At 38.4% G+C, this 137,787-nt stretch overlaps 1 protein-coding gene across 2 annotated transcripts; it reads right to left on the minus strand.

Annotated features, from left to right (window-relative positions):
* Positions 1 to 29,260: 29,260 nt before the first annotated feature.
* Positions 29,261 to 119,991, minus strand: LOC112977832 (GDP-mannose 4,6 dehydratase-like). 2 transcript variants are annotated; one of them, XM_026090624.1, is made up of 5 exons: positions 119,783 to 119,991; positions 50,127 to 50,171; positions 45,337 to 45,424; positions 41,256 to 41,365; positions 29,261 to 29,584 (listed from the first exon to the last, which is right to left on the minus strand). In XM_026090624.1, exons 1-5 carry the CDS (start codon positions 119,888 to 119,890, stop codon positions 29,579 to 29,581), a joined length of 357 nt encoding a protein of 118 aa, XP_025946409.1. In that variant the 5' UTR covers positions 119,891 to 119,991; the 3' UTR covers positions 29,261 to 29,578. The 2 variants fall into 2 exon arrangements, with proteins under 2 accessions (XP_025946409.1, XP_025946410.1); XM_026090625.1 differs by lacking the exon at positions 50,127 to 50,171.
* Between the last annotated feature and the right edge of the window lie 17,796 nt (positions 119,992 to 137,787).

Genomic DNA, 137,787 nt, shown 5'->3' on the forward strand with positions numbered 1-137,787 from the left:
TCATACTAATGGAAACCATGATTTTTATTGGAAAGTATAAATTTGCTTCATGTGAGTTCCTTGGAAAAACAAAACAAATTTTTGTAAGCTTCCTCAGGAAACCTAAACATCCTTTAAAAGCCCAGACTTTTAAATGTGTGAGCCCCTGCAACAGGTTTGAAAGGCAGAATAGGCATTTTCAGCACTCCTCTTTCTACTCCTCTGGCATGGAGATCAGGAAAAGAGGACAGTATCTTTGAAGTCATAGAACTTGGGATATTTATGGTAATATTGATATTTATGAGTTATAATCAGTAGATTAAAAATGCAGCAATCATATAATAAAACATTTACAAGGCACATGCCAAAAGCAGATCAAGACAAACAAGGAGATCAAAGATAGGAGAGGTCATGAATTGATGGGGAATCGTCCCCTTGGCAGGAGGCCAGTTACATTTTTTACATAACAAACAAAACAACCCCAACGTATCAAAGAAATACCCAATTTTGAAGTCAAACAGCAGAGTGACTACTATGCAAAGGCAAAATAAAGTTCTTTAAAAAATTTTGTTTCAACACAAACATGGCATTTAGAAGTAATCCTTTGAAAGGAGAGGTCCTAGTAAGCTGAAGCATCTACACTCTACCCTCAATGCACTTTCAAGAAAAGAACAAGCAATACAAAGGGAAGAACATTACAGTGCTATTGTGTATATTTTTTGCTTGTGAATTTAAATGCAAGATGGGTTCATTTCAGCTAAAGCTAGGTTTGTTTCACCCACATCTCTATCATTTACTTATAAATAACAGCATGGCTTTTTGAACACTGAAAGTATAATTAACTAGATAACCCCTAACACAAGTTAGTCAGAGGGAAAAATAGGTAAAGTTAATAACAAATTTCTAGTATTAAATATTCATAGTATAGTAATGCACTGAAAAAAAAAGTCTGAAGAAAACATTTTCAACACATTGGTACTGATACAGACAAGAAGGACTTTTGGAGCTTCTTCTGTTAAATGCTTAAGGAAAAAAAAGTCAGTATAGAATCTGCAGCACTGATAGATAGTGCAATTTCAGAGGCAAAATCACTTAAAATTTGGTCAATCTGGAGTAATGCTGAAGTAGCTGAAATCAGAAACTGATCCTATGTGCAAGGAGAATGACACACAGGTTTACTAAAACAACAAATTATACTCCCCCAAGCTAGTCATAATGTTTAATTTGCCACCAAACTCAAATGATATTATAGAATGATAGTAAGGCCACAGCTAGTGAACAAAGACTCACTTTTCATTCTGGCCATAAAATTTATGCAATGATTTAATACTGCAATTATTAAACATGTATTTTATTTTTATTTCTACTTAATCCTTTAATGTTTATTCTATTATTAAATAATTTTTCATTCTGAATTTTCAGAATTGGATGCCAAAGGCTCTTAAAAACTTTTAATTAATTTGTTTAATAAGGACTGGAAAATCGTTTTTAGTATTATGGCTTATAAGCAGTACCACAAAATAGTACTGGTCTGAATTAAATTAATAACTAACTGAGTTAAAATATTAAACAAATTTCAGGCAAAATATATGTTGTTTCAGGAACATACATACACATGATTGGTTAGAAGTGTGTACATATTTATTTCCACACCAACCATTGTTTGTTACACAGCTCACAAGCATGACATAATTTAACCACATAGAACAAATACCTTTGTCCTAAGAAGATCAGCTGAAAGTCTTTATTATTATTATATATAACCTCTATAATACATATAATATCTATATTACAGAAATGTAATCCTAAGTGTCACACCATATAAGATGGAGAAAAAGCAGATTAATGAAACATGCTATTTTCTGTTATCCTCCACACATCACGGGCAACTTCAAAATCCAGTAATTACCTGTCAGCTGACAACTCCTTCTTCCCCTTCCCAACCAGCCTCCTCAAAGATCAAGACTCTCTCTAACCACAATCTACACAAGCCTACACCCTACAGACACATACAGGCTAACAGCAAATACACATTGCACTTGGTACCAGAGAAGGAAATCAATTTATAGCCAGTAGTTGCAAAATAAAAATTTACACTAGTCAGAATCCTGGAAGAAGGATATCAAAATGACTAACAGTGAAATTCAGTTCATGTACAGTGCCAAAAAGGATGAAGAGAAAGCAATAAACCTCCGTTCTGGCATGTTGGCAAACAGAGATTTCACAGCACTTAAAGTGTAATAACCTCTAATCTAGTACATAATGTGGCCTTTATGTGTGCCTCTTTCACAAGGAACTTTTGTAGGTATTAAGCATAAGAAGTTCATTTCTTAGTTTCTCCGCGTATAACAATTACCTTATTGTCACTCAGTCCACTGTGCATTGTACGTCTGATTTCATGTAACAATCTTGCTCCACGCTATCATGTCTGGGTATAATGGCTTTGGTATTTGCACTGCTCAAAATTCTACCTCAAGGATGACAGATTCCCCCCTTCCTCCTTCCTCTCTCCTCTTTCACCCCTCCGCCATGGCAGAACATTTTAATCCAGGCACCTTCACAGGAGAGTGATGACATCCTGACCTTTAGTTACATTCACTGCCTGTGATGCAGGGCTAGGCTGGTTGTTTAAGGTGTTGAAAGGTATTGCTGGCTCACTTCAATACAGATGTTTCAGAACTGATCTGTGAACATTTACAAGGCCAGACATGGTGAACAGCAAGTGATATTACATTAAAATGTGTTTTCAGTTGTCATTTCTGAAATGTTTTCCTCAAATTCTACCAGGAAGAATTGGAAGGGTATGTGTTTATGCTCAGAATCAATAGGTCACTACATGATTTTAACTTTTTCTGATTGGTTTGACTTCTCTTCAAACTTTGCTTCTCCATTGGTTTAACCTCCACAGTTAAACAGTTTAAAGACAAGGAAAATCAGCCAAGGAAAAATACATAGATACAACAAAGAAAAAAAAATATATAGAAAGAATATTTTTTAAGAAGTACACAGAGAAGTAAAGAGAAACGTCTAATATTCCAGGATTTTAGTATTAAACAGAAAATTGCTTTTAATGCTACTATTATTGAGGACTTTTTTTTTTTTTTTTTTTTACCCAATAGCAAAAGAAAATAGAATTTTCAAGCAAATAATAATCTTGCCAAAACACATGTCGGAAAACCTAAGAACTTTTTATGAGTAAGTTTATGGTTCCGATTCACAGCTGGTCTCAATCCTGCTATAGAAGCAGAGGTTTACGCCTGAATTACAAGTGTAATACAAAAGGAAAATTCTTATCTAATTTTCAAATTATGAGTAGATCACTACTATATATACAGATTCTTAATAAATAGGAATATTTCGTAGGACCAACTGGAAGATCAAATAAATTCCCAGTGATCTCCTTCAAAAAACTTAATCAAAAACAGTGAAAAGAATGAATCAAACACTCAAAGTGATTCCCATATTTATTTTGTCCTAAAGCTCTATGGACTGTAAATCACGGAACATCATAAGATGTTTCCTGTCTTTATTAGTACTTGGTCTGTCCCAGAGGGAAAAAAACCTATTTGGGATTAAAAAAAAAGAAAAAAATATACAATTAACTTGGAATACTGATTTCTTATATAAAATACATTTAAAGCAGATATTTCAGGCTCTGGCAAGCATATCTCCCTTTTCCACCTTTGTCTGAACAAAACAGTTTCCTTTACCCCGCAGCTTACTGTACTTTATCTATACTACAAAATAGTAATTTGTTTTTTATAAACAAGGAAAAAAAATGTGGGCAATTAAATGAGAAAGCTGTCTTTTCAGGCAAGTGAAAGAAAAAAAAACAGGCTGATGTAGGAGTTTGAGTTTTGAATCCTTAGTTATTCCTAAATAGTATTAATATTCCTTCAGCAAGAAAACCTGTCCTTAGTTAAGATTTCCAAAGTTACATCCTATTTAGGAAATTGATCTACCTACTAGATTAGTGAAGACACATCAACAGCTTCAAAGTACGTATCACCCAGCGCCAAACATAGTCACACCATGCTGCATACTAAGAAACGGTTCATACTCTCCCTCATCAAAAATGGGGGATGGATGCATGTCTCCAGGGGTAGGGTGAAACTCTCCAGAGAAGTGGTATTTCGCCTGTGGGTACAGCACTTCTTCAGCTTTCTCTGCTTGGACGTTCCAAATCCCCTTTAGCTCCCCAGCAGGTGCTTTTCTCCTCTCACTGGTTATACACAGAGCTTGGGCACCCAGTGATCATCCTCTGACTTGCACCAAGGTCAGATGATTAAAACAAAATGACTACTCCCCACTCCACAAAAAATTCTCAAGTAATCACCGCAATGCAACTCCAAGAAAAAACACTTAGGCCAGGTTTTCTAAAAATGTAAGCACCTGAAAGATTTAAGGTCTAACCTAAAGGTAATCGTGCCCCTACTAGAGTGGTTCTATGTAAGTAACTGAGTGGGAATCTTTTTACTCACATCTATATGAGCAGGAAAATTTCATTTCAAAGGTCCAAAGAGATTTCATATTTGATTTTTTCAAAAATATGCATTATTCAGTGTTTACTGCTTGCAGTTATCACTACTTAAGTACATTTCAGGCTACTTAAATCAGATAGGCCATAATACAGATTCTGTTCCAATTCCAAAAACTCTGCTGTCCAAGATTTGGCATTGTAATTATTTTTTTAAAGATATATAGCAGCTCTTTTCAATGTTGTTAATGTCTATATGGCTGAATGGCTGTCCCTCTAATCCAAGGCCACAAATTTTTGAAATGTCAGACTTCCAAAATCAGTAACTTTGACACTGTGCTTTGGTCTGGAAGCCATATGTTTTGTAGCTGTCTCATGAAAATATCTGTCTCACTCTCACCTTCACATAGGTATTTTCAGAAAGAATAGATACTGTACTAGAACTTCTTTACATAATCTTCTGCTGAGAAAAGAAACAGGTTAAATTTTAAAAAGACTGCATGAAAACTAATATTTAATAAATATCTTGGAAAATTCCTTGGAAAAATTCACCAATTTAAAAATAATAGGAAACTTGCCACTGGGCATAATAGACTAAGAAATTTCTTTTTTTTTGCTTGCCTACTAGATAGTGGTATTTGCAGAATAATACACTGTTTCACAAAACACTTTTATACTCATTTTAAGATGATAAAAAAAGTTCTAATATTTTAATTACCTGACATTTTCTTCTTTTCCACATAGTGTGAAATATTAAATTAAAATATACAAAAAATATTTCTCCCCAACAGGTATCTCCACCCATTCAGTTATTATGATGGTGTTTCCAAGTCAACTTTCCTGCCTAATACATCCTGTTAAAAATTAAATATATACATATAACCCACTGAAATAATTTGTAAAATAAACATTAGAAGACATGTCCTAATTATTTTTAAGGAAAGATTTCTGATCTGGTTTTCACATGTTACTCTAGATTTAAAAGTAAGTTTATCTTATTCTGTATTCACAGCATAGTACATTTTTGTGTGATTGCCAATATGAAGCCTAAATTTCTATTTCTTATGCTTGTCACGTACTTTTTAATTCCAACTCATTTATTGGTATTTTACACATTGTGTGGAATCATTTAGACATGTTTGCTGACACAGGGAAAGAATTTTTTATTTATAAGTTCTATGGTAGTCTCGTATTTTTCTCTTTCCATCTTGTGATTTACAGATTAGTATGGTAATGCTCTTTTGATTGCTCACATATATACTGCATATGCATTTAAGTATATAGTATATGCGCTATATACTTGTCTCTTGCACTGTCACAGATCACATGAAAGAGCAAACTGAGATGCACAGCCTGCTTCATTCAACTACTTTATTTGTAAGTGTAACATTTTTGTCTCAAATTCAGCTTCAGCGACCAGTATTTTTACTAGATTCTACTTTTGGCTGCAGATTATAGTCAGCTGTTCCTTTTATTGATTTTATTTTAGTGGAAGTCAAAAAAAGACAGCTTTCTCTATTCAGCTGATACAGCAGCAATATGGCGAGATCTTTACCCAGCAGCACGTGGATAAACAAGCAAGTTAATATGGAATAAATCAAGAACAAACTGCCACTACATTAGGTCTTTCATAGTTCACTGTATGCAGCAATTATTTATGTCCAATGAATTCCATGCCACACCTATTCAAGCAACTTAAAATCATGAGACTGCATACAGCAGTTAACAAATGTATCTGAAGTTCACACACTGGCTTTTTAGATAGTAGTTTGTTCATCTGCCTATCTACATCTTTATAAGGAAGACTTGCAAAAGATGATGTGTAAAGACCAATTTCATCAAGCATGAGCACCACCAGATTTAGTTGCGAACATTTGCTGTACTCATTCTGAAAAGCATCTATAATGTTCTCCTGTTCTGTGGATTTTAAGAACAGTAAATGCTGTTAGTGCACATGATGGTTCAGCAGAAGAACAGTGAAACAAGTCTGTGTTTTAAAGATTAAGGCATTTGCAAGCATTTTTTCAGGCATTATGATAACATTAGGTCAGTTAAATTAAAAAGCTGGAGTTACTTGTAAGAGACTACAGAAGTTACTTTGAACAAGTATCAAAGCTATAAAGTTTTGAATAACTATTAGTGAACTTCAGACTGTTAATCTTCAGAACTACCTTTGAAATTTATCTCAAAAGAAGAATATCAACACATATACCCCACTAAGGTCCAGATATTTAAAGATATTCAGAGATCTAGCAATAGAAATTCCATAACTAAAATATCTGTCTAAATTTAGTCTAATATCTTATGCAAACAGGACTTATTAAGTGGCTCATAGAGTGTCCATTCTAAAAGTAATGTATTACAAACCCAACACAGGACATCTCCTAGGCTACAATTGTTGAAACTAAAGAGCTACAGGTACGTAAGTCAATACTAAAAATGGATTAGAAAGGGATCACACAACTTCACAGAAGTCTAATTTGTCAGTGGCAATTCAAATAAAGACAGTCTGGATACCACATTAAGTTTGGGAAATTCCTAATTCACTGACTGCCAAAGGCCAGAGCATGCCAGTACAATGCACAATTCCTCTTCAGTTAAAGGGCCTGCCTTGCTTAGGACCTTCTTTCTGATTCCTTGCTAATTCAGTAACATATTAATTTACTTCATGTTGCAGATACAAGAATTAATTACCAGTCCTGGCTTAACTCCACAGCAACAATGTTACACAATATTTGGGCTTGACATTTACAAATTCAGGAGAGACTGCTCTTCCTGTTTCTATATTAGTGTCTGCTTCCTGTATGGCAAATGAAGAAGTTTCTGTTTTGCCTTACCTACTCAGGCCTTTTACTTAACTCATAGACAAATTGCTTCTTACTGTCAAGTCTTGAGCTTCATTTTCTTTCTGTTCCCAAGTTGAGAAACTGAAGAACTAAACATACTCAGAGCTCTTAAACAGTCTAGGAGTTCAATAATCATGCAGTTTCTCAGACCGCACCTCATTACCAAATCCTGCTGCAGCATCTCAGAGTCCGTCTGTTTTTTTTCCCCACATCTAGCACTTAGGTTATAACATTACAACATAACCTAACTTAACCTGAATACAAGCCATCCTATGCATATTGGTTAGTTGTTACCATCTCACTGACATCACTGAACTAACATTTCACGATTTGTTCATTTTAACAGAAAATTAGACTCTAATTTTTATCACCCTCTGCCCCCAATTACCTTGCAGATTCCAAAATACCAAAATAGTAGAATATCAGAATAATTAAGATAATCCTTCACTTTACGCCATGTATTTTATCTGCCTGAAAATTTGAGGCTATCAAAAAAATGACAGTTTTTGATCTAACACTAGAACAAGGAGCCCAAGAGCACAACTGCAATACACACATGCTGATTTTTATTTAAATGAAACTGAGGTTCACAAAATCTCCTACAGTACTTCCAGCCGGACTTGCTGCAGGGCCATGGAACACAGGGGCTGCAGCACATATATGCCTGGCTGCTGGGCATGCAGAGGCATACCTCAGCTAACACCACAGACAAGCACAATTTCTGGCTGTACGAGGGTCCAGTAGAGGAAGCATGGCCTCAGTCCTCAGGGAAAACTAACTAACCTAGTTCCTTATATTTGGCTTTCTTGACTAACAGAAGACCTTCCATTTGATATATCTTTTCAACCTTCATGAGCAACCGAGAACCCTGTATAACATCAATGGCCTAAAGAAACATGAAATGCATAAAAATAAAGACAGTATTTGCTTAATCTCCTGGTGGCCAATGATTCTTTTCTCTTCTATTTATACTGTTATAAAGGTGACATCATAGCTTGCTTTTTGCTGAGATATTCTTGCACAAAGATAACAAATGTTCACCAAAAAAACAAAACAACTCTCACTACCACAAAGAGAAGAAATCTCTAAACCCTTATTAAACAGAGGTTGTATAAGTTAATCTTCCCTCACCACTGTCAGAGAGCAGTTTTAAAAGTACAGTTTTAAACAACACTGCTTAAGGAAACAGAATTTAAATATTTTATTTATGACTGTATATTCCAAGCTAAGTGTGAAGGGAAAAAGAAAGCACACATACCTAAAGATAATGGGTAAATTACCTTGGAAAAACATGCAAAAGAAAAACTTTTAAACTCCTGTTGTACAATTTGTTTCAGAAACATTTTAACAATGCAGGAAAAAACTCGATGCCATTTATAAGGCTAAGTCTCGCAGGCATGTTCCAAGTCCAATAAAGAAGGTTAATGTTACAATGGCAGTCAGAAACATGCAAGTCAAAACACAATCTAGGAGGAACAAAGCACCCATACAACCCAAATTTCAGCGGCACTAAATAATATCCCACCTGTCATTATGTCAAACAGCTTGGCATGTTTCCATTACAAGACAAAAGTCACTTTTGTTTGTGTGTCAAATGTGCTCTGAGCAAAAGGGAAAAAAAGAAAAAAGCTTATGGAGAGTAGAGACAGTTCCGAGAGGTTAAAAAAACCCAACCAATAAATAACAATCATGCCTACCACCTTTGTGTTTATGTTCAAAAATAGCACTTTTGTTAACCAGATGTCACAAATATAGTTACAAACACACATGTAACGAACAAATTTAGACATCAGTGATGCATAGAAAGTAACATGGGGTGGAATATACCCCACAACTTAAAAAATTAGCTGCAATTTACAAACAGGATCCAAAGATAAATGTTTGTATGTTAATACCTCATGTTTTCCATTTTTCTGTTTTTTTTGTTTTTTGTTTTTTTTTTTTGGTGCTGTTTTATATTTTTCCTGTGACCAGGGAAGGGGGACAGGCAAGGGAAAAGGGTGGAAAACACGATTTAGTGTTGCCTTTTGATTGCCTAATATAATTTCACAAAATAAACTGATTTTTTTTTTTAAATTAAAAGAAATCATCTGTTTTATTTATTTTGAACATGAATGTTGAACTTGGACAAACAGTGACATAATAGATCACCTTTGTCCCAATACAAGATGAGGTGCCTTACTAAGGAATAGGTTTGCCACTGGTTTTAAAACCTGTGGTTTAGTACAGTCTCTAGCAATGACAATAATTACTTTATTCCAGCGCAAAGGTTGTCAGACTACTTGGTTTGGGGGACAAGAAAAATCCGAGCTGGAAAACATAAATGGAAAGATAGATGGCAATACCTTACCATTCTGTCCCTGGATATCAAACAACTTTACAGCTGTAAACTATAAGCTTCATCATGAGAGATAAGCAATATTTAATGGTGATGGTCAGTCTTAATAAGAAAACAAAAAAACCCTTTCCATATTCATTACATTAGTATAAAATAAGTACTAGTATAAAATAAGGAAAAAATACTGCACTAAATATGAAAAAAAGTTAATCACAAGAGAATATAAAAGAATAAGAATGTTTAAAATTATATGAAAATGTTTAAATTACCTAAAATTGACTATACCTAGGTTATCCCCAGTGACCTGTGCATAGCGCCTGCAAGAATCTGCAGTTGCTTGGTCTCCTTTATCTCAGGTGTAAGTTCCCAAAACAGCCAAAGGGGATTCTCAGCTGCAACTGAGCCCAGAGCCTCCTGCCAAAGAAAGCAAAGGAGAAGAGGAAGGACAGAGTGGCCGGCAGCGCAGGACGGACAGGGCAGCCGGCAGTGCCCATCCAAGAAATTTTTTGCAAGACCAGGGAGGAAGCCACTCGCAGAACTGCAGAGGTGCTGGGTCGCACTGCTGCACATAAAGCTGTGAACATGCAATGTGAGCAGGTCTTTGGAGCAGTTTATGTCATACAGGGAATCTCTCTTGTCTTTAAAGCAGCTGTCTTAAATTGTCCTTAGTCTGGTTTACTAATTCTGTAAATTTATCATGGAGATGTGTTCTAGAATCTCACTCAGAGATCGGTAGGCATTTAAGAGGCTTTGTAAACACGCTAACTGGCATGATCAAATCTGTAACTTTTCCAGTCTCCCACTTTAACTATCAGACCAACTTCTCTCTTCAAAAGCTACTCTAAGAATTTTAGACACTATTTCTCATTTCTGTTCCAAACACTTTTGGGTGGCTTTTAATACTGGGATCAATGTTCAATATAACACCAAAGATATAATCTTTCTGCTTGTGGAAATCAAAAAAAAAAAAAAAAAAAAAAAAAAAAAAAGTCAAATTAACTTTGGAGTATTTTGATTATATACAACAGACAGCTTAGAACTAAACAAACCTCAGACAATGGTTAACATTACCTCAAATACCCTGCTTGTGGCAGGTTAAATTGAAGAAAAAAATGCAGTAAAAATACARAATCCTGGATCCTGTAAATAAGGAGATATCCACATGCAAAGAAAAGTCAGCTGAACACAAGAAAATAAATCCCCACACACCTTGGAAAATGGGCACAGCTTAGGCACATTCTTAAAGCAGCTACACCTGGAAGTTGAAGAGTGTAAAAGACTGTTCAGAATACACTGATTATGTAATATTACAGGAGAGAAGGTGGGCTCAGTACTACTGTTGAGTAACCTGAGTAACTAACTAAACCCTTTAACCTTTTTTAGTTGGATGTTTTGCCTAGAATATTTTCAGAACATTGGAAACCAGAGGAATGCTTCTTGAAACTACTTAGTGACAAATACCAGAGCTAATGACTTCATCTCTTGTGAAAAGGATGCATGTTGAAGTCAATGGAAGAGACATTCAGTGGCAGACAAAAAACGGTTATTCAAGATACTTTCACCTACTTAAAAAAAAGAAAAATTCTCCCCATATGAATTAATACAGAAGTTAGAGTCAAAAGTTAAAAAAGGGAAGTCTTAGCTTCTATAACTGCTCAATAGAAGCTGTATTTGCACTTTTTTTTTTTTTTTTTAAAGATCCAGTGAACAATTTACTGATATCACTAAACTAGATGAAAGGTGTTAGGAATGAATGAGATCATCAACTATCTCAAGAGGAGAGTCAAAGCATTTACTTCATTCAGAAAGAAAACTGCAAAAATTCAGAAGACCTTGACAGACTGATATAGAAAGGAAGGCAGCCTTTGTGGAATTAATCTCATCTCATGAGGGCGACTCAGCCAGAAGGAAAGTTAGGCAGTTCTTGAACATCAATGGTAAGACACAATTACCCTGCATGAAATTTTTTTTATAAACTGTCACATGTTTATTTGTATACTCTAGAAACATAAATGAAACAGGAATCCCCAATGTTGTGGCCACACTTGAGATCACACTTCTCAAAAATCCCCCCAAAACAGGAATAACGTACTAATATTCTGGCTAAGTCAGAAGGCAGACCAATTGCTAATAAAGCAGTTTTTACATATACTTTCATAGTATTTTATGAAACTTGTTAAACTTTCTGTGTCTTTGTCGAGTTGTACGTTCACTGCATGTAAAAAAGAGAGGGGGACCAACAAAGGTCATCCCAAAGGAGTGTGCGTGTGTGTGTGTGTGTGTGTGTGTGTAGGGCGGGGGGGAAATCAGAGGAAAAAGGGGAGAGCTCATAAAATGTGAGGTTTAAGGAATGACACTGGAACACATCCAAGATCAATCTCCATTCAATTTCATAATTTTTGGGACAAGCAGCAGGTCCTTCACACTGCATGGAGTAAGAGTGCTAAATGCCAAGAACAACAGGCATAATTCTTTCAAGATCATTCCATCAGGATTTTGCAAACGAAAACAGATTGAAATATCTGAAAAAAGTTGCTGAAGAGAGCAAAATTTTCACTTTGTTCTTCTCTCACCACCAAGTTGAATCTACTTCCCCCCTGCTTCACAAAGACCTTTTGAAAGACAAGGAAAGAAGCTGGCAAGTGAATGCCTGACCAACTACCTCAGCAAGGTGAGAAATTGGACTGTCCACTGGCCTTCTTTTAAATACTTGATATGAGCCTTTCCAGGATCTTGTTGGTTCTCTTTATATTCTTTATATACTTTGACTATCTGAGCCTCACTGACCCTTACCTTGAAATATTAACTAACAGTTTTGATTTCTACACTGGAATGTTTGTATCAGGCTGTCAGTGCACAGAGAAAATTAATACAACTCCCACCTGCAGCCACTCATGGTAATTTATGCACATGCCATACGCATGCTGGATTCACAAGAACACCTCGGCAGCACCTCGGGATTCTTTGGGAGGCCTCTCTCCAAACAGATCCAATTACATTTGGTTTCTGTGGTATCCCAGTGGGGCAGAACCATGGCTGGCTTTAGGCACAGGCGAAGGCAGCAGGCGGCTAGAGTTGCAGATTGCTGGGGAGCGGCACAACGATCCCAAGTGAAGGTAGCCATACCCACATGCGGTGGCTGTCAGGCTGCCAGCGAGCTGAGCTGGCTGCTACAGCCTCAAAGCTGGAGGAGGGCGGCAGCCTTTCCCAGCAGCAGTCGCCGCCACAGGAGATGCGGGCACCGCCTGCTCCCGTTGGCTGTGACAAAATTAACTTCTGCCTACAGCCCAGAGAAACTTTGCACGATCTCTGGCAGAACAACATACTGGTAAACCTTCAAAGAAACAGCCAAAGGACAGTAGGGTGCAGAACCATAAGTGGACATGTATACCAAAACAGGTACAGATGGGACAACTCTTATCTGATGTCAGAAGAACGCTGTGCTGTTTACTTCTGGGAACAGTTATATGTTAGCAGATCCCTTGGGCTTTAGTGTGATACGTTGCTGCTGTGGCTTTTTTTCTTACAATTCCAGCTCTTTGACAAAGACATCCTCAAAACTCATTAGAAAAACATTTCTAATGAAAGTTTTTAATTATATTCAGCAGAGTCAGGATTTTTTCACTCACGATTTTGTTAGTGAATCTTGTGGTTTTCAAAGTTTTCCTTTTTTCAGTCAGATTCTCAATGTTCAAGTGCATGCACTATCCATGCTAAAACAATTATTAAAAGCTAACTATTATATACAAGCTATCAGAAAATGGAAGAAGCAAAACAGTTTATACCACAAATAGCAATAATGTACATTTTCTACTAAAGTCTATTGCTTTATTCCTGGAAGGTGAATTAAGAAAAAGCAGGCATATTGTCAGTCACAGACCTATTATTCTAATGTTCAAGCTGCCAAGAAATCCACTCTCATTGAAAAAAGAATTTCATGACCTACCAAAAGAGACTGTCAAAACAATTACATTTCTTTCTTTCTATTTCTTATTCTAGACAGTAAACTATTTCCTACTTCAGCATATTCTGAGACCGTACACTACCTTACTGTTTGCTTGTATGATATTTATAACCAGAAAGCACAAACAAAAACTTGAAACAAAAAACAAAAAACTTGAAAACAAAAAAACAACAAAACTGAAAGGTATGAAACAGTAAAGCAGTCCAATCTGATGAACACTCATATTCTAATTTTTTAAATATTAATTATTATACAAATTGCTTGATAAAGTTCAACTAGCATCAGACTGTGATCAGAGTTCCTTTTTTCATCTCTCCTAATAACAGCTCTCAAAATTTTTCCATCAAAGACAAATCTTTTCACAGATTCTCTCAGTCAGCTGTTTTTGAGAACAGGGGAAACTCAACAGGTGTTTTTGCCTATAAGAGTGAGGAAACACAGACTTCCACCGTTTAAAATTTTATTTTTTAGCATTTACATCAACACAGCAAAAAGTTTCACCATGTGTCTATGAACACAGATAGTCCTTGCTAGAGAAACTATGAYAGGTGGAAAAAAAGTTGTTCCCCACTAATGGAGAAATAAATTACATTGTGCATGGAGCATCTGTTAAGAGTTTAGCAGATCTTTACAAAACATTAATTCCTCCTAACAGCACAGAGTAGAACATCACCTCAACCTGACAAAACTTAGGGTTTCATTAATGATGGTCTACAGAAGAGCACCCCAAAGCCAGAAGATTAGTCATTCCTATCCAATTTTAGTGCATGACTTGAAAGAGTTTATTGGTAGTGACTTGAAGTGAATGAGGGGCTGGGTGCAAGAGAATGGGAGGCAGAGATTATACTGTATTTTTATTGCCCTGCTCCTGCAGTCCTATGATAAAAAGAGATTCTTGCACTAAAATCAGGTAGGAAAACAAAACTTCTAGTCCTTAAGACTGCATAGAAGCTTTCTAAGGAAGAACACAATATACTAAGGGCTTAAATACAAAAAAGACAAAATACACCTACAGCTAAAACTACACAAATTTTGAGTAACTGGACTGGAAATACAAGAAAAAATGACTTAACAGAATGCATAACACATAGGCTAAATTCTAGCAGGCCCTGCAGGAGTACTTCCAAAGCAGGAGAAAGGCACTACCTCCCCCGAGCACTGGCTTACCAGAGCACTGGTGTTTGAATTTTCTGTTTTAAACACAGCAGCAAGGAAAGATGTTATGAGTGAAGAGTCTAGCACAGCTAGAGGTTCCACCTGAGTATGGCAGAGACAAGCAGGCAAGCAGCACGTGATAATGCTAGGGCAGAGCATATGTGCATATAGATATATGAAAAATACCTCTGAAAGAAACACTTCAAATAAAATTGAAATTATGATTACTTTTCTCTAGCAGAAATCCTTTTGCCTCTGTGGGCAGAATGCCTCCTGCAAATGAGTTTCTCCATCCTCACTATAGTGCTGTGCAAACCACCATAACAGAGGCACGAGTTTGCTCCTAGCTTCATCTGTTCTACACATGTGGCGCTGCCGCCTTTCACCCATCCTTGAGGGAACAGTCCCTAGATACACCACAGTGTGAAATCGATCCTCTCCCACACATTTTACTATCATGTAAATAGGCACGCCAAAATTCTTATTCATCTCAGTGATGTGTGAACTTCAGTGACTGTCTAGGAATGTAAAAGCTACAAAAACCACTGTTTTTCTCCTCATCATGCCCTTCCCACTTGCCACCTTCTCCCCATTCCCACTCCCTGAAAATAAAAGGAATGCAAGAGGAAGAAAACTATTGCTAACAAAAGATACCCTTTAAGGGAAAAGCAAAGAGAGGCAAGGGAATGCAAAGCTAACTCATCTAGATTGTACATAGATAATATAAAATAGAACACTATTTACTTAATTAGACAAGCATTAATTACACTTGTATGACTGACTCAGAATGACACGGTTCCTAACAGCATCAAAAAACACACTTTGTCATATGGCAGATTTACTGTTTTGCAGCTGTTAAAATGAAAACCTCTTTACAAAATCTTTAAACATCTATAACTTTAACTCTGCACATTAAATAAAGGCAGTTTTAATGCAGCATTCCACCTGGTGTATTAATAGTAAAATCATACTTGTCTAAACACAACAGATTTGGAAGATGCCTAAGTATCATTTTGTTCTTTTAAGAAGTGTTAATGTTCTTGTTCTTCTGCCATGATCCAAAATATCTGCCAGACACTTTCCTAGTTCTCTTGGCCATATTTTCTCATGAATGAACTCACCAGTACATTTCAAGGTGATGTTTTGTTTTTAAATCACAAGCATAAAATTGTTTTAAATTTCCCACATCTCCCTTCACATACACAGAGGTTCTCTTTACTCCCTCTTCCCACATATACAATTTGACAGGAGAGGGAGGGGAGTGTTTGTTTGGGAGTTTTTTGGTTGGTTGGTTTTTACTTTTCTCATACATCTGTTGTGGTTCTACTCAAAGTGTGAAACATTTAAGTAAATTGTGAAGCAGAACATTAGTAGTATTACAAGCTTAATGCTTATTTGTAGATAAAAATATATATATATATCCTGATATAATTTGAGTAAGACATGAAGATATAAAAACGCATTTTTTTTAATGAAAGGCATATGAGCTCATCTACTCCTAAAGTAGTATTTTGTTTGTACCAGCTCCTCAAAAGCAAAAAGCAGTCTTTTGCTTTTTGTGACTGTGTAAGAGGTACTAATGGTTCCTGTCAATATAGAAAGCTCGGGGAGGAACTATAGTCTTAATTAATATCATCATAATTAACTGGTACTCTGATTTGTATCTTCTTAAGGGATTATAATAGGTCATTATATTTGCTGAAAGACAAAAGGAAAATATTTACAAAATTTTAAATGAAGTTTTAATGCTTGCTGGTGAAAAACTTCTGAATGTAAGTTTTGATGCTTTACAGTTTAAGATAACTGTAGAACACTTGTGCATTACAGTTAAAAAAAAAGATCAGCACTGGGGTAGAAAAACTTAACAATTACTTCTTCACAAAATGAAGCTGGGAGACAAAGCAGTTGCTGCAACTTATTAAATATAGCTGCTCAGCTATATTAAATTAATTCCTTAACACACTGCTTTCCACACTCTGGTTTATAGGTCTCTGATGGTCCACAAGCTCAAAGCTAATGGTCTCCAGAACCATATCTCCTTTAAATGTTTTTAATTAAAAACTCAGCAAAAATACATACAGTGCTCCATGAAAAAGTCAGAGGGTAAACAGTGTCCCATTGGTGCAAAAATTATAGGAACAACTGTCCCAGCATGATGTCAAAGGGTTCCATGAAACAATAAATCACAGCCTTTATTTCACTTGGTAGACTGAAGTCAGGTTCTTAGTCACTTCAGTCTTAAGAAATGATTTAACTCTATGTCAGACACCCAGGACCAGCTTTTTGTTACAAACCCTTAGTACTAGTATCATTAGTGTTTGTTTCTTGTATATCAGACTAATGGCTGGATACTGCCAAATTCTCTTCTCTTCAGTTCCAATTTAATATACAACTCAAAGAGTAATAAACTGGACATGCATGAAGAGTTGTGCTGCTCTTTATCAGCAACCAGGAAAAACATCACAAGATTAATAAGGCCCAGTCATAACAACCCACCTGTCCTTTTGTTAACTGTACATCAAACTAAACCAAGTGTGCTAGTAATTTTGTCAGAGAATTGTGAATCAACAGGAAGCATGCATCAATACGAAGCAAGCCACAGTTGTTGGTCCCTCAACAAAACTGCAGGAAATACCCTGATTATTATAAGATTTGGGGCATAATTTTAAAAATGGCCTCTATTTTTCCTACAAAGGCATAAAACAGAAAAATGTTTGCATACCCATTTATTAAATTCAGCTCAGGAGTGTTACTAATAGAATGTTCCATCTCTGACATTCATAGATCTTTACCTTGCTGTCATAGGCAGAGAAAATCTACAATCTGTAACTTCCTTCTCTGCTCATGGAGACACAACTCCTTTCTCTAAAAGTCCAAAAAGGATAAAATTGCCCCTGTAACAGACAGTGAAAAGGCAGTTCATTTTCTTAAGAACAGCTAGTGCAAAGGTAAGCGGAGTATACCGGCAGTTCTGAGTTTTTGCAACATTTTGTCTGTTTTGCCACTTCTTCAAAAAAAAGGTACCTCCAAAACAGTATTGCAACTCTGCAATCCTGCAATTCAGCTCCTTGTTGTTCAATTAAAATTTGTCTTTAGATTTAAGAACAATTTGAGTTTTCTTCCTTAAAGCTCCAGGCAATGAGCTACCAAGTGCCAAACTGTTCTACTGATTGATTGAGCAATAAGATATTTACTATTAACCAAAACAAGAATACAAAACTGCTATCACTAGAAATGTATTCATGGGTCTTTCTAGACTAGACTTTCTTATTACCTACTGCTATTCCCAGTAAATTCATAAAAGTATGTAAATTCACCTGTGCAAGCTCTTCTGCAGGTTAGGAAAATGAATTCCAGAGTCCATTACCCAGTTCAAATGGTCCTCCTACATGATTTATACATCTACTCTTGCTGGAAAGTATTGACTTGATGCACTCAGTTATGCCATTAGGCAGCTACTCATTCCAAACCTCAAGCTGTAGTCACACCATTCTGTAAATTCTTCTCCTAAAGCAACGATAACATGAGCAGCAGCATCAGGCAGCACGTTCTCGGGAGAATTACTGGGGCTAACCTAAATGGACCGAAAGAAGTTTTCTAAAGGATTTTCCCCCTAGTGATTTTAGAGCTTCAAACAGGAGGGCAAAGGGTGTTTTGGTGGTAGTAGCATGCCAGGAAACCAAGTGAGGTCTTGTCAAAGATTCATTTGCTTTTTCCCAGATTGATAGGGTATGCAGACATGGGGAAGCTGCTCAACACAGCCTCTGTCCGTGCTAGGTCTTTCCCCACACAAACAGAATAGCTGGTGAAAAACTCCAGGAACTTTAGAACCCCTTTGTGCAGCTCAATATGGCACAGACTGGACTTCTGAGAATGTAAAATGTGTTTTTTTTTAAACTTTAATTTGGGAGCATGAAGTCACTGCTCATGAAGGCATGCACACAATAAATCCAAGAACTTAGGTTCAGATCAGCAAGTCCAGATCTTTAATAAACACCTGTTTTTCCAATGCCAGAAACAACTCTCCCATTTTACCTCTTTCAGTTATTCAGCATGCAAGGATCCCCCATGATTCATGAATGGGGGATTTTTTCTTTTTCCTTTCTTTACTGATGATCCAAATATCTCCAATGCATCTTAAGACTTTTGTACACATCTTAGCATTCAGGTAAAAACAGCACAACACATCAGTTCTAGTAATCCAAGAACTGCCTACACGTTGTTGCAGTGTACACTTTATTCACGATTTTGTCAACAGCTTCACATCTCTAGTTTGCCATGCCATTGTTTGACACTGAGAAATAACAAGAAAAGGAACACTTAAAGGTTCTCTAAGACAATTTAAGAGAAAAAATTAAAAGAACAGAAGCTTTGTTCTTTAAATTCTGAATCAACTTTTGAAGATGAGCATCAATTACTTGCATATTACAAATACAAGAAGCCATGAATATAATTTTCAATTTGTTTACATCTGATATCCCTCAAACAAATAAGCCACTTAAATCATAGTATTAACAAAGGACTTTGCATCAAGAACTGCAAAGATATTAATAAGAGAGCATTACACCACTCTGAATATCAAAACCTTAGCTTGTTCTCAGTTCACAGCAGTTGATGGTAAGGGAAGAGTTAAAACCTAGAACTCCTACTTTTAGCTTAGTATTTTAACCATTAGAATACTTTCCTTACTAATCTCACTTTTGCTCTGAAACATTTTTTCAATAGCGTTGATTACCTCAAGACTACTGTCTACAGAACTGTAATGAAACTACAATAAGTATTTAGCTTAAGGTTGAATTATCAGGTATTTTGAGGATATAGAAAGAAGGAAACAGCAACACATTATGTAATTCAGCCATTATATACTGCCATAATAAATATTTAGAAATTCCAAGACTCTATAAAGCAGCTCTTCGTGCACAGTATCAGCATTCATCCCTTCAGGGTGTAACATGCAGACTGCTTCTCCATAGGGAGTTTTATCTTATTTCATTTTCGTACTGCATTCCATCTCTATGTCGCCAACCAAATTGTTTCCTGTTTTAATGTACAGAAGGCCAAGAAAATGTTTAGCAGTCACTATCTACTTTCAATGCATACTGATGGAATTACCTAGGGCTTCTAATATATCTACTGTTATTTAACTGTAAGAAACCAACAGGGTCACAGAAGGCCCAAAATACTATATTTATTATACATATGCCTAATATTTAAAAATACCTTCACATGTATTAGAAATTCCACAGTAAAGTTTTGGCATATATGTTTTTATTGGTACTTAATGCTCTGCTCATTTAAGAAAAGGGCAGTGTCATATAATTCAGAAGATGCTTTTTTCTTTGTTTCTTCTTTCAAGAACAATATTGCAACCTTGGCAGCATTAAAACAATGTAAAATTATTACAAACACTGGCACAATCTTCCTTTTCTGAAAAAGGTCAGTCTTTCCCACTGGATATAATGAAGAACAAGTTAGTAGAACATAATTTTTCCTATATTTAAAATAAACAGTTATAATCAAAAAAGTAATTTTGATTTTAAAAATATCTCTACCCCCACTTATGATATGTAAAATCTGAAGTAAAAAAAAAAAAAAAAAAGTTAAACTGAATTACAGAAGCTCCTTAGATCCTACCACAGTTCACTAGGCCAAAAAGACTAGCAGTGAAACATATTAGCTACTGAAATCTGCCTAGCAACTTTATACAAAAGCAATGACTAACAAAGCTTTAACAGTAGCAACTTGTGGTTTTGATCTATACAATTCATAAATAGCTGAACATTACATAATTAAAACACAGAAACCTGTACCTCTTTTTTTACATTATTTAGTACATTTCTCAAAAGTGCAACAGAAATAACAGCTGCCACTGCAAAGAGACTTTAATCAAGCTCATGACTACTCTGTGCTACAGATGTTTACAGCTGAAACTTCTTTATGTCTAACACTTCTGATGCTGAGAAGAGTCACTCTCATCTTGACTGCTTGAATTAGTAATTTCTATTGGCACACTGTACAGAACAATGCTGACATTCACTGTCTAATAAAACAATTAGTGTCATTTTTTCCATTTGAGACACACATCAGTTCCCCTACTCCTCCCTTCTATCAAAGCATCAGGCTCTAGCTACAGTCAGAAACACACTAAGTAGAGTACTAGTCTAACTGGATACATCAAGTGCTATATGCACCTGTGAAACATGAATGGAGAAGTACATTTTTGTCCTAGAGGGGGAAAAAAAAGGTCAACTTGAAAGCTGGAACAATAACAAAAAGCAACTACAGCATCTCCATTAGCTTGGGGTAGAGCCATGTCATGACTGAGGCATGCTAATAATAGTGCCTGACAGAGTAAAAATGGTTATCACATTGCAAACCCTGAATTATTCCCACAGAACACAACACTTTAAAACCCTAGAGCACATATTTTTCCAGAGCAGTTTTATAAACACACCCCAGTCATTAGAATATGCAAGTACACTTTACAAAGGGACCCATGTGATACTCACTGCTACTAAATGAACATAACACATTCTCTTAGTGTAGAAGCACATGAAGTTCTGAGCTCAACACATCTTTGAACCTCTAGGTTATGGCTCTCCGTTTTGAAGTAGCAAGCCATAAATGGAAGCTGTTGCTTTCTTCACTTCACATCGAATGCCAAGGATCCTTATAAAATGCATGGGGGATGCTACAATGACAGATCTTACAAGAAAGGCCATAACACGGGAGCTATAGTCCTTGCTATGTGGAACTTGCAATCTATACTAGCAATTCAGTTCAAACAGACAACCAACATACCACCCTACCTTTTTGATGCAGTTAAAATCTACTGCCTTTCACTATGGAAATAAAACCATTCCTTAAAGTGGCAGACACATGGCATCCACTGCAGAAGTTTGTTTTAAATGAGCTAGCTTAGCAAACATCAGTATCTTAGCCACAGACGTACTGGAAGAGGCCTCAAAACTGTGGGTCTCTAGCAGAAGGACTGGAAAAGAAGATGGTTACAAATATATCATAATAGGAAGAACGTTGTAGTTTTAAAGATTATTATGCATGAAGGTACTCATGTTTTGGGGGGGAAAAGGATATAAAGATGGTGCAGTATCTGGTGTCAGCTGCTTGGTAAAGATCTTAAGTCATCACAGATGAAATGGAGGGATAGTGGTTTGAAGGTGGTGAAACATCCCAAAGACGAGTAAACAGTTTGCACCCAACTTCATTTTCAGCTTTCTAAAGAGCTAAACTGTAACTTCTTTTCTTTTTTAATATGGCAAAGCAACCATAAATCCAATGGTATTACACCAGGAATTATACACTACAGCATCTCTCTTGCAAACTTTATTTTGAAGTTATTTAGAGACAGAAACTCACAAAATGAAAAGTACACAACTATTACATGGAGTTTCTTACAGAGAACAAAAAAATACTATTTTTGAATCACTTCACAGCAAGGCTTTTTTTTTTTTTTTTTTAATTCTGCAAAGCCAAAATAGTAGTAACACATAAAATTTGCTTGATTTCCCTGTAACAGGGACTACAGCAATATGTTTTAATTAATGGTTTAGAGATGATGAGATGCACAAATTTATTCATAATAAAAAAAAAAAGAAAAAGAATTTGATTCAAAAATTTAATTCTGAAAGTAACCAGGAGTGTATTTTCTTCCAGGGGCAAGTACCATAGCAAATACTGTATTTGGAAATCATAACCCTTTGCATTGATGTTCGACAGGTATACAACTGCTGCAGAGTTCATGTTGAGAAAGGTGAGGGGATGTTTCCAATACCTGGAGTGAAGCCCAGACATGCCATTAGTAAACAAGACAAATATTCTCACAGTAGATTCGGTACTAAAAGGGAGCTCTAGTTCAGGGTGAAGGCACTTGCAGTGTAGCTATGTGTATTGCTTAGATTTATGCCAGTTTCAGCTCCACAGATGACTCACTTTAAACAGAGTTTTGGATTCCAAAAAACCCCACATGAGATGACCACCTCTCTCTCTCAAACAAACAAACAAACACGCATCATCCCTACACAGGGTTTCATCTGAGAGGTGGTAATTGCAGGGCATAAGCTAGTTTAACTTTTTTTTTTTTTTTTTAATTAGTACTTAAAACAAGGTGAGGTTTGGGACACGTAGTTTTAGTCCTAAACGTGACACACTGGAACATTTCCTCAGGGAAAGGCAACGGGATCTGAGGGGAGGGACTGTGTGGAAAATCAGTTCCCTTGTCAAAGCAGAAACATGTGCGTGTGGTAGACAGGCAAGATGATGATGATCTTTCACAGATTTCACCATACTAGTATCATACTGTTTAACATGCAGACAAATAGGTGGCTTTTTCTCCCCCTTCTGTGTATCCTATATTCCCCTTCCCACCCAAGGAAGAAAACTCTGCAAAAGTAACCAGAAGCAAGAGTAGGCTGTTACAGATCACTGAGTTTTTGGTATCTGTATATTTTGTATTTTTACATTTTATTATTGTTGTAGATAGTTGTATCCACCACCCCCCCGGGATAAGGTTTGGCCTATTTTTCAAGAGCAACTTTAAGATTAGGAGGTGGGAACAGATGGTTCTAGTCAAAGTCTTTTAAATCAGTTCCAAAGTGTAACATTTTCACATACTCCCCACGCTTACCACCCATCTAACAAGAAAGAAAAAAGCTTAAATCAAAAAGTGACAGGAGAGAAGAAAAAAAGATGAAACAGACTAATTTATTCAGTCGGGCTTTTGTATTCAACTTCAGGAGTTTTAATAGTAATGAAACACCCAATCTACTACATGGTTGTACTATTATCAYTACATTTAGCTTGCGATGTGACAAATACTTGAAATCTTCAGCATTATTAATACACAGCAAATAGCTTTGATGGCATTCCAAGTAATTCATCTGTGCCACACAAAACAAAGCAAATGCTTATGTTATACCAATGTAGTTCAACATGCATAAGAATGCAATGTCTAAGAGGAAAGACAACTCAGTAAATAGTCAACAGAGCACTCTTTTCTGCTCTACTAGCTCTAAATAACTTTGTGTGTCTTTTGGATAACATTCTAATATAGCGCTATTAAAAAAAAAAATCAAGGAAAAGTGAGAATGTAAAAGAGATAAAATTGATAGTCATAAAAACAACAAAGCAAATAGTACAGCCTCCAGATTTTACTGCTGGTCACATAAGCAATTTCTCACTGTAAGCACACCATTTAAAAAAAAATTACAATATGTTCTACATTAAGAGAAAGATAATAATTAAAACCCTGCAGGAGAACTTCCATTTTACAAAGATCCTTTAAATCTGTCATTGACAAAATGAGTATTTCCCTATTGGCATCTTATTTTCAATCACATAATTTCTAAACAAAGGTTCATAAAATAAGTTCTAAGTGTCATATGACAATGTATGAATATACTAATAAACGTACTAATACAATTTTCTTTACTGAAGTAGTTAAAGGCAGACAGGTCACTGTAGCCTGCCATAGAGAGAAAAAATTCACAAGCTATACCGCGTAAATTTGCACTTATTTATAGGTTACGCTTACGAATAATCACATCTGGGCTTCATTTTTAAAATGCATCCACCTGAATTTATACTGTCATTAAACATTCTAACTTCAATTTTATAGCATACTAACAAAAATGACACCTTAAATGAACAGATTTAATATAGTATACTTTTTGTTTTTATGCAAATCTAATGAGGTTGTACAAAACACTATGCAGGCTGAAAGATAAAGAAAGAAAAAAATAGCATTAATTCATGAAAACCAAGAATCTACAGCAAACACCACAAATGCTGTGCAGATGGCAGTCCAATTAATGAATAGAAAAAAAAGAAAAAGCATTTGAGAAAGCTTAGCATAAACTGAAAAGTCTAACAGAATATTAGTAGAAGTAGATGAAAGATATGGTATTTCCATTTATCATCTGCATCGTTTAAAGTATGTTCTATAATTACAACATGATACTGCAGTCCAGAAGAAATGTCATAACCAGACCAGAGCCAACTCAGTTAGGCTTTAGAATACACATGAAGAAATGGCTTCTGTGCTGGAGGTCTTGCAACACAGTCTATAAAGTAGGAGTAGATTCATACAAGTGAACCAAGTAGCACCTAAGCAAAGTTCTGGTGACAGCCAGGTTTCCACACATAGACATGCATACCTTGGGATGTTCTTCTCAAACTTGCAGATATAGTGAGCAAAGCCACTTCAAAAAGTTACAAAATTATTTGTATAGTTTTTATTCATAACAACATTTAATTATAATATGGAAAAAGTTCCTCTTCAAATATTAAAGACAAAATATTAATCCTTGCACATCCCACATAAAACAAAAATGCCTACCTACTTAAAGAAAAAAAAAATCCAACCATAAATTAAAACTTAAGCTACAGTTAATTCAGGTTCAATTGTTTGCCTGCCTTAAAATGTAATTATGTTCTCAATATATTGTTGTCGCAACCTTTAAATCTTCAAATTATTTACACTCCCTTGGCATTAGAAAGCCACATGTTTCATTTTGTTAACAGTGCAGTTTGTGACTATGTTAACAACTAACAGTAAATATGCATACATAACATGTCATTAAGAAAGATACCCCTCCTATAAAAATGTTAACATTTGCTTACAGAAGCAAAGCCTACTTTAATCTACACTTGCTGACAGAAAGGATAATATATTGCAGACAATCCTGTTTTATCCACAGGTCTCACTATATTAAACTCTTTTTCTTCCCTTCCCCTTCCTTTTTTTTTTTTTTTTTTTTTAAAGCAAAACATTCTTGGATTAAAAATTTCAACTTTAATATGGAAGCCACAGAATGAATGGAAAAATTGCCCTTTGAACGATGGTGAGGTTTTCATGTTAGATAGCGTTACATGTATTTTCAACTATTAAATTGCAACAGTATTACCATTCTTAGATTACGAGGTCTACACTGACACTATCATAAATAATTTATACTGATCACTTGCATGTTGTTATTGTGAAATTTTGACTTCAGCATGACTTGATGCTAACCATCAGAGTTCCCATTATTTAACTTGAAGCATTGAAGAGAAATTGCAAGTCATTTGCTTTGATTAATTTAGTATAAATAAAGAATAGCCTACACTAATATTTATAGGGGAATTCTAGTTCAGTATCTTGATCACAAATGTAAGGCAAAGAATTACACAAAGTAAAGTACTTACCCAGTTTAAACAAGGTTAACACTATGTGATTCTCCAAAAACTATCTGAAGTTTTGGTCTTCAACAGACCTTATGGCATTCTTTTAAATCTTAATTAGCATCAAATATTTGTAGTTCTATTTTCTAATACATATTTCTCATCATTGTATTCAATAAAAGTAATGCAGCAACAAATCTAGTAACACTATAAAATGGATTTACTCAAAATTTGCAACATTCAGTAATGATACTCTGAAACAGCCGAATGTTACAAGAAAAGAAGGCACGAAACCTAAAAACACTGATATCTGAACAAAGTCAAAGTATTAGATGCAGAACAAACAGTAATAAGAAACCTCCAACCGTGAAATGCTCTCAAGCATTGTATAGAACCACTTCCAGTGACTTTAGTGGCCTTTGGATTAGACTCTAATACAAGTCAATCAGTCCCATTTTCTTTCATTAGAATTATTACACCAGCATCGGGAAAATCCAATATTCCAAAAAACACAAAAGGTTTCACAGAATTTCTTGTGTAGTACATTTGAAAAGAATTCTCATTTATCACCTATTTACACACCATATTGTTTTAACTGAATTGTACCTTCCAAAGTCTACAGAAAGAATTTTATATAATTTTATTTCAGATAAAACTTTCAAGAACTGCTACTATAAATGAAGTTTATACACACATAAAATTACAATATAGAACAGACATCAGTATCACAAATAATTAATGTCTTCTATTGTCCTCCACTCAATGAATTTTTAGCCTTTTTTTTTTTTTAAATAGAATTAGCATTTCAAATAATGTGTTTTCAGTAAACCAAGTGAATCTTTTATTAGCTCCATGCACTCAGGAGTGATGAATGTATGCAATGTTTTCAGGAATATTTTTTAGAGTTCTGCAATTAAAATTTACTGCCCAGCTAACTAAATACATAGGTCGCACATACCTTGTAATTAAAATACATCATTTATAGAGGATGTTCTTTGCCACAGTGGAGTTTTAGAGACAAGTCAAAGGAAGAAAGTACTGCACCAAACTAAAATTAGAAAAGCTCCACAGAACTCGCAACTTGTTCCACACACACAGAAAAAAAGTTGTAAAAAACTCAAGAACATTAAGCATATTAAAATCTTTTAAGCAATGCTTCAAACTTCTAGCATCCTTTAATTTGTTTTTATATTCTTGTTTGATGCTTTATCCTTTGTTTTGATGCTATGCCAGTGAAATTGCATCACCATAAAGCGACATTATGCAAGAACGTCTGGCTAAAATTAAAAAGTACTTCTTAGCATCATACGCTTATAGGAAAATGCAGTTCAACAGACATGCACAATGCAATTATTCAAACCAATATATGCAGCAAACATTTAATGAAAATATAAGGTAATGGAACACAGGCATGGATAGTTGTACAGGCAAGAAAAACTACCAGAGTGCTGCTCCCATCGCTCTAACTACACTCTTTCGGGAGTCTGAGTATATTGTCAAAGATGCTTGACACAGCTAGACCTCAGAAAAGTCACAATGAGACAAAGTTTAATAGATGTTAAGGAGCATTAAGTTCTCTATGCAATGGCAGCAAGAGCTGAATTAAAAAAAAAAAAAATCAATTTGCTGCTGCTATGTAAAATACACCCAACTCCTCTGCAAAACAAGTTTTGCAATAGGACACAAATGCTGATGAAGGTTTTATCTCTCTCCAGACCTGTGTTCTGTACAAGCAGGGATCACTCAGTTGTTCCAAAGATATAAAACTCTTACTTCTGAAGACAACTGATAAATCTCCTTCTGAATGACTTTTTTCCTGCCTGTTGAATTTCATTGTGATGCTGCTTTATTATATCCAAACTGCGACAACATTTTGCTAAAACCAATCTGCTTCATGATTTAGAAGGCTTATTATTAAACACCAAATGTATACTCTTTACAAAGTATACAATTATTTGATTTACAGAGGACTTAAACAGTTAAAATGATATTCTACACAGATTTACTCAAGCTCCTTGCTATAAATAGAAAAAAGAACACAACAGTTAACAGTGATTCTAAACGCCTCAAAATGACAACTCATATTTTGCCCAACTGATATATTTTAAAACGTGCCTATAATGAACAACTATGTCTACTCCTAATATCTAAAAATGTATTGAAACTAATAAAGCAACACAAAAAAGATCTCATTACAATTCTGGAACTCCTAAACAAATTTTGTTTCATTTTATTTCATCTTCAACTTCTAAATTACTGTTAAAGGAAAAATAAAAACTCATGTCCACAGAGTATTGTAAGTGGAATAACGCCTCCTCATATAAATTGAGTTCTTCATTACTGACCACACAGCATTTCTTAATCATAGGTTCTTAATCGTGTGTCTCACTGAAACAATTCTTCCACAATTTTTTTGTTTCTAAGTTATCTCTATATTGTTTCATGCAGTAACAAAATAAGCAAAACCATTTTTATTGCAGAAAATATTTTATTTCACTTGTTTTGCATGCTCATAAAACATACCAAGTAGTTTTAAAATGTACAACGCATTTCTTCCACAGATGAAGTCAAGGGGATGAATATACATTTTTAAAGCTGCACAAACCACAAAGCCAAGTTTAGACAGAACAAAGAACAAATCTAGTATTACTCAGCAAAAAGAGACTAGAAATGCATGCACGCAAACCCCCCCCCCCAGCAGTCCTAATGATCCTGAAGGGGGGGGGGAATACTGCTTTGTTATGCAAATATACCATTTCAAAATTGAGAAAAGTAAACGATGTCATTCAAGCTAATATCCTTAGCTCAATGGAAAAGAGGCAAGAGACAACAACCACCCTCGCTCTCCACCAAACCCCTCTCACACATCCATTTCAATGAAGTTTTGCTTAAATAGGAGTCTGCAGCACTTAGCCCCAAGGACACCAGTAGTTGTCAGGTACCATTCTTACAGAAAGAATTTTTTTATTGTGTATTTTTAAAAAGTTAGCATTTGTTGTACCAGCTTAATTCCTCTGGATAATGAATGCAAAGCATATATTATTGCACATTCATAAATATTTCAAAGGGTTCCATTTATAATGCTTAGAACAGCAACTTGGTAAGCTGTTTCTAAAAACATAAAAACATGGCTATGCTATTTTTTCCAAGGATTTAATTAATATGCCCTGATGAAAGTGTGTTCAAAGCACAAGAAAATTTTTAAAAGACATGCCAAATTAATTTGATATTCAGCAAGAGGAAAAAAAAATGGAGAAAGATGGCTTCACATTATTACTTATCTAATGAATTGCATGCATTTCCTCCATTTACTAGCAGTGCTTTACCAGTGTTCAGATAACAGGAATTGCATATAATTGTTATAATACAATAAAATTGTTCCTAAAATCATCAAAACACTTCTGTTTTACAAAGATATTTTAAAAAACCACATGCAGACCCACTCATACGGCAGCATCAACAGCAATTTAGTCATAACGAAAAAGATTCAGAAATCAGAGCTATGATTTTAGCACTCTGCATGGTATACAATGAATGATACCACCTGCACTCCTGTAAACTTACATTCCCCTCTGATCTTAGTAAATTGTCACAGCTAGCATGAGTTGCCACACTTCAAAATGAATCAAATATGCTTTTCTTCAAACCTGTAAGAAATAAATTATACTGCAGTTTGGTTTTGTTACTAGCCTGTTCAAGGGGGTAGATGGATCATTAAAATATCAGATTTGAGGAAATGAAACATTACATGAGAAACAAGTTGTTATCCCAGTAGAAATCTGACAGATATCACTAAGCTGTTATAACAATTTTCAGGCAACTTTGTAACAAAGGCATTTGTTTACGGAAAGTAAACTATACTGAGGTACCACAGGAAAATAAATGGTGAAGCATATGCTTAGCCGAAACTGTAGCATTCGTACAGCCTTATCAGAAATAACACTCTAATTATGTTTTGTAACATTAAGATAGCATCCTATATTGATTTTTCCAGCCCTGATATAATCTCTAGACTATTCTAGTCACACTATAATATTTATTTCTCAGGTTTCTTTTCTTTCCTCTTACTACGGTATCTTAAAACACCGGGTCTTAAGCAATCATTGACATCAAAGGCAACAGAACACCAAAGCCTTCAACAGAACCAGAATTCCACCTTTTATTTTGGGATAGTCCTACTACAAAATTTTGGATGCAGATGAGCATTCAACAAAAGCCTCTTTAATGTCTGGATGACCACATCAATTTTGTAGCCACTAATTTTGTACCTAATAAATACTAAGTCAGGCATTGTGCTACTTTTATTAATCAAACACTTCTAGAGACAGATTTACAGCCTGATCCATTTTAACAGCAAATCTAATTTTGGGGATTGGGGTATAACAGACTGCAGCTCTTTTCTAAAAATGCTGACATTTGAGCAAACCTTCCCAAAGAATGCTTGCCTGATTTGAGGACTGACATTTCCTTTCTCTAACTTGCTTAACTAAAAAATAGGCATTCTGGCCAATTCCTACAGTACCCCAAGGCAGCTCTATATTACTTTCAGTTGCAACTTGTGAATACTTTCTTTTTCTTTCTGTCTCTTTATTTTGACATGCATATTATGTTAGCTGATTTCAATCATGTTGCATGAGTGGATGACATACCTTAAAAGATTAAGTTTTGCCACCTGGGACTATTCCAGAAATTCAGTACTTTATGGCATCTCATACCCTTCTTCATCCTCTATGTGCCTGCATTATCAATAGTAGCTTTCTTTCCTATTTTACGCCTAACTACAAGTTTTTCAAGGCTGCAGTTGATACAAGTCAGCTTGTAGTGTCAGTCTTTCATTCCCATTATGCGATGGGGCTGCTCCATTGTATGCAACACTCTGCTGCCATCTATGTGACAGAAGAAACACAACCCCGTGAATGCCACACTGCCTTCCCTTTCCATCAGCTTTCGCTTCCCCTGCAGCAGCTGGAAGAAGTAGTTATCAGGGAGTTTTTGATCACTTCTCCCTCCTCAGCCCCAAATGCAGAAACCAGTTTTACAATTACTTTCCTTTCCACACTTAAATAGGTACGTTTAAAGCAGAGATTTAGTTATTTAAAATAAAACCAAATGACTCTTCTTTAAAAAGAGAATCCAGTTTAACAACCTTCTTTCATTTATATCCTCAAACAAGAGACCAAATGTGAAGTTTGTTTTAAAGCAGTTCGTTCAAATTTTGTAATTTAATTATGTAGCAGAGCTAACCGAGGGTTTGATTTCAACAACAATGATCCAGACCCAATTCAGGGCTGTGGCACTGAAGGAATTATGATACTGCCTGTCCACCCCACGCCCGCCACCTTCACTTCGTCAGATTTAAAATTCAGAAGTTGGTTAGGAACTCAAACTACAGAGCCTTAAAGCAGAAACCACACACAAAGCATGAGATGAAGGAGGTGGTACTTTATCCGTCATCAGGGTCACAAAGATAAACACCACTTCATTCATCATAGCGTTCAGCCTGCTTTGTATGCACTGTACAGCACAAGAACAGCAGTAAAGAAAGTGACTTACTTGTGTTTGTAAAACACCATGCAAAAGACACCCAACTGAAGCTGCAAATAACCCAATGGAATCTACACTCTTCAGTTACGGAATCACAACAGGGTACGTTTTGCTATTTAATTGCCAAACCATATGGAAAAGTCCTGTTTCAGGGCTCTGTCTGGTCCTTTTCACACCCCTGATAAGCATTCAAATACCTCATTTTTTACATTGTTGCTTTCCTGATGCACTTAAATTACTTACTGGTAGAAATGTGCTTAGGATTTACCCTGGAAATGATCCATGAAAAAAAAACAAGATGAGCAATTAAAAAAGCAAAAACCTACCAAAATATCTTCACAAACTACAAATAAGATCAGCAGAAACCAAAAAGCATATCAATTCTAGCGTATTTTTCTATGGAGGAAAAACTGCCTCAGAGCAAGGGCAGGGTGAAGAGGGGGATTTTTGTTGAGGGAGGGGGAAAGATAAGGAGAAGACAAGATTTGTGGAATAAGAGGGCAGGGAGGAGATACCAGCAAAGGTCACAAGAGATCTTCTGTGGTATTAAGACATGCCCATAAACATAAACCTCAACTTTCTCATTGATATCGACATAAATAGTACTCTGTTTTGGGAGCAATTTGTTAAAGCTAGTATTTGCTAATAGTCCTAATACATTCTAGTACCACTGAGTGTATTATTCCATTGTTCTTTTTATCTATTCATAACATTTGCAGCTGTAATATGGATATTTAACTATTACTTAATCTGTTTAATAAAGTTAATACTTTTTTTAAGTTACTATATAGCATTTGGTTTTAGATCTATTTAATCTGACAATATAGGCTGCAATTACAGAGACTGTGTGAAGTGTCATAAATATTTAGTGATCCAAATGAAGAAACACACAAAATTCCAATTGCTAGCCTTTACTAGAATTACCGTATTTCCTAAGACAAACAGAAAATCTGTTTGAACAGGTACTGTATTATATTAAAAAATTGCACAGAATTCAAATGTAACCACTTAAAAACTGACTGTGTAAAAAGAATTAAATTGCTTAAAAAGAAGAGTTTTTAAATGACACACAGAGCACCACCGCATATAAGCATTCGAAAGAAATACTCTTATTTCGCCCTCTGGTGCACTGTGACTCCATCCCACAAGGACACAGCTGCCTGGGCAGAACCCAGAAAAGCACCTGAGTAATTCCAACAGCCTGAAATTAAAGTAGTGGAAGTGTGTGCTGAGCTACAATAAGACTGTCCAGTGCCTTACAGGATCATATCCTGGATATCTACCAGCACAAGCAAAAGCAATAAAACGTTCTGAAGGACAGAAGGTAGCTCAGCTAATTTTTATTTCTTTATATTTATGGCAGAGAGTCTAATGGCCCTAAGAACCAAGACCCCATCATGTCTGTCCCCACTATGCAAACATTGAATATGTTGATTTGTGTAACAATTTTCTGGAGAAGTTGTGTTCAGGAGGCTAATATTACGAGCTGCCACGAGCAGTAAACAGACAACAGGAGACAGACAGGTATGCAACTATACCACAAAACATGGTACTACAAGCCCATGCAGGGGATACTATGTTAATCAGAAACACCCTGGGGCAGTAGGTTCTACATTTATAGTCCTATTATAGCACAGATCAGGTTTGGAAACTCATTTTTTGGCTAATAAAGTGAACTGCCATACATGCTGAATTAAATGTAATTTGATATCATCTTAAGACAATAAAATATTCTATAAAACATAACTATAAAATTCTCCAACTCCATAAAATTAAGGCCTGTTAGGCTTATTTTTGCCTATGTATAAGGTATATTGCATCTCTACAACAGAGAGCTGGTACTATTCTTYTCAATTAATTGGACTAGATCTTGTTACACTCAAGAGCCAAACTGCTTGCTTTAAAACACCAAAAAAAAATCCATTAATTTTCCAGAAGCTATGAGCTTTTGGGACATTTATATCGAACTTAAAACCTATGCAATAATCCAGCAGCACACCAATGCATACTGAATGATGCACTAGGTATAGCATATAAAATATTTACTATGCAAGCTGTAGTACACAATTCTAAGCCTTGTTACAAACACAGGACTAGCGGAAAAGCTTTTCAAAGCCTCGAGTTATTTAACTTGAAATTTTATCCAAGCAAAATTCCATCAAATTCAAAACAACTTTTGCCAAGACTGCAAGGATCAGAATTAAACTGAGTAAGTATGCAATTAGCATATTGTTGTTAAACACATAAGTAGCCTCATTTAGATTACTGATCAGTATTTAGCTGTGATTAAAGAAAAAAACACTAAAAAAGACCCCTACAATATCAAAACACATATCTCCAATACAAACTATTTTCAGAACTAGTTTACAAAATAGACAGGCAGTGGCACCACTCAGTAGAAGTTACTTTACTTCAGTGGTGCTACTGGGATGTTTAAAACTCAGCCAAGCCAAACTTAAGGGTTTCCAGAACAAAGGTCCTAACAGAGCACAGTTCTGTATGGAGCGCGCAATCATCAGCCTAGCTACTGAACAGCACAAGTACAGACTTTCTAGGGATCATGGAGCTCAAGAATCAGGAGACTTGAGTTCGCAGTTCTACTTTACTTTTGGGGTAAGCTGTTTAACCTTGTACCTTGGTTTTCCTCATAGCTAAGAGCACACTAGAAACATACAGTTGAAGTAACTTCCTGATGTGCGACTGCCTCAAAGAGACATCATCCTCTGCTACATAGGCTTTCCCATGGATGATTTTCAACTGTACTAACCACATGAATGGGAAGGGGGGCAGATGGGGGATTATCCCTATAATATCAGTGATAACACCTTCGAGAGAGCCATCAACAGACATTTGTACAAATACACCTGCGTCCCAAACACAGGGATGCTAGCTACCAGGCCACGTCTCAGATGCAGCCTTCATCACCATAAAAATGAGTTCCCAACTGCAGGAAAAAGGAACATCCCACATTAGACAATGCTGGGAAATGAAAAGGAAGCCCTATCTCCCATAGGGTTTTGCACTCCACAGGACAGAAGTATGGGGATGAAAACAGGCTTCATAACATTAAGTAGATGAGGCCTTTCCAAACAACTAGAAGTCTCATGTTCACACTTTCTGGTGCTCATGGGAGAGTTTAAGCACCTTGATATCTGCTGGAGGTACAACACAGCTGGGTACAAGCAATTAAGGAGGTCTGAATGTGTTGATAATTTTCTGACACAGATGATTGAGGAGCTGACAGGGGGAGATGATTTGCTGAACCTGGTACTTACAAATAAGTAAGAACTGATTGGGGATGTGAAGGTCAGGGCAGCCAAGGTTGCCATGGCCATGAGATGGGAGTTCATGATCCTGAGAGCAGGGAACAAGGCAAATAGCAGGATCATACCCTATACTTCAGGAGAACAGACCCGGGCCCCTTCAGGGATCTGGTGGGAAGAATCCCATGGGATACAACCCTGGACGGAAGAAGGGTCCAGAAGAGTTGGCTGATTTTCAAAGATCACCTCTTCCAAGCTCAAGAATGGTCCATCCCAACAAACAGGAAATCAAGCAAAGGCATCAAGAGGCCTGCATGGATGAACAAGGAACACCTGATTAAACTCAAACATGAAAAGAAAGTGCGCAAGAGATAGAAGCAGGGACAGGTGACACCCAGGAGGAATACAGAGACAGTCTGAGCATGCAGGGATGGGGCTAGGAAAGTCAAAGCCTACCTGGAGTTCAATCAGGTGAGGGAACATGGAGGGCAACAAGAAGGGCTTCTACAGGTCCATAAGCAGCAAGAGGAGGACCAGGCAAAATGCATGCCCACTGCTGAAGGGACAGAGACAAAGCACACAGAAAAGGCCAAGATACTCAGAAGATGCCTTCTTTGCCTCAGTGTTCACTTGTAAGACTGGCCTTCAGCAATCCCATGTCCCCAAAATCAGTGGGAAAGTCCAGGGAAAAGGTAGACTTCCCCTTGGTGGAGGAGGAGCAGGTTAGGGAACATTTAAACAAACTGGAAATACAGAAGTCCACGGGCCATGCTGTGATGTGTCTATGAGTGCTGAGGGAGCTGGGCAATGTCACTGCTAGACCGCTTTTGATTATCTTCGAAAAGTTGTGGTGATTAGGGGAGGTTCCTGAGGACTGGAAGAAAGCAAGTGTCACTCATATCTTCAAGAAGGGCAAGAAGTAGATCTGGGGAACTGCAGGCCAGTCAGCCTCATCTCTATCCCTGGGAAAGTGATGGAACAACTAATTCTGGAAAGAATTTCCAAATACATGAAGGATAAGAAGGTGATCAGAGTTAGTCAGCATGGATTCACAAAGGGAAAAACATGTCTGACAAATCTGTAGCCTTCTACAATGAGATGACTGGCTTGGTGGATGAGGGGAGAGCAGTAGATGATGTTCGTCTTGACTTTAGTAGGGTTTTTGATGCTGTCTCCCATAACATTCTCATAGACAAGCTAATAAAGTATGGACTAGGTTCAGTGAGGTGACTGAACTACTGCACTCAGAGGGTTGTGATCAGTGGCATAAAGTCCAGCTGGAAGCCAGTCACTAGTGGAATACCCCAGAGGTTGATATTGGGACCAGTATTGTTCAACCACCTCACTAATGATGTGGATAATGGGGCGGAGTGCACCCTCAGCAAGTCTGCTGATGATACAAAACTGGGAGAACTCTTGACAGGCTGGAGAAATGGGCAGAGAAAAACCCCAGGAAGCTCAACAAAGGGAAATGGAAAGTCTTGCACCTGGGGAAGAATAACTGCATACACCAGTACATGCTGGTGGCTGACCAGCTGGAACGCACCTTGGCAGAAAGAGATCTGGGGGTCCTGGTGGTCAACAAATTAAACATGAGCCAGCAAYGTGCTTTTGTGGCAAAAGAGGCCAACAGCATCCCGGGCTGCATTAGGCAGAGTGATGCCAGCAGTTGGAGGGAGGTGATCATTCTCCTCTATCAACACTGGTAAGACCTCCTCTAGAATCTGTACTGGGCAGCGCAGAACTGAACACAAGAGGCATGGACATAATGGAGCAAAGTCAGCAAATAGCCACAAAGATGATTAAAGAAAGGAGCATCTCTCACACAAGGAGAGGCTGAAAGAGCTGGGTTTGTTTAGCATGGAGAAGACAAGGCTTGGTTTGGGGGAGGGGGGAAGGAGAAGGAGGGGAACTTATCCATATGGGTAAGTATCTGATGGGAGGCTGTAAAGAGAACAGAGACAGACTCTTCTCAATGGTACCCAGTGGAAGTACAAGAAACAATGGGCACAAACTGAAATCAGAAAATTCCATCTAGACATAAGAAGCTTTTTTACAGTGAGGGTAATCAGGTACTGGAACAATTCCCCAAAGAGGTTATGGAGCCTCCACTCAGAGATATTCAAAACCTGACTGGGCGTGGCCCTGAGCCACCTGCTCTAGCTAATCCTGTTTTGATTAGGAGTGTTGGACTAGATGATCTCCAGAGATCCCTTCCAACCTCAACCATTCTGTGATTCTATAACCCTATGAAATGACATGATATAAACTTTCTCTTGCATGCTTCATGTTTCCCCTCCCTGCAACTGTCCCAATTTCCTACCACACAGCATGCAAGCTAGCTATGACTTCAGGATGCAGCAGAGATCCAAGTGAACATTGCTTTTTACTTCAGTTTGGAATTTTCCTCCCTGGGCTCTGCAGACCTTGTAGTTATTTGTTGATCTTGTTATTTTTTGTTTCCCCATCTTTCCTGCTGCCCCCTCACCTTCTATGTAGCATGAAAGCACACAGAGTTAACGTTAATAGGCACAGAGTTGAAAGCAGTAATTAGTAGTTGACAAAATGTGTAGTTCACAATTAGGGGTCAGTATTTGACACAGATAGAAAGGCCAGAATAACCAGAAGCAATCAAGTTCTTAAATTTTGTCAGTATGTCTTGCCCCTATGGAGAAAGAGGAGACCTTCCAAGACTGAGGGCCTCCTCTTAGAAGAGGACAAAAATACAGAAGGAAAAAGAAGGACCTAGAGATGAAGCTGAATTCAATGGACAGCATAAAAGAGATCCTTACGCAAGCAATGGCTTACATGTTAAAAGCCCCTTGATTTTTACATTTCACAATTCAGGTAACAGTGGTAAGACTTGCTTCTTAAAGTTCATTCCTTCATACTTCAAACACATATGTGTCTACAAGGAACTAAAACTAAACAGAAGAATCTTAATGTCTACTAAAGAACAAGAGAAGAAACCCATACACATCTTGTGAAATAAAAAAGAAAAAAACCCACAAACTTTTCTTTGAGCACATATTGACTTTTAAAAATGCAATACATGCAAATAAGATGTTACTCTTCAATAATATGTCCATGTTGCATATGTAAGGAACACCTACCACAGAATGGTCAGCTCACTGTTTTTGTATCTCATAAAATGTATGTGCTATAACAATTTTGGCAACAGATGCCAACAGTCAGTGGCCACAGTCCAGTACATGTTAACCTCTGCAACCCAATATACTTTAAGGATGTGAAACTGAGCAGTTGGGGCTGTGTGCACTACAGCCAAATTGGATGAGGCTTTTTACTGCATGTCTGCTAGGATAACAACAGCCATACAACTGGAGACATTTCTTCAGTTCCATGCTTAACTGCTAGTGCAACAAATTTCAAATTATGAAAGCTAGAGATCTTTTATTAATGTTACAGTACCTTTTGCTTCAGAAATTTCTCAAACTATTTACCAGTGTCCCCAGTTTAACACAAATCAAAACAAAAATCTTACAGCATAGTCAATAGTGATGGCATCACTTGTTCTAAGTGGGGGATGGGAGGAATAGTTGCACACACATAGATGTGGATATGTACCTCCTGAAACACTAAGATAGAAGGGGTCAAATTGAGCCAAATTAGCATTTGGATAACTGATTTCCAAGGCATTTAACAGAAAGAGGGATATGAGTAGAGTTTTGGGTAACAGAATTTATATTAAGCCATCTGCATGCTACCTATACCCAACAGTCTCTTAGTATTTAGAATCAATATACTGTAAACAATTACTCCTACAAAGCCTAATTAAATGGAAACAAATCATGGTTAGCACTGAGGATTCCCAGAGCACCAAGAGCCAAAGCAGCATGACAAACAGAGACTGGATAGAAAACATGAGGCTAGACTATTTATTTAACAACTATAAAGTGAATGTGCTACTGTTTTCTGAACACCCAATGGGGAAGTTGCAGTACAATAGCTAATCCCCATTCCTCATCAAAACAGACAGGAATGCACACTGAATAATTTGTTCTGACTGATGACATCATTCCRTTAAGTTTACTGTTTTTAATAACAAGTTTCAGTCTTCTCTCACTTTCTCCCATGGACAAGATCAGATCAGCCTCTCAGTGACCTACTTTATGAGTCATAATCCTCACTATTCATGATTCAGAAAAACATCTTCTCTGACAGTATTTCCCAGACTATTGTGGGTTCATTCCAAGAACCAATTTCATCTTCATTGGTTTCCTACAGGAAACCAGACCAACTTCCTATTATTTTATTTTCCTTACTTTCAGCATGGCTCACAAAACTAACTGGAAGTGAGAGTGATAGAAAACTTTATTCTGCATAAACACAAGCCAACATAAACACCACCAAAAACTACTGAAGACGTCACCGGTTCTGTGACCAGAATGTGAAACAAGCTAAGATTAGAAGCCGTCTTCCCTCCTTCCCCCAACTTGGTGTGCACAGACAAAAATGGTAACTTTACGTAAAGTTTAGCAGCAAGAACTGTTCAGGTCTCACTCCAGCAGGTGGCCAAGCCCTACCCCCTATTCTAGCACTGAGAGTTGTTTGAAAATGGTAAGCATTGGTGGACTAGTTTTAAGTTTGATAGATACCATAGTCAAGTCTCCCAATCACCTCAGGCAATGGATCTGTAATGCCTAGATTTTTCCCCCAACTGGAGCAATGGAAGTATTAGTAGGAATGCTAGGAAACAGAACACACCAACCCCTGAAGCAACCCTGTCTAGCTTTCACCTAGGTCCAATAGGACTGATTAGTACTGTCTAAGTATTGGTCCTGCAACATTCAGGCTGACTTCTAAAAGGGCCATTTTGATGTCTCCTCACTGTGCTTCAAGGCACTTTAGACTTCCAAAAGCCAAGACCCAGTGCCAGATCTGAAATGGCTCCAAAAGTCCATGCAGGGAGACACTTGAATAATAAGCTTTCCCAGAGCCCATGGCAGTGTGAGGCAGACACAATGACTATCACACCACCACCACCCCTTGACTCCCTCCCAGTACTATGATTTGAGCTGCTGGCAGCTGCAGCAGCCACACGGAAATAACTTGGGTCTAGAAGGCTAGTACAAACTCCATGGGACTAGAGCTGATTCCATGCAGATTTGTAGATACCGCGCTGGTTCAAGAAGTGAAGTGCAGGAACACCCAACATTGTACTGCAAATACCTGGCATGGTTTGCTGGCTTCAGTTCTGCTCTGCACAGCAGCAGGTAAATTGCTTCTGAACCAGAGATGCCCTTGGAGTTGGATTGCCTTGTTCTTATGGTGCTGCACCTGAGCTAATAAAACCAACTGGACATACGTGTAGCACAGACAGCAAGCTGGATAATTCAGCCACAGATAATTCTTTCAAAGCAATTTAAAACCAAGATCATTTTTGTGTCGCTTCCATATTCTGCTGTCCTTCTTCTCAATAACTGCATTCTTTCAGTGTGGTTTGCTCTTGATGGGTTTAGTAACAAGGCTTATGGTTTGACAGCAGCAACGTGTGGCTTTTTGTAAGAGGGTTGACTTACAAAACCAAAGCCAAACTGATTTTCACAAGGCTTAAGCTCTTCAATGCTCCTTCAGTTCTCACCTCAAGACAGGCTGGGGATGTTATCACTTAGGAATACTTTCACATTGCACAAGGAAGGAGAGGGCATATGGCTGATCCATAATCTACTTCAATCACAATTTGCTACTTGCCCATCAATTTTGGTTTTTAAGCATGAAGAAGAGTACAAATGAGTTTTTTTGCAGAGTAAATGGAGTTCACTTGTTAAATGAGCTTTTCTGTGTTTGGAGAGCACTGCAGGTTAACATCTATGCAACCTGAATTCAAGTTATCCGCTCTACTGTTTATATCCTGTCCTTACAACACAGCAGTATTTGCCAGGATCAAATTACTCATCTTCAACAAGTCCTTTTTGTTTCAGTTTCTATAAATTGATTTTCCAACCAGAAAAAAAAAAAAGGAAGAAAAGAAAAACTAATTCTACAAGTAATAGTGAAGCTTTCTTCTCTATTTATAGGTTAGTCTTTCAAAGAATACTACCGGTATAAAAACTGGTATAGGTGAGCCTTTCTGGAAATGACACACTCAGATACACATCTACTCCATTGCAACGCAAATGGAAATAATGTGGTTCTAAGCACTGTTTGGTCCAACAACATCACATTACTCCTCCTTAGGGAAGAGGTGCAGCACATTGTGCAAAATTGTTTCAAATGGTGGAGAAACTAAATTTCAAAACCTGGGGATCTTCTTGATAATGACAATTTAACCTCATCTAAAACAATTTTAACATCTAACTGCATATTCAGTATCAAAATTTATGCAGTAATTCAGCACCACAGCAAATACAATTCTTTTGATTTAAGGCAGTGTTTACCTGTCAAAACTAGCAGTTGCTAAAAAGGCTAAAAGTGCTGCAGGCTAATATAATTGGAGCAGTACACCACGACCAATGCACATTCACAGTTCTCAGTGCTGGAAGCTACTCACCTTGACGTGACTCTGAGCTCCCAGGTTGTATATCTCAGTGGGTTTAACTTCATTAATGATCTTCACCAGGCAGGTGCTGTCCGTGAGATCACCATAGTGCAGCTTCATGTCTTCAGAGTTTAAGAACATGCTGTTAATACGCTCTAGTCTCAAAACAATCTAGCATTCTTGGTCAAGATCCTATTCCAGATTTAAAATCCAAATAAACATTTACTGGAAAAAGTTAAGAAAACAGTGGGTAAGCAAGGTTTGTTTATTCCCCCCCCCCCTTCTTTAAACACAATATAGATTTCCCTGTGGGAGTAACAAGCACCATTTTAGATTTTCTTTTTAAAAATCTGATTTACCTGGCAACATTTATATCATTTGTTCAATCATTTACACTTCATTAAGCCAGGTTATACAAATTAGATCAATATCATACACAATCTTGGCCACCAAGTATTATTTTAGTTTAGGTTTCCAACCTTTCACTCACCAACATTTTCAATAACTTAAGCATACATTTGATAGTTTTCTCCTCCTTCCTGAATTGAAGTTACACATGCTTAAGTTTCTCACTGCAAATAATTTCACAACATGACTAGCGAAGAAAGGATACTAAAAATGCCTAAGCTATCTATGAGCTGAACATTTAGATTTAGATAATATTATCCTATGACTTTCTGCCTTTGTTACAACAGTTTTCCATTTTAGTGATACAGGTATACATTGCAAAGGAAAGAACAATTTCAGAGAAGAATTGTAACTGGCAGTGAAATACATGTCATGACATTACACACACAAATTTCAAATGCGGTTAGATATATCAGTCATGCAGATGTTATTTATCCTTTCCTGACTGGGTTAGTTTCTAACTGGTATGTGAAAAAGGAGGTAAGAGCATAAGGCCAGCTCCTGTCAAAGTTAATACAGCATGTCACAATGGCTTATGAACTTGTCCTTGGTTTCAGACTCTACCCCGTCAAAAATTTATTCTGAAAGTGAAATTCACTCTGATAAACAGGCCTCATTTTCCTCTTACTTTAAAAACAATACCACCACCACACGGCCATTCATACATCTGTTCAACAACAACCCTTTCTTTATAAAAAAATCTTTTGTTATAAATATTGAAGAATTAGCTGTTTACATTCASATGCCATATTTAAACAAATTTTTATTTGATGCTTTTGACCTTAGTAAATTTAGGTTTGCAATGCATTATCTCCAGAAAAATATTCCAACTCCAGTGCACTTTAGCAGTCTTCCAATTTGACAAACAAGGATGGTCACTATTTTGGGCTGTATCATCTGCAGATTTAACCAATTTGCAAGGTTTTTTTTAATCCTCAAACCAAGAAAGGTGAGGTTTGTAAAACGAATATGCAACACATTTTAAAAACACTGGTCAGAGATTGTTCAGCATATTCCTGATACCTTTTAAGGCAATGGGGATGCAAAAGCAGGGCAGTTCTGAAAAAAACCCTACGTACCTAGCCGAGGCTATGGCTAACGGACAAGGGAATGCTAATGCTTTTAGATACCTGTGATTGAAATTTGGGGGATGGCAAGCAGGTTATGACCCTTTTCATATGTGCACATCAATTATCCATGCTGTGGGCTGCCTGCATTCCTGCAATGAATTCTGTACAGGCTGTGCCAGAACAACATTAAGTTCCCACTTGTAGGTAATACAACTGTCCTGCTTCTAAAGTGAAATTCAATACATGAAATTAGTTTTGCCTGTGAGCCAAAGCATGCACAAGATCCCATATGGTTAAAGGACAAGCAGATTTGGATATTGGTGTTAACCTGCAATCCTCAAAACTGTTGGAATCCAGACCACCTAGAGGGCTGCGGTATTTTTCTTGCAACACCGTAAACAGAGACCACTAGCAAGCACAGGTTATCCAGTTTCTCTGGTGGCAGTTGCCACCTTTTCCAGGACAACTCTGTGGGCTGCTGGGAGCGGGGTGGGGGAGGGAATCAAAAAACACTGCCCTTTCTGCACCAGAAAAGAAAATCTCCCCTAGGCAATAGGAATCTTTTCCTCTGCTTAATTCCTTCTGGTGTTAAATGAAATCTCCCTGACTGCTGAGACAGCCTTTGGGAGATCAGAATGCTCCAGAGCAGAGGACACCATTACAGGAGGGGGCCCAAGCAGTTCTGTAAGTAGCTTTTGGGTCTGAAAGAAGAGCAGGTTACTCTCCAGACTAAGCAGCAGCTGGGCAGGAAGGAGGTGCCACAGCCTGGCTCTCTCTTCCCACACCAAACTTCAGCTCTACCACCATCCTCAGGTCAGAAAACATTCTCAAAGCTTTCCAAGGGGAAGGTGCACTGCCAGCTGCACCGAGCGGAGCCTCAGAGATGCTCTCTCATAATTTAGTTGAATTTAAAGCTCTCAGAGTGCCCACTGTGGTCTACCATCAAGTCTTCAAAGTTTCTTATTCAAATAGCTTTTTTGGAGGGGGAGCAGGGCACGAGGCAGCATTGTTTATTTTTTGAATTGTGAAAAAGAAGTCTTTCAAGAATAACAGGGTAAGTGGAAAAACTTACTAGAAATGAGGTTTATTTCATGCAAAGATTTATAAGCATAGATCAAATGCCAAAACCTTTGGGCATGCACTGATTGATATTAATAAAATTATCCAATCTGAAAGCCTCCTTAGCAAGCAGTGGCTGGAGGACTTGCTTCAGGGAACACTATAACCTAGTTTTCTTTACTTGATTTCATTTTTATTAAAAGAGATCCACTGTTTGAGACCTTCTCCTTGCAACATGTAATCCGTTCCTCATGGGAAGAACACACAGGGCAAACAAAAATTTAGAGTTTTTGTTCACATCAATCACTATTGCTTCTTTACTTCCTCCAGTACCGCCTGGAAACCCATTGTTTCAAAACAGTTGCCATGGAACAGCCTTTCCTGAGATTCCAAGTCCAATTCCTCCTCCTTCAATTCATATGGTTACATTCCTCAGTTAAAGGAAAATGAGATAAGGAGTGGGGTAAAATATCTAAGGTTTGCTTTCTTTTACCTTTCTTCCACCCCTTTGTTAAATATTTCTCTCTCTATCAGTTACAAACCACTATCTCACTTCTCAGATCACTTTCATATTCACAAGATGGTCCTCATGAAGAACAGCTTCCTATTTGATTTCTTTGCTTCATTTTACCTTGTGAATTTAAGTCATGGGAAACACATCGCTTACATTGTCCTTGATGGAAACATCAGGTTCAGTGCTCTTCATGAAGATACTATATTCATTGTTTTGCCCCTTTCAATAAGATATTTTTACATGCATCTTCTGGATACATACAAGTTATTCTGGAGTCAGAAGAGTCTCTATTCTCAGAAAAGATGACCATAATATATCAAATGTGATTTTCTTATTGTAGAATATTTTGTACTGTGTAAATGGGACTGGTTCCATTGAGAGGAACATAGCAGGATGTCAGTTGTTTCTTTTTATGCTATGCAAATGTGGCCCAGAAACTATGAAGGGAAGGCCACAAAAATCAAACAAAGGAAACCAAGCATGCAATGAAAAATAATTATTTCACTAATAGCATAAAATCTCATGTCTGTGTAAAAGCCTATTCAACTGCATCAAGAACAAACACATTGGTTAAAAAAAGATTTTTAAGGTAACTGTCTTGAAAGCCTATTCTAATATCTCTACCTCTATTCTCTCTCAGTGCTTTCAACCTCAAATAGCTAATTGCTGCTACTCACCTATTTGTGTGAACACTATGTCAGCATTTTTAACACGATAGAAAATGTCTTTCTGTACCTCTCTACTATTTTCCCCTATTGATAATTCTCACACACAAAAATATATGCGCTTTGTGTCACATTTCAATCAGAGAAAAATCATCAATTCTTTTCATTCTGAGCTAGAGCAGCTAACACCAGAGAAAAGCAAAGCTTAGCTAGGAAGTTTCAGCTGTATGACCAATCCTAAAAATCAAGAGCAGCTTTAAAATGACTGCTAGTTGGTACAATTTAGGTAAAGGAAACTGACTGTGGGATTCTCTTCCTCCTCCACCAAACAAATCACACACACTAAGAAACCTTAAATATAAAAAAAAAAATCTTACTTCCTTCAGTGTGAGCCTGTGGGTTCTTATAGAGATGTTCAATCCGGCCTGTATTAAAAGAACTAGATCGACGAACGATTCCATGCACCTGTGGATTAAACATGGATAAAGATCAAAAGGAAAAGGTAAACATAAAAAAAAGGAAGCATTCATCATCTCTTCTTTCAAATACATAGGCCTAACCCTTATATCAAGTAATCAGAGTTTGTCTCCATTCCTAAACTACAGACAGACAGTTATCAAAATTCTAACATAATACTCCAAGATGAGCTCTGACATTGCTGTGTTTGTTTCAGTACCCTTGAACTGTTTCATCTTCTCCCTTGTTGCCCCACCACTCGCAGCCCAAGCATCTCGCACAAGACAGAGACCACACTGAACTGCTCTAGAGCACCATCTCCTTGTGAGGGAAACTTGCCAACACTGCTGCAGTGGGGGAAGCAGTGTGTGGAGCCCAAGGTAGCCACTTCTAGCTGGCTACAGAGGAGCCTTTCTGAAGCCAAAAGAGATGGGTACAGAAAAAAGCAGTGGTAAGAGATAGGACTGAGGAAAGGACAGGGGGAACAAGGTGAGAAGAGAAGAAAAAGTCAAGGGGAAAGAGAGCAGCAGCAGTAAGGCCCAAATATATTTTTAAAAGCAGCTGTTATTCACCGTCTATTCTTCCAACACACCAGGAAGAACAGTCAGTCCTATTTTTTGAACCTCATGAGTCAGTTTTCTAAGATGGGTTATGAGACACGCAGGCAAGTTTAAGGCTGAAATGCAGGTTGGGAATTCCTCTAACCAGCCATGATAAATAAGTGAAAAAAAATAGCAGTTCTGACTAACATTAAAGAAAAGCCTGTTTGTGTCTAATACATTAGAGAAATTGTTTGAACACTGAACCCATTTGCTCCTTATGTAAGATAGCCCCATAACTGCTGCCAAAATTTATGTTAGTTTAGGTCATCAGCTGCAGAAATTGTGCTTGCACAAGTGGAATCAAACTTCAACACCTGACTCTGCCCTCCACTTCTCCCTGCCCTTTATTTCTGAAAGAGACCCCTTACTATGTGATGCATCCTATACTCACTCGGGTTGGGCCATCACTTTAGCCTCTCACTTCATGTTAACTTGAACCTGCGAGCATACTATCAGCATGAATAGAATTTTTAAAAAGCACATGTCTAACTACAGTTAGACATGCCAAAAACACTTTTTACTCCATTTCACGCCTGAAACTTAACTGAGTAAGAAGGTATGTGCAACCTCAGAGTGAGACCAGTTTGCTATGTTATGAATGACCTTTGGGTGGCAAGCTCTGTAATTATTGTGCAATGTTTTCATCTTTAAGATGTGCATGTCAAATTCATGATACTTATTTCCTTACATAAAATCTCTTTACCACCCAACTACCCACTATGCTCACACAACGTACCTTGTTCTAGAATCCAAGTGCTAAACTTTTCACAACTGAATAATACACTGCATTTTGAGGCTCAACAGGTAACCCTTAGAAACATGGTGCCAAAAATAAATTCCTTCCATTAAGCAATAAATTTATGAAGTTTTAATTAAAGTTGCCTAGTAAGAATCCCCATCAAAATAATTATTTATGGAACATGTGGATAATTTATTTTTAGAGAGACATAAGGGTTATAGGGAAATGCTTTCAAAAGACAGCTTCATAATAACTTCAGTTTTGCACAAGATGTTGGAAATGCTCTGATTAGTTACCTGAACATCTGTTCTTTTAAGCAAAATTAGACTTTGCCATTTTAAAGTATCAAACTCTTCAAAAGGAAGTGAACTGAAGTGCTCTACAACTGTTCTAGCAAAATTAAATATTTTATCTTAAAGTCCTGATGAGAGACTTCTTGAGCTCTCAATTATCTAACTCAGAATTAAGTCATGCTGAAATTCAAGTTCACACAAACCATTGACCAATCAGTCAAATCTTGCCAGCTCAAAGCTTGATGAAAGATTGTGCTTGCTTGAGCTTTGTGTCAGTTGAATGACTGTGATACTAACATTTGACCAATGAAGATGTGTTAAATGCAGTCACCCCAGGACTTCAAACACTTTCAGCAAATAAACAAATCCAGAGAGCCTCTTGCATCCAGTGATAACAAAAAAACACTCAAACCTGGCTTCCCCCCCCCTCCTTTTTCTGGTATGCATATACAAGAGAAAGAAAACCTGCCAAATGCTTAATCCATGACAGCAATATTACTGTAAGAACTGACAAAAGATGCTTTTGTCTGCATGGGACAGGTGAAATGCAAACTTTGTGACAAGCCAAAATGTGTGCAAACTGGTTAATCTAGTTAAGAATGCAAGATCAGTACATTTTTCTTAATAGGGCTTGATCTTGCTTTAGATAGTCTGATATAAAAAAAAAAAGAAAAAAGAAAAAAGTTTTAACTGATTTTCTGGTCAATTGAAAGACACTGTCCATAAACAGCAAAGAAATCTCAAATTATACAAACGTTGGCTAAAAGCTTTCCAGACAGAAATTAACAATCTATTTTACTGTAAATGGATTGAACTTTAGCAGAAAAAAGATAGTGCATCTGTCATACCCTTGTACCAAAACATTCTCTCCTCATTTATTAGTTTTTGAAATGCAAGGGTATCTACCTGATAACTATCTATCTTTTCCAGAAGCCCTACATCTCTGCTATTCCTTTCTTAACAAGCATGATAGGTCAATATCAACTTCTTCAAAGCCAAGAGAAACCACAGGGAGACTCTGTCGCAGGCAGACATCCTACCCTAGAAGAATCACACTGCACAAACTTGCCTCGCACCTGAGCATAGGAAGATGAAATGCATCAGATGAATTCAGGCATCTCATGGGGCTAGAAGGAAAGTTTAGGCCACGATGCAACCTAGTACTTCAGCACAGACACAGCTGCACATATAAAAGCAGTATCACTGGAGCAAGTTCACATTACAGATCACATGCTATATATGCTGTAGTGCTTGGATTTTAGGGGCTAAGTTCGTAATGCCTGTATTTTAAAGACTGAACACTATGGTCAAAATAGAATGAGCTGAAATGAAGAAAAAAATGACATTCTTTCTTATCCCTTTTCTCCACTTCCACTAGGATTCAATCAAATACCTTCAATTGTTGTAGTTATAAGAACTCAGTTCCATTACAGCTAAATAAAAATACTGTTTTGTGTGTTAAGGTTATATTCAGCACCACTGCAATATTCAATCTGTCATTATACAAATTAACACCCAGTTATTTGGGAGGGAAAAAAAAGAGAGAAATCAATAAAGCTGCATCATGCAAAACTACAGTTTATAACTGAAAAGAAGATAATTCCCTACAAGTGGTAGTCCAATTCAGTGATTTTGGTCTTAAAATTTTTTTTTCTGTTACAAATAATTGATAACATACACGCTTTATTTGTGAATTTCCTTACATTACTACACACAGATTATCATATTTGCTCTGCTGTTCAGTTAATGAGGAACAGAGATCTCTAAATAAGTAGGAACATAGGAAAGAATTCCAACAAACATATGGAGAGTTGAGGAAAAGAAAGGGGAAAAAAAATCTTTTGCCGAATTATTGTAATCTTTCTACTGTGGAGAAGGTCATATTTCATCTTAGTTTCAGTTAGCAGTTTCCAATTTCATTGTGGACTAGGAAAGAGTGTGTGCTTTTACCTGCAAAGTAGCAGAAGCAATGAAAATGATACCTTTCTTCCCCAAATGGAATGGAAAAATAGTAAAAATAAGCAATTTACAATACCTAAAACCCACACCAAGAAGCAAATCAATCAGCAAAGCAGTAAAATGAATGCAATAAGCAAGGCAAGATTAATCACATGCAAAAAGATGAAAAATGCAGATTGTCTAAGAAAAGAGGTTTCTTATTTAGCTATGCAGCAGTTACAACAGAGGTAGTAAAAGTCCACGCTAGAGAACTATCTTTTACCAAAAAAACACAAAATACTACATTGCAAAGAGAATTATCTGATCATCCCTTTCCTCCTCCTTTCTACCATGATTATACCTATTGGAAGCACTGCTCATGACTGAGCAGGCAAATATTCTCAGATACATACCCAAAATGATTTGAAAGCATCAAATTGTACCACAGTAATACTATCACTGAATTGGCAAGCCCCCCCCCCACCTCCCCCAAAGGACAATTTTGCTTAGTAGAGTTATGCAGCAGGAAGTAAGGAGTCTGACTCCCTTTATTTTAAGGAAAAGGTAAATAAGGCTCATATGCAAAGGAAGAGTATAAATAAACCAAGAGAAGGGGTGGGAAGCAACACTCCCAGAAGTCTGAATTTTCACAAAGAAACCAGAACGCTTCTTAGAAAACAAACTGTGTTTAAATTTTCAACATGAGCCTGACATGGATTAGCAAGATTTTTACTGCTGAAGTACAACTGCCGACACAAAAGGGCCTTCAGTGTGAGCAAGAATCTTGGGTGGTTTTTTTTCTTTTTTTTCCTCTTCATGTGGTACATTGCATCATAAATTATTTCCTAATTCTTTACAGCTTTGGCTTACACAGGTTGTTGCTTATCTAAGTTGGCGGGAAACATGCAAAGCAGCTATACCCTGAGGAGCAGAGGGAATCCACCAGTGGACATTAGATGATAAATAGTACAATAAGCTGGCGTGATTACAGGCCGTGTTGCACATTCTTCCCTGGAGTTTTGATTTGTTATCTAGGGTTGAGCGGAAAACATACACAGAGAAGGACAGAAGCAAAGGAAGCTAGAGTTGCGGCATCCAAATGATTCCATCAGCCTGCAGTCAGTCACCGAGTCACTCACCTCATAGCCTTTTTCCAGCAGGAACTCAGCCAAGTACGATCCATCCTGGAAAGAGTAAGATACAGGAAAATGTCAGAGAGAGCACGAGGGAGCGCGAGAGAATGAGCATGAGAGAGAGAGAGAGAGAGAGAGAGAGAGCGCGAGCACGAGGGAGCGCGAGAGAATGAGCACGAGAGAGAGAGAGAGCGCGCGAGCACGAGGGAGCGCGAGAGAATGAGCACGAGAGAGAGCGCGCGAGCACGAGGGATCGCGAGAGAATGAGCACGAGAGAGAGCGCGCGAGTGTGCGAGAGCGCGCGCGAGTGCGAGAGAGAAAAAGATCCAAGTTGACTGGGTATCAAACACATACTTGGATTTCTCCAGATTTAACTGGAGACCTGACCTGAAATATTATAGACACTTTTTGGCTAATTTTAGATTAAGAGGCAGTATATTTTAGATAACTTGTTTCAAATGCTGGTTGAGAACTCCTGCCCCTTGAATCCCTTCCCAGCTTCCATTTTAAAACATCTAGAGACATCTTCCAAAATAGCCTAACCACAATTAATGAATTTGAACTATTTTGGAGAAAGGGAAGGAAAAACAAATGTCATAAGCTTAACATACTCTGACAGCAGACAAATAGGTTTGTATGGTAGTGTGTCAAGCTCACTTCTCCCTTACATACGTTACTCCTATAAGCATTCTAAAGACAGCAATAATCCTGCTTGCTTGATCCATTAAGTTTTTCAAAAGTCTCCCTAGCATGTCTTATTGTTATACAACAAAATACAGGTTATAAAAAAAGTCACTTTCACAGTTTGTATACTGTTGAGAGTTGAGGGTTTGTTTTTTTCTTTTAAGACCTTTTCAAACTCAAATTATTAAACTCTCAGAAAGTAAACACTTCAAAATCCATGCTAGCACACGTTTTCTGAAATAAAATAATTTTCTTGTGCTCATCACTATTGCCAGGATTACCAAATAAAAATAAACCTCTTATCAACTTCTACACACTGCCACAAATTCTGCAAAATTTACCTCTTTAGAATGCACACAAACCAATGCTGTGAAAATTAAGAGATTATCTATGCCCAAAGAGTCCCTTTCTTTCCACTGACTTTTTGAACCAACAGTACCCTTTAACACGTGAGAGTATTCCAGAGTCAATTGGCTTGCCCTAGGAAGACCATAAAAAACACAGAATGCCACCTTCGCTCACATGCTTAAAGTATATTACATGGATATACCTTGACATGATCAGGGCCAAAGACCTTTAGGTGTAAAACTGGATGGACACCTCTTTGGTCCTCTTTTTGAAGACCTCTTTTTCTCTGTTTCCAGAGAAAAAACCTATTTCACCTCAAATTAAATGCACTTTTCCTGTCTCATAGACAGCCCAAGGAGAATAAAATAGTGAAGTAAGAAATTTGAGAGGCACTAGGAGGCCCTGAAACAGCAGGACTGCCAGTGGAGAGTGCTTACGATATTGATGTTAAAGATATGCATAAATCTATGAAGAATGACAGGGTGCAGTGGACAACAGATATTTGTTGTACATTTACGCCATACATATAAAACTCCAGCAGCTTTAATGACTTTATGGCATAAATATGTTTCATAATGTCTTATATAGACTAGGAGAGCATGCAACACAAAAAGCCTCAGCATACACATATTTCTTCCGATACATGCATGATATGCATGTGCTCACATAGCTTTTCAGTGCCCATAACCAGACAGCAGTCAGATTACAATACTTGTTAATTTGGAATATGACAAGCCATGTGTGCCATGCCACGGAAGGAATCATTGGAATATTATGTGGTTCCACACATCACATGAAAAGAACAAGACCCCATAGAAGGAAAAAATATTCACAAAAAAAATGCAATAGAAACTCTGGAGAAACATTGCAGGGGTGGAAACCTGTAATTTACTTTTCCTTTTCTTTAGTAAATCCCCCAGGATTTAGCAGAGGTAGAGTAGGGGGAAGAAAGCTCCATATTTTGCCTTGGTTACACAGTCCTTAAAAATAAAAAAGGAGGTGAAAGTGGGAGACACAGAGAGTGCAAAGGAGATGGAAAAAAAAGAGAGGCTGTGATTATTTAGAAAGTTGATGTGAAACAGACTTGACTGGGATTGAACCCTGTCAATAAGGTCTTGTTCTTCTCACCCAGGCCATTTCTCAAACTTTCCAACCATGCTGGAACATTTTGAACCAGCAGTGGCATTCACTTCCTCTGCACTTCCTTTCCAGGTCTATCAAGTGATAGGGCACGGCTTTACAATGAGTGGGAAACAGGCAGCAAGTGCGAATGCTACTGGTTTCTGGCTCTAGCACAGCACAGCTGATTTACTGTCTGGTAATCTCACACAATGCAGATTGATGTGGTCCTGCACTACGATACAGTATCACAGAGAGCCCTGAAGTTTCACATTGCCCTTCCTTTTCAGTACAGCAGCTGTCAATGAGCCCAGCAATCGGAACAATGATTAAAATGTCATAAAAGTTTGCAACTTGTTATGCATAGCACAGTTTCAATCTTTTCTTAATGAGAATGAGGAATAAAGCATATTAAGTAAGCTCTCTTAAAAGATTTATATGCATTGGAGACTGTATTACACATATAAATTCCGTTATCAAAGCTATCAATTCTGGTTTATACTACAAACAGAACTTTCAAGGTTCATGAATCATTAACTGAAAAACAGGAAAGGAACCTTAAAGGACCTAAATGTTTAACATTAAAGCTCATTTTTTCTCCGGATTAGCAGCTTTTGTTTTGAGTCACATGCTCCCAATCATATCCATCACTAGCATGCATCTGAGCAGGAATGGATCAGCATGAAGCACACGAATCTGCCTGAACCATCCAGTAAACTTTTGGGGGGACAAGGGCGAGAGAAAATGTCTTCCCTCTTGCAAGTAATACTTACAGTAATCTTGATCTTATTTCCCTGAGTGTTTCACCTGCAAATTACTGAGCCAAATCCAATCCTTCTCAACACAGCATAAAAAGAGTTTCCAGGAAACTGTGCCATCCTCTCTCTGCACTGTGGTTGCAATGTCTCTTGATGCCTATCCACTTGGGGTTCTCTGCACAGAGCTTTAACAGAAAAACTATATCACTTTTGGGAGCTTTTTGCAACAGGACCTGAGCCACACCAGGTGGCATAAATACATCCACCCAGCTCTGCATCAACTTAGGTGGCTGTAGCACATTCGACCAGCAAGGCATTAGTATGCCCAGAGCCCACTCCGGTCAGAGAGACAGCTATAGGTACCCTCCACACAAAGAAAACCTTAAACTGAGAAGATATACACACATACAAACATATTTTTGTACCTTTTCACTTTTATGCATATACATAATATGCCTTTTTAATATATTATGATATATAAAAATAAAAAAGATTATAGAGTGTTTGATTACTTTGTTCCCTCCCCGAGCAAGATGCTATTCTACTTACCTTAGAAGCATTGCCATGTTTGAGGGTTTACTTTTGCTAAAGTGCCCTACTATTATTCTTCTGTGATTTTTTTGGCTATTATAAAATGAAGATAGGGAAGTATAGCCCTTTGTCTATGGCTAAAGCATTTGCTTCAATACAAGAAAATAGGCTATAGTCTTTAAATAGGATCATAATGAGACCTTGTTCTGCACAGATATACCAGACCATCCTGCACGATCAAAACCGTTTAACAAAACTAATCAAATAAACCACTTCAGTTAAAATAGTTCCTCATCAGCACATTGTGGCATGTCAGACTTGAAGAATCACTTCACTGTCTTCAGCCAAATAGTAGTTTGAAAGCATATACAAAGAATGATACTTTAGCTAGCTTCCAATACATAGCAGCAGGTTTCCAACTGTAGTTTCCTTACATGTCTGTAAAATTCCCAGACAAAAGAAAACAGTCATATAAACTAGCAAGACAACTTTAAGATGCAATATTTTATATTTAATATAGTAGTTAATGTCAGGAACTTCAATAAGCCTTGACACACTATCAAAGAAAACTTTTTCCAACAGCGAAAGAAGTGAGACAAACAAGAGTTAGACAGTGCCATGCCACAAACATCTAGGAAAAAAAAGTTCATAAAGTTCAACTTGACCTATGAGCAAAGAATAAGGTAATTTATACAGAAAAGAAAAATGAAAATAAGCAGAATTAAGTAGCATGTTTGCCAACTCAAGTCTCCTTTATTTTGCACTGTTCTATTCAAGGGAAACTCCATTTATATCAATGGGCTTGTTTTAGATTTATATTGATACAAGTAAATTCAGAGAAGGCCATAAGAGCAGCTCCCGAACGTAGAACATCCTCCTCCTCTTCCTTTAATAGGACCTGTTAACAACAACATCCTTCCATAGACATCTTTGATCCAAGAAGTGGATTATGTGTCCTATCTGAACATTCAGCTTCTAGAGAAGGAACTCTCACTTCTCCACAGTTCCTCTCTACTAAAATGTAGGAGTCGAAGAAAGTACTAGCAAGATGAACAAACAGACGGAGAAGAGAGGCCAAGAGAGGAGGAACAGGGTTTTATTATTACTGTTTTTTTTCCTAGAATTATAAGGGAAAGTCCACAGAATTTTCTCAGAAGGGGAAAAGGAATTAAAAACCTAATATGAACAATGCAAATACATTGTAATTGTAACACAGAAAGAGGAGAAAGGGCTCCCTTTGCAGAAAAAAAAAGTATAAAGTTTTAGGAAAAAAAATATCCCAACAGTATTGTGTAGAAAGTGACATTCCTCATAAACATGCAGTTTTAGGAACTCCCAAATCCATACAGAGGATTGTGAGAAATCCTGCTGTAAAATCTCTAGAGAAATCGACTGCCAACAGCCCCGCTCTCTAGATGTTTCTGACAATCTTGAGCGAAGGAGCAAGCAGCCCTCTCATCACTGCTCTTTCTCGCAGCCTCTCCCCCACTCCCTTCTGCACCCACTCATCTTGCAATCCTGCTGACAGTCAAAGCGTGCTTATTGCCATCACTGCTTTAATCCTTCACCTCCACAAAAAGCTCTTAAAATTCAGATAAGACTTTACCTCTAAACTTTACAGGGGGCAGGGATTCAACTTGCATTGAACTGCACCAAAAATCCTGCTGACTTTAAATGGAGCTGGACCATCATTCTCCATCTCCTTCTCATAGCTGAACCATCACCACACCCCTAACACTGCTTATGATCTACCAGATTCTCATCACTCATTCCTACCACCCTACGTTTCCTTCCCGCCTGCTAAAAGATGGACCCTAACTTAAGGCCACAGGAAAAGCTATCTTGATGCCAATGCCAAGGGGGCCAGTGTTACGCCTCCTATGGGAGACGGCTGCACGGGAGCGCCCTTGCCGTTGGAGCCCCCCAGCACAACCCAGAACCCCCAAATCTGACTCCAAACCCCGTGACAGACATGACCACTCAAAGGGCATCACTTTAGTGCATAAACAGCTGGCAAGAGAGTCTGACTACTTTATATATACACCTATACATACTTTCTCTGTCCATTTGCAAGCAGATTGCCAGTAAAGCCCAAGAATGTAAAATGCGACACGGTCACACACTGCCAGATGCACTGTTGGAGGTGTTAGCTTTTTTGATTTTTTTTTTTTTTTTTTTTTTTTTTTTTTTTTTTAAGTAGGACATGTATGACAAATATTTGTCCATTCACAATATGCTTCTAGTTCTGCTTCTCCGCTGTGGCCGTGTTTCACAGACGCCGGGCTGTCAGATTTCACTGCTCATTTGGAAGATTGCCACGATTTTCACACATAAAATAAAAGATCAAAGTTGGTTATACTTATAAAACTCAAAATTGAGTAAGGCTAGCGCCCTGCCCTTAGGAATACAACTACAAAGGTGAGTTCAGGGCAGTTCAAAATATAGATGGTGTCAATTAGCAAAGTCATTTTTAACAGTCCTAAATTCCTTTTGAACTACAAACTATAACTGTGCCATGGAAAGTTACATTTTGATAGGTTTAATTAATCTATTTGGGGAAAGGAGGGTAGAGACAAAAAGGCATACATGTTCAACCATAAGACATGGTTTTTATTTCTTAAACAAAGGGATCTTTCTGTAACAACACCACCAACAGTGCACTACCATCATGATCCTTTAGCCTGGTTTGAAGGAATAATACATACTTCCATTAAAATTTATAAAACTGGTGCCACTAGCAGCCTTTCACAATAAATAGTTGCTTCATCAAGTTTTAAAGTTTTGCACAGCTATTAGTTAATGTTATTTCAGTAACTTATTAACCTGCAGTATGGTGGCAGATCCTTTGCAGCAAGAAACGTATTCTGCTACTCTAAAGCACTATCTAAATGATTTTAATAACAATCAATAATAACAAGTATTCATATATTTGCAGCCTGCCAAAGCAGCTCTTTTTCAAAAAAATCTGCAAGAGTAATACAGTGTAATGTTATTTTTGCTGAAAAATGCATACTTCTAATCATTTCCAATGATTTATGGAGGAAATAGGTATTTTTTGTAGCTACTATAAACAGAACAGTGCTGCACTTTGTCTCAAGTATTCATGGCAATATTTGAGGCAAAGCATTAAAGTGTTCATAAAAAAATATCTCCATACAGAAAAAAAGGAAGAATTATGAACTCTGAAGTATTTAACTGATTTATTAAAGCTGCCACCTTTCAAATGCAGCAGTTATTTTGTTATTCTGATTTGTATTATGGCCAAGTAAGAATAGGAAAACAAGTGTCCTTTTGTTCATACAATCAAAACAAAATGTCAAAATGCAATAAATGTTTWAAAAAAAATTGTTTTAAATCATTCCTTACCTAATTGAAAGTTTTTGAAACAAAAATATCAAACAGGAGGAAAGTTATCATTAGCAACAACAAAAACGTTCTAATTACATTACTCTGTCCTTTTTCAATTAAGATTTGTTTAAAAGTAATAAAAAAGTGGAGCTGCTTTGGAAAAGTGAATCACCATGTTATTTCCTAGTCAGAGCCCCATTTGACTTCACACACTGTTCCACTGATGAATTATTAAGTTATATTAAGAACTGCAACTGCAGTTATATATGACAGCAATAACTTTTGTCTTCCTTCCTCCCTCTTCAGTCATCTTTATCCAAAACAATGTTATTCACATCATCAATATTTTAACTATTCTACTGTAAGCCTGAGCATAGCCACTCTTTCTAAAAAAGAAAGAAACCCATTATTCTAAAGCTAATACGAACAGAATAAATTCGTGTAAATAAAATTTGCTCCTAAGCATTAGGAGAGGTAACCAATTAAGAGCTTAGGCTTAACTTAAGCCAACAACAGTAAGGTACATCAGTGCAATGCTGCCGGAATATTTTTGCTGAAAAATAAAACCTTTAGTCTAAATCATATGATACTCTACAATATCAAACAGCTTGCAGATATCACATGAAAAACAGCATCTCAGTTTGCAACAACTGAATGATACCAAACTCAGTACATTAAGGTTTTTTCCCCCGATTGCAGGAGCCTGTGACAATCAGTATGTTACTTCAGATGTGCTTACCACAACTTTCCCAGTGAAGACAGTCAGGTGCTTGATAGCTTAAAAAAAAAAAAAAAAAAAAAAAAAAAAAAAAAGACCCCCCCCCACCAAACTCCTAAGCTGTGCAGTCAAACATGGAGATACTCAAAGTAACTACTAGTTTTTAAATGCATCTGAAAAACTATTTTTATAAAGAAGAAAAGGTATCAGTATTGAGGCCTTTTAAATTTTAAAGAACCCCCCTTTTCTGAATGTATATTATAAACCATAATACATGATTTATTTTCCCTCAATTATGAATATCTGCAGTATACTAATATATAATAAATGATTTGCAAACTCTAAATCTGAGAGAAACCTAGCTATAATTTTCTCACTAGTGAAACCACATAGATCAGAAGAATGCGTCAAACAGCTCTATAAACACAGAAATGCAAATCATGTGAACAACAGTCCACAAGAAAATTAAAACCACTACTTAGTGTTTGTAATGGAAAATCCATAACAGTTTTAACAGCCACAAGATAATTGTTCTGTCCATCCTTACTACCTCCTACTTTCAAAAAGCTGCTGGTATCCCATGCTCTTTCACCTTTCCAAAACAGGTAGCAGCAGTTCCAACTAGCAGCAGCTGTGAGCTTTTGGACCTCCCTATGCTGTGGTTCTCGGACTACTCCATCAGCCCATTACATGACAAACGCTGCTGCAGGGGGCTTGGGGCAAACCTGCAATCAGCAACACAGACAAACTGTTACTAGCAGCAAACACTTCTCAGTGGGAACCCAAAGAAGCAGGCCTAGTTGCACAGAATGAAGAAACCACCAGTAAACCCAAGACTGAGCTTTAGGAGACATTCTCAAAAAACAAGTTTTCCAAAATTTGATGTCATATTTTGAAAGAAAATTTAGATTTGTTGCAGTAACAGAAAAAGCATAAAGCCCAGAAACAGTTTTGGAAGAAATCTGGTGTCTGTTATTTTAAAAATAGAGAAGGAATTTTGTAATACTGACACCAGGAGACAAAAATAAAATCTTACCGCGCTGTCCTTACCTTTAACATCCTATAGAGGAAAACAAAAGCGAAGAAGTAGCTTTGCTATTACTGTAACTAGGGAGGCCATCTGAACTTAACGACCACAGGTCCACATGCATCCTACCAGGAGAGGTAAGGATCCACCTCATTCCCATACAGTACTATCTACATTTTTCTCTGTGATGGCTAACTATATCTGCTGAGGTTATAGCTACTTTCACCACTGTACTGCCAAACTCTCCCTCTGATATTCAGTGGGCTTTTTACTACTGATGCTTACCACCTGAGTTTATGCAACTTTCTATGCTTAGCCCAAACCATTCTGTACCCTAACAGGGTGCAAAGGCAATTATTTGAGCAAAAACATCACACTTGTTACCTTGTTTGTGTGAGACCAAAAACTAATGAAGGACATCTAAATGAGTGCACAGGGAAACAAAAAGGTTTTGAATTCATTTTTCTATACTCAGCTTTAAATATGCATATAGAAATGTGGTCTGAAAGATGACCTACTTAGAGAAGCACATAAAAAAACAGACAAAACCATGTTCCATTTGTACTGGAGAAGCAATGCACAGTAAGCCAACTTTAGTTTTCATAAATGTTTGCATGGTTATAAATTTGAAAATGTAATAGGGAATGCTCTTGATTGATATTTCAGAACTTTTACAGCTTTTAGTTTTGCAATACTTGCTTGGGTGAAGGGAAAGCACTAATCTTATACACAGCATCTGGCTGGTACAGCAATATACTCAGGGATAGTGGTACTGGTAAAGCAATGACGTGGTCTGCAAGTTAGGGGAGTAACCACCTTGTTTCACTGGCATTTGAAGGCCTGAGACCAGACAGCTTGTGTTACAACTGGTCATCCACTCCCTCAGGTATTGCCTCTCCTGGTCAGCATGGTGGAAGCCCAGTTTTTGCTCATCCTACATCTACTGAGGCACAAATACATTTTCAGGCACTCATTCCAGTTCTGCAATTCCCTCCTCATTTCAAGACTCAAACTTTTCAATCTCCAGTAACATAGGTCTTTAAACGGTGGCCCCCAATACTATCCCTGCTGTGAATAAAGAGTGGTCACAAGATGGACAAGCCTGAGTGTGATCATTATCTTCTTCCCAGAGCTCCAGGCAGCTCAGATTTCTCCTTATGCCAAGAAGGAATAATATAAAAATCAAATACCTTATCTACCCTACCAACAATTCTAGCTTACTAAGCTTTTTGATACTTTCACAATGGGAGTAAGAAAGGAAACATCCAACTGAACTTCTCAGAAATTGAAGATAAAACCAGAAATCCCATAGCTAAATTCTTATGAAAAACAAAATATCAATATTTGGACCAAAGTGTTACACTCTAAATGACACACTTTACTTGGTTGTTTGTATCATTATCTCCATGTAATGCAATAGCAGGGCTCTTCGGGGTTGTCTCCTAATCTTTCCTCCACATACCTACTCTCTTGTTCCCCTAAACAGGGGTAGGTTAAGTGTTTTGAGTCTTAAACACAAAAAGTTAACCTCATGTCAATGACGGAGCAAAACCAAACAAAATTATAGGAATCTTAAGAAGAGTTTTCTGAAAGCCTTCCAAAAAGTTGTTCTCACATAACAAAAGCCACTCACAGGAATTTTCAGATCTGGAAAAATGATTAGTAAATTCAAAGAAACATTACAGTCTGTACTAGGTTTGAATATAATGCTTTTAACCAGTTTTTCAAAGTCAACACCCACCAGAATTCCATGCTTTGCCACACATTTTTATTGCACCTGGAAGAACCTTCACATTTTGTGAAATGCTTCTGAGCAACAGAGTAAGTACACTTCAAAAGTATTTTTTACAGTCTAGGATTTTTATGGTGTGCATAGTGCAGTCATAAGTAAATGAAAAACCTGACTCTGTGCTAGATCTTGATTTGGTTAAATTTATTTATTTATTTTTTTGCTAAATTCGTTAAAAATTACCAACTAATAGAACTACTAATTCAGACAGTACCCACCTTTCTCTGTAAACAATGACAACTGTTAGTGAGGCTGCTTAACAATATAGTAAATGTACTGATGTTTATTAAATACAGGCTGACTGAAATCAGACATTAGACCTGATATTTGTATTCCACGTGGCCTCTCTTGCTAATCAAGTGCTCAGGTTCCACATGTACTGAACTTCCCGGTGGCAAAAAGCCAAACAGGATAGGAATTATCTAGGCAATAGACTGCAAATGGATGCAGTGTTTTTTCAGAGAAGGTTGAAGAAGGTCATCCTTATACTTACAGATACTGTACAATGCTTTGTGTACCCAACTTCATGGCTTTCCATTGTCAGTTTCGGAAGGGGGAGGGGCGGGGGACAAAACACAGTTTCATTAATTGCCAAGGTTCTTGCCTAAGAGGAACTAGAAAAGGAAAGTGAGCAATCAAGTTCATTTGTTTATCCTATCTGTCAGGAACAGGCTTTGAAATAGGCAACTACCACAAAACGGAGAGCAAAACATATTTTCCTTCAATTCACAATATATTAAAAATTGCCTATAATATGAGTTAGCAATTACTATGTTTGAATACTATACAAGGGGTTATCAGAAGCATTATTTTAGCTAGGTAATTTTCAGTTGCTTCATGAGCAGCTTCCTAATTAAGATGAGGACAGAGCTATTTCAAGGTAAAGCAACCATATAGCTTAAACATTTCCACATCAGTTTTCTTCCAATGAACTATTATGCAATTTTGCATAGATCTCTGAAAACAGAAGAGCTATTTAAAGCTTTCACAAAGAAGTCTTTAAGAAGCATCAAAACAAATTAAAGAGCTTGTCACAAACATTTCTTACTTGAACTTCTTTTATTTGCTGTTCAACAAAACCAGAAACTAGTTTAACTTAACTGACTTTACAGACAAAAATGACTAAAATGTGTCCTATGTATTCAAACTCTCCACAGCCTGTATTCATAGTAATTTCCTCTAAACTCATGGTTTCTTAGCAGTTAATTTGAATTGCTTTGCATCCCAGAAACTACAGGAAATACTACGGAAACCTCCCTGTCCAACTTACTTTGCAAGACTTTGTTACATTTATTCCTGGTTAATAACAACATGCCAAAGCCAAGCAACACAGTAACACAATGTTACTAGTTTAAAAATTTATAAATCCTTTAATTTGGTTGCCAAGGGAGGTGAGAGCACACTTTAACTGAGCAAATACAGCAGTTTGCAAAAGGCAAGCATGAGGAATTTTTTTTTATTTTTTGCAAACATGATCAATATTTCAATAGCAACATCCTATTTTTTCAAAGAAACTCTCAAAATTTCCATAACACTCCCAGGAAAAGAACTTTATTGGATTTCTTAAGTATCAGAACAGAACAAGGAAGTGCAAGAGATCCTCATTTTCAGAGATGTGGAGGATTCAAAATGGCCCTTCACTTTGAACAATATACTCTAAGCCCCTCAGGAAAACATAATCAGATATATGCATGCATGAGCAGTTCCAAAAATGAAGTATAAGAGTTTTCCTTTTAATACATTTAAGAATTACAGGTTAACACCACCAAAAACAGACTATTTGGAATAGCTTTCATTAAGGCTTTAAAGTTTCACATTCCCAGGTTCACCTGCCACCTGGCTTTTGCCTGGGCTAAGCCAACACCTCTAGCAAACAGAAAAACAGAATTAAGAAATTGTATCTTATACCTTATGAAGCTTCTTGAAGATGTATGCATTAAAAGAATCACTACAATATGCTCAAAGTAGTCAGAAAAAGGAAGATTTCATACTGAACTACATCATACTGTGAAAACTACTTTAAGCAGTGTTCAAAGGGTTCTTCATCACACACCAACTAAGCCACACAGGATCAAATCAACTTTCTCCCTTTGCCTTATTCCAAAGGAGCAGATGTTATCTATTTTCCTTCTCTCCTTCCTCCTGGGAGTTATCCATTATTTTGAAAGCTTGAAGAGGCATCATAACAGGACTGAGACTTGTGATAAAACTATACTAAATGGGACTGTTCTGATGAGCCCCCTTACACTTTAGAGGCTGCTAACTGCTCCTATTTTATGCACCTGGAAATACACTAAACAATTTCTCGAGAGCAACCCATTAGCAAAAATGCTGACAACTATGAGGGTATACAGGCAGACATCTAGCTTAACACTACTCCATCCTCACAGAAAATGTTACTCAAATGATACTGCATTTTCCAGGAAGGTATTTGATTTATTACAACCAGGAAAGGAACCTACAAACTGCTTTGAGATAACAGTAAAAATTCATCTTCACGATCTGAGACAGCACAGGTACCTCCCTTCCTTCCCCCTCTCCAAGGCCAATCATACTGCCTCACACACACTGTCTCATTCATTCAGAGCTGAGATTAGCACTGCCATCACCCATGCAATCTGCGGCACACAACTCATCTATAAATACAGGCAGCCTTCCCGCCACACACATTCAGCTCCTGTGGCACAATTCCAGATAAAAACTATGGCTTCAGATTCGGATATCTTGTTTGTCAATATGGTTTTGTTTCTCCAAGAAAAACTCAGCAAGCTGAAGGCCTAAAACAGTATTAACTAGTGCAAAACTGTTCCAAAGTCTACTTTCATTGGATTTTTTTTTTTTTTTTTAAACAAAAGTAGGTCATGTATTACAATTCAAGCAGTCTGTGCTTATCTGGATGACTAGTGATAGGAATACATTTTTCTTAGTTCTTTTGAAGAGAGGTCATCTTTATAAAGATGATGATAATTCTAGACCCAGATAGGAGAATATTCTCTTATCTCCCAGTTTTTCCAGGTATTTCTATTTTACTCGTGACAGAGGTCTACCTGAAGGTTCAAATTCAGTCTTGAAACAATGTTGCCAGGAATTCTAGTGCAGTTCTGTAGTGCAATCCAAGCCTGGCAAGCTAATTTACCTATCAGGTGGCCGAAGCTCATATCAGAAGGCAAATAGAGCGAGTCCCAAGGAGCAGGCCAACAGCTGCAACCACCAGGACAGGCAGGCAGGGAGGGGTGTTCATCCCGCTGAAACATAGCTGGAAAATTTCTCCAAGATTACTGGGACAGGACTAGAAAAGAATGAGCTCCTCCTTCTCCTGATGACATGCAGGAAAGGCAAATTTGCCAGTTTTAGCGAAGCTTGTTGAGCACAGACTCACTCGTGTGGGAAACACTAAGTTTTCCCACAACTACTGTCACATTTTTGGTTTGTTACTTCTCTTAAAATGAAAGCATTTCCAAAAAGATGTTGGTACCATGTACCTTTCTACCTGTGCTTTAGATATTTCATGCTATTTCCAGTAATTAGGATGCTGAGCTATATTTTTCTGGTGCACACATGCTTATATACATATGCTACGTACAAGAGGCATGTGTCTAGTCAGTAAAAGCATTTCATACTGGTTTATATAAGAACAGTATCTTCTTTAGTAGTTTGCTTACATAAAAACAGTAGTCTTGCATAGCAATAGCTCTTGTACAGCATCAGAAGTCCTTTATGCAGAAACATTTCATGCACAGGGTGAAATGCATTTCTGATCTATTGTCAGTACTGTTTTCACTCAAGCTCACATGGAAGCAAGTGGAAGTATCCCACTTAAGAACACCTAGTATCCTTGACAGTTTAGCTGATGTTTTTTATTTCATTGATTTACAACCCCAATTATTGCATAGTAACATGCTGATCCCCCCCCTTAGTAAAACCAGTAACTTGTAAACACTTTCTCTGTATAAATTTAACTTTTTGCAGAGACAAGACATGGGGAGAAATTCAATAATTCAAAACCCAGTGGTCATAATGACCTTTTGTGGAATGTGATCAGGAACCAGGAAGAAGCACAGGGATTAGCATTCCCAGATGGCCACACCAAAAAATCAGTATCTTGTGCTCTGTTTTACAATTCTCTCCAAGTATTCACAGTCTCATAAAAAAGTCTGAAGTTAATAACAAGAAACCATCCCCTTTGTAAGGTAGTTCTTCACTTGATTTTGTCTATATTTATCTAGATCTTTGAACAAAATTCTAACATAAATGAATCCTAACATGCCACTGACTAAACAAGTCACATATAGTATATACTATATGTATATAGTATATACTAGAAGGAATATATAATTTTTTCTTTTTAAGTGCATAGCAGGGCCATGTAAAACAAATTATCCTCTTAGTGATGTCATGCAGTTGAAGTGCAAATTATGAAGTTTCTTCCACATTTTTTGCATCACTGCTGAAAGGAAGTAAAGCTCTGAAGGTGTTAGAACGACACACAAAAAACAAAGTTTAAGCAGTTCAATAATGAGACACCACGTCCTAGCCCCTTTTGGTTTTTATTTCCAATGAAAAGGTTTAGCCTTAATTGTATAGTCCTTCTTAGTTTAAAACACGCAAAGAACTGTCCTATAGGTCCTTGACTTTTGCCTCTGACATGTTTTGTTTGATCTCATCCAAGCAAATTAATTTCAGTTTTAAGCCAATTGTTTGTCATAAATGTAATGATTATACATAACATTGGTTATAAAACACCCTCAAACACTATAGCAATGCATGCAAGTAAATACCTGAAGTAAAACCTGAAAATATGCATCAGGAATGACAATTTATTAAAGCTTCTATACAGAGTGCATGTCTCAGAGGAACTTATCTTAGGCAAACTTACCCTGTTGTTAGAAATGGGAAAGGAGGGAAGATTTTTTTTACTGCAATAATAATAGTAAATGGCATATTCAAATTCATTTTTACAGAACAAGAATGAATGAACTGGCGTTAAAATTGGTGGAAGCAAAGTAGTGGTTGTACCAACACAATTTCAATTGAACAGGTTTGCTGAAATCAGAAAGAAAAGCTTCACTGAAATATGAAGACTTTTTCAAATACTAATTATAAATTGCTGTTAAAGTAATATAAATCTTACCAGTCTCTATGGAATCCACTGTCCATAGCTTATTCCAGGATTACTAAGCTAATTGACCTGTGACAGTGTTTTGTATGACCATTTTTAAATGAATTTATGGAATTAGTGGATGATTTTACTCACGCTAAAAAAATTCTATAGACAGAGCATGAAAACAAAGACAGGTCTACAGTTAACCTAATCAGGGAGCGGTATTAAATCAACTGAAAGGCTCAGAAAGAAACCTTCAACTTGCCTATCAGCAATCACTGAGTACATTGTAGAACAGTTGGCAAGAAACTCTATTGCATCTCATCACTTCTTTCTCTGGCGTTCTTCTTTATAAAATTATTTCCTCTTGATATCACAAAACATACAATAACTAGGCTAAAGAATTAAACTTTCTGACTAAAGCAATCCTCCCATCTCTTTTCTCCATCTGGAGTTCAAACCTATACAGGAATGTTGCAACATTATTGTAGGGTTTTCATTGGTATCTTTTAAGGGAAAAAGTTTGTTTCAACTCAAAAAAATAAGTTTTTCTTTGTGTACAACCAATTGCCAATATCCATGAAATGGGCACATTAAGATATGCCAACTAGAACTTGTATAGCTCCACTACTGTACATGCCACTGCACACTACATTTCTTATGCCAATGAAACAAGAGGCCCTATCTTAGCTAGTTTATTTTATAAGGCATAAAAATGCTACAAGGTATAATAAAAAAAGGGGGGGGAGAGAAAATTTCAAGTATGACAAGATGCTAAAGTTGCATAGAAATGCCTATTCTTAGAATTGTTTTAATTCTCCATGCTTCACAGTGCAGTATTTTGTGTACCCAGAAAAAGCAGTGTACCTTATAGTGAATTATGAAAYGGAGGGAAAAAGTGTTATAAGTATACACTATTCAGTTTCCTTTTATACTTTACATGTATTATATAGTTGGCAGGGAAAAAAAAACACAGAAGTAATTAGACAGTTTAGAATGTATCTAAAAGAGTAACGTTCATTTCGAATAACTAACCTAAACTGTCTTCAAACTTTCTAGAAACTCAGACCCATAGAACTTCTTTGCAGGGCTTTAAGGAAAGAAAGGATATATATAAAACACATTCCCAGTTCAGGAAAGAAAATGATCCCAGGTGCTTTAATTCAGTTCTGCCTCCCAAAGATGGGAATTCCTGAAGTATGAAAATGGCTCTAGAATTCCTTAAAATTATCAAATCCTAGAGCCACAACCACATTTTTATTGATCTATGAACTGCTGATGCATAAATATGACCTCTACTACTGAAAAATTCTATGCTTGAGTAAAGTAACTAATGCCAAAYATTTTTAATTTGCTACAACTCAGAACCAAAAATACTCTAGCTGCTTGAAACTGGGAGTTTATCTACATATTAAATGATCATTCAAAAAGCAGCATTAATCTCAGTGAACTGAACATAAATTTAAGAAAAGTACTCTTTTACCTTCCGAACTACTGTCATACAAATGTGAACAGTCCTAAGCATAAAACCAGTCAGAATATACTAAAATGTTACAAGTCTGTGGGCTCTCTGAAGGTTACTTACCTTCATATTCATGAAAAGCAGAAGTTGAAAACAGAGTAATGGAGAAAATAAAAGACAGAGGTCTTGGGTTTTGTTTATTAATTGCACGCAAAAGGCTTTTATCCCCAAATCCTGTTCTATAATTAACAGGCAAGCTATTTAAGGATCATGCAACATAGCTCTAATACAATCCTTCCTCAGACTAAATGCTGATAACTCTTCAACGCTCTACAACGGTACTAATGAGTACATTCCTTTGTACTTCCCCAGGAACATTTCAGTCCAGGATAACTAAAACATGCCTATCCACTCCTAGCTCCAAGTGAATAAATTCCATTAAATTACAGAGAAAATCTTAGGCAGCCAGATCAAAAAGTAGAATTAAAACTTAGAGCAGGTTAATATTCCAAAGAGAATAAACTCTTTCAGCTGAAGTAATCAAATCTTTCCTTTGTATTTCAAAGTATAATGCACTTTCAGCATACTACTGGATCCTTCAATATCATGCTAGACAATATTATCCAGATGTAGGAGTTCCACCTCTAAAATAATCTAGATTTAAAACACCAATGCCACTTCTTGCACTTTTCAACTATACTGTACAGAGTACTGTCTTAGATGTATACAGATCAAATGAGGGAACTACAGATCACAGTAGTGTTTAACAGGTGTGTAACAGCAGCCACAAGAATCTTGCTGCAAGGGTTTCATCAAGACCTCTGCAGTCATTAATCCATTTTGAAATTTGAATAGACTTGAGAAAAGATCATGTCACAAGCCATGAAGAGTAAGACAGACTTCAGAACCTACACCAGACCAGAGACCTCCAAAATGCTCCTCAGATAACCTACTCCATTAAATAAAGGTTCTCTCATTTAAAATATGCATATGAAGGTTACCCTACCGCATTTTAAAAGCGGAGACATTTCTTTGAGAACCCAGCTTAATGAGTTACCTTCATACTGTTCTACATATTTAGTTTTATCTGTATAATCAGGATTTATGCACTAGCACACCAACATGATTCATCTGCAAACAATCAGCCAGCTATATCTTCCGTCATCTCAAGTGAAAAAAAAAAAAATTTTTTTAAAGCTGCTTTTCTTCGTCAATGGTAGAGCAGGGGCTGGAAAACATATCATTATACCATGAGAAGCAGCAACTCTTCATTGATGTGTCCCCAGAGCAGAAAAGTCTTGGCTACAACTTGATGTGACATCTTCAGTTTTGGCGCAATATAACACTTTCAGTCACCGTTTGAAATTACAAAAAAAAAAAAAAAGTCAAAGTGTAGCTGTATATTAACGCTCACTTTAATAAAAACTAAAAATAATCACACCATCTAAGCTACTCTTTTGTAGACATCTTCTCACACCTGCAAATATAAGATACACAGCAGATGTCAGAGAAAGAGGACTTTTTTTTTTAAACCTGAAATACTAAGTTTGTACAATAAAACTTATACCCTCTCACTCTGCTGCAGGCTGACTACACTCATACCTTTTCTACACATATTCAGTTGTCCTGGCATGTATATAAATAGAAAGAAAACCAACCTGTATTACAAAACATGTCCTCTCTTACCAATTCAGTGAAAATTTTGATGCTGTTTCCCTCTGATTACATTACAAGACAGGAAAACTGAAGGAGCTAAGGAATTGTAACCTGGTACAAACCCTTTTCACTAATTTGGCAGTCGATCAAAGAAATCAAAATATTGGATTGGCTCCAAAGGGAGAGTTGAATTTCTACAGTTTGTAGCTGAAAGTAATTAAAAGTTGGGTGGACGTCCTGTGTCAGAAGACTATGACCAGGAGTCCCCAGCTCATTCTGGATGTTCCTCATAAACAACTCCCTCAGCATTTAAAAGGAAGCCTCTTATTTCCTCAGTTCCATTAGAAGACTGACTGACATTTCAACCTACCTGCACCCAGACCGAAGGCAGAAATTGGTGTCTCTCACACCAAAGGGTTTTTTTTTTTTTTTTTTTTATTAAGAAAACCCCATGCAATACCACTGTTTTTTCAATTAACATACCACCTCAGGGACAATCCATCCTAAAGAAAAATGAGGTGTTAATGGAGTACATGTCATTCCAGATGCTCCCTTTAATCTTAATAGAGCAAAATTATTTTCAGCTCTGGTAAATAAGCAGTTTCACTTAGCTATGATTTTTACAATGTAAAAAAATCCCGTTCTAGTTATTGTAATCAGATTTACACTGAGATTTCTACTTTTTTTGTTGCCTGCCCCTAAACAAATTCTACAAGTTTCAGCAGGACTAAAAACAACCATTCCCTTTCCACAAAGGGAAAGAAGGAATCAAAAATTGCTCWAGTTACTGTCACTGGCATTTGCTAGAAGAACATGCTTGCAAAAGTTCTCTCAAGTCTTAGATTCAGAGATTTTAAGATTTAAGAAAGACAAATGCCATAGTAAACCACTCATTTTTAAAGACAGCCAAAGCTTCAGTGGTTCTAAGTCACAAGTGTCTTCCTTTTCTTTCCAAGCCCTTAAATCATTTTGCATGCCACAGTTCTCTGGTTCCAAACTTTCAGACTGAGGCCTAAAACAAAGTAAACTCAGAAACATTTTCAACTTCCACTTTCTAATGCACGATTCAAAGCAAGTTCACCCAGTGCATCAGAATAGGTTACTAGTTCAAGAAATCATTAGGCCTGCAATGAGCCTTTTTCCATCCTCTGAAATGGGGAAAATAATATTTTGAACAGGCAGATATTAAGCCAGTTTCTAGTTATTCCCCTTTTTAATTCCAAACATACCAGAAGTATTTGAGAATGTCATCATTTGATTATTATCTTACAGGTGAACACATCTAGAAGTCCCTGGATTCAAACAACAGGGATTAACAAAGCAACAAACACGGGGCAATCATCAAATAGTAACCCAACACAAAACTTTAACAGCGACTCCTATCTCAAAAGATCAACTACATTTGACACTGTGTGGAGTTATTTTGCCTTAATGGAAATATGCGGGAACTACCTCCTCTAAGTTCCAGCAATTTTGGATGAACACCAATGGGAAAAGTCAGCAAAAGAATATGGAAACTTGATATTCCTCCTTGATAGAAGTCATGAAATAGTTTCAAATGTAAAGCCCTTTACTACCTCATATCCTTTTTGTGTTTCAGGATGAGTCATCAGTTGAGATTTCACTTAGGTGATATCATGGACGTATGCTCAATGGGCCCCAGCTTTGTTAGCAGCCTACAGATACTGGGCAACCAAAATGTGAAGACCAACATGATACTTCTCAATGTYGGGAAAAAAACAACTCATACAAACTATTTTCATTGCTAGTTTTCCCTAAGAAGAGGGTCATTACAAAGAGTTGGGGGATTTCTGTATTTCTACATTCCTTATTTCCCTTTGGGCCCTRTCCCTCAAACTGAAAGCTCTAGTATCTGTCTCTGTTCATTCTCACACGCAACCACGGCAAGATTAGTTTAATCAATGTCAGTATTGCCTGGATGATTCCATCCTAGACACCTAGGATCCTAGTCACAAAACTGGCATCCATGTCATTCCTATAAAGCTTTTACACTTTAGAAACCAAAAAGYAGTTAGCAGAAGCAAAAAAAGTCTCTGCAGACTTATGATGGCATATTTACAGCCTTCCATATTCTGGAATTTCATTCTGAGAAAGTAAAATTTGAGAGTCATTTGGACACCAGTGTAATCTTACTGTAAATGAGATTAAATGTTAACACACAAAAGCTGTGTGTTAGAACACCCAAGTCCTTGCCAACAGTTGTAGGAATCCTGCAAACCAGGGAGGGGATGCCAGATTGCCTTACTGAGCACTCAAAGATTATTGATTAAGATTACCTGACTATAGCATCCTCTGTTATAGTTTCGCAAATAAACTTGAAGCTCTTTCAACTGTCTGCCCTATCATCTTTAGCGCATAGTCTGCATCCATGATTTATCCTCAGTATTTTCAAATAAATAATCAAACGTTCAGAAGACAGGCAATCTTGTGTCCTTGAAGTGCACTTGAGCCCTGTAGATTTGACAGACTAAAACTAAAGCATAGAAAAATACATAGCCTTCATATCCAGTTGTAGTACTGAAATAAAACCCAAGGATAAATGGAAAAAACATGGAAAGAGCAGAAAAAAACCTACGATCCAAACTGTGAAGAAAAATACTGAGCTGTTAGAGTAGTTTACTACACAATGGAAGTTTTAAGATCTAAGCAACGTTAGAGCAATTGCCAATCTCCTTGTTCAGATAAGAAATTATTAAAATAAGCAAATAATAACACTGATAGAGGACTACTTGAAATTTGCCCCAAACTGACCCCAAATCAGTTCTACCTGAAACTGAGTCATCAGCTTTTTTTCTTGTTCTCAGAACAGTTTTTCAATACCCTTTCTGTATTCACACCTAAGTAAGGCGAGTCAAGACATACTGGCAAATTTCTCTCCCAAAGAAGTTACTGGAAAGTGTTTGGTTTACTTGGTGAGAGAGGTTCAAACACAGTGTGCCTTGCTGATTACTTTGCTCATATGGCTTACTTTGTAAAAACAAAGGTTCCTTTTCTCTTTTGATATCAAAAGGCTATGCCAGATTCCGTCCTGTTTCATTACACTGAGGTCAACACATTTATATCCTGGACAAACCTGACAGTATGCAGCTGTACTTGGCCCTTAAACATTGTCAGAGTTTTCTCTTATTCCTATGTTTTATGACACATCAACTTTTTTTTGGTAGTGTGTTGTTTGTTTGGAGTGTATTCTAAGTAAATAAACTCACTTTAATAACTTTGTCATCTTACGATGTATTAACATTGCTCAAAGCACTTGATAACCCATTGAATAATTTACTCTCTAGTTTTACTGCTTATCAAATCACCATGATTTTGGGTCACGTAACTGTATGTGCTTAATACCCTCTAGAGGTAATACACTCAACAACTAAAAAAAAAACCACACCCACAAAACACAAACCCCCTCCTCCTGCAAAGAGGGAATATGATGCAAAGAAAGGTGATAGGAACTCACTGCTGAGAAGTATTACTGCACAGTTTGGAAAAAAGTTTCATCCAGGTGTCCTAAAATAAGCATGGCTAATTTGTCCCAAAAGATTTCAGTGAAGATACTGAGATACAAATTGAGATTGTATATACATAAAGAGAAAGCACGCAAGAGCACATCAGCAAGGACACAGGAAAAAAACCAGAGCTGTATAAAATTTTTTCACAATGTATCACACTAAGTTCAACTTCCTGTCTCCCATGTCCTCTGTGAGGCCAAACATGAAAACAATACCAGTACTCTGATCCTCTATGCTTGAAGGTTCCAAAAAGAGGAAGGCAATGCCAAGTCTGATACTTAGTAAGATAAGATGAACAAGCAAAGCAGAGGGATAAAAATTGGAAAAGCTGGCAAATGTTGGAAGGAAGCTAAAGACTTCATTAAAGGCCAGGTTTAGTTCCTTGAAAGGAGACTAGAGATTGCTGAGAATAAGCCAAAAGCCAAACCCACTGGATTTTAGCTTTCATACTGAACTAGATGGAAAGGATACAATTACTTTTACATGTAAAATTACCTCAGAAGAAATTAATGCTTGAAGGGATGCTTGAAAAATTCCACTGGGAACAGAAGGGAGAATTAAAGGCATTTGCTAATTGTTCAAAATGTGAATAGTCTGAACTCATGAAACAACTGTAGCTGCCATGTAAGGAAAACAAGATTTTTTTTCTTCCTGATTTGCACTTCTGGAGTTTGACAGGGGGCATTATCATTTTCTTTTTGGTTCCTTGACTATGTATGGAGCCCACTCTAAATTATTTCAGAAATTAAATTTAATGCAACAGCCTGACATTCATCTAATGTGTGCATACACACAGTGATAAAGCCAGAAGCAGCTTCACTTTCATCACTGAGGAAGCTAATTCCTCCCTATTGTCCTCCCCTAGAGGACCCTTTAAAACCCTAAGGTGCACATATTGGAGGTACTCACATCTTGCAACTTTGCTGCTTGAATTCTCAAGGGCATCGGACTAAGGATCCGGAAGGCTGGATAAGATTTATTACACAAGTATCACTCTATGTCACTCCTAGGCTATGGAGAGAGTTTTCTTGAGTTGAGCTGCCCAGCTGGTTGATTCTACACTTGCACTCAGGCACTTAACATGGCCTGACAAGGCTGAAAGTTGCAATATGGGAAATTGTTTCTTTCTTCCCCCAGTTTGCTCTGTTCTTCAGACAAAGCTTGGTATGTCCTGAGAAACAGCAATGTTCAGAAAAGGCGATTAGTTTCTTATTCATAATTTATTAGCAATAAACCATATCTGTTTACCTCCAGGTAAGGGAAACCAAATAAGCTGTCCATTCTCACCTGAAAAATTTTGCAACACCAAGATTTTTAAAGCTTACTTTACAGCCAGTTGCAAAACTTTATCAGAGCAAAGTTTTCAGCACTTGAAAGTTATTGGAGATTCATTAAAGTGTCCACTAACTGAAACAAGCCAGGCTATCCCGTAAAGAAGGTGGTAAAGGGAAAAAGGTTTTTTTCCAATCAGTTTATTATTGAACCATTTCAGAATACAAATGTGCAAACTACTTCCATGTTGCTAATTCTAAACAAATATTTTATGAACAGTATAAATCATATCTCCCCACTGGAATCAAAATAAAAAGAGGAGAAAAGAAAAAAAAAATCCACACAGTAGCCATTGTTTGAATCTCATACAGGGAAGCCAAAAGTGGCATAACTCAATTTGCTGAACTACTAGTTTACCTTGATGAGGTTTAACCAACTATCCAGGTATGCTAAGAATATTAAAAAAAAAAAAAAAAAAAGTCAGCAACAAAAATAGTTTCCAGAAGACTAAATGCAGATCGTGACATAGCTTTTGATGGAAAATTACATGCATCTAAGCCTTGCAAGGCCAAAAAAAAAAAAATTATAATAAGGAAAGTTAAATGGTACTAAAGAGACATATATGCCATATTAATTTTTTTATCTTCACATAAAAGATGTTTTGCAAAGAAAGACTGTTTTTGAAGCTACTGATCCCAAATCTTGATAAGAGACTAGTGTTATTAACTCACTCACTAAGTTGGAGATGTTAGAGAAGGAGGCATACCACATACTCAAGCAAATTAAATAAGGTTCATATATAGAATAGCATAACATTCTTCAGAGAACAAGACTGTCCGAAAAAACATTTGCAAACGCATCAGCACACRAATAACCTTTTTAAAAAGTATTTGTTTTGTAAAAGCTTATCATATTCAATAAGAAAAATGAAGCACATATATCTTTTATATGTATGTATAAATATATATATATTTTTATATATGTGTGTATATGTTTTGTTTTAAAGCGAGCAAAGTTCAAGATATGTTTCAATAACAGGAAACTACATGTAAGCTCCCAAACAGCAACTAACTATACAGCGACAGTCATCTGGGATCAGATTTTGTAGTCTAGCATGGACTTGACAAGCTAACACAGCAAATCCTTACAGAAAAATAATAGCTAAGGAGATTGCATAAAAGAATCTAAACTATTCTAAACTTTGAATACAATATAAAAATATATATATTACTAGTCCTGCTACATGAAAACTTTTAATTCAGCTGTAGCTTACACTTTCCACCTCATCCTTTCAGGGGCCATTTTCCAGTCTGGCACAGCATAGTGAGCCTTAAGAKTGAGTCAGTTCAAGAGGAAGGGAGGAGAGAACTAGTGTCCAGACCCAACAGAGGTCAGGGAGCCAAGGCAGGGTTATTTATTTGGGTTTTGTGACCACAAACAAATATTTAGTTTTTCTTCCTCCCCACCCCATACAATAAATTGGACACGCTTGTAAACTCAAAATAGGAAACTTAAGCTATCCCCCCCACCCTCATAACAGATCTACTCAAGATATTATGAAAGAAATTGGTAATCCCTATCCCGTACCAAGACAAAGACAGCTATTATGATAAGTTGCCTTAAAGTTTGAATGGGTATGGAGGGGGGCAGGGGAGAAAAGCAGCTAAGTTCATCATACGCTGTTGATCCTTTTGTGCAAGTCACAGTTAAGTGCAGCTTCTTCTCTTCCGGGCTGGGGAGAAGGAATACATGTGCATAAATGCAAGGCCTAAGGGCTGGCCCTTTAAGATTGAATGGACTGAGTTGCAGGAGCGCAACAGTGAAGTCAACACTACCTATTAACACAGGTAATGAAAAGWCAGCCAGAGAAGCACCAGGGAACTAACTCATCACATCTCAAAATGGAAAGAATAGAGGGACAACCAAAAAGCAGAAGCTGGACAACCTTGATTTGAAATCAGCAAAAGACAGGTTACACTTGCCAAGAAACTGCGGGAGAAGATTATCCTGGAGACTCTGAATGTTAGTGAAATTCATCTTGAATTTCTGTTTTTAAGTTATAGAAAAGACAACTCTAAAGAAGCTGAAATTGTGCTGCTGCATGAAAGAGAAATGGAAGGGACCACATGGGAACCACATGAAATTGCAGGCCACTGTGTGATAAACACACTGTGGAACAAACACAGAGAGAGCTGCCTTGCATTCTCCTCCCTCTCTTTCTTCTCATGCTCTTAATCCAAATATAACTCCACCCAAAATTTCTTCCATTTTTTTCCTGTGATACTAAGGCAGGACACTGACAATGCTGTGGTCCTAGAAATGCAAGGCAATGTTGAATGGATAATTCTCTAATGTATTTTAGAGAACAAACATATACACACTTTAAAACAACAACAACAAAAGGTGCAGGTCCATTGAGATTTCTGAATATGACCAGCAAACCTCACCCAAACTCCTACCACCCTCCAGAGCCCTAGTAGAAAATAAACCTTTTTTTCCTCAAAAGTTAAGGAAAGGCAAAAGAAAAGACTATTGCCGGTTCTTACAAGGAGGAAGTCATTACAGAATATCGCTTCTCCAGTCATGAGAAAGGTACTCCTTTTGCCCCATGCATAAATGTTTCTTTGACAAATTTATAGCCACTTGAATCTGCAAGTAATTCATATCCTTCCCCAGTTTTTGAACACAGAACGTGTTTCATGAAAAAGTAACAACATTGCCTCTTGATCTTCATTCTGCCAACCGAAAAAGCCAAGATTTAACCATCTTCTGTGAACAGAGCTGTAAGTATGATTATTAGGGAACAAACTTTAGCTCTATTCTTGTTCAATTATATCTTTGTTTGAACAGAGAAGACTAGAACTGTAAGCATCCTGGAGAGATGGTCAGGCACCTTGTATAGATCACCTGACTAAACTCAAACAAGAAAGGAAGTGTACAAGAGGTGGCAGCAGGGACAGGTGATCCAGGAGGAATATAGAGATTCTGTTGAAGCGTGAAGAGGCTAGGAAAGCCAAACCCCACTTGGAGTTGAATCTGACAAGGCATGAGAAGGGCAACAAGGTGGTCTTCTACAAATACATAAGCAGCAAAAGGCAGGCTAGGGAACATGCGGGCCCACTGCTGAATGGGGAAGGTGACCTGATCACAAAGGACACAAAAAGCAACGTTACTCAATGCCTTCTTCACCTCAGTCTTTATTGGTAAACTGGCCTTCAGCAAACYCAGGCCATGGACACCAGAGGAAAAGCCTGGAGAAGGAGGACTTATCCTCAGTGGAGGAGGATCAGGTTATGGAACATTTTAACAAACTGGACATACGCAAGTCCATGGGCCCTGATGGGATGCTCCCACAAGTGCTGGGGGAGCTGGCCAATGCCATTGCAAGGCCATTCTTGATCATCTTCAAAAGCTTGTGGTGATCAGGGGAGGTTCCTGAGGACTGGAGCAGAACGAATGTCACTCCTTTTTCAAAACAGATGACCCAGGGAACTACAGGCCACTCAGTCTCACTTCAATCCCTGGAAAGGTGATGGAGCAAATAATCCTGGAAACCATTTCCAAACACATGAAGGACAAGAAGCTGACAGGGAGTAGTCAGCATGGATTTATGAAGGGGTAATCATGCCTGACCCACCAGGTAGCCTTCTACAAAGGGATGACTGGCTCAACATGGGGAGAGCAGTGGTTGGTTTGCCTCAACATTAGTAAGGCTTTTGACACTGTCTCCCATAACATCCTTATAGACAAGTTGATGAAGCATGGGCTAGATAAGTGGTCAGTGAGGTGGATGAACTGCTGAACTGACCATCCCACTGGCTGAACTGCCTGGCTCAGAGAGTTGTGGTCAGCAGAACAAACTCCAGCTGGAGACCAGACAGTAGTGGAGGACACCAGGGATTGATACTGGGACCAACAACCACCTCAATGATCTAGAGGATGGGATACAGCATACCCTCAGCAAGTTTGTAGATAATACAAAACTAGGAGGAGCGATTGATACACCATATGATCATGCTGTCATTCTGAGGAACCTCAAAAGGATGGAGAAATAGGCAGAGAAGAAACTCATGAAGTTCAAAGGGAAATGCAAAGTCCTGCACCTGAGGAAGAATAACTGCATGCTGTACACGCTGGGGCTGACCAGCTGGAACGCAGCTTTGCAGAAATGGACCTAGGGGTCCTGATGGACAAGTAGACCATGAGTCCTGTGCCCTGGTGGCAAAGAGGGTCAGCGTCATCCTGGGCTGCATTAGGCAGAGTGTTGCCAGCAGGTGGAGGGAGGTGATCCTTCTCCTCTACTCTGCATTGGTGAGGCCACATTTGGAGTGCTGTTCTGGGCTCCCCAGTACAAGAGAGACAAGGATATACTGGATCAAGTCCAGCAAAGGACCACAAAGATGATTAAGGGACTGGAGTATCTGTCACACAAAGAGATGCTGAGAGCTGGGATTGTTCAGTCTTGAGAGGGTGGTGGAGGGGGGTAGAAATCTGATCAATGTTTATAAATATCTGATGGGAGGGTGTAGAGCAGACAGAGCCAGGGTCTCTCTCAGTGGTATCCAGGGACAGGACAGAAGGCAAATGGGCACAAACTGAAATATAGAAGGTTTCATTTAGACACCTTAACATAGAGAAAAAATTTTCACTGTGAGTGGTTGAACACTGGAACAGGTTGCCCAGAGAGTTTTTGGAGTCTCCATCCTCAGAGATATTTAAAACCTGCCTGGATACGGTCTTGCACAACCTGCTCTTGCTGACTGCKTTGAGCAGGGGGTTGGACTAGGTGATCTCCAGAAATCCCTCAACCATTCCGTGATTCTGTGTTACTGAAAATACATTGCTCAACACACCTTGATTTCACTTTCAATTCAAATGCATGAATCAGTTACCCTTCTCCACCCATCCCTGTCAGAAGCATCCAATTAGGGAATTGAGGATGACATTTTAGTGTAAATAGACAGAACTATCTGAAGTTTCCACAACTCCAGGCAACTTTCAGCGTGCTGTTAATACTAAAAGGACCATCAATTCCCAATTTTGTCATCTTCGTATTTCATAACCACATGCTTTGGTCACTGAATAAGATCCACAAGAACCAGCTATAGCAGAAAATTACATCCCATTTGATAACTCTCCTTTTAATATAACCAACTGTTCTCTATTGTCCAGCTCTCTCTCTATACACACCCACATTACARTTCCGGAATTAAATACCCATCTCAGCATCTTATATAGTTTTGCATGACACACTGTCAAATTATGTGCTTAACTTAGGCAAAATGCAAAAGCGAGTCCGGTGTGCCTAAAGTCAGATTTTTCTTTCTTTTTTAAATAGCATCATGGAAGTCTGACAAAATCAAAGGAAGAAATTTAAGCCATAGCCTTTATTTAGCATCATTATTTTTTTATTAACTGTCTGACTGACTTGATTTTTGAGATGTATAAGTGAGATTAATAACTTAATACAGTCTTAATAAAAACCACAGTCCATCACTGACATCATTGTTAGAGTTTACTGGTTTACAGTGTTACTGATGCAAATATTTATCAAATTTACATTTTCATCTTATTTTTAATCAAACATTTATAGGTGCTTTTTCAAAGCAGCAAAAATTAGGCTGTTCTTTCTTTTTTCTGTTATCCACAATTCTACAGAAGCATTCAGCATTTGAGTTTTCCTAACATAGATTAAAAACATAGGTTAAAAGCCACACAGCTGTAGGAAGGTAGATGATGTTTTTCAATTCTGTTAAAATGTCTTTTATATAAAATTATATGTGTCTCATAAATGTGCTAATGGCCATCATTCTCTTCCTCTGTCTTTCAAGAAGCCAGGCCAAAGAACAAATAAATCCAAGTCTAACTTATACTGTGAGGTTTCAATTACAGCATAAATTATACCTATCATGTTCTGTTATATTAATCTAGCCTTTAATAAAACTAACTTGAGAAGTAGCCACAGTCTCTGTTATGCCCTTTTGAGGTCATCTCTTTTCAACATATACATGAAAATACATTATAGTGGAACACTTTGGTTGGAAACATCAAAATTAACATATATCTGATACTGTTTAATGGCCTCAAAATGACGTGAAAAACCCATCCTAACAAAGCCTACATGAAAAACCCTGGCAATTGTAAAAAATCAGCTGACTATAACATCAAAAAGAGTTTATTATTTGATCCAAACTCAGTAAAGTAGGATTAGAGTTTTAAAGGTAAACCAAAAGAAAACTAAGTAATTTACTGTAATTTACCCCAATACTGAGTTTTAGATGGTTTTCCCTCTCTTCCATTATGTTACAATCTGGAAAATGCCCCCCCCCCCAAAAAAAAAAAAAAAAAAATCAAGAACCACAAATACAAAAAATCTCTCAGAGATGCATGATATTTGCGCACTCAGTGTCACAAGCAAGACACCTAGTGTGCGAGCCTGATGTGAAGTCCCTCAATTTCAGTAAGCTTTGAATCAAGCCCTGAATAGAGGATATACAAGTTCTCCATAGGAGGAAAATAGATAGAATTTACTCTATTTCAGGTATTTCATTAAAAATACCTACATGTCATAACTGCAGTCTGGTTACTTCTAGTTCTTTAAACAGAAAGCTGTACTTTAAAAATATATAAGGGGGTACCTTTAAATAGCTGTTCTTCTTTACAGCCAGGAACTGAGAGGCAAAAACATTTTCGCTTGCAAGTTTAACTACTTTGCATCTAAGGCTATTACTGTTTTGAGACAGAAAAGTGTATTTGTCTTTACAAAAAGAGCCAGAAGAAACTAACCCTGTAGACATGTAAATCCTATTCTACATTTTATTTTTAAGTATATACAAATAGAAGTGCACTATTTCAGGAGTTTTACTACCCTTCTAGGTACATAACACAAATCTCTGCTGTCTCAGATCATACATTGTAAGTACTTATTTATCAAGATAAACACTTCTCAGGGGATATGAAGACAAGCTAGTTTATAAAAGGATTTTGTACACTAGGTGATGCACACGAATTTTTAAGTTTGCCTCTTCTCCCCATATCTCAAAAGAAAGCATGGCTAGAGATGTTTCATATTTGACTACAGACATATCACAGTAGTGATACAAGACAGTATTTCATGAACATGTTCTGTGCAGAACAATAGGAACACACATCACTCAGCCAGGTTTTCCTATCAGAATACTATGGTTAACCTGTTTATCTGCAATGAGAAACACCTTTATTAGTAAAGACTTCTTCGTAGGAGGGGAAGGGGGGAATCCTCACTTCCTCCCTCATTCCAGCTTTTCTTACAGCTTCCTTTTAATTCCTGTGATTTTAATATGGGCCCTTTTCAAGATCAGTTTTTCTTTCTCTTTTTGCCAAAACAGTTCCTCTCCTTTAACAGTCAGAGTTGAGTGGAAAAGTATCCCTTCCTACCTACTTACCTGCAAAAGAACATATGTATCACACAGTCATATTGGCTTTGAACATATGGGAATTGTTTAGAGGCTATAAAAAGCAATTAAATTAACACAGAGTAAGCTAAAACAAACAGGACAACTTCCATTTCAGAAGGGTGGGGGTGGAGGGGAAAGATACTGTAGATTCCAACTATCCCTGCCACCATTCTTGGTCTCCAGTCTAATAAAAATAAATATCATTGAACATCCACACTAAGAAATGACTTGATAAATAGTGATTTTTGGTATCTGTAACAAGGTAGGAAAGCATGATTATGCAGTTGCCTGTGTATAGGATATGCATTTCATTTTCCTCTTAATAGACAAAGAAAAAAGTCAATTATTTTATTAGAACATAGAACACAAGTATGAGGCTGTGTGGTTAAAAAGCTGAAGTCATTTTAAAATAGCTTTGCCAGAAGACTTCAAGCATTTCCTTTCCAGCTCCAGGAGCTGGTGTACCAGCTAGGCACAACTTATAAACAACGCCACCGTTCTGGCCCTCATAAAAGTTCTTAAGTTTTTGGTTTATGAAAGGAAAACAACTAGATCGTCTATATATGTATATGCCTAAACATTTACATGTGCACCCCTCATCCCAAAAGCTCAATAGTATTACTAAAAATATGTCTTGCTTTAATGTGAGAATAAAAGAACATGCCTTTACTTGCTATTAGAGCACAATGAATCAAGTGTAAGCATTTATATGAAAAAGGCACCAAAGGAGATAGGTCCTGGATCAGCGAGTACAGAACTTCTTTCTCCATAAATGGTATGAAAACTTTCAGTCCCAATTTGTTTATCAGAACATTATTTTCTGTCAACTCCAACTGCAAGCTAATAAGAGGTTATATGAGACTGTAATTCTGGGTCATTCCACCTGCAACACTGGAGAACAGACATGCTTGCATATTACCCAGCAAAGAAAACAAAAATAAAAAAAAGCCAGCCAAAAACAACACCAGAACCACCACGCCTATACAACAGCATTACCTTTTGCCTTGAGAGTACCAGCACCCTGCAGCTGAATATTCTGGTTTGTCTAAAAGTTAGACATCTTGAAACTATTTGTTGCTCCAAATTTTTTTATCCTGTCATCCTTTCCTTAGGAAATATGGAATAGTTTGAAAACATAGAAGTCTCCTCACTGGTGTCAAAGGCCAAAAATTCTTCCTGAATCCAAAATCTGAGTGATGATTAAGATGTATACTGATAAACTACAAACCCATTGGTTTAAGTGATACAATAATGCTGTTAACATTTCTGTCCAATATCATGCCAAATTTCAAGCGGTCCGACTAGCAGTAGTCTGTTCAAGGATTGTACACAGAGGCCATAGTGGCTGCTAGCCAAGATGAAAAAAATGGAGGGGAGGGAGAAGACGAGAAGAATGTTTGACTTATGTTTTTAGTCCATGTAATTTAAACTTATTAGAAATTACTGTTATGTATTCTAATAGAAAGAAACACCACAGCGATTTGTGGCTTCCATGGATGTTTAACTATAAATATTGCCAAGAAAATTTCAGTTAGAGAGACTTCCATAAGGGGGGGGGTGAGGGGTGGGGAAACACTTTCTACTGTATCAGACTCATCCATTTACCTTTCACATGTTTTAGTTGAAATTTCTTGCCAAGTTTGTAACTTAGGTCAAAAGACCACTCCCCTTATCTTTATTATAGTCTATATTCTGCTCCTGCCTGGGCAAGTAACGCAAGACCCACTCATTTGTGGGACAAATATGTGATTAGACTGGGGCAAGTACAAGACTTGGCTTGCCTTGCCTACGAATATCTAAAATAGTTTAAGCCTTCATTCGTCTCACCAGTCCTTCCATTACAGACTTGAGTTGGGTAGAACTATCCACGTCAGAGGAGAAAGGGCTGTCGTTTAGTCTAGACACAGCATTTCCCTTTTCCTTTTACATAGTTCTGTTGCCAGTGAAGATCCTTTAGTGAGTAAGCTATGGGGAGGAGATTCAACAACACAGGGCTGGGGAAAGAAAAAAAAGTGCTAGTTTGAAAGGGAAGGTCTCAGAACAAAGCTATGAGCAAAGAATCTGCACTATGGTTTGGTATTCACCAGATCACCTTTCCTGAGGTTCTGTCTATGCTTCGGAAGTGCGAACTAAGTATCTTGGATCCAACTCCTACAGTGGAAGCCCGCTATTCGACAGCATTGTTAATTAGTCCTCTATGAAGGGTAGGCAAGTTATCTGTTTTAAACAAGCAAGTTTCCACCTAGAGATCTCCTGTTCTAGAAAATCATTTCCAGCTTCAAGTTCTTATTAGGTCCTCCACTGTTTCTTGGCCATTCAAATATCAGAGATGTCAAAGAAATTTTTAAAGTCTACAGTTGGCTGAGGTGCCACAGCCCTTCTTTAAATGCTGGCAGTGCACTGGACTAAACTTTACTTTGAGGATAAAACTACTGTAATGTGTTCTGGTAAAGACTGCTGTCAAGAATCATTCTGCATTTCCAAGCTGTATGTATCACATGCTGAGAAGCTGGTACTCAGCTACGTGAGCTCTGCTTTCTTCTATGCAGCCCTCCCTGTTTTTAATTTTCTCACAGTTCAAAAACTTAATTTCCAGATTTCAAATTAAGCTAAAAGCTTGATGAGTGGGTGAACTTCATGTTACTGAAACTCTGTCTACAATATGAACACTTCTATTTAAAAATAAATTCCCACTATTAGTGCTGCTGGATGAGCTCCAGATACACACTAGATGTACATTTAGTACCAGAAATTAATATAGATTAGTAAGCACTTGTTTCAGAATCTGCTTCTAACCATGCCATGTCAGTGCGCTGTTAATGAAACACGTTCATCATCACTGCGTGTTAAAATAACAGCACAGCATTTTTGGTGCCCCAAATTCCTTTGCTGTTCCTTTTTCCTTCTTGATTTTAATCTTGTGGCTTTTAGCCACTAATGGGGTAGTCAATATAAGAATAATCACTTCTTCGTTGCATTGGCCATTTTGCACTACTACAGCAAAAAAAGTTTTTTAGTTCCCTTTTCTACAAGCTATGAAAACTAAGCAAAAAGACACTCAAGCAAAGTAAACTAAGCAAAAAGACATACAAGTCAGAATAGTTCAAGATTTAGGGGGGAATAGTACAATATCAATCTTCTTCAGCAAGACTTGTTCTGGCCTGCATTCCTAGTCCCCAAAACATCAGCTGTTGGTGACAGTCAGATCACCATATACTCATGTGCTGACAGAAAGTAATCATGTCCTAAGCAAACAGTAGACTTAACAGAACCCAGAATTTCCCAGCATTAGGCTACACTGAAAGTTTTTTCTAAATCTTCAGTACCATCTCTCYCCACCACCTCAGTGGCAAACCTCATTCTTCTCCCAAGCTAGCAGCATTAGAAAGCTAATAAAATCAACAGAAGATAAACCTGAATCCATTCTAGCTCATGCACTACTGCTAACATTGCCAATTTCTGTTTTAGGATTCCTACTGGCATCCAAGTCAGAGCAAGAAAGAAGTTATAACACCAGGTCAATCTGGAAACTGTGTGGGCAGGAGGATCTTCCTGTTCTTTGAGAACTTTCCATTTCTAATTCAAAACAAGGTGACACTTTTATAGTCACTTTTTGGTTCCAGACATATTAAGAAAATTAGGATCCCAAATATCATGTTTCTTTTTGTAGCTGCATGGTGATTTTATTTGTATTTTAACTTCTTTGAAAAGAGTACAGATATGTTCAGTATCTTTAAAGCGCTAGTACTTCATCTCCCTAAAAACAGAAAGCCCACCCCTCTTTTGAAGGACCTAAGAAAAAAGTTTCAAGGAAATTTTTTAGTTACTCACTTTTGAAGTTCTACTTCTGATCTACCAATTCAGTATTTAATCTTCTTCCAGAAAGTCTGATAAAAAAAATCTGTGGCAATACCATGCTGTAAAATTATTTACAGGAACACCTTGTTGTCTCTACACCTGTCCAATACAGAATGCATTCTGTAGCACTGGAGTAACCCCATATTCCTCCAAACTTGACAGTAGGACACAGCACTATGCAGAACAAGTGTTTTCACAATAGCACTAAACTCCATAGTGAAATACTGTGGTGTAAAGTAAACCGAAGACAAAAATGCTTGAGGAGCTATATTGCTGAGCCACCTTGTGGCACATTTGTCATATTACAGTGCTAAGCACTTTGTACTGCACAACGGTGCTGGGATTTACTGTTCAAATTCAGGCAACAAAACCACAGAAAGCACACGCAGCAAAGTTCAGCTATAGCATGCTCAAAGGCAAATGGGTATTTTTGAACTCAAACTGCATAAGAATAGCCAAGTGCTAGCATCAATCAAAAATTGCTTAAGCACTTGGTTAATCAAACCAATAGTTGCTTCCAAATCAATCTGAATTCAACACTGCTGTGTCAAAAAGTACCTTTAGGCTGTACAAACAGAATTGCTTACGGATAAGGCACAACTGTGGTCTATAATATCACCCGGTAAAACACTCAGAGACAGATAAATTCCTCCTAAAACTGTAAGCGCAAGAAGTGTCACTTGTATTTTCTGGAGACTACTGACTGAAAAATATTTTCACATGTAAGAGTTATCATACACTATCATACACCTTCATACATCATCTTCAAGATGAAGTCCTACAATCTAAAGCTTGTGAAATATTTGTGCTAATGGAAAAGGAAAGCAAAACCAGAAAATAAAGGTAGCCCTTCTGAAGCTTCAGAAAAAAAGCAGTTACCACAGAGAATTATTAGAGGCATTAGACAATCCCCAGAATGCATACAGATGAACTCCCTTAATTCTTTGCACACGTGTGATAATTCTTATTTCTAGGGCATGCACATCATTGGTTACCGCAGGTCAACCGTCACATAATAACCTATTACCCCACAGTGATTTATTTCTACTTCTAAATCCTAAGACTGTAACAAAACAGAAAGCTGGTTTCTGTACAAAATGGGTATTGTGTGCACAGAAACAAAGTAATCTTCCTGTCAGCACTGTRCTGTAACCATAACCTCAGGGTTTTTTTTGGCATAATTATAGTTTTCCATCCTTGCCCCTCTGCAAGTTAGAAAAAGTTAGGAAAAAAAATTAAAGGCATTTGGGATTCTTGTTTACCACTATATATTATGCATATTGCTCATAAATTACTTCTGTACATATATAACACGAAGAATAAAGAAATACCAACGTGCTAACTACAAACCACGGTGGACATCTTAGAATGAGCTCCAAGCCTCAAAACGCAGGAAAATCCACCAGCCCGGTCAGCTAAGATCCTGGGAGGACACAATACATGTGACTTTTGGGCAAACCAAATGATAGACAACCTCAATGAAGTACTAACAAACCATATTCTTTCCACTGGTCTGAAAAGTTTCAAATGGAGAAGATTTACAAGGCCTGAACTGCTTTTCTAGTGTTTGCACAGACATTACAGAAGTACTAATCAGTATCATCATCAGGGTAAAGCACTTCACTGTAACACCTCTGCTACAGTTGCCAGAATAGTGAAAAAAAAAAAAAAAGATTAATTTACTGCCTTAACTGTTTCCCACTCTGTCCTTACTGAAAGTCATGAAACCACAAGTCCTAATTCTGGTTCTAGCACCTGCATAGTCTTGAGAAAGACCTCAATGTAGAGAATCACACTTTACCTCCCACTCCTGAAATCTGAAGTGAAAAGAAAAACACAGTATAAATACAAAGACATTCTCATGCAGGCTCTAACCCATTGCCTACCAACCTCTTCATTTTGCCCACTTCTTCCCTTCTCTTTCCAGAAAACTTCCTGGAACATTTGAAGTTTTTGCCTTCCCTGCTTCTGCTGAATGGCACCAGCAAGGAGATGCATGATTGAAAGCTGCAACACACGTTGTTCAAAGCACACAAATTAAGTGAACAGAATAACCAGCTTAATCTGAAAAGCTCTTCTCTCAAGTGATGGCCTGAAAATTAAGTGAACTGCAGTTGGGGGGGGGGAGGGGGAGAACACAGGTCTTTATAAGCAGACTTATAAAGCAGCTATAGCAGTCTGACACCTCTCAGTCTCAAGATTTCATCTAGCTTCCATCACCATGGCTTCCAAAAACTTTTCACATAAAAATCAATTTACAGCAGTGGAATTTCTCAAAATGTCTGTATTTTCAGCGTAACCTCACTTAAGGCAATCATACTGGAAAATTCTTATCATACCATAATGCAGCTACCTAAATCTATGATGAAACCACTTGGGGCCAAGTCCACCAAGCTATTTAAACAYTCTACACTCCATTTTGATAGGACCAAAGCACCTATACTGTTTTTGTGGATTCAGGCTTTAATTGCAATATTATCAAAGAACTGCTTTTTCCTAAGGGTATAAAATGCATGCTCCTATGTTTTGAGTCTGCGTTATGTCAATTACCATCACCCTCTTGAATCAATGGGGTTTTACAGATAATATATTCCATGAACTTTACCATTCACACATTCACCAAACAGATGCACTATTTCCTCTCAGTTTCTATGCCTTCAAGCATCCAATGTAACAGGCACACAACTACAACTTAAAAAATAAGGTTTTCTTAAGATTAACCTTGCACTTTATCTTCCTTCCAAGATTCTATAGTGAGGAGGGTTGTGTGGAAATCAGGGACATTTTACAACTCCACAATCATTTCGCTTAGAAGACAGGATGCCCTTTAGGGACTTGGCAAAAGACAAGTTAGTTAAAGGGCAAAAAAAAAAAACGAAGCAAGAAGCCCCACTTTCTTCAGTTTCTTTGGTTTATATAACATGACAGCCATCAGTGTAACAAAGCAAAAGAATTTGAGTAGTGATGAGGCACTGTATATATGAAAGATTGAGGAAAAAATAATTAATCACAACAAGAACAATACATCTTAAGGTCAGATAGTGAGTCTGCTGCATTTCACGAAACATCACTGTAGGCTTATAAAGATTCTGGGTAACAACTACAGTTGATTCCACTGCAATCGTTTCAAATTTAACATAGCTAGATAGACTCAGTGCCAACAGTCCAAGATTTGAACAAGCAGGAACATGTACACTTTAAGGAATGAACAAGTTTAGAGATATTTCTAAAGATCCAAGTTTTGCAAAGTTGCAATGACAATACAACAGTTAGCTAACTTCAAATTAATGTTTAAGTTAAAAAAAAAAAAAAAGGGGGGGTGGGCAGATTCAGATTCAAGTCATCCAGGGAAATTGCTCCTTTTTCTGATGTGAGCAGAGAGCTTTAAAGGCTTCACCATGATATTTAAAACTACATCTAAATAACCATATGAAAAGTATTTTAAAAATGGCAATGGATGTTAATTTAACTAAACACTGCATAATGTATTGGCATGGGATCCTGTACTATTCTTGCACCTGAAATAGCAAAAAATACATACACACACACTGGTGGCACATGTATAGAAAAACTGAGTAGCCTAATGTTCTAACATTTTGATATCACTCTCTAACTTTAAAACACATCTCTATCCTTCAGTAAACTATTGAAAATTCTGTGAATTGCATGGAATGAGGTCTATGCCAACAGGAACAAGGAATATTTTAAAACAATAAAAAAAACAAACAAAAATCCTGAAATGCTGGTAGACTGGCCCCAAATTAAAACTTTTCGGCAGCCAGATTTCAAATTGCAGACCATGATTCTGTTGACATAATATACTCATCCATATACATAAACATYACCTAAAAATAAAATTAGGTTTAGCTGGTTTCATGCAAAATGTATTTATACTTCCCATAGCTAGAACACAAGCAGGCATTATGAAGACTGCTTTCTCAGGCAAAAAAGCATTTCTTGTTTTTATGCAATTCAGATAGTACTGTAGTTCAGGAACGAAAGGGTTTATACACGCAGAGCCCCTGCACACAAGTGGTTATGCAACTCCAACTCCTATTAACTTTTCTGAAACAGCTGATTCGCATCTCATCTGCCTGAAAACTATCTAATCTAGATTTAGAGAAAATTTAGCTCTCTTTACTAAAAGGAAATGCATCTCTTGCTGTCTAGACATCCAATTTAAGAAGAGAGCAACACTTTTTCAATTTAAGAATATATATGCCAGAAATTCTTTTATCTACGATTTTGGAAACTCATACAGTAGTTTTATTCTTGAATTTAATCCTGTAAATACAAACCAACTATTTATTTTCCCCTTAACTGCAACAGTATAGTAAGCTTAATGACCTGTTTCATGTAAAATCCTGCATAATCCTATATTGTAGGCTCTCGCTGTTCATGGTTATATAAATATCTATCTAATTTACTGTGTTAATTTTTGTACGCATTACCTAAAAGTGCCATAATTGAGATTTTCCTAGAACCTGTTGGATGGAAAGTTATAAGCTTATGAATAGCATTTCAAACTTAAAAATTCTGTGCAATACTACTTGCTTACAACAACAGTTCTAGATATTAACCCTCTGCTGTCACTAGTATGGATTTCCTCAAGGCTGAAGTGCTAATACAGAATGCATTTGCACTTGGATTGAGAAGTATGAATACTCAGCACCGATGAGTTAACATGGGAAAAAGTATGCGTTGCAAAGGGACTGCCTGAAAACCAGTAATTCATATGGTTGCATTCTTTCTAGCATGACTTCACCGTAACTGCTAAGGAGCACAAGCAAGAACACTTAACAAATAAAATCTTCTGATAAGGTTGATAGCTTTTACATTTTTCTTTTTATAGAAAATAGAAAGAAAAACAACTTCCCCCCCAAAACAGAAAATCTGTAGCCTGAAACCATCTGATTGGATAGCTTGGATGGCAAGACTATCTAGTTGATAACCACATACACTAAAAAAGTTAAGCAATCTGAACAGGATTAGTATCAATCAAATCACTATATTTAGGTGGGGAAGAGAGGGGAAAGAGGTCTGTGTGCATGTGTATTTAATACACAAGTAAGAATGTAACATATCAGCACTGTTTTCACATGTATGTGTTAGAAGAGTAACATTAATAATTGGGCCAACGTAACATACTGATTTCTCAGTCAATGGCACATAACTGCATGATAAATTATGACATGATGATAGATAACTCTTAGAGAAGCTTCTCTATTATTGTGGCAGGTTTAAGTTTTTAATATCACACTGTTGCATTTCATTTTAATATATCTATAGAATTAACAGGAAGGTCAAGGAAAATATTTAAAATTTCTGTTTTTCAAACGTGAGAATATGAGAGAAACCAATTAAGCTAGCATACATATCTACTTTCAATTAAAGTGCTCTTACATTGAAAAGTAGTTTTATTCTATAGTAAGGAATATAGAAATCTAGAAACAAATTTTCCCTTTGACAGATTTTCCTGGTACAAGTGAAGTAAAAGTGCTCAGCAGGAACTTCTTGTTATACTCCCGAGTCAGTGCATTTGGAGAACAGCTCACTGAACACATTTATTATAACAGTTTTGTCTTTGTAAATATGTTTACCCAAAGTCTGATAAACAAAGCCCAAATTAGAGGCAAACTGTTGTATAAAATACCAATGGCAAGATACATTTTAGCAAAATGAAGTCTGCCCACAAGGGACCTGTCAAATAAGTATCTTAACTGTTTCTAAAAGCATATATAGCATTTAAACTAGCCATTTTATTATGAAGCCCTGCTTGGGTTCAACCATATTTAATGTTTGTTACACTACTAGAGTTTGTTTACCTAACCTGTCTGCAGATGAGTATCTTCAAGACATAGCAGAACTAGTTTGCTAGCAGCTCATGGACTGTTTAAGAGATTTGTGATTTAAGAGGGTCTTTGTAATAAGACTGAAAAATAAGGCTCATACTAACACAGTTCTTGGACACATTGCTCTGGATCTTATTGGGAGGATCACATAAGGTCTAAGGTGCTCTTTGCTGCTAGAAATATAGGAAATAAGTCAGTTAAAGTGTGTGGGGGGAGAGGGGTCAAACCGCAACACACCCACAATCCTCAAATCTCCCAAAACAAAATGCATGGTCAGAATAATTCTGTTCTCTTTCCATAATTTCCAGAACCTATATTCTCTCTCATGTATTAGACACATTTTCAAAAGTACTTGTAATGCAATCATTTTTTTAAAAGTCTGATTTTACAGAAGTTTTAGTTCTAAAAAACAATGAAAACCATAAATTGTTTAGAAAGTTTGGTTATAAGGGCTGTCCAGCCACTTTCTATATTTAATAGAAGCCATATAAAGTAACAATACTGAGCAGTACATTTACTGGCAGAGATAACAGCAAAAGAGAAAAGTTTTGCCTTAATTGAAGTTGTCTACAGCTTCCAGCCTTGAAATAGTAATGTGGTTTAATAGGTTATTGTATTCAATCAGAAATAAACTCTGAGATTTTAAAAATGGTCAAAATGATCTCTTTCTGCTTCTGTGGAAGAGTACCATTTATCATGGTGCCTGTCTCTAATACTACTGGGATATTACTTGGCACAGAAACAGCTCCACTCTTGAGCTAGTTAGGAGTTTTCTGACAAAGCAAGAAGGTTTTGTAAGGAAAACTCCAAATAAAACAAACATTTAATGGGAACATACTTGAGATAATTTTCACCAGGAAAATACTGTGGGTTTTGTTGAGCTTTTTTTTTTTTTTTTTGCGCCGGGGGTGTGTGTGTGTCTTTTCTATAAAGTGTTTGAAGTAGTTTCATGGACAGCAACATCCCCAGTCTAAAATATTCAGAATAACAGGGTCTACAGTCAAAGCAGTCTTCAACAAGGAACTCGGCCTCACTAGATGATAGCCAAAGTCACGAGGTTATTTGCTATTCTAGAGCAAGTTTAACAGCTTGTATACAAAAGGTGGAATTCCTAAGTATACGTAAGTGATTTGAACCAAGAATATCAACTGTCACCTGTAACAGCTCAGGTAGGGACCACATTCTGTGGACGGTGGAATTATTTTTCCCCCATTTCTTTCAGAATATCTAATTAACATAAATTTAATTTACTCCTGAACGAACTTAATGAATACAGCTGTCCAAGCAAATATTCCCTTGGAGGACTAAATTTCAAAGCTCTACAAACTACTGCTGACTGCATCAATAAATTAACATGTGGCCTTTAACAGACAACCGCTAACACAAGATTTACTTATCTAATCTGAGCAACTATTACAAGAAAAACTTGGATGATTGCAAGAAAACTTCTGGCAAGTTTCAAAGATTCTTTGGTTAGAGATGCAAGGATCTGAGCAGACAAGCAGTAAATGGCTAGGTAGATATTTGACAACTTCAGAGGCTAACAAAATAAAGGGGGGAGGGGGGAAGAGAACTGGTTGTTCTCAAGTTGGCCACATGACTTTAAAGTCAGACTGGGTGGTGCTGCTTCAGTGGTCAGGAGCTGCCAAATTCTCATTTGGAGACTTTCAACACACTATATCAAGGCACCAGCAAAACCAACATTATTTCAGCACAAAAGCAGGGCTGATGCTAGTTCTAGTTCTTCCTGGCTTAATCTACTTTGATTCACAGTTAAAGCTTTCCAGATTTTACCCGAGTCCTTACATACGTCTAATTGCAGAAAAATGAGATCCTATAGCAGACACTCTGTGATTTAAAGCAATTGTTACTTAGATGAACTTAGATGAACACACTGTGAACACACATTCTTTAAAGGTAATATAGGACAATTAGCCCCAACCATTTCCAGAAGCTTATCTTTTCAGACTACCAGCTAAAGGTCTCAGTTACAGGAAAAGATTTTTCTTGCAGCGCYGTGTCTCTGTGGCAACACTACAAATAATTTTTGTTGTAAAGATCTGCGAGCAAGTCTACCCTGTAGAACTTGGGGTGGGGGAGTATCACCCTTGTTAAATTCCCATTCCTCATGATGACACTTAGCCAATTCAGTCTACCTGAAGACTTATCCTCTACGATAGAAAGCTATAGATTCCCAAAGTTGTCAGGATTTTCCTCAGGTATGTAGCAAACGGGGTTGGAAAGAATCTGTTGCATACACATTTTGAATATAAGAGGAACAGTATGAACAGTAACTTTGAAGTCCATCATATGCACCATTGAGTTCAAATCCAGAAATTAAAGTTTTTAATCAAGGTTTGTAAATGTAAGCATGTGGAAGGTGGGTTTACCAGTGCCGAAAAAAAATCAAGGTCTAGAAAAAGAAAGTATTTATTTTATACAGGAAAAGATGACATATATGCACACCAGCTTTCCTCTATCACACCAGGTCTGCCAGAATAGAGGTTATGTGAGTATGACACATATTTATGTTATATGTTTTCACTCAGAGATTATAATTTTCTCCAAGTACTTTAAGGAGAAAACAGCACTTTTGCTGCTTTATCTTCAGACTGCCTGCTACCTCAGAAATTGATAAATGCTTAATTACCGTGCGGAACAGTTCCCGTAGGGCCAAAGAGATCTCCATCTTTCAACCCAGGAGGAACTTTTTTAAAAAGGCCCTTCCTAGAGAAAGGGAACCCATTCATGAATTTAGCTGGATGGACTTGAAGGTACGGAGGACACCTAATGTTCCCTGGACTGAGAAAGTAGAAAAGGAAGTCAAAACTGTTCACAGATATCCAGAATGTGACACAGACATTTACTTATAGTAATTTCACATTATGTGTACTTCAACTGTGACAAAATTCTGAATTCTAATGTATTATATATAGACATTAATGAAGCAAAGTGGTTATGCTTACAGTACAATACCTAAATTAACAAGGGAATGTGGATAAATATAACAACACAGTTACATGTTGATCATTGCTCAGAGTAGTTCTGACATTCACATTAAATGCACCCACTAATAAGGAACAAAATTCTTCCAAGTTTCCTGTATATGCACACATGCAAGAGAAAAAACAAACACACACAGAGCAAAAACAAACATAGAAAAAGACTGGACTTCAGATGCTCTAGAATTTCCAAAGATAGCCTTCATCCCACATGAATTTCTCTACAACTCTAGCCTTTCAGCATCTGTGAAACTGCAAATAGTACCTTCACTTTATCCTCAATTCAATATTGAGTGTTTCAAAGTTGAAAATGGACCTCTGGGATAAAGTGAAATGAAAAAAAATATGCTGGAAACTGAATAATGCCATGCCACAGACATGATTCAATTCATTCATAATTTCACATCTCGTTAGAGTGAAAGGCATGCAACTTGCTAAAAACCTTAAGGGACAAATCCTATACAACATCTTTTCTCGATACAAAAAATTGAAACAAGAACTTAAAATGGTAACAGCCAATCTTGTACTTCATTCTGCAAGTTTGCTTTCCTAGTAACACACATAAGCAAGCTTTATTATGAAACTAACATTTGTTTTTTTAAAAAGCTTTGCCCTCAGGATCAATGCTGCATTTTATGAAGTGCTGTTGATAATTCCCTTCAATACTTGACTTCAACATGAGATAGTTTGATAGTGTTTAAAGAAAACCAAAAACTTATGTAATTCATTCTATACAATGAGGTTCAAGTTTCTGTATTATGACTAATCAGAGCAGTGATGACATATCAAGATATCAGTTGACTTCTTGAATTACAGAATCCAATTTAAAAATCAAAAAAAAAATTGAAGTTACATGATTTGAGCACTTCAGTCACTTTTCAAATTTTACTTATACCCATTCATTAGAATCCTGTCCTAATTTGCCTAAAGATCTTGCCACTTATAATTCTGAAAGACTTCTAGATGACTAAATTTATCAGGTACAATCTGTCCTTGTTGTCTTGCCCTATCCATATTAGATCAATTGAGAGCAAAAATAATGGAAACAGGACAGACAACAGTAACTAACTCATCAGGGAATTCATTCCCAGATTAAGACTAAAAAAATAACAATAACAGTGAGACAATGAACACTGACTGTTCATCTGATGTTTGATCATACTGGAAGAGTCCACCATATTATAGGCTTGACTTGCTATAAAGTAAGGTTTGCAACTAAAAGTTCATTTAAAAAGTTGGTTTATGAACATCTGCCTATATCTTCCTGTCTCTTTTGTTACTGTACAAGAGTTTTGACTGAAATCATACTCCTTATGCCATATTGGTATCCACTTATCTAAAATAGTTCAGGCTTCTGCTATTAATTTGTAATAGATAAGCCAGTCCACACAATAGTGTTTCCATAGTTAACTCTTCTGATGGTGGAAGGCTGATGTAGTTCCATGAATACAAGGCTAAATCTCTTTATAAAAGATAGAGTCATTTAGGTATAATTTGTTGGATGGCTCATAAAGGCTTGTAAATTAGATATATTCTGTTATTTCACTATCATTTTATGTTTTGCTTTACTAAAACTATTCAGAAGTCCTACTGTCAAAGCATACACTAATGGAAGAACATAACTCCTCAAAACCCCCTTTTCAATTCCAAGGTTAAACAGAGTGAGATAGTTTGATGAATGACTGATCCATCTCACAGAAATAAAATCCCCAGATGCAAAGCAAGAAAAATCCCACTGCAAGAAGCACAGGTTGACTATTATTTGCCTGTCATAATTTCTTTCTACAGGATTGGTGCTCATCCAAGCATTTTTTTATTGCATTTATTGATATTCTCTTGTTCTATTATCTCAGTCTTTTACTATGAGGAAGGCAGTACATTCAAGTAAAACAAAAACATCTCATTTTGCTTAAATGTGTATAGAATTACTTCCAGACAATAGAACAAAGTTTTCAAAAGTACTTTTGTTTGTAAACTAAATGAAATGTTATTTACATGAAACTTATACATATAGAACTTTGAAAGCCTTAAAAATTCTAGCTTCTTAATGAGACTGTAAGAACCAAACCTGAAACTACTTTATAAACTAATTTTTAATGCTTTGCAGCACAGGAAGTTTTCTAGGACCTTTCACAACTCTTCCCACAGTAACAGTTTCTCTACTTTTATAGAAATTGCAAGATTTTAAGGAAGCTCTACTACAATCTTCAGGTCATTTGATTAAATGACATAACTTCAAATTCAGTTGTTTTTTCCTAGTGGAATGAGGTTCTTAATATTTTTGGAGATCTGCTATTGTTATTGAAGATTTCATAGCTCCAGGACACCGAATTTTGAACTTTGTATGTTGTACGTCCCCAGTCTTCCCACTAATCCAATTTTAACAGTTTAGTCAACTTCTTACCTGAAATACCTGAAGTGATTTTTATTAAAAGCGTTTTTTTAGAAAAGTATAAATAGTTCCCTTTGACTTCAAAGCTGTGCACATTTATACCAAACTATTTATGTTAAAATATTCAGCTGTTATGACTGTTCAATTGTAATGACTTAACCTCTCTCATATATACTGAGTAAACTGTTACCCGTTTCTCTGGGTTTACAGCCTTCCTCCCATAACAATGAACAGGTGGTTGAACCCCTATAATTGTTTTCAAATATTCAACAAAAGGAAACAAAATACAAGTGTTAACAAGACTATCATTAAGAATGCCAGACACCTGCCATTAAAAGAGCTTATCTTGAGTTAAAGTTAAGTTTACTAAGCTTTAAGAGCTCCTGGTAACATTTTCTATATTAAGTTTTGTTTGCCTTTACTATTTGAGGGACCATATGGGAATTAATTATTTGGAGGGGGGTGGGGGACAGGCAGAGGAGAGGAGGGAGGCAGGGGTGGAATATGCTCTTTAGTCTCTCTAGAAAAAATCCATAGTAAGTCTGTTTCGAGGATCCAGCTTTAAAGATAAATCTGCTTGCATGATTAACTTGCCTGCAGGCTGCTTGCTGTAGGACATCCTACACCTATTGTCAGAGAGCAAGCAGTAGATTGCAGGAAGAGAAAGTACAATGTTTGGTTAAGGCAACAGACCTATACAGCGGAGGATAAAACTATAACTGTCTACAGCCTTAATTTCTCCCCCCCCTACCCAAACACACACACACCCCTTATACCTAATAAAAACTCATTTTCCTGAAGACTGCAGAAAAACTATATATATATAGTGCTATATATTTTTAAATGTATATTAAAATCCAATTAAAACCTAAAAATTTATCTAAACATGCATACTGTAGTGTTTACATATAAATAAGGCCATTAAATTTAGTTTCACTACAGCAGACTAACATTAGCAAAAATTAAAGCAGTACATGCTTGCTACACATTTTTGAAAGAAGATAAAAAAAATCCCTGAACCCAAAGAAACTGCTGGCTAGACACCTGGAATGACTTTATTGAAATCTTTCACAACAGCAGCTTCTTCTGCAGGTGCACAGAGAACGTTTTCTTCATTTGAATTTATTTGACTTGTTAAATTCAAAAGCAAGTTCTTTCAAAGCTGCAAATGATTTCAAACAGAAAAAACCTGGAGGAAAAGCAAGTTTTCCAATCTATAAAATTGGAATAAAGAGACCTGCTGTCACTTTTTGGCAGGAAGAACTCCACTCAGAGCACCTTAAAAGAAATAAAGAACTTGGGAGAGCCACTGCTCCCACAGACGATGAGGCAGGCTATGGAAGGTGCCTCTGCCCATCACACTTTGAAAATACTGGTGATTGCCTGATGGGTGCTACCTTTCCTTTCCCTTGTTTTCAGCCATAGCCTAGCTCCTGAGCTGGAAACTCTATCTTCATTTCTCCCCCAGCAGAGTTAAAAATGCTTGCCTTTAAGTAAGAGGATTTCCAGCTGCTGGTTCTTAATGCATTTTAATTGAGGCCAAGCTGGCCCAAATCACAGGAAAATATTATCAGGCAGTAAACAAGCAGAAAACCATTCATTCATAATACTAAAAAGAGTAAAATAAAAGTTGGTCAAGATGTTAATATAATTGTTGAAACAGAGTAATATATTCTCCTAGTTAACAGCAGTAGTACCACAGGTAGTCTATAATCCATATTTAGTTGCCAGCCTGCTTAATGGTGAGCAGGCTTTGAAAATGAATTTGTTTTTCCAAGAGTTATAAGTGCAGAACTATAAAGCCAAGATTAAGTACTCAACTTAAAATCAAGGCTCCTTAAGTGCATGATTAAAATTTTATGATTCAAATCATTTACCCTCCCCCCCCCTTTTTTTTAATTAACAGAACACACACTTATTTGCCTTACACACATACCATACAGATACAAGGAAAGTAAAGTACAGATAGGGCAGGAGGATCTCTTTGCATTTGTATTCTGAGGAAAGGGCATTCATATACAGAGCTATTTTTGTCCAATAATAGAAACTTCAGTTCACCACAACTATAAATTGTTCTCATATGGAGAAGCCTTGACGGAAACATGGTAATGCATTTAGATCACTTAGGAACAATTCCAATTCTAAGGGATTTCAATGTAGTACTCAGGAAAAAAAAAAATTAAACATAGCACCCAAGACAGGAAAAAAAACACAGTAAGGTGGGAGTAATGCTATATTGTGGGAAAGTATTCAAATAAAGGAAACCTTCAACACTTTTTGGGGAAACTACAGATTTTATCTTTAAAATTAAAATAAGTATTATTGTCCATCCATTAATTAATATTTAAATGATACCTATGAACTACAGCAAAGAAATTAATGCCAAAGTTGCAGCAAATGTACTTTGCACTTCCTCTGTGTTTTAATTATACTGCAGATTACCTTCCCTCCACCAGTATTACAAAAAATACTGTAAATAAGCCATTTATATGCACACAAATATCTTTAGTATTCAGTATCTTCAGTATAAAAAGATAAGAGCTCACATTATCTCTCATAATATAGTCATAAAAAAATATTTGCAAATGCTTTCCTAGGTCCACATTACCAAGGTCTGTTAACACATTGTGTTAAGCTTGGTCATTTTCTTAATTACTGACAAAACTTACTTAAGAGTTTGGAAAAAACTCATGAAGAAAATAACCCTAGAAATAGAAAATAAAAATCCCAGTCTAAAACATCAAAACAGCATTCGTACAAGTCTCCCACAGTGGGTCTACTGTACTATGTCTAGTGGAATTTGGCATTTTCTCTAGAGTAAGTCAATAACAGGAACTCAATCATAAATGCCCTGGTTTCCGTCTAGTACAGTAGTCTCAGCTGCTCAGCCTAATGAGGCAGGGGCACACAAGTTTAAATAACAGCTGGCAGAAAAGTACACCACAGAAGGTTAAAAGTTGTTTTTAAAGCGGAACTTTTTTCATTAAAACAAAACAAGAAAATACTCTTCTACATCACTTTCAACTTTCACTTATTGAAGACACAGTTCTTTTGCTAAGATTCCTAACGCTTAGGGCACCATGTATCTGGTGCAAATTATCTTACTAACATAAACATATTTAACTGATTTTGAAAGCAACTGGCCTTTTAAATTAGAAGGAAACCCAAAACAGCCAGAATTTTCCACTAACCTAGAAGACATTAACTCTTTTAACAAGTAACCTCTTAACATTTTATCTCKGTAATAGTTTTAATATTCCATTTTAACTCTTAACTGCATTTTCATGTAGTTCATCAGGCAGTTTCATCAATTGATTTTGAGAGAGAGAGAAATTCTGTAACATTTGTAGAAAAAAAAATATTGTTGAGGGAGCAGTAATACATACTTTACATAGTTTGTGCACTTTATGTAAAAGAATCACTTAAGACCTTATTTCAGGAAGCCTTTATGTGAAGTGCTCTCCCCAGAAGAAAAGGCTTGCAATGAACTTAAATATCTAGAGTTTCACGTCCTACTAAAAGTAGAAAACAGTAAATAATTTTAACACATATAATAAGAAGTTTTGGTATTAAAGATGTCAGTCTTTAATTACAATTAAAGTACTGAGAGCATTTCCCATGGACAGGCCACTTAAATTTTATTAGTTCAGCAGGGAATTTTCAACCCCAGCCTTAAACTTTAAATCAAGATTGAGAGTGAAGGTCTTTTGCATGATTCAACAGTAAGTCTTATCCACATTCAACATACTGAAATCACATGATTCAATGTTACAAAAAGTTCCTGAACATTATCAAAACTAATTAGATACCAGCATGCATATCTGATTTCATTTAGGGCAGCAATGCCTTTCCCAGTTCAAGAGAACTCTCAGCAGCATGGCTCAAATCCATACTTACTTAGAACAAGGAGGTTTTGACTGACATCCTTTTGATTAACGTAGGCCTTCTCTGACTCACATTTGTCAATTTGCAAGTATCCCAGAGGCTTAAATCCCAGCCTCCATCTGCACAACTGTAACAGTTAAATAAGCAATGGCCACCACGTATGACAAATTTAACTTAGGATAATAAGCTTTTACTTTGTTATTAAGCTCGCAGCTTTTCCCTTCAGCTGGAAGGTGGCATCACCATGTTAGCATATAAGCTATTTAAAAATTCCTATTTATCTATTTAAAAATTCAGGGGAATATTCTGGTAACAAAGAATTCCATTGTATCAACTTATGTTTTTCAAAACCATTGAAAATATTCTCAGAAGTTTGCCTTTTAACTATTATTTTCTGTTGACCTAATAAAACCTAGACTAACAATCGAAGTTGTGCAAAAGGCTCTTCAATTAGGTTTTACTGGTAGAGATAGCAATGACATATTACAAGGACATTAACTATCAGATGGGCTGATCTGTTCCCTTCCCCATCCACAAGTCACTCCAAAGGCCATGTCTCATGCTTACAGGCAATAAAACAATTTCTCCTCTTCAAAAGAGAAAATAACAACAAAATCCCCTAAAATTCAATAATCTTTACATATGGAAAAAGGAAGCAAAACAAGATTACATTTGTACCTCCACTGGTTTCCAATACAGAGTATGGGTGTCAATTTCTTTTATAGGCAATTTATTGACTTTTTAATTCCTGAAGAATTTACACAAAATAAGGCTTAGATTAAGAAAAAAAGGTGGTCACACAACCAGTTCTCATGCATTTCTGCACATCAGTGGTCCRAGTACAGTTCCGAGAATGGAATATATTTGTACACCAGAGATCCAGAATACCGGACACTCTGCAAGACTAAGAAACCTTGGCAAAGCAGCGTGGGAAAGCATGCCTGGAATCCTCCTATATTCTGTATATTCCATATAACCCGATGCTTAAAGTTGCTATTTAAACTAAATGTTACCCCTCTTTCCAAAAAACAAGGTGCTACACCTCTTTCCTCACCAGCAGCCACAGCTGTAATGACAACTCATGTTCTGATACCTCAGGTCATCAACAGCAGCAAAAAATATTTAAATTGAGCAAAAGGACTCTCTCTAGTGCTATTTAGCACTGGGCAACAAGTTATCAAGCACATGGTGAAAGTATCCAAAAAGCCTTCTACCCAAGATTTGTAGAAAAAAAAAGTCCACACTTGTATTTAAAGACTGACTTGCTTTAAAAAGAAGTAGGGCTGGCAAAAAAAGTGGCTGGAATTTTACTCAACTATATTTTTCCTTATAGGAAAGTGTAATGTCTGAAAAAAGGTGGTAGCTACTGAAGACATGAAATGCAGAAGGACACCCTCTCCAGCAAAACATCCTATTCTGGGCAAATCACTTGTGTGAGACTTGAAAATGTATCATTAATGACTATATTTAAGTGCTTAGTTTGAAATGCTGAAAGCCCACAACTGGGAGAGGTTCTGAATATACCAAAGCTACAGCTAAAGGAACCTTGCTCTGAGTGTATGAAAACCATTAGAAAACCATTAACTTTCGGTGACTGGGGTTAAAAAACACTACAGGCAGTATGTCAATCCTTGAGCCACATTTTCAGCAAAGAAAAGGGCTGCCCTCCTCTCTCCCTCCCCATCCCTTATACAAGAAGGCATACGACTACAAGGCAAATCAGATCAGCTCACCAATCCAGTGAAAAACTTTTTGCCCCCTTTAAATCAGATCAAACTGATCTGTCTCTACAAGACACACACCATGCATGCAGCAGAAGCCCAATGTCTGGGCAAGGGCTGCCTTTCACTCCCCTTTGCACTTTAACTTCACTAGCACCACAGAAAGAGCTATGCTTCCTTTTTTCCCCAGCAGAGACCAGTCCTAAAGCAAGACAGATGAGGCTGCCTTTAGGCAGACAACTAGCTGGGTTGTCAGGGTACAGGAAAGTAGGGGAAGGAGCAACTATCTCCCTGCAGGAAGGTGGAAAAGGTGGACAGGTCTTTCTCTCACAGCTGTTTCCCTGCCCAGGCTCTCTCTTACTGCTTACGCAAATCCCAGCCTCAAGATGTTCCCAATCGGACACCATATCCCRCTTCCAAACCTGCACCCAGGCTCCCTGGGCCCACTTACTTTCACAGCCACATGAAGAAAACTTCACATGCCTGTTCGCAGCCTCTCCTCCACCTTGGACATCCATCCATGAATTCTCACTCCAGTTTCACTGCTCAACCAAACTCGGTTCTCAGATGCTACGTGCCCTCATGACTGCTATCCCTCTGCCCTCTGTGTCTGACTGCCTCCTCCACTTGGCTAGTGTCCAATACCAAGCTTCTTGCCCAGCCTCTCTCATTTAGCTAGATCCTCAGTGGGATTTTAAACCATCTATGTCAGCTGATGATCCTCTCCCTCACTTTTATTTCAGAAGTTCCAGGCCTCATTTCTCCTATACAGTGCTGATCTACTTCTACCACATTCCCCATTTAGATTACAACACGGTTCTTCTGCTTCCTGATCCAAATTACCTAGAACACTAAAACCAGAAAAGAGGTGCTCTCAGATTTCATTCCTGTTTCCCAGTCTCACTCCAGCTCACTGAGGAAGAGAAGTCCTGTGAAGTCTCAACTACAACAGGCTGGAAAATACTTCACAAGCCCACAGGGATGCAGAGTCTGGCAGGAGAAAGAGCTGTAAGGACTGAAACACGGCCAGCATGAAGCAAACCTTCTGAGAATTCAGACAGGCAACACCAAGAAGTCCCTATTTGACTCGAGGAACAGACTTGTTCAGGAGTTATGAATATAGCTGAATCAGAGACAAAAGACCTCATCCCAAAAAAGATCTCAAGATCACGCTCCAAAGCATGCACCCCATCCCTAAGTGGTATGAAGATTATGCAAAACTGCAAAACATCCTCTCTCCCCGCACACTTGATTTTTCATTGCAGTTGGCTCTTCTGGAATGAAAAGTTTTGGAACAGATAGCCTGTGTAGGAAATTTTAGGCTAAACTGTTAAAGCCTGGCAAAAGACATACAGAAGGCAAAACAGGGCCACCTTACTACAGGAAGTTTCTGTTAGACTAAGAAATAGTACTACCAAACTCACCTACAATGACAGTTGCAGACCCCTACAGAAGATTTATGCAAAGCATCTAGTTAATGCTGTGTGGTCAAAGATAACCTGTGTTAGCTCACTTACTTTTGTGAAGGATTCAGCCATCCGCAATTCAAGCCAATTTTGTGATAAATCATGGGAAACAAATCCAGTACATGATAGCACTAACTAACTTTAAACAGTAAATCTGTTAACAAATTTCACATACTTTCCAGCAGTTTCCTGCCATATTACAGTATTACGCTATGTAGTCTTCCTTCTTCCTGACTGGCATATCAGTTATCCACAAGCAAACTCTCTTCTCACCAAGGCTAAGACAGAAAAATAGCTCAGTTCATCAGAGGAATATGAAAATCAGTATGCCAGTGCTGAAGAACTCAAATAAATTGAATGCTTAAGAAAACTAAAAATATTCCAGGCATATGTAAAAACACAAGGATTTAATCCTACTCCCATTAAAGCTTATTTCCTTCAAAAGTTTTCTCTCTTTGTCAGGACAACATAGCTAGAATCTTTATAACATGCATTTTCCACAAGAATCAAAGCGAACGTACTTTTTGCCAGAAAACAGAAACACATACTTCTATTCTTCAGCAGGGTCCAAGTTTTTTTAAAAAAGGCTGCCACTAAGCCAATGCAATACATTCCTTCTGCAACAATTTATTTTATATCCATACGAAAACGATATATAAATTTCAAAGATAGTACCCAATGAATGACTTGCAATATTCTTTCAAGAAGACAAGAATAATTTTCTGCTTGAGCAACATTAGCCTCCTAAAATTACCCTTTGATGCAATAGTTCCATAATTCCTCTTGCATGGAAGAATTAAGTATGTAAATCTCTGCACATCTGGACAACACTAAATTCTTAACCAAAAGAATAAAATTTTTGTTGGCCAACTTTGTGGCTTTTTTCAGGCATGTAAAAAAACTCAGGTCTGGGAATAAACTGCCAAATTCTCAAGTCCCAGAGTAGGACAGATAGAAGTATCATGAATTACTTTGCCAGTTACCCAGCTACATCACAGCATAGCACACCAGCTGTGACACAGTAAAACACTGTTTAGAAAGACATATAATTCATAATTCCATATCTCAACAGAAGACTGTTCATTGAGGAGTTTTTCCTTCCTTCCCACTCAAATTGGGAAACTACAATGCTGATGTCAGCTCTAAAGCTGGCCATCAGTTTCTCCTGAAAGCCTGCAAAGGGGGGGGGGGGGAAGAGGAAGGTAGCAGCTACAGCTGCTGATGACAGTGACTCTGACAGGAATTTTCCTAATAATCAAAAACCAATAGCACAGGAAGCTGGTGACAAACTGTCATATAACAAGTAAAGCCCAAAATAGAAAAAGCCCATGGGGAAAACAGATCCAATAAAAAGGTGGAGAAAGCTAATATGCTGAGAGGACAAGTTCTTGCTGCTTACATTCACATCCTTTAATTTATGGTAAAAGTTTCAAGTTTAAACATGACCAATTTCATTCTGCAAGCATAGCCATGTATTCAGAGTGTGATAGGAAAAGTATTTATCAAAATATTGCCTTCAGCCAGAGCAACGTGGGCAGCTGCTGTATAAAAGTCACCTTCAAATCAAGGAATGGGCACAGCAAGAAAAGCTGCTGTGAAGTGATTTCTTTCAAAGCCAAGCCAAGTTTTACATATTATGTCCTCTCTTATTGGCTAGGACTAGTTTTTATTTGAAATATACATTAAGTAAGGAAAGTTATTGGTTACTTTTTTCCCTTTGTTAAAAGACCTCCCTGTACCTTTATTCTATTTAGGCAAAGTGCTGATCTTCCAAATCAACGCAGCCCAGCAAGCCTTGCTCTGGTGTTTGCAGACTGTCTTTCTGTCTCCTCCCTCTAGGTGGAAAGCTTTACTGTACCTCCACTCTGCAGCCCTGCATGCTGCAACCAGGAGAATGGAGAGGGAGCACTACTACTTCTACTGTATGATCAATTTGTGAGATAGCAAGACTGTTTTTCTTCATAAGGTATCTGTGTTAGTCCATGTGGCAGAGGAAAAAGAAGATGCAGGAGTGGAAGGTACTGTCTTCACACCAACATGAAATAGAATTCTACAAAAGCAGAATGGCCTTTACGGAATTTCCAGGCCTTGAGCTTCCTGACAGGCAGGGGAAGACAGGTCCTCAGTTGCTCTGCTCAAAACAGGGCTGTTTTCAGATTCGGAACCTGAGATCTCTCTACCTGAGCCAGACTGGCCTCCCTTGCCCGAGCAACAGTTCTCTTCTCACTGCCCATATCATCACACAAATCAAGTTTCCTTTCCATCACAAGGATCAGACAGGAGTCTGATGAAAGCTTCCAAACCTATCTCAAATTTCATTACATCGGAAATCAGTTTCAAATAGTGGCAAAAGAGGAGCATGGATTGACTTCCTGTTCAAATTCCTCTCCCCAGAGGGCCAGTGCATAAGCAGTTCCTCTCTATCAGTTGTCTACAACAGCAGCCCCTCCTTAAGAAGTTTAAGGGAGAGACCTGAAGTACTCTCTCTGCATATAAAGCCTCATTACTTACTAAAGCAGTAATATTATTCACTACAGGGTTCATCAACCATTCCTATCTCGTCATGAGGAACTCAGAGGAAATAGTTTTAAAGTGGAAACCTAAAAAAAAGTCAGATACAATTGTGGTACTGATGAACAAAATGATGAACAAATCTCAGGGCAGGGTGCTGGGGAGTGGGAGGGTAGAACCCCCCCCACCCACTCACAAATTAAGACTTAAGTCAAAGTTTGCTAAATAACCACCAATATAGAACTGATGATGCAGTAACAGCATTTAAACAGCTTGTTATCTTTCACCTGTAACCACTATTTCAGTAGTATCAAGTTTATTCATAACATACTACCATGCTTGAACAATGTAATTCATTTAAGCTCATTAGCAAGCTCTCTTGAAAAAATACTTATCCCGTTTGTGAAATGGCACTGTTTCACTCACAACTGGTTTAATTTGAGCCAAGTCCACACTTTCACTGAGAGGGGCCATCCCACCTTTAACTTTCATTCCAATTGCCAGCTATATATTCCTGCCACCTTCCCACTTGGCCTGGCTGGCCACACGGCCATAGCTGAACACCAACCAAAAAATCTTGAATGGGAAGAAGAGGAAAAGTTTTCCAATAGATCAGTTTTCAGGAGTCATCATCTTTTCCTAAATCTTAAATTAATAGCCACCTCCACCATCAAACATAGAAAATATCCTTGTGTGTGTAGGGACAGGAAATGTAAGGGATATTATTTATCCTTGTCAGCTACCCATAAGAAGAGTAGTTTTAGCTGGGCTTGACAGCTGTAATGCTGATAGAGCCACTGGAATAATCTGAGCTGGAAGGCAGCAGAAACAGAAACTTGACAATTTCTCCTTCCCTCTCTCCAGTCCCCCAACCCCCACAATCATTTTCCAGTGGATTAGTCAGCCTTTTTCCATGTAATTAATGAACTAAGTGTGGCTAAATGTATTAACAAAGATGGCAGTATGCTAAGAGTGTTAGCATGGAGACTAGACTTGCAGAACTAATTAAGCCATTCCTCCTATGAAATCTCTTAAAAACCTAATGACAGCTTTCACGGCAACAGCTAAATCCAGTACAAACATTTCATCACATAAGCTGTTTAAAAGGTGCAACTATATGCACATGCATGCTACAATACCTGATGTATCTCCGAAATCCATATTAAAGTATTATCATTTGTAAATAAACCTCTCACATATACAGTTTTTTAATATATCAACAAGATATAGAGATATAAAGATAGGGAGAAAGGAAACCTTATCAGTTCCATACTACTTCTACTACCCATGTTTCAATAGCACTCCCAGAGAGTTTACAAGTGGAATTTAACATAGATTTGTTCGCTTTATAAATGTAGGAGTCACACAGAAAATTGCTCTATTCTGGAGAAACTGAACCAAGTAACTGGTTTCAGAAGACAAGGTAACTACGTTCTGAAGTATTACTGAATTAATCCAGTACTACCTGAAAGAGGCAATGCACCAATCTTTAACTACTTTAAATAAGGCTTAAAGTGATGGAGAGAAGACTGAGTTTTCCAGTTCACCCTRTAGGAAGGTGTTTCACCAAGCTGTCTGAAGGGTCACCTAGTCTCACCTAAATTATTCCAGATCTTTGTGTTACGTACAGAATCATTCCCTTGTTTCCTAACACTACTACATAAACCAGAACCAAGAGGAAGCAACATTGAGAGTCTTGTAACAGGAATTCTGTTTTTTACACGCTTCTATCAGAATGGATGACTGAGTGCAATATCGTTGATACACAGCCAGCAACAGCTGAGGAAAATCCTTACTATTGTGTTAGTTTTTCCTTGCTAATGTTAAAACTGTGAGGAAAAGCCTATATGCTTCTACTTCAGTTAAACCCAGTATTCCCTAAAAGATATCTAACTCCCAGCAGCTGAAAGGCAGTGGCAGACCTGTAAAAAGGAGAGAGATCGGTATTTTTCTAGGAGGCTGACATTAGAAACATCAGATCAAATGAGGCTGCCCATTATCACAGCCAAGCCAGTTTCTCTATTTTACCATACCACAAAGCTACACTTTTAGAATTAAAAGTAAGGAAGATTTTTGACATATGGATTTTTATGACTAAAAAAAACTCAAAAGGAAAAAAAAATTAAAAGGTCTTTCTACAAAGATTAATCCTGAAATTAATGCAATTCATTTGAAAACTTACCAAGCATTGTCTTGTTAGAGTTATTATATATCAACACCTGTAAGGACCCAGCTATTAATAGTACCAATGAAACTCATACAAAAACAAAGAAGTGCTACTTGTGGCACTATGATTACGGCTGTGTCAGCAGTTTGGTTTTCATGACTTTAACACCCAGCTGTAAAAACTGCTTTCAGTTAGAACCAAGCATATTATGCCTGCAACCACAGGGAGCAGGGTTTCTGTTTTCACTGGGTAAAACACAAGAGTCAACTATATTTTAATACATAATCTCTGAATAATAAGATCCAAAATATGAAAGTCATGTTTGGACACAATCATTGCTAAATAGGACTAAATCTTATGAGACAGTGTGGTAAATACTACAAGACAGAAACTTGGTAGAGTGCAAGATATTTTGAGAAATAAGAATGTGTGATATTCTATTTTGGCATATGTCCTTCAAGAATTAGAGGTTATACCAAAGAAACTGTGCTAATACACAGTTCACAACTACAGATCTTTGCAACTTGGCCACCACCTGCTTAAACACTGAATGGCATTAACAGATTTGCGTTTGATAAGACATCGTTCAAAGTTCAAGCAAGGAATGATTAGTCCTATGCATGCATGAACTTAAAAGCACCACTTAAAMTGACACTGAACCCATGTCTGTCTCATACAAGCATGAAAATTGCAGCATTTCAATTAATCAAACGTGTCAGATTTTCTGCTAAAGAGATCCTGCAATAAAAGAGTTTTTTGTTTTTTAAATAAAAGGCACAAAGTCAAACTCAAAAGAGAAAGCAACTGAAATCCCAAACAACTTTTACTAGTGTATTTGATACATTAGACATATTGCAAGGATTCAAGGTTTTAGTTTATTTAGCTATGAAACTTCATTATGACAAAAAGTACACACAAGCTTAGAAGGCTAGCAGCTTGCCTGTCTCAGTGTGGAAAGATGGTAATGCCTCGTAATTATAATATTTAGCAACATAAGGTAATTAAAAGCGCATTTTAATTGCCTTCCTCTATTCTGATATATAAATGTGTACTAGAGCTATGTTTTTCTACCACATACATAATGCCAACGTAGTATAGTCCTATTGTGAAGACAGAAGCAATACAATAGTTTCTCTCCTTGCCTTTCCTATATTTTTCCCCGATTCCCCATCAAAATGAAGCATCTTCATTAAGATAATCAAAGGAACACATTGAACTAGAAAGACTTGATGGCAGCGCACCTCACAAATTCTGTAGATCTGTATGCCTTTCCCAGCTCCATCCTTCCTTCACAGTTTCCAGCAAACATGCCACTGGGAAAGCTGAACACACACACACCCATACACTAAATGTTAAACTAAAAGAAAAAGTTATCTGAACTGTTACAGTAATCTTTAATCCTCTTAATAAGGTTAAAAAAAAAGCAAGTTGATTACAAGCCAATGCCAATCCCAAAAGTTCAAATTCTTTTTCAGTGAGAGCAATTAAAAGTAAATAAATAAAAATACTGGCAAAACACACCCCCACTGAAACTCAAGAACCGCTCAGGATTAAACTGGTGATATTATTTTGCTCAGCATATTGAATTGCTCACAAGATTTCAGACCTTCATTAAGAATGTGGGCTTGTACCTCCTTCAAAAGGATCTCTTTAACTGATTTTTGGCCACCCTTTCCCTACCATCCAGGGCTATAAACTGGTCCCATCCTGTCCTTCAGCGCACACACACAGGTCATGCAGTAAGCGCAAACATTTGTAAGTAATTATAGGGACATTTTATGAGAGGAATATGGATAGTCTTTAGCTTGCACTGAAATGCCAGTCTCAGTAAACCAAAAGGCAAAAGTGCTTGAACTCTCCAGGGAATTTGGAAGCAAAAACATTACATTTTTGGCTGCAAGCGTGGTTTAATATCAAAGTCATAGCGCACACAGGATAGAGCAGCATTAGACACATAATTGAGGCCAAGCAAGAGGGAAATCAAACAGACCAGTCAGTTCCTCAAGAAGAAACACTGAAGAGTTGGGGGTAGAGAGAAGGTGAGCGGTGACTTTATAGCTGCACTGGTAACCATATGGTGAGATCGTTCAGGAAGCGGTTGGTAATCTGGAAGCACTGTGCTTCTTCGGATCAATTCCGAAACAAAAGTCTCACAGGAGCAATACCTGTAAAAGCACTTAGTCTCTATTTTTTAATTGTATATATACACATTTACTGTACAAAAAAATCTCTTGTTACTAGAAGAACCAAAAACCTCATGAAATCAAATTCTGTCACTTTTGATTATCACACAGAGTGCTTCATAAATACCTCCATTTATTTTATTTTGGGTGGCTTGCAGAATGAAGTGCTACTAATTGCAACACATAAGCTTAGCATCATCAGGTAGTCACTCTAAACACCTTTCACAGTCAGCAAGACAAACATTTATATAGCCAATACAGCTACAGTGCTGTTCTCCTTATCCTAGGTAGACACATGCATTTGATCAGATAAACTGCACTCTGAAATTCAACTAGATGATTCCCACTCACTAGAATAGCTGCCTACACAACTACCTTAGGTTTAGACACAGTTGGACAAGCAAGTTCGCACCCCAGAAAACAGAATCCATTACCAGTAACATGAACTCTTACAAAGGAAACAAAACAGCTTCAATAAATAAGTGAAAGTTTGAAGTCACAAAGTATTTCTGATAGAAACAGAAGACCCACTAACTCAACCTGCTTAAACAGTGCCAAAAGTAAGTGGCATGTGCCAACCACAACAAGTAACAATTGTAACATTAAATGATAGGGAAATTATATATTTCAAATGCACATGTGCTCTCCCAAGTTTCCTGCTTTATACACCTTCAAGTTAACTGAAAGTTTTATTTATCAGCAATAATTTAAACCATCCTTTTACAGCTTATTCAATTAAAACCAAAAATATAGCATTTTTGTTTAGGGAATTTTAGCGTTAATGTTCTGGTTGTTTTCAATTTGCTGAGTGTGTTACATTTCACTTTAATTGATCAAGATGACAGATGTGATGTTATGGGATGTGATAAAAGCAGACAGAGCTTTGTGTGACATCTGTATTGCATTATAAAAAATTAGCAGACAGTATTTCCTCAAGAATTACTTCCCAATTTAAAAAAAAGATTTCTCATACTGTTTAAATAACAGAAGTAACAGACAGTGTAATAATTTGAAAACCTACCTACCCTTTACAAATTAATAGCAGCATAATAATGTTTCCACAGTGACGTTTTCTATAGCACAGCTGAATAGTGAGCTAACATAATTGCAAAAGTACATGAATATTACTAACAGAAATGCAGTTAGTGCCCTTTTAGAGGCACAATCAGTATTAAGATTTCTATTTCATTCTTGAATAATGGAAACCTCACAAATTACTAAAAATTTCCCCTTCTTATTCTAAGCTTAAATTTTAAAAGGCAGCAAGAGGCCTGAAATGATTACAGTATACAATCAAATATAAAAAACTGCAATAAGAACCTAAGAACAAACTTCCACTTAATGCATATTAGATTGTTCTTTACGGTTTTAAGAAATCAAAATTTACAAGGCAAAAACACAAAAACACTGCTATCGTGAGTTTTCAATCTGGTATCAGCAGTGAGTATAACTATTTCCCTAAAATGGACTGGCAAAGGTATATGCCATAGTTTAACTCTCAGTCTTTAGAAGTTCCTTGCCTTTATATCTTCAAGAATAACTACACAACTGCACTCCAACTTCAAAAATGAAAGCCTGCAAATCTACAACCACAGAGCCTCTGCTGCTGTTCAAAGGCTCCCAGCATTCTGAAACCACTATTGCTCTGTTCATTTTTGCTGCAAACATTAGGAGAAAACAAACAAACAAATAAATGAAAAGACAAATAAACTTGTAAGTAATAAAAGGATGTCAAGTTCTGTCACAACAGACTGGCCCATAGGTTCAGCAGAATAACAAGCTTGACCAGGAACAGTCAACCCAGCACCAGCAAAAAGGCTTCTCGGCTGTGTTTTCCAAACTGTTCCACAAAACACATACCTCCCAAAGCTACTGGCATGGACACACTATCTAGAAGAGTGAAAAGTATATTTTGTAGGTAAGTCTGAGGAATTCCATATCCTTTTCATGTCATACATCCTGTAGGACTTTAATTTCAGAGGCAAACAAACAGCGTGCTAAATATTGGGATATAGATTAGGCAGGAGTATGTTGACAGACTACTACCACATAATCATGAAAAAGTTCTACTGATATGAAAACCACAGTTACTTACTTGTGCAAAATCCAGAACACTTAACCAGAAACTTCAGCATTTCATTAACAAGCCTGCTCCTTATTGGTGTTCAGGCTTTTAAAGAGCTCTGTCAAGAAAAAAAAAGAAGGCAGGACACCAAACAGCAGCCAAAGATAGGATGGCTGTTCTTAATCTTTCTAAAGAAACAGCAATCAAGAGAAAGATACAGGTTACCACCAGCACCACTGATTAAGCTGGCCGCTGGTAACACACCCAAAGGTATCCTGCAAGCATGAAACAAACGTAAAAAAGACACCATTACAGCATGCCTGCAATTTGGCAAGTAGCAGCCAGTCAGACCTTGTGTCCCATTTCCAAAATGGCACATCAATCTGCAGTAATAGAAGCAAAAAAATAGGGACTACAGTAACAAGCAGAAGGGACTGCAAAAATACCAAACTCTAAGTGTAGAAATCAGGAAGAGCGTACATAAAGGAGCAGTCAAAAGTAATCCCTGCCTGGCTTGGGGTTTTCTTTCCTTCTAGACTGACACTGTTTTTCACACCTTGGGAAAGGCTTTGTTTCCCCATCATGAAATGGTAAATATGCTCAAGCTACTTCTGGCATGGGTTCAGAGGTTAGAGTCCAAGTAAGAGAATCTTCTACCATTTTCAATTTGTTAAACTTCCAAAGCGGTATAGCAGCAAACTACGTCAAAGCAACTACAAAAGCACCAGAAAAGATACAGAACTGATAATGCGGCTTAGTCAAATGCTTCAGCACTATCCCAGAAGAAGCATCTTTAGAGTCTGCATGCATCGTGTACATCACATACAAGAGACTATCTCCTCAGAAACTAGAAGAGGGAAGAAAAAAAAAAGGCATATTTAATAGTTATGCAGGTGGCAAGATATGCAGCAGAGACACAGCATCTTCTCATTACAGCAAAAGCACTTGACCTTTTCAACGTACCATATTTTTTCCCCTCTGCATTACATTTCACTGTAGGCAGTAAGAATGCTCCTCTAGTAGGAATTTTCAGGTAGCAATAAATGGGCCAAATGGCAGCTAAACATAAAGCCCTACAGAAACCTCTCTCACTAAAGTCAACCATATCCTACTGTATTTAATAGTCAGATTTTTCCAAAGCAAGCATACTTTCTTCCCATTAGTTCCAAGGTGTTGAAGTATGGAGACTGCAGCTCAATAAGCAGGTTTATCTACTCAGAAACTCTTCGCAAAAAGTCAAGACCTGCAGCACTCCACACCCAAAGTAACTGCATTCTTGTAGCTGACATAACTATTGAATCACTGTATTTATCTGAGCAACAATAGAAAGGTGTTGCGATAATGTCAACTTCTAATTTATCAATTCAACTGCATGATACAAGCTGCTCCACTACTGAATGCAATAAAAGTGTTTCAGCATAAAATACCAAATGTTGTTCAATGAAAGCTATCACTGAACTAATCTCAATGAGATCAAATTCTGTGTTTACTGTCAGATGACATTTTGGAGTTACAAAGCAAAATTCATCTTTCCCATTTTCTCTCTCTTTTTTTTTTTTTGACATGACTTTAACTAGAAAAACTCCTGAAGAAGGAAGTTTGCATTTGGTGTACTATTTTGTGTGTATTTGTGCATACACAAAAAGAAAAATTGTTGGGACATTTACTTTGCATGAGGAAGTCAAATTGCTTAAATTTGCACGTGAAAAGCATAGGTCTACAACAGACAAGACAGTTTACATCAACTTGTTCAGCAGGCTTTAAAAAAAAGGTTAATTATGGATTTTATATTGTGAAGACTTTGTGCACACCCTTCAAATGGAACAATAAGCTGTTGTGATTTTTTTAAATAAAAGTTAGAGAAAAGACAGGAGAGAATTCCACTCTTCCGCCTCACCTTCTTATAGCTTTGCTTAATTGAAAGTTTGGAGCATAACTGCATCCCCCCAGCTGGTATACATGACCCAAAGGAATTCCTTCACTGAGGTCCTGAAAAAGTAATCAGCAAATTTATATGAAAGAAGCAAGAGGTGAGAAAAATTATGGGAAGAAAAAAAAAAAGAAAGAACCCCCCCCCCCCAAATATTTTGCTCATTTAGCTAAAAAGCAACCAAAGAACCAAGAGGAGATTTAGAAAGAGCACGCACACAAGAGAGGAAATTAGACACCCACCTTGCTGTTGACTTGCTCTTGTGCCATTGCTCACCTCTTGGCTAAGGGAAAACAAGCTTTCTAAAGCAAGCACAAGCCTTGTGCTGCAACAGCAGAGGAGAAAGAGCTGACAAGTTTGTCAGGGACTGATATTTAATCAGGACTCAGGAGTGTCTAAAGAAGCTGGGATAAGGTTAATAAAAATTGTCAAGAGACAGAGAAACTATTTCCTGCCTTAGCACTGAGATTTTATGCCACAGAAAAAAGTAAAGGGTGTGTAAGTGTAAAGAAATTCAGTGCTCCTCAGAGAAATTAGGCTTGGGCAGCAGGAAGTACCGCTAGGATGAACACCAGTAAACAGGATAGGATGTAACCAGTAAAACAACTGCGTTTGATTACATTTTACATGAAGCAGTCTTTTTTTAATTACTGATAGTTTGCCCATCATCTGTCTTGCTTAGCTAGTAAAAAAAAAGTAAAAAATTGATTTAACTTTCAATACTACAAAGGCAGACCCTATATTCTACCTACATCAACCACTTAAAACATTTTTGCATCATTTACACATGCACACTCACTTTCTAATTATATTTACATTACCTTAAGACAACAGCATCAGAACAGTTTCAACCAAACCCTAAGTTTTTCAAACTGCAGTTGAATTTGACAGAATAGCAGGCAGCTGAACAGAAACTTGAGATGCTACTTAAGAGCTCTTTTTTTAAAGGCACAAACATGACTGCTTTCATCGTATATAATTTATGACAGCCTCCAGCCATGTATTGGCATGTGACTTCTACTCTTTTGCTTCATTCAAAACTTAGCTTTACAAGTGCCCGCTGAGTGATTTTTTTGTAGACCCACTGGTCTACAAACTCTATCTTACTGTCTCTCCAAGGAAAAGGGGACAGCGTCAGACAGAAGACGGACATTATTCATGGCTCATAATCCAGTGACTGAAGAAGCAGAAAAAGTAGAAACATCAACATATCACCTAGTAGCTGGACTCAGCCAAACTGATTATTTCTCCAACAAATCAAACATCTAAGTACCCTTACAAGCATCACCGTACAGAAAGATAACCAGACTGACTGCAGCATAGTCAGACTTTCTGCAGTTATTTAAATGCAACTCTAAGACATTTAGTGACAGTGCCTGGAAAACAAAGATGTCAAAAAGCACTGATTTAGTAGTTTCCCAAAATATAAGACAAGGCAGGGCATGAAGATCCACATATCCAGAAGTAAATTTGTACCTTGTACCAGTATTTGATTCAAAAATCCTACTTTTACAGAGTAATTCTTCAAGGTATCAAAGTTTGAAATATCCAGCACTTCTATTTTGTATTGGAGGATGTCTTCACAATGCAAGAGTCACATTTTTGTTTCATAAATAAAAGTATTTTCATTAAATACCTACAGCAGGCATATGTTTCCTCTGAAATATTTTTCCTTAAATGAGCAGAAGTGCTATGTGTTACTCAGAAGTTACCTACTACTGGACCAATACCTATGTGACACTGAAGAAGTGATTTATCCATCCAGTCACAACTGTCTACTCCAGTATTCATTTCAGCAGAACAGTTAAGTGTGGTTTGCCCCACAGCTGTGGTGTGAGAAGGGAGATAAGGGAAATCTCAAAACTGCAATAGTCTCTACAACACCACCAGCTACACGCTTAGTGTCTCTTATCAGGTCCGCAAGCTGTAGAATGATAATGATTTCACTCTAACCCCATTGGTAAATGCAAAGTTAGTAGTGACTCATTTAGTTACTATGATTTGATAGAGAAGTCCAGCCCTTGTAAACAGAATTCCTTTTGAATCCAACCATGCAATTATGGAAGTTCTTTCTTTTAGTGGTTTCACCATCCATTTTGCAAACTCCTTTTGTTATTTGGCCAAATGTCACAAAATTGCATTTCCGTCAGTAATGGATTCACTCTCACAGAGCCTTCTATTTTCAGTGTCTTGCATCTAGAGCAGAAGCAAGTCACACAAGCTGATCTTGTTAACCCTTACGGGGCATGGCCCAAGCTTCTACTCATTCATTATACAGAAGAAATTGTGCAGATATCCCATCCTCCTCTTCTGGCATCCTCCAAAGTCTATTTAGTCCCATTAGAGGTCCATAATCCAAAAGACAGAGCTGAGCTTCAGGTGATATTTTAGTTAAAAGCTGAACTAGGGGACAGTTTCTCTATTGTTAAAATATATTCCTAACTACAACTCAACTTTTTCCCCCATCATAACAGAAACAAAATCCCATCTTTAGTCAGTAGAAAAGGTGGACAATAGAGAAGCTCACAGCTATAAAGTTCTGAAAAACAAAATGAGGTGTCCGATTCCAACACTGCGATGAGACATCACTCTTGCCAAGATACCAGCTCTACTCAGGAAGTGCCACCACAATCCAAGCAGCTCCTTGTTCAGCCTAGAAGTACTCTAAACACAAAAGCACAACTCTGTTTGCTTAGAACTGCCACAGTCCAGTTAGCTCAGTATTTATCTCCCACCTACCCTTGTTCCAGGAGCCAGGCGCTGTGGGGCCTAGTTAAGTAAACTGTCTCAGAGTACGCTGGTTACACACAAACAAAAGCAGGCTCCTTACACAATGCAACAGTGGCAACTCACTTCTTTTAAAAGAAGAGGTTTGCTGCAGGAGAAAGAGCCCAGATAACTAAGATTACTTTACTGCCTACTCTGTTCTATGTCCTCTTCAGTCTTAAGGGATCAGTATAAAGTAACAGAGCAACACAAAGAATCCTAGTAATTAAAGTTCTAGTTCTACTACGAATCAAAGTTCTAGTTCCCACTTCTGCATATTTGTACATTTTACAGATGATACTTAAATTTAAAAACAGAGGTCACTAGAACTTTCTCCTGAGAGGTGGGACATGCTAGTTTGGTCATTCTCAGACAAGGAAGAAATAGAACCCAGGTCTCCCATCTCTGGGTGAGGCAGCTCCAAATAAAAAGAGGAGCATTATGTAAAAATAAAGAAACAGAGTGAAAGAGCAACAAGGAACAAACACTACAGTGATTTTCTTTTAAAATTCATCTAAGAGGAGAAGAGAGACCAGGATTCCCAGTTATGGAATGATGGAGGACTATAGGACCCAGAGAGAGGCTACCCCCAACCTAAAACTTTCATCCTGAAAAAAGAGTTGGCAAAGTCTTGCCATTAAGGTATCCAGCCTCAATGTGTAACTTTTAGATATCTCAGGCCTTTTTCAGGTCTGGTCCCTTGCACATTCCAACACTAAACAGTATGTCTGAGAAAGGTTAAATTAAGATGGAAAAGCTGTGCTGAAAATATTAAAAAAACAGAATACTGTACTGAAAGAATCAGAGCATTATAGCTAGAGGCCTCTAACTTACTATCTTCAATGAAAAGGAACGTACTTCTGTCAACGGACCGGAAGACTGCCCACATAGCACGAAAGTAGTCCTTGGGAAAGCTCTGACTATGCTCTTGCTAAAAATAAACACCAAAAAAAAAAGTTAGTATATACACATTACCATTTTTCCCCCCTTTTCAGACACAGTTATATCTCCTTGTCAAACAGTCACTTGGAAGGGTTTCTCAACCTGGTAATGACAGATGGCTGCTAACACATCAGAAGACAGCACGCTGAAAAGTGTTTTAAGAACACATGTGCCACATGAAAACAGACAAATTGAGGGGAAATAAGAACAGGAGATGAATACTCAAAGTGTAGTCCAGTTTTTGGTTTTTTTTGATTGCAAATGAAAACTGCTGTGACATTACATTGTCTCTGGATTTATTCCCTCCTAAAAGGTCAGGTGACTCTTCTATTATAAGAAAGATCATTGAGAAACAGTTTCTTAGAGTAACATGCTTGCTTTTACATGTACTCTTCCACAATGCCTATTGCTTTCAAAACAGTCCAAAGCAGTATCTCAAAAATGGATTTGCAAACATACCAGTACAAGTTACAGCTGAAGAGAAAGAAGTTCTTCCAAGTATGAAGCTGTCACTGATTAAATGCAAACCACAAAGGAAACAAACTGTTTCACTCAGATTCTAAAAAGATTGTTAATGCTTACTATCCAGTGTTACCTACTTAACAGGTTATACCAATCACAAAAAGATACACCGTACAAGCAGAAGTCACACAGCATATTCTAAGAGACGAGTGGACAGCACAGTAGTTTTTCCTGGCAACAGGCAACATCTACATTGCAAAGGAAGGCGTTGCTGGAATATGACTGAGCAGGTCCAGGACAGCTTTAGTTTAGCACCCATTTGCCACTTGGTAGCAAAGACATGACAATGCAGGCCTCTGCACAGACAAACAACCCAACCAAATATCCAAGGTGTCTGTTGGAAGTGTAGCAGCAAAAGCTATAAATGGTGTACATCAGCACTCCCGGAGGTCTTACTTTTCACTAGGTTAAAACTCACCACGGCGCATCCTTTTTCACAGTGCAGAGGTAACTCCAAGGGAAACACTGATTTTTTCAGTTCATGTCACCTTTCTCCCACTCAAAGCACCTCAAAGCACCAGTACTCTGCAATAGCATCATTCTCCCTATAAGTACACAGTCAAAGGACTGATGACTGCACAGCAACATGAACGCACAATAAGCAGCCTCAGGAGAGACTTGTGCCATCCATTCAGGTCTGGGTATAAAACAGCAAGTCTGCAGTGAATGCATGGCTGTCCAGTAAGTCAAAAAGGCAGATGACACAGAGTCCCTCTGAGTGATAGGTCTGCTAATATCAAACCTGCCTGCAGGCTGCCTCATACCATTACATTGGTGCCTTCACCTCTTCAGTCCATCAGGATGAACAGCTAGAATATCGGTTCATCATAGTATCTTTTACATGTGCAGCTCCTTTTTTGCCGAAGATCACTTCGTGCCTCGCTTCAGTCCAGGTTAAGCTGATTTCTTAAGAATTCCAGGTAACATTACTATAAAATAGTCCAAACCCAAGATTAAAAAGAAGAAGAAGAAGAAGAAGAAAAGCACCCCCTCATCTATATAGCCTAGTGAAAGCCATTTCTAAATTCCAGTAGTATCCTCCACGTGCAGGTGAGGCCAGAGAAGCCTTTTACCTGGAGGCCATCTGTCCATCTCTTAACCAGCCCGGGGGCTTTCAGAGAGGGCTTCTGCACTCCAGCTGCCCTGGCGCAACTGGAGCAGGAAGCGGGCAGGCGCCAGGCACCAGAGCACACGCGGCTGCCGCGGTGCAGCGTGGTTTCGGCACCTAGCGGGGCCGCCGCAGCACACGGCGCGTTGCCGCGCCCAGGGCTGGAAACGCATCCGCGGGGAAGGACCCGCCACGCGCCTCCAAGGGGCGCCGCGGGGCGTTTCAAAGCCTCCGGGACCGGCAGCCAGGTCGCGGGCACTCAACCTTCGCTGCTTCCCCCCCCCCCCAATTTCGCCAGCCGCAGACCGTTAGGGCTCGGCCTGCCCCAGCTCGCGCCGCCCAGCGGCCCCGCGGCCCCTCGCGGGGGGGCTCCGGCTCCCCCCTCCCACCACACACACACACACACACACGCGCGCCGCAGGCGGGGAAGCGCTGCCCCGTTTCCGCCCCCCACCGGCCCCCGGGAAAGCTGCGCCCCGCCGGCTGCGGGCGGGCGGCCGGGCGAGAGCCCCCTACCTGGCCGGTGATGCCGGTGATGAGAGCCACCTTCCTGCCACTCATCTCCCCGCCGTCGCCCCCCGGAGCCGCGGCGCAGGCACACGCGTCCGCCGCCGGCTGTGCCATAAGCCCAGCAGGGAGGGCGGCGGCCGCGGGAGCGGCCCAGGTGCGGAGATAGCCCGGGGCGGAGCCGCCGTCAGCGCTGCCGCCCGGGGGCAGGGTCAGGGCGCGGGAGGCGGGCACCGAGAGGAGGGAGCCTCGCGCCGGGAGCGGCACTCCCGCACGGGCGGCGTGCACCTGGGCGCGGGACGGGCTACCTCTGCAGCCCCGGCCGCGGGGACATGCCCGTGCGCGCTGCCTCCCGGCGCCACCGCACCGCGCCGCGCCGCCCCACGGCGGCCGCAGGTGCAGCCCCTCCGCCGGCGGCCGCGGCCCAGCCCCCACGCGCGCGCCCGCGGGCAGCCCTGGGCTCGCGCTCCTCTTCCTCCCTCCCCTCCCTTCGCCGGCTCGGCCCCGCCAGCCAATCAGCAGCCGCGTCGCTTCCTTAAAGGGACCAGGGACGCCGCTGGCAACCCGGCAGCGCCGGCGTGCCGGGGCTGAAGGTGGGCGCGGTGATTGGCTGGGAGCGGGGGGGCGTGGCCCAGGCGGGCCACGGCCGCCGCAGCAGAGCGGCGCCCCCCACTTCTGACCGCGTGTCGGGGAGGCGGCGACACCACGTGAGCGGAGCAGAGCGGCCCTCGCGGCGGCGGCACGGCGCGCACAGCGCCCCCGGCCGCGGGGAGGAGCGCGCGGCAGCGCCCGCGCCGTCCGCTCGCATCCGCGGCGCCGCGATTCTGCCCTTTGCGGGCAAATGCGCGCGGGGCGCCGCTGCCGGCGGCTCCGCCTCGGCCCCGCGCAGCCCCCGGCTGCGCCCCCCTGGCGCCCGGCGTCGCTTGCCCCCATCTCCTTCGCGCCGTGGCAGCTTGCGCGCTCTTCCCGTCCGCGTCTCAGACACCACCGCGCTGTCCTGCAACGCTAGCGCCTAGGGAGCCCTCTGCTTGATCACCAGTTTCATCATAATACTTGCTTTTTTTTCTGTTTTCCCAAGTCGACCATTTTGGGTGGAAATGCTGTGTTCTAGAATTCTGGCCCACTTGATTACAGATTTTTTTTTTTTTAAATAGCATGGATGCACTGAAAGTTAGGAAGTTAGGGGTCATTACAAGAAAATATGTGTACTTCTAACCTCCTCCCCCAAATTAAATACAAACTCCAAATGAGTGTCATTATTGGCACTTTCATTGTTGGAAAAGAGATTAAGTGGTTTAGCAGCACAGTAAGACAATACCACCAAACCTGCCTTCTTCCCTTTACTCTCTTTACCAGAGTTTTATTGCATATTTACACTGCAGCTGGAATATCGCCCAGCAGCTTACTGGGAGCTGGCACAAAACCCAGACCTCACTGGTGCAGTGTGTTCTTAGCAAGCAGTTCGCTTACTGGTTTCAGGTGCTGTGTGGCCCCCAAAGATAATCTCTGCAGATAATTTTGAGCAACATAATCTCTGCTGACCAAAGCTGTGAGGTCAGATGAAGTGAGGAGCCTCTGCCTGAGGGATGTGGGAGCAAGCGAAAACCAGGGTGCTGTGCCGGTCATTCCCGTTTTAGCTGTTTGCCTTCTCACCTTCCTATCATGCACACGTACCCCTTCAAAGACATTTAACCTGTTGCCAGGTTTTGGTGCAAGTCTAAAGCATGAGAAGTTCCTCTATGTTTCATGAGACCAGACAGACATGTAATCACTAAATATGGCCAGTTTAGGGTCTTTGCTGGAGGAAAGGGGCACCAGGGTGCAGGAGTACCGAGAGACTGGGCAACCCACATCAGCGAACGATTGTGTAAGTGCTTCAGCTGCAGAGAAAAGCTCCAAAGCAAAGCTCACTCTGTATTAGACACAGAAAGACACCTAGCTGTCAGAGGTTTGCAGAACTGGTCTTCATAACTTTTCCTTCTTGTGGAAGTACTTATTTATAAACGGCCCAAAGGCTTCCAGAAAAGAAGTTTGTAATAAGCATTTCTCTCTCCTGAGGAGACACTGAATCACTACCCTCTTCTTTCATTGAGGTATTATGTTGCTCATCTAAAAAAAGTAATAAACAAGAAAAGAAGAGGGCCTGCTAATATTTTACTGTTAATCCCAGTAAAGCTGTCACTCCAGAATTTCCTCATTATATGATTGGATAATAGGAGCTCTACTTATGCAGACAACTGAGTGCTTGCTTATTATTATAATTTTATTATTATTATGGCTTATTACAGTGCCTGGTCAAAAATTACTCAGAGTGATTGAAAACCCATAATATATTAAGTAGAAGATGCACAAGAGTCTGAGAGTACACAGCCTCTCAAGTGGAACAGTACTCTGAAATCCTTAACGCTTTTTTGCATGTTGCCCCACATGCTTCCAGTTAAAATCCCATTGTTGCAGTCTCAAATTAGTAGTAGTCTGGCATGGAATGGTAGAACTGTACTTCTTGATATGGTTACTCAGTTGCATGAGTTCATACCAATTGTATCATTTCTGCATTGTGTTTGCAAAGCCTTCAGGGGTGAAGCATGAGCTAAATATTTTAAATTATTTTTCAGCACTAACATCCCAGTCCAAGACAGTATCTTTGGCTTGATAGTACGTTTGGTGTTTATTTCACCGCATGGAATCCCTAGAACTCCTCAGAATGAAGTTACAAGTAACCAGTTCAGTAGCAGCACCATTTGCTGGTTTCTGCAGCGTCAGGTATATTTACAGAAACCTTGCGTTTTAGAAGGATTGGCTAGTTCAAATTATATACTGAGCTTTATCTATCTCAAGCATCATCTGCTGTCCTYGTACATGGCTGGTAAGGAAGGGGAAATGGCTGTCACCTTCTCTGCATGAGAGCAGAAGGTGGGGCTTGAGGCTTGCTGCCTCTTGTGCCTGTGCCCAGGTCAGCACAGTGCTGGAAGCTGCTGCGCTGCTGCCACTGCTGCTGCTGCTGCTGCTGCAGCACAAAACACTTCCTGAGCTGTAACAGCAGTACCTGAGAAAGCCAAGCGGAGGAATGCCTGGCCTGCTGAGCAGAGGGAACTGTCACATAGGCATTTGCAGGGAGGGTTGGGATTTCTGGCTTGCAAGCATAAGGAAAGCAGTGGTAGCAACTGTGACTGCAGTGGAGGAGACTGAAGAGCAGATTTTACAAGTAGCTGGATGTACCCTCTCTCACACTGGTGCATGATGCAGTGTATGTTTCTGAAGAGCTTGAAGAAAATGAGACCCTGAGTTGGAAATGCAACTGAAAATAGTGATGTTCAGACAGGGCTTAGTGGAGGTGGTGTAAAAGAGCAGGAGAACAGGAGATCAGATCTAAGAATACTCTGTTACACTAAATATTAGTTTCTTCTTCACTCTGCCAACCCTGCTGAGCACGTTGCAGTAGCAGATACTTAAACCAACCTCTTGTGATACACTTCCACTTGGTTAATATTCACAATTTCCCCAGAACCTTTATCCAGATAAACTGTGACCAAATAGGACCCTTGGTACTGAAACATGGTGTGCACTTTCCAGAAAATATCTTTGCAATATCTCCTGTGAAACAGGACAGCTCTAATCTTGTTTATGGCAGGTAAGAAAAAGAGCAAAGCAGAACATTACGAAGGCTACAGAAAGAATTTCGCAGTAAAGCAACAATCCATCTGTTCTCTCTCCCACCCATTATGCCAACTGTTCTCAGGTTATTGCATTTGTCATATAGTCGTAATCTCTATTCAGAGGGAGAATTTCCCCAGATAGAGGCAGTTTTGTAAAGCTGGCAACATTGCCAGCTACTTCTGCAAACTAATTTCATTCCACTAATCATTGCTTTATGAGTGTACGACTTTGGACTGGACACAGGAAAGACACCACAATTAATATGAATCTCTCCCTCTGAGCTTTAAAATGACATTTGAGACGTAAAATTCAGAGAGTTTCAAGTCTCTTTATGCCAGGAATAAGGCACCAAACTTACTGTTATTTAAAAACTTAGGTTTTCATTATTTGGTGTGTTTTGGGTTTTTTTTTTTGGGGGGGGGGGATTCGGAGCAAGTATTATTTATTTATTTATTTATATAGATCATTTCCTCTCCTGCTAGAACAGAGCTGAATTAAGCAATGCGTAAGCCACCACATTAAAAATTGTACTTTATATGGCAAAATAAGCTTGAGATTTCTGGCTTTTGCTGGCACTAAAGCTGTTAAATGTACTTCAAAGTAAAGCTTGCCTCTTTTCTGTATTCTGCTCAAGGAAGCAATGGGAAGGGCTGATCCTGAAAGGCCTGAAGCTAGACTAGGACAAGAGCTCCCATCATTAGGGCTTCCATGCACGATTAAGCAGCTTTCTTTGGTCACTTTCTGCAAATAGAATTTCCCCTATCCCTGTTCATCCAATACCCCACAAGATCTATTTTTCCAGTGCAGCATTTTCCTTGTCTGTTATTCTCAAGACCACTCCACCCAGTGGGGAAAAATACTTGCATCTTTCATGACTTACCTGATTAACCAATTACAACACCTTATCCTATGATTGTACTCTCAGGTGACAGGCACCTTAGGCTTTTCCTCTATTCAGAACAATAGCCTTCCTTTCTACTCCAGATCTGCACTCCCCAGTGACTGAGAACCAAAGACACTGCAATCTAGGTCATTTTTGCAAGGACAGCACCTCAGTCAGACTGTGTGGAGATCACTTTAGCGGAGTTCATACTGGTATTTTTAGTTAATACTAATACTAGAAGCAGGCAGATGAAGTAACAATGGGATGTTGCCCAGTTCAGGTTCCAGCTGCCTGAAGCAAAAAATGTCTTTAATCTGTTTAAATTCCTGTTCCATATGTAAGTTTGGCACTGGTAGTTACAGATACTGTTAGCCAGCCACCCTAATCCTGGTAGACCTGCCCCTGGCATGCACTGGGGCGCGTTCCAAGTTTAATGCACAAAGACTCTTCTGTCGCCAGAGTTTTCCAAGGTACATTTACAAAGCAGATTGAAGGCACGATTGTGGCACAGGTACTAGTTTTTAGTGTAAGCTGCTCTGGCGTCAACAGCAATTAAACACAGAGTGCAGCAGATTTCAGGATAGGCTAAAAAAATGGACTACCGGCCCTCAGGGGCCCGGAGGTTAATACACACTCCGAGTGCTAGCCTGCACTGAAGTCTGTCGCGCTGCCTCCAGCACCTGTGTCACTGTGTGTGGGAGCTAGCCAAAAGCTATGTCTGCCCGTGCCATAACCACTTTTTCATGTGTCTGTGTGGACCTGGCTCTGGCCTGGAAAATTCACAAGGCCCTCATGTGAAGAGGAGACAGCAGATAGACACACACATGCACCCACAGCCCCCTGGAGTCCCTGCGAGAAGAGAAGTTTATGTGAGCATAGATGTCCAATAACAGTTTTACGTCCAGTGAGGAAATAGACTGACAAGCTCTGAGGAGACAGAAAGAATAATGTGTGCCATAGTCTGTCCGGCGTTAACTTGAAGGCTGCCACTCCAGGAACTGGGGAGAAAGGGATAAGACAGATACAGAGAGATTGTGGGGCATGAGAAGATGCATCAAGGCAGAGTCACAGGGAAAGAAGGACAGAGAGCACAGCTAATCGATGTCAACCTGGTGAAACTAAGAAATAATGGAATGTGAACAAGGAGAGAGCAGAGAGGGGGAATTAAAGAGAAAATAAATGTTGTGCTGAGAGAATAAGGAAGAAAAGAATAATAGGATGAGGAAAATAAACTGCCTCTAAAAGACTGAAGTATATTAGCTGACAAATATACCAACCTAAACATTAAGGGAAAGATAAAGGGAGGGAGAACACATACACACTGGTGTTTTGTTATGCTTCAATACTAYATATATTTTGATCCCAGATGACCTCAGTGTTTGAATAGGGATGTGGCTGCATTGTTGATGGGGATTTGAAAAGGTGGCTACGTGAGGTTTAAGAATCTCTTGAAAGTCCACTCCTGGTGCTTACAGAAGAGAAGAAATCTTACTTTAACTGAAGAAGTAGAAGTTACTGATTTAAAACAAAGTCTTTTTATTCATTGTAGGACAAAGATATCACCAGTATTATTTCATTAATAGTGTGAAACATACAAGAAATACTTTTTCCACAGTACTTTGATATATTTTGCTGTGGTAAGAGTTGAAGTGGTAACAGTATGTCCTGTTCTGTACAAGATTTACAGGTTGTCACTGGACCAAGCATAGCCCTCTTGGCTCACTTAGTGCCACAAAGGGAAAAACTGGTTATTTGTCCCTTTCTGAATGATTTTCAGGGCTTTCCTGGAATATCCATATCAAATAGTCTAAGCAATGTCTGCATCATACTGCTAGGCACTCCATCAAAGCGGTATCCAGTGATCAAAGAAGAACTATGATCAGAATATGCTGCACTTTGCTTACCTTCAGCTAACAAATACTTTGCATCCTGTCCCCAGCTGTGTAGTTCGCAGTGACACCTACATATTGTTCAAAATCCCACTGATGCTGGCTCAGAGGCTGCAGAAGGGTAGTCAGCAGAGAACAGATAATGCATCCTCGTGCTGTTTCCTTCATGAGGAGCTTTTAGTTTATACAGTCAGGCAAATAAGGAGACTATGGTAGGACTAGAAGAAAATTAATATGGAAAGAGTTTGTCTTTCCCTTTTTGTTTTTTTAAGGAGAGATCAGGAAATGGTAGTATTCATTGAATTCACAGAGCTTGGGAGCTCTAGAAAGGGATGTGAAAGAGGAAGAAATGGGTGGTTTAGGGGAGATCCAGAGTGATGTGAAAGAAGGTGCAGGTGTTAGAGTGAGGGTGAGCAATAGCAGAGGGAAGACAGCAGGACTTCATGGTAGAACAATGAGAAGTGAAGAATGGGCACAGACGAGAGGATGAATGAAGGGGAAGTCCATTCTCATAATCATTTTTCTAACTGTTGGCTTGAATATTTGAGGACACATGGAGTATCCCCTAGTCTCAGTGCCCTGGCATGGCAGGCGGGTGGCAGGTGGAACAGAATCATGAGGATTCGGGGGATCGTTTTGGGTAGCAAGCCTCATGGCCAGGGTCCAGAGATAAGCAAAGCTTTGGCATCCCTTGCCTCTCAGGTGATTCTTATACTTCCAGTAAGTCTTGCACTTCAGACCTCTCTGCGTAGGCTCTCATGTTTCCTTTCAGGAGGACTTCTAAATGGCAGAGGCAGAGTCATGAGAAGTCAAGAGATTTGTGCCACAATTCAGCACAGCAGAGGGGGGGAAAAATTCCTGGCACTGCTGCCTTCCAGCTGGAGCTCTTTGTGTTCAGCATTTGTGGCTAATGCCCAACCCACAAAGTGCTTCCAGCCTCCTTTTCCTCTTTGCAAACACTTGCCTGCTTACTTTTGAAGGGGTGGGTAGCAATGACCATATTTGCTAACTCCTTGGCAAACATACATCCTTTGAAAAGCTGACATCCAGTTCCTGTTATTGCCATCATGATGTTATTTCCACAGCCCTCCACGTAGGCATGGTGATTAAAAGGCAAAGACGGTATCATAAACTCATTCTTCTCTCACGTGCATCTCTGATACTACAGTGAAATGGTGCTACACTGCGATAAAATTGACGTAAGAGCAGGATCCAGCCTTATCTTTTTGCTGTTGGCCGTTTCTAAAGGTTTGTTCCTGGAGGCTTTACTCATGACTGAAATAAGATCTCAACTGGGCACAAGAATCTCATTTCCTGCTGCACTTGGTACAGGCACAGAATGAATGTGAAAAGTGGAGATAATGGCAAAGCTTGTTTCTTTCTATCTTTGTACTTCTGGACTCATGAAAAGACCATGCTCCAGCTCTACACAAGGCAAGGAGCCTTCTTATATTCACCTTTTCACAAGGGAATGTTGGGGAAGACCTTTTCATTTCCAACTTGCTTACATTTTTTGTGTGGTTTCTGTGGAGCCTTATAGTGATGGTGATAAACTCAGTAGCCTCAAACACATGCAGCATAGTAATTAGTGAGCTGGACTTGACAACCATTACACTATCAGACCAAATTTTACTCACAAAATCATGGAAACTGAAAATAGCCTCTTTCCAGGCCAGGAACTCTTCCTCTGTTGCCTGAGATTCAGAGAGGAGAAAAGGTCCCTACAAAAAACCTGAACATTATATTAGGCTTCTACCTTGCCTCTCATTTTTTTAGTATTTCAGGTGGGACTGAATATTTTTCTTACCACAAAGAACCCTTAGATTCTTGTGATTATTGAAATGGCATGTTATTCCATAAATCTGATGAGATGCAGCCCACCTTTCTATGCTGGCACCTTTAGGATTTGCAATGACTCTTAACCCTTAGCTTGCTTTCATAGTAGGCAAATTATTACCCCTAATATGAGCTGGGCACTTTGTTAAGATTTCAGGGAATGCTTACACTTCATATGTGATATGTCCAAGATACTGTTCTACATCACATCTACAAGATGTGTGAGACAGTCATGGCTGGCAAGACTCCTTCACACGTCTCTTGCAATGGACTTGAACACAACAAAAAATGACTTTTAAAAGGAATCCAATACATGCTTCATTTTTAAAATGTTTGTGGTGTAGGAAATAGCATTACAAATATTCTCAGGCAGCCTCGTGTCAATCTGCAAATTCTCCTGCTTCTTGGGCTGCAATGGTGTTAGCAGTAGCAAGCAATTGCAGCAGCTCCTAGCTCTACACCCATGCGTATGTGCATAGGAGGTACTGCTCCAAGCCCTCCTCTTGCAGACATCCAGTGACAGCACCAGTTCCCGGCTCTGTGACGTGATCTCCATCAGGATGGATGGAGCACCTCATTCTTTTTTACAAACCTAACTACAGATAAAGTGATATAGAGACCTGAAATGAAGCCCACTGAAGGCAATGGAAGTCCCATTAGCTTTTGTGGACTTTGCATTAGACTTCAAGCTAAAAAAGGAAGTGTTTGGGGGGTGGGAGGGAGTGGAAAAATCTGTCAGTGCACTGTTATGAAAAGAAAAAGGCATTATAGTTAGAAAAAACCAACGGGTTTGATATCCACTCCTTGGATCTTGAAATGTATGCAAAGTGAGTGCAAACTGCTACTAAAACTTAGAGGAGCAGAATTTTATACGTCCTTGGCAATCACTTTACACTGGGCAAAAGGTTCAAAATGCTTAAAAGAAATATATTTATTTTAATGTAACTCCAAAAGACCTTGAAAAAATGAAAAAAAAAAAGAAAGATTTTTTTCTTCATTGCCCGAGCTATGTCCCTGCAATCCTTTTCTGTTATCATGTAGTTGCTAGAGCCCTTGAAAATCTTCCTATAGAAGTCATAATACCGAGCGGCGCAAAACTGCCCTTTACGTTTGGATTACTCATTCAAATAGGGGAAATCAGACACCAGCGGGGTGTCGGGCCGGCGGCTCCCCGCGGCCCGCATCGGCGGGGATGCCGGGGCCGGGGGGTGCCGGGGCCGGGCGGCGGCGGGGCTGGAGCTGGCACCGGCACCGCTGCGGCGTCGCGGGGCAGCGATTGACGGCCCCGGGCTGGGCCGCGATGGGGCCGGGGCTGAGCAGGGGGAGCCGGGGGGGCAGCGACCGGCGGGGCTGGGGGGGTCCGCGGGGGTCTGACACCGCAGCCAGGAATCCAAGCCAAGCTCTGACTCAAAAACATTTAAGAAATATCGTTTTGCTAGAAAAGAGCGTGCCCGTGACATTCTAATATCTCACTTTTTGTGATCTGTAACCAACCTAAGTGCAAAGTGTTCTTGAAGTGGGCAAAAATAATTAACATTTGCTCCTTTGGATCACTGCCAGAACTGAAAGTACCTAATTGTGGGCATTGTTTCTGTAACAAACACCAAATAAATGTCCCTTTCATTCCCAGAAGGGGGTAAAGAGCTATTAGTACAAAAAGAATCAGGCCCACTAGTGCGTTAGTATATACAATTGTCCCTTACAGCTTTTAAAGTCCGCATTAACTGAACTGAAGCCGATGAGTTAAAATAAAACAAGTGAGAGAAGAAACAGATTCTTAGCTGGAAGGAGAAGGAGAAATCTCTGCGCACAATTGATTAGAAACATTGTTAACTGACATTATTATTTCAGTGTGAAGCAAGAATCACTACACTTCCATGGGACATTTTGGCAGGTCTTTGAAAAGAAGTCCGAAGATGAGAGTTTAGAAAATTATAAAGCACATTATTGCTAGAGCTGACAAGCATTCATGCATATTTTAGAAAAGGTTCCAAACAATAAACTTGGGCTCTGATTCCAAACATCCCCTTGAACATGAAGGTCTTGAGATCCAATGCTTCTAGCAGGTTAGCAGTGATACAAAAATATTCCTCACAGTTCAAATGCTGTCAAAATTTAATAAATACACTTGAAAAACAACAACAACGACAACAACAACAACAAATCACTGGGGCTGACTGGAACAAGAAACCCAAATACAAAAATGTGTCTGGTTAAAATCTTACTTATTGGACCTGGCTTCTTTTTCCCTAAAGTGAACATCAGAGAATGAACTAAAAGTTGCTATGTGGTAAGCCTTGAAACTCTACCTAAAGAAAGAGAAATGAGTAACTACTGGAAGGCCTGCTTTTTCACAAATGTCACCGTCTGCATTACATTACAAAGACAAACTTCTATATCTCTATCTGTGGCCCTGACACATAAAACAGTAATTTTTTGTGCCAAGACCCATCTCTTTATTGCTGACATTTTTTTATGGGGAGGCTGTAAAGGTACAAAGTTCCTTTTTATTGGAAGCTCTAAAAAACATACCTTCTGGAACAGAAGACGTGGAAGCGATAGTAAAATGCCTTTTGAATATTTGAATGCTCTCTGCATATTTCTTTCCATCAGTTACAAATGATAATCATGCTCTTAGGTAAGTCTGAACAAGTCAGAGTTCTCACACTCTGTTGATCCCAGTTAAAATTGTTTCAGAAAACTATTTATTCCACCCACTAACAAGAATGCTTCTCCACATCAAGGAATGCTTCTCTAGAAAGCCATCAAAATATAATACAAGGATTGTTCTATTCTTTCTTTCTTCTGGCTTTACACAAATATATTCTAATATACACACAAATCCTTACATAAATCTAGTCCAAAAGACTGCTAATCAGAAAAGAAAACAACAATGCTCTACTTCTCACACTACAGAAAAGGCCACCTTGGGAAAAGAACAATTCAGTAACAGAATGGTATGGTGTCTGTTAAAAAAGTTCACATTAAGCAAGCATTAGCTATTCAAAGAATTAACTGAAACAATGCAGTAAGTGAGTGTCTGTTCCTTGTCACTGAGCTCTAACAGAGAGCAGGCAATGAAGTAAGATATAAAAAATTATAGCAAGGAAATTAAAAAAAAATTACATCACTGTCCCCTAGTCTAGATTATCCTCTTAGAAAGTGGGTCAAAATATCAATGGTTGCTTTTCCAAGTTGTCTCTATAGTCATAGAACAAGTCAGTAGCAGAACAGAAGAGAAACACAAGATATGGATCAGAGGGGACTCTTAACATTGCAGAAACTATGTTTTTTGTAACAACACATGTATTTGGCTAGATATATACTATTCACACTCTTTATATATTCCTTTGCATTTATGTGTGGCTAAGTGGTAAGATAAGAATTAATGCTGTTATTTTTAAACATGCATATTTTCAACTGGGTAAAAGCTCTCTCACAGTCTTGTGTGCCTGGGATAAAGTAATCTGTGGTTAGTTGTGACCAAAACTAGAAGGATGACACATTAAATTACTTCTTTACTACTGCTATAAAAATGCATTAACTGTTTGCTAGGTGCTGACAGAGTCGGACCCTGTGGCCCTTCTTTAGGTTTGTCACAGAGGAGTGCTGGATCCTAACCAACAAACAAAGGAATRTAGTGGAGCCAGTCAAAGAGTGTCTTGGGTGCCAGTGACAGGGAAATGACAAAATTCACAATTCTTGGGATTGGAAGGAGGCAGCACTACAGTAAAAACAATGGGATTTCAGAAGGTCAGATTTCAGTTATTCAGAAGATTGGTAGCTAAGATTTCCCAGAAGGCTGGTCCAAAGTAAACAGGGAATTTAAAAGAGATTATACAACTTTAAAGAAATGACATTAAGACACAACTGCAGAAGATGGGTAGGAAGCAGATTAAGTGATCAGCTTGGTCAGGTCACTTTTATCCCAAACATAAGAAGAAATTATTCAGAAAGTAGAAAATATATCAGATTAATAAAGACAGATTTTCAAGAGCACATAGGAACATCAGAAAAGCCAAGGTGGAAAATGAGATGTTACTCTGAACAACTCTTGCTAGTGAAATCATTCTATCAATACATTAGTAGTAGGAAGAATAGGTTTAGTGAACTAGTCAATGGAATGTGAAGCCTACTGGCATTGAAAGACAACATCTTTAATTATTTTTTTAATCAGTGTTCACTAAAATGTTCATCTGTGGTTAAGTGGATGACACAATTAAGATCAATAGCAAATGAAAAAATTTGAGCCTCGGACAGAAAAAGAACAGATTAGACAGTACTTTGATTTGCTTTATATTTTTAAATTGGATGAGTCTGAAGAACTAAACTTTATCCTAGAGTACTTTGAGAACTGACTGATATACTCTCATTGCCATAGTGGTTTTCTTAGGGAACACATGATGTATGGGTGTAGTACGCAAAAGCAGAAAACAGCAAATACCATATACTTTTACAAGGAGGAAGAAAAGACCAAAGAATTATAGACTAGTTAGTTTAACTCAGTTATGTGGAAAAACACAGGACCAAATAATCAAAAGGGACAGTTTGTAAGCATCACAAGGGAAGAAAGAGAGCCTACATGGATTTGACAAGATCTAAGTTAGTTTCTTTATCTGGCTATCTAATGGACCAGGGGCTTGAAGGAAAACCAGCAGCTGTTACATGTTACATTCTCACACCAGGTATAAGCTCTTGTCTGCTTTTGAGTACTATGCCCACATGGTGCATGTTCTCAAGGCTGTTGATGTTGTTTCTCTGAAATAAGCAAACTATAGAAAGCAGGTCTGAATGAATCTAACAGCAGATGGATGCAAAATCAGTTGGAAAACATACTCAGACAGTAGATAGCAATAATTCCCCATTAAAAATGGAAGGACAAATATTGTCAAGTGCCCAGGGTCCAGCATACAGTCTATACTAAGCAGTGTTTTCCTTATCAATCTGGAGGATGGAATAGAGAGATCCCATGAAGCTGGGGGAGAATGCAAATATGTTAGATTAGAAATCAAAATGATCACCCAAGATGATCTTGATAGCAAAAAGAAATGGTCTGGGGAAAAACAGGATGAATTCAGCAGGGACAAATGCAAAATACTGCATTTGTGAGGGACTCATCAATTTCAAAAATATAGAATAAGGARCACTGAGGTAGGAAGGAGTATAAAGTTTACAATGGAAGAAACAATGGCATATTGTTGCTGAAACTGGCAAACATAATATGGAATGCAGGTATATAATCTGTAAATACATAAAGTAATCCTGCTGTTGTATTTAGCATTAGGGCCTCAACAGGGGCATTGTGTTTGGTGCTGGATGTTGAGAGACTGTGGGAGAGCCTTGAAAATTATTAGCATTCTAGAAAGCATGGCRTAGAAAGAAGAATAGGTAAAATGTGGGCTTTTCAGCCTGAAAAAGAATGATAGTGGCCAGGAAGGAAGGCTAAGAACAGCCTTCAAATACACAAAAGGCTGTTACACAGAGTTAGGGAGCAACCTATTCTCTGTGTTCCTTATGGATAGGATAGGATATAGTAGGCTTAAACATGGGGAAAAATGTTCTAATGATAGGGATCTAAAGCACTGGATCTGATTCTTGTGGGCATGTTGTGGTAGCTCCCTAACTGAGTTCTCTGATAACAAGCTAAATGAATATTCGTCAGGTATGACCTTCTACAGTTGACCCTGCTCTGGAACAGCAGAGTTGCACTTGATGCTTGAAGGTTTTCTCCAGTCCTACAGTATTTTGATAAGAGGGGGCTCCTCAGAGTCTATATCATAGTCCCACTCACTTCCCACAGCTCTTCAAGTGCTAGGCAAACTCTCATAAATGGCAGTAGCTAATCCTACTGCTGCCAGAGGTTTGTTCTGCTCTTAGAGGACTCTTCTTTTAGGGGGGTTGTGCATAGGCAACACAGCTGCAACTAGAGTATAGGAGACTGAGACCCATAGACTACTCTTGCCTCACCCATTTTTGCTACTTCCTTATTGCTAGTAGGCAATACTAGTAGGCACACTAGTAGGCAATAAAGTTTACAGCTAGACAAACACTTGTGAGAATCCCCATTTTGGGGAGCAGCAGGGGTGAGGCTCCTCGGAAAGAGAGCTGGGAGCCGTGGGAGACAGCCAGGCTGGCAGGGCAGTGGCCTCACCAACAAGGAGTGCAATACTACGGTATACAAACACAAAGAGCAGAGCAGGTCCCGTGACGGTAACTAGGGTCAGCCAAGTCCAGATCACCAGACAAGTCTAAAGCGATGAGGCAAGGCTGACATTCATGYTAGGAAATTGAGTCTGCAAGTCAGGATCAACAGGGTAAATGACCAGGCACAGGCATGGCTGCAGCATAGCTCAGGCAGGGACCACAGGTGAGCACCTCAGCGTAAATAGCTCCTGAGTGGCGAGGGCCAGGCCCCTGCTTCACTCAGATCCTTCTCACCCAGCTCTTTTCCCAGCAGTGATCCAAGGTCTTACGGCTGCACTGAATGAGAGCTGGCCTTGAGCACCAGCTGCCAGACCCCTGGGGAGTGCAGTGCAGGGCCTTTACACCCAGATAAAAGTATCAGTTGCTCATATGTCACAGCACCAACAGAGCAAACTCACCAGCACTCTCCCAGAATGACAGACCTATGCTGCATTTTAAAGGACAGCCATGCCTTGATGTAAGAAGGGCCGCTGATAATCCACAGCCTCAAAAAAACAAAAACAAAAAAACCCCACAACAACCCAAACCCCAAAGACATATTTTCAGTCCCAGTGACTGGTTTTAACCAGCTCATACTCTCAAGGCTATTGACATAAGAAACAAAGGATATTGTTTTTTGTTTTAAAGGATGGATTAGCAATGTTATTTCTGATACCCTCATTTCTGGTTTCTGTAGGCTCCAGAGACCAGATCTGCTAATCATAACTCTCTTTCTGACACTTTTTCTGTATTTCAGGTTGCGGTGCTACATCCATAATCTTCCTGAGTATAACTGGGATTATTACCACTTTTCATTGCTGCAACCCCTATCCCCCATTAGGCTCTCCAGCAGCAAAAGACCACCAGAGAATCTGGCCTGAAATACTCATGAGTATTGAAAGCAACATTTTTTCTTGGTTAACTGGAAGGAAAGATGTGTTTGGCAGCATTCAAGCCATCATGCTGAAATGTTTGACTATAGCCTGGGTGACACAATTGGCCAATATGTGTGAGGAAGTGACAGCATCAGCTAAGCCTGTCCCACTACTGACCCTAGCAGCAAGTCTGACAATTTTGGAGACTATAATTATTTGATCATCTTTTTCAGATGCTTTCACTGACTCACGGGCTATAAACTATGAGGTAGTGTCTCCACTTTCTGGATCAAATTATCCATTGGGATGGCTGAGCCAGATGGTTAGCAGAAGCATCTGCTTAATTCTGGTGGTTAATCTCTTTGAATCCCACCCTGCTCATAGTCAAGCCTGCTTTCCTTTCTTTCAAGGATGTTTCTAAAAGCTGTCTCCTTTGGCCGGGCAAACAGCAGTGGTCAGTTTGTATGCAAATCTCTATGGTTTGGGTAGAAGGGCATGCTTTTGTCATCATACCCTGCCTGTCACACCAGGATGTCAAACTCACTGAGTAAAGCAGGGAAAGATATTTCATCACACTCGCATAGAGTTCCTGTCGCCACTTTGAGAGGAGCACTCTTGGGCCTTCGAGAGTACAAGAACCGAGAGGCAGAAAAAAGGGAAAGGAAGCAGATACACAGGGCAAAACTGATCAGTGAAGGTGGGTCTTCTGTGTCACACGTGGGGATCCCACCCAAAATGGTACATACACTTTATTCTCCCTGATGGCAACAGAATTAGCATTCATTTCAATGCATACCTGTATCAGATCAGATGCAGGCTTTGTGCAGAATCAGGCAGGGGTCTCAGGAAAGAATCTCTGGAGCAGCCTCAAGCTGCTTGGGATAAAGTTCGCTTTTTTCCCTTCCTGAGATCACCTCTGCTTTGAATACCTGGGGATGTTTCTGGTTGCCTGCTGGCAAAAAAGTGCTGGAAAGAAATTTGTTGAATTAGCACTTCTTGCTGCCAGAAAATTTTCTGACTGCAAGGTGGAAATGTGAGAAACCTCCCACTCTGCACACGGGGCTAGCACATTCGGCTGCTATGCTCCACTGGAAAAAATCTGCTGTAATTTTAAACAGAAACCACAGAGGTCTGACAAAGCCCATAGGAGACTCCCGGAACTTTTAACCAAATTGTTATTATATTTCTAAGCTGTTGGACATTTACTGTTAGCCTACCTTATTTCTCTAGTAAAGGTCTGATCCTGATACCCAACTAAACTTCCCACTGACTAGGATGGAGTGACCAGCAATGCCCAGTGTGTAGGACAGAGTCTCTACGGAAAGGAGTATTTACATTTTTTGGATATCTATTTTTGCAATCAGGATTTCGTATGTACATTCTTACCATGTTTTCCTCCCTGGCAAATTTCTGGCAGGTGCCAATTCCACCCATGGAAGTAGAGACCTTACTTGAAAATTAGGAATCAAATTGCTGGCTATAAATAACGAGGTTACTTGTATTGTCTTTCTAATTGTAAGGGGACAAGGTTGGTATCTTCCTTTAGATTCATTCTCCAAGCATAAGAACCTCAGTCCTCAACACAACTGACAGAACTGGGCTTGCTTTTGGGGTTGTGAGGCCTGTACATGCTTAAGAGAGAGGTACAGGCCTGGACTCCATATCAGACCTGGTGTAACAAACAAGATGGTCCAGATTTAACACTACTGAACTCTGCTGGCTTTGAATCAGATTCTCTCTCAAGCTCATCAGAGAAATAACCAGCGAAAACTCCAGTAACCAAAACAGTGCTTGGCATGCTGGATGAGAAAGAATAAATAACATAGTCACCTCATTTCATCAACTGAAACTTCAATGTAGTCATTTAAACAGTGAGCCTGTGAACCATGAGGCTGGAAACAAACTACTTCAATCAATGGAAAGACTTTCATTAAGCTAAACGGCTTTGAGTCAAGCTTGTACTGGATAGAGCTCTAAAAAATTTCCTCCAGAAGTTCTGCAGGCTATTTTAGTCTATCTAAGCTGTAGGGAAGGAAACTAGAAAACAATAGCTGGCTGGACTACAAGAAGAAGCAAATATGGGCTCTTTAAATACAATGTGAATTAAAAACTCCTGGGTATATAGCTGAAGTATGATCACTATGCTTAACCGTAACCCTAAGGCTGCTCTCCAGCGGCTGTTCAGCTGTACTGATTCATGGCTTTGTGCATGGAAGTTCTGCATGATTCTTAGCGTCTCCTAACAGTAAAATACAATTGGTATCTGGCTGAGATATTGGTATTTGACTTGGGGGGAGAGTTATTGGGGAAAGGGGAGAGTTACAGTGCCAAGGTAGTTGGCAAAAGACAGCTCAAGTCAGGACGCCTCCAGCAGGTGAATGCAGCCAGGGAAGTGYRCATGRGATGTGSCTRTGGARGAYCCTCTTKTAYCYCTCCTGGGAAACCTGCATGCTCGATCACCTCCCTGAAATGCCTGTACACCAATGCACGCAGCAGGGGGAACAAACAGGAAGAACTAGAGATGCGTGTGTGGTTGCAGGGCCGTGATCTCATTGCCATTACAGAGACATGGTGGGATAGCTCGCATGACTGGAGTGCCGTCATGGATGGCTACGTGCTTTTTAGGAAAGACAGGCCAGGAAAGCGAGGTGGTGGAGTTGCTCTTTATGTGAGAGAGCAACTGGAATGTAT

The sequence above is a fragment of the Apteryx rowi genome, unplaced genomic scaffold, assembly GCF_003343035.1.
Source record: "Apteryx rowi isolate R43461 unplaced genomic scaffold, aptRow1 scaffold_863, whole genome shotgun sequence".
Lineage (NCBI taxonomy): Eukaryota > Metazoa > Chordata > Aves > Apterygiformes > Apterygidae > Apteryx > Apteryx rowi.

Coding starts and splice junctions, on each gene's coding strand:
- LOC112977832 (XM_026090624.1), bottom strand. CDS start 119,890: ATGGCACAGCCGGCGGCGGACGCGTGTGCCTGCGCCGCGGCTCCGGGG. Junction 50,172..119,782: donor TCACCGGCATCACCGGCCAG/GTAGGGGGCTCT, acceptor TACTCTTTCCAG/GATGGATCGTACTTGGCTGA. Junction 41,366..45,336: donor ACAGGCTCACACTGAAGGAA/GTAAGATTTTTT, acceptor TAAACTCTGAAG/ACATGAAGCTGCACTATGGT.